This window comes from Carcharodon carcharias, chromosome 26 (assembly GCF_017639515.1).
Source record: "Carcharodon carcharias isolate sCarCar2 chromosome 26, sCarCar2.pri, whole genome shotgun sequence".
In the NCBI taxonomy this organism is placed as follows: domain Eukaryota; kingdom Metazoa; phylum Chordata; class Chondrichthyes; order Lamniformes; family Lamnidae; genus Carcharodon; species Carcharodon carcharias.
This window is the reverse complement of record NC_054492.1, coordinates 33801945-33946123: the sequence shown is the minus strand read 5'-3', so window position 1 is coordinate 33946123 and position 144179 is coordinate 33801945. Positions and strand designations below refer to the sequence as shown.

The window sequence follows — 144179 nt, the reverse complement described above, 5'->3', positions numbered from 1 at the left end:
TTTTAGTTGTAACTTGTTTCATTTTTCCCCTCTGATTGACGACAGAAAATTTTCCTGAATCCACTTAGGGAAAAAGCTCCATGAATCCTGTTGATCTCTGGCAATGAACAGACTAGGCTGTGTAATGTGTGTTTGAAAGCATCCTTATAAGTCATCTCATTGAAATACTGTGTTACACCAGGATCTATTCAATATTCTAATTGTAGTGAAGTTTTATAAGCTATTCTTAAAATTTAAAACATTCAGTTCATTTAGCCAGGTCTGTACGGATCAAGAAGATCTGTCAGATTTTGGGTCTATGCTGATTTGAGCCAGAGCAATGGTATGGGCACTACAATTGGCTTGGTGTCCATGGGTTGGAAAGGGGAAAATCCATCTACTCACAATCACTTAACAGTGATCCCAAAACACACTTCTATGTCACATCAAGCCTGTGGATGTGGATCCCTGCCCTTTCCTATCCCTGTAAACTCCTGCAGGTTTAAAACCCTCCAAGGTCTCTGTACTCTTCCATTTTTGGCCCATTGGACATCCCTGATTTTAATCACTCCACTATTGGCACCCATGTCTTCAGCTGCCTAAGCCCTATGATCTGGAATTCCCTCCCTAAATCATTTTTTATCATTCTTCCTCTCTCTCCTGCTTTAAGACACTCCTTAAAACTTAGCTTTGTCCAAGAATTTGCTCTCCTGCCCTAATATCTCCTAATGAGGCTCGGTGTCAAATAATCACTCCTTTGAAACACTTTGGGGTGCTTTACCATGTAAAAGATGTTATATAAATTCAAATTGTTGTTGTTATGGGTGTACTCAGTTTTGATTTCATTTATAAACTTGACCACAAGGTATAAGAGATAGGAGGGCACACTTTTCATTAGAGATCTTTTAAATAACCAGTGATCTAATGTTCTTAGAAAAGAAAGAAACCACTTCTAGTTAATATACTTAGTACAGAACTGGAAAATTACATAAGCATTTCTGCAACTGTCAGTAAGATGTTAAATTTGTGGTCTGGTATATTGTGACTCCCTCAACAATAAAACATACCATTTGAAATGCCTCCCATCTCAAAGTGACATGATTTATGTGCAGTTTCTGAACAAGAATGCAGCAGTAATCTAAAACTGTCAATCTTATAGTCAAAAAGTTTTCAACTGGCCTACCTCAGCCTTGTGATCAAGTATTCCAAAGATTTTAGAGGGGCAATGTATTCACGAGAAAACATTCCAAGTGTGCCATTTTGCAAACTCAATGCCACAAGCAAACGATGTGATGATTTTACTTTGTTGCGTAACACTGAAAAGAAAGTAAAGTATTATCTTTTTTCTGAGAAAAGGATAGATATTTAACAGCTTCATTTAAATCGCCTGAAAATGCTGTCATTGCTGGAACAACACTGCCAACAGAACCTGTCGTCCCCTGATATCTCACCATAGAGTTTCAACAGTCCGGGCTTACTCCGGTACCTCACCCAAGTGTCCATTCTTTGCCTGTGCACCTAACCAATGAACACCAGCATGTTTCCAGCCACGGACAACTTTACAACCCAACCCAATCCCGTGCTCACCTGATGTCTGCACGTGCATCATCATGAGCAGTGATCACAAGGAGGAACCCTGGCTAATGTAGCCCACACCCCTCACCAGTGAGACCAGGTAGCTTATCACAAGTAGAGATCAAACATGGCGCTTTCCTTGTTTGTGCGGCTTTGTGCCACGCTGTATAGTGCACTCATCCAAGGGTCACGCAGGTCAAACATGTTTTTAACAACAGCACACGCTGACTCATGGGGCTGAATTTTCTGGCTGGCCGGGGGGGTGGTGGAGCAGGAGCTGGCGCAGGCGGGCATGGACCCGATTGCTGCCCGTGATCAGGTCCGTGCTGCCATTTTACGCGGGTGGGCCAATTAAGGTCTGCCCAGTGTGAATCGTGGCTCCCGAGGGCAGCAGGAGTGGGCAGGCAGTGACTGCAGTGACCACTGGGTTCAATGGTGACCTGGCGGCTTGTTTTAAAAAAGTTGCTGAAGCCTTTCCAAGGCTGTGAATCATGGCCAGTGGAAGGGCTTCCCAGAGCGCAGCTGGTGATCAGGCCAGGCAGGAGGGTGGGGCAGGAGGGCACTGTGCCCCTTGTTTTTCTGATGATTGTCTTGCTACCGTCCTCGAGGAGTTGGCAGCATGGTGGGAGGTCCTCGTGCCCCAGGACAGGAGGAGGTGGCCCCCCCCACATGACGAAACCTGCCTGGGAGGGGGTGGCAGAGGTGGTGAACTCCCGCGATGTGGTTCGGCGCACCTGGATCCAGTGCCGCAAGCGCGTCAACAAATCGTTGTGCTCTGGAAGGGTGAGGACCATGTTGGCATTGGTCACTTAACCCAGCAGGTCGGCTTTCCCCCAGCTGCTCCCCCGCCCCTGCATTGAATCATTGATGACATGTGTCCTTCGCTGGGTGGGCCAGCAGATATTGCCCATGCTGAGGTCACCCTGAGAGGGTGGTGAAGAGATGGGTTCTGCCCCCACAACATGTGGTACACTGGGGCCCACATTACTGTATTGGGGGCAACCTGGAGGAGCTGCATCCAGGCGCAGAATTGGAACTCCAGGACATGTCAAAGTCAGGGTGATGACATGCTGGGAGGGGAGCTTCAATGTGGCGTTGGCGCTGATCGACATGCTGCCCTCTGCGCTCCACGTGCTTGCGCCTCTTTGCTATGGAAGGTTAAACCGTGTGGTGCCTGGTGTGATGTAGGCAGCATTTGGCCAAGGGGGTGGGGAGGTGGGGTGGGGGGGGGGTGGGTGGGGGGGTTCATGGTGCATGGGGGGAACAGGCCTAGCAGCTTTGTCGTGAGTGTTCAGCAGCAGCGGGGTGAGGAGGCACTGGAGCCCTGCAATGACCCACTCTGGTTGGGGTGGGCCGTCTGTGAAGAGGGTCCAGGTACAAGTAGCACTAATCAATGCTGTTCTCCCCTTTCCAGGAGAAGAATGCACATAATGCCGCTGAGCGGGTGAGGTCTGGCAGTGGGCCAGCATAGTTAGTGATTCTCAGCCATTTTCAGCAGGAGGCCCTAGATTTGGAGAGGCGCCATGCGCCCAGGTCCACTGGTGTCAGTGAGGCTGGGGTGCCATGGGCAGGTATGTTTGCCCAGCACTGAGGTCACCATTGTTCTCCCAACAGCCATGGCAGAGTTGAATATTCAGTGATTGAAGTTGTGCAACATGGCTTAACCATTGTTTATGGAAGGTTATGATCTGGGGGACAGGGATACACATTGAAATTGTCTCCATGTTAACTGATCCAATGTCCTTGTTCTTCCTTTCAGCATCATCGGAGCAGGGCCGGGAAGAGGAGCAGCAGGGACCCCCTCTCACACCTGAGGGCCCTGATGTCTCACCAGCATCACACCATCTCTGCCAGGCAGGCACCAGCGCCGATACTAGCACCGCAGTGGGAATTAGAACATCGGCTAGTGTCCCAGGGCACAGTGGTGAGGACAATTCACAGTCACTGGAGGAGCTGGCAGAGGCAGAGAGTGCCCATGGCGCTAACAGTTGGAGGACTGCAGGGGACCAGGCACATGCTCAGTCGCTGGCTGATAATGTGCCTCTGGAGTCGCCCACAACGCAGCAGCTGCAGGAAATGCTGCCGGGTGTGCGGGACCATCTGGGGGAGATACATGAGGCTATGCTTGGCTTGGTATCCGTGGTAGAGGAGCCTATCCAGATTATCACTGAAGCAATGAGCTTCATGTCTGAGCATCATGCAACCTCCATGGAGAGAGTGACAAGTCTCTTGGAGAGGCTCCTCCAGGAGACCCATCAGTGTTTCCTGGGGATGCGCTTGGAGCAGCAAGCCTTCACATCGGCATTGACCTCAGCTGGTCAGTGCCCTGACCATCTCCCACAATGGCACTAAGTATCCCAGCTCAGTGTCCATCCTCCATGGTGAGCAAGGAGGTCCGAAGTGACCTCATGTTGGCGCAGCAGCTGCCTGTCATTTCTGCGGGCTCCTCTCAGGGCGCTCCAGATGAGGGCAGCAGCTCCTCCGCCCCTCTGCCAGTGACCGTTGCATCGGGTGAGGCTGCGACGACTGGGGAGATGCTAGCTGTGGAACTGGCAGCTCCCTCCCAGGCGGGGCCAGCACAGGCTCCACAGGCCAGAGGATGGCTGCCAAGGCCATCGAGGCCAACAGGACAGCAGAGTCAGCAGGCTGGCCCAGGTGCCACTCTCAGCGAGGGGTCAGCACCAAGACGTAGCACCCAAAAAGGTAAACATAAGGCACCTTAGGCACACCACGGGTTTATCACTAATGTTTTTGTGTTGGCCCGCAATGAGTTTTTTATGAGTTGGTGTGATTTTTAACCTTTTTCATTTTGTTTCATTAATTTCTTTGGTTGCGAAAATACATTCAGAGATGTCACCCTGGCTGAGGGTGCCTCTTTTGTTGTGCAGGTGGATGGTTTCCAATAATGTAATGTGTGCTTTGTGGGACATTCAGTTTTATTAACAAGGACCTTAGTTAATGTTCCTGACCAGACAGATTTTGCACTCAGGTATCGAGTATGGAGCCTGCAGCCCAGGCTTGTCCTGGAGATCCATATGTGGTGTGCTAGTTGAAGGTTCGTTGGATTAAAGCCTCCCAGGTGTCCCTGCCTCCTTGGAGTATGCTCGGGTCAGTGTCTACCTCCTCAGTATTTCCCTGTATGTACTCATCCTCAGACTCACTGCTGGACTCACCGTGTGCAGCTGCAGCCACTGCGCCTACGTCTTCATCGTCCATAGCATCCCCCTTTCCAGCGCAAGATTGTTAAGAGCACAGCATGCAACCATTATCAGCGACACAAGATCGGTGGGGGGGGGCTACTGGAGTGCGCCCCCTGAGTGGTCCAGGCATTGGAAGAGCATCTTGAGAAGACCGATGGCTCTCTCCATCACAGCCCTTGTGGTGCCCTGGCTCCTATTGTACTGCTGCTCGGCCTCTGTTCTTGGATGGCGGAGAGGCGTCATGAGCCACCTTCCGAGGGGATAGCCCTTGTCACCCAGCAGCCATCCACCCAGCCGGGCTGGAGCACTGAAGAGCCCCGGCACCTGGAAGTGTCTGAGGATGTAGGTGTCGTGGGAGCTGCCTGGGTACCTTGCACAGACTTGTAGAATCAGCATCCTGTGATCACACACTATCTGCACGTTCATGGAGTGGAAGCCCTTCCTGTTGATGAAGGCTCCGGGCTCACCTGCTGGTGCCTTGATGGCCACATGTGCACAGTCTATAGCACCCTGGACACGGGGGAAGCCAGCAATGGCTGTGAAGCCTCTTGCTCACTGTGTCTGACTTGCCTGGTCCCAATGGAAGTGGATGAAAGTCAATGCCCGTCTGAACAGAGCGTCTGTAACCTGCTTGCCACAAGTGTGGACAGCTGATTGGGTGACACCGCAAAGATCACCCACCAACCCCTGGAAGGAGCCAGAGGTATAGAAGTGGAGAGCAATTGTGAGCTTCAGGGTCACTGGCATGGGGTGTCCACCCACACAGGTTTTTTTTTGAAAAATATACTTTATTCATAAAATATCTGAAAGAACATTACAAAACATTTCAAAATCACCATCACAAAAGTACAATCAACTTCAACTTTTACACATGGATCACGAGGTGCAACAATACAATCAATGAATATTACAATCATTTCAATACAGGTTAATGCAGACAATCAGACAATGGTATTGGAGTTATCAACATGCATCATGTTGCACTCTGAGGTGCTTCAATACAATTATAATACAATCAGTGTTCAATTCATACATTCATTGTGAGCTGTACAGCCCGAGGGGTCTAAACAATTCCCAGCCCCTCCGTGCGCTATGGTAGAAAGGTCTTAGACAGCGACCTTTCCCCATTGCACCTTTGCAGCAGCTGCCCCAAGCTTTAGTGCGTCCCTCAGCACATGGTCCTGGACCTTGGAATGTGCCAGTCTGCAACACCTGGTCGGGGACAATTCTTTGCGCTGGAAGACCAACAAGTTTCAGGCAGACCAAAGAGCATCTTTCACCGAGTTGATGATCCTCCAGTTGCAGTTGATGTTTGTCTCAGTGTGTGTCCCTGGGAACAACCCACAGAGCACAGAGTCCTGTGTCACAGAACTGCTCGGGATGAACCTCGACAGAAACCACTGCATCTCTCTCCAGACCTTCTTCGCAAAGGCACAATCCACAAGGAGGTGAACAATGGTCTTGTCCCCACCACAGCCACCTCGAGGGCAACATGCAGAGGGGGTGAGACTCCTGGCGTGTAGGAAGGATCTGATGGGGAGGACCTTTCTCACCACCAGCCAAGGTGCTTGTTGGAAAGTTCTAGAGATGAGACATTCTGCCAAATGACTTTGACAGTCTGCTCGGGGAACCATCCCACAGGATCCACCCTCTCCTTTTCCCACAGGGCCTCTAAGACATTACGTGCCGACCACTGCCTGATTGACTTGTGGTCAAAGGTGTTTCTCTGCATAAATATTTCCACGAGGGACAGGTGGTACGGCACGGTCCAACTACTTGGAACGTTCCGCAGCAGCGTGGCCAGACCCATCCTTCGCAACACTGGGGACAGGTAGAACCTCAGCACTTAGTGATACTTGATGTTTGCGTACTGAGGGTCTACACACAGGTTGATGCAGCCGCATACAAAGGTGGCCATCAGGATGAGGGCGATGTTGGGCATGTTTTCCCCCCCCCTCATCTAGAGGCTTGTACTTCGCATCCCTGCGGACATAATCCATTTTCGACCTCCAGATAAAGCGGAAGATGGCTCGGGTGATTGCCATCGCGCAGGAGTGTGGAATGGGCCAGACCTGCGCCACGTACAGTAACAGCGAGAGTGCCTCACACCTGATGACCAGGTTCTTACCCGCAATGGAGAGGGAGCGTTGCTCCCACATGCCCAGTTTTTTTTGCACCATAGACACTCACTCCTTCCAGTTTCTAACCCATGCCCCGGTCCCTCCGAACCATATCCCCAGCACCTTCAGGCTGTCAGCCCTGACGGTGATGGGGACAAAGGATCGGTCAGCCCAGTTCCCAAAGAACATGGCCTCGCTCTTCCCATGATTTACCTTGGCTCCCGAGGCCAGTTCGAACTGGTTGCAGATGTGGATCAGTCTGCGCACTGACAGCGGATCCGAGCAGAAGACGGCGACATCATCCATGTACAGGGAGGCTTTGACCTGAGTGCCTCCACTGCCTGGGATTGTCACTCCTCTTATGCCCAGATCCTTCCTGATGGACTCAGCAAAGGGTTCTATGCAACACACAAACAGGACAGGGGAGAGTGGGCAGCCCTGCCTGATTCCAGATTTAGTAGGAAAGCTATCTGATTCCCACCCATTAACTGAGACTGCGCTACTGATGTTAGTGTAGAGCAGTTGGAACCAATTGCGAATTCCCTCCCCAAACCCCATTTTGGAGAGCACATCCACTATGTAGATGTGCGATATTCTGTCAAAGGCCTTCTCCTGATCCAGGCTGATGAGGCAGGTGTCCACACCCATGTCTTGCACATAGGCAATGTATCCCTGAGTAGCGCGAATTCATCAGAGATCTTCCTGCCTGGCACAGTGCAGGTCTGGTCAGGGTGGATCACCAATTCCGGAGCGGACTTGGCCCAATTGGGTGATGACTTTGGACAGAATCTTATAGTCCATGTTCAACAGTGAAATGTGTCGCCAATTTCTAATTTCCTCCCTTTCCCCCTTGTGCGTGTAGATGAGGGTAATGATGCCTTTCCTCATGGATTCTGACATGCTGCCAGCCAGAAGCATACTCTCGTACACTTCTAGCAGGTCTGGGCTGATCCAGTCCCACAGAGCCGAATACAACTCAGCCGGCAAGCCGTCGCTTCCTGGAGTTTTAATCTTCTTGAAGGACTCAAGGGCCTTAGTCAGTTCATCAGGAGTTAGCGGTTTGTCCAGACTCTCCCATGTACTGTCGTCTAAGACCTCCGTGATAGAGGACAGGAAGGACTGGGAGTGCTGTCTGTGGGCTTCAGGTCATACAATCCAGCATAAAAGGATTTACTGATCCTCAAAATGTCGGACTGTGATGACTTTACTGAGCTGTCTTCTTCCTTCAGGCTGCTGATCACAGAGCTCTCTCTGTGTACCTTTTGGAAGAAGAAACGTGAGCATGTCTCATCCTGCTCCACGGAGCGGACTCTGGAATGGAAGATGATCTTGGAGGCCTCCGAGGCAAAGAGCAAGGCTTGCTGGCTCTTCATCTCTTGGAGTTCCTCCTTGACATCGACCCCGAATCGACTGCAGCCGGAGCAGATTCTGCATGTTTTTCTGGAGTCGGGACATTTCCCTCTGTTCCTTTCTAGCTTTCTGGATGCCTTGGAGGATGAAAAACCTCTTGATATTTTCTTTGATCGCTTCCCACCAGTGTGTCAGGGACTCAAAGAGGGTTTTCACGGTTCTCCAACCTTTGTAATCCCTCTTGAGCTCCTCAATGCTCTCTGGGGTCAGCAGTTGCACATTTAGCTTCCATGCCCCCCTGCCAACCCTCTGGTCTGCCTCTAAGTGACAATCAGCCAGTAGGAGGCAGTGGTCAGTGGATCTGACTGCGAATGCACGGGACACAAACAGGAAGTCTATCCTGGAACGGATGGACCCGTCTGGCCGCGACCAGGTGTATCTACACTGTGCTCCATCTGCAGGGTTGCTGAAGACGTCGTGCAGCTTGGCATCCTTAAATGTTTCCATCAGGGATCTGGACGTAGCGTCCAATCTGCTGTCGGCTCTGCCGGATCGTCCAGCCGCATTGATGATGCAGTTGAAGTCACCACCCAAAATCACCGGCCTGGAGGTCACCAGCAGCAGTGGGAGCTGCTGAAAAACCTCCAGCCGCTCAGCCCCTTGTGACGGGCATACACGTTAATTACCCGGAGTGGAGCATTCTTGTACATTACGTCTGCTATGAGGAGGCTCCCACCCATCACCTCCTTAACCTGGGAGACGGTGAAGCTGCCTCCCTGCAGCAGAATACCCAGGCCGGAGGAACGAGATAAAAACAAAAAAAATTGCGGATGCTGGAAATCCAAAACAAAAACAGAATTACCTGGAAAAACTCAGCAGGTCTGGCAGCATTGGCGGAGAAGAAAAGAGTTGACGTTTCGAGTCCTCATGACCCTTCGACAGAACTTGAGTGAGTCCAAGAAAGGGGTGAAATATAAACTGGTTTAAGGTGTGTTGGGGGGTGGGGTTTGGGTGCGGGGAGAGAGACAGAAGTGGAGGGAGTTGGTGTGGTTGTAGGGACAAACAAGCAGTAATAGAAGCAGATCATCAAAAGATGTCACAAACAACAGAACAAAAGAACACATAGGTGTTAAAGTTGGTGATATTATCTAAACGAATGTGCTAATTATGAATGGATGGTAGGGCACTCAAGGTATAGCTCTAGTGGGGTTGGGGGGAGCATAAAAGATTTAAAAATATTTAAAAATAATGGAAATAGGTTGGAAAAGAAAAATCTATATAATTTATTGGAAAAAAACAAAAGGAAGGGGGAAACAGAAAGGGGGTGGGGATGGAGGAGGGAGCTTAAGACCTAAAGTTGTTGAATTCAATATTCAATCCGGAAGGCTGTAAAGTGCCTAGTCGGAAGATGAGGTGTTGTTCCTCCAGTTTGCGTTGGGCTTCACTGGAACAATGCAGCAAGCCAAGGACAGACATGTGGGCAAGAGAGCAGGGTGGAGTGTTAAAATGGCAAGCGACAGGGAGGTTTGGGTCATTCTTGCGGACAGACCGCAGGTGTTCTGCAAAGCGGTCGCCCAGTTTACGTTTGGTCTCTCCAATGTAGAGGAGACCACATTGGGAGCAATGAATGCAGTAGACTAAGTTGGGGGAAATGCAAGTGAAATGCTGCTTCACTTGAAAAGAGTGTTTGGGCCCTTGGACGGTGAGGAGAGAGGAAGTGAAGGGGTAGATGTTGCATCTTTTGCGTGAGCATGGGGTGGTGCTATAGGAGGGGGTTGAGGAGTAGGGGGTGATGGAGGAGTGGACCAGGGTGTTCCGGAGGGAACAATCCCTACGGAATGCCGATTCTTCCCTTCACCCCCCCTATCGGCATTCCGTAGGGATCGTTCCCTCCGGAACACCCTGGTCCACTCCTCCATCACCCCCTACTCCTCAACCCCCTCCTATGGCACCACCCCATGCCCACGCAAAAGATGCAACACCTACCCCTTCACTTCCTCTCTCCTCACCGTCCAAGGGCCCAAACACTCCTTTCAAGTGAAGTAGCATTTCACTTGCATTTCCCCCAACTTAATCTACTGCATTCGTTGCTCCCAATGTGGTCTCCTCTACATTGGAGAGACCAAACGTAAACTGGGTGACCGCTTTGCAGAACACCTGCGGTCTGTCCGCAAGAATGACCCAAACCTCCCTGTCGCTTGCCATTTTAACACTCCACCCTGCTCTCTTGCCCACATGTCTGTCCTCGGCTTGCTGCATTGTTCCAGTGAAGCCCAACGCAAACTGGAGGAACAACACCTCATCTTCCGACTAGGCACTTTACAGCCTTCCGGACTGAATATTGAATTCAACAACTTTAGGTCTTCAGCTCCCTCCTCCATCCCCACCCCCTTTCTGTTTGCCCTTTCCTTTTGTTTTTTCCAATAAATTATATAGATTTTTCTTTTCCAACCTATTTCCATTATTTTTAAATATTTTTAAATCTTTTATGTTCCCCCCACCCCCACTAGAGCTATACCTTGAGTGCCCTACCATCCATTCTTAATTAGCACATTCGTTTAGATAATATCACCAATTTTAACACCTATGTGTTCTTTTGTTCTGTTGTTTGTGACATCTTTTGATGATCTGCTTCTATTACTGCTTGTTTGTCCCTACAACCACACCAACCCCCTCCACTTCTGTCTCTCTCCCCGCACCCAAACCACCCCCCCACCCCCCACCACCCCCCAACCCCCCAACACACCTTAAACCAGCTTATATTTCACCCCTTTCTTGGACTCACTCAAGTTCCATCGAAGGGTCATGAGGACTCGAAACATCAACTCTTTTCTTCTCCGCCGATGCTGCCAGACCTGCTGAGTTTTTCCAGATATTTCTGTTTTTGTTCCGGAGGAACGAGAGTCGTTCCCTCCCGACCAGATCGATGGCCCGTGGGACCACCATCGTGACCCTGTAGGTGCTGAGATGCGGTATCGCACACTCCTGCAGAAACAGCAGGTCAGCTTTGACCTTGGCAAGGTAGTCCAAGGTTGCAACACATCGCGTAGTAGATTTAATGCTACGCACATTTATGGATATAACATTTACACCCATTTTAAAGCATTTAGACTCTTACCAAACCTGTTGTCTCTGAGAGTTCCAGACCTTTGGTCCGCTCCTGCATACCCATAGTGTTCACAAATTGCCTCACTTTGGATGGGCTGAGGAAGCTGTCCTGAACCACCCCATTGGAGATGTTCCGCTCAGGTGGCATCAGGGGGTTCGTTCAAGGTACGAGATTTGAATTGTTCTCTGATGGAGAAGTGTCTCCGATCCTCTCCCCTGCTGGAGCGTTGCTGCTCCCGGCTTCCCGGAGCTGGGGTGCGCTGAGCGCTTCACTGCTCCCAGATTCCTGGGGTTGGGGTGCGCTGGCCTCTTTGGGTTGTGGGCAAAGTTGGGGTGCGATGGTCTCCTCATTGTCTCCAATGTTCTGGAGCTCGGGCGTCTCGTCCTCCAACTCCCTAGAGCTTTGCCGCTTCTTCTGTAGGTGCCGCCCTTTCCCTTCTTTGTCCGAAGAGCAGCTGCCCTTGTCATCCGTGTGGGATGGGAGATGCCTCTTGCCACTTGTCTGGGAAGTGGCTTGGTCCCTTCTTAGCCCATTCTTCCTTTTGGCTTTCTTCACCAGTTGCCACTCCCCCTGCTGATTTTCTGTTGCTTCCTCCTTCATTGATTCACTTTCCTGGGAGGTTCAGCGGGCAGTTCAGTTGATTGGCTGTCTGCTGCCTCAATCTTTTCCTCCATCTTGTCTCTCTCCGTGTCCTCCTTTGTCCCATTGTTCTCACTGGGGGCCTTTGTGGTTGGAGGGATGCAAGTGTCCTTGGTAGTAGTGACACGAAACATTTCATCTGCTTCCCCCTCATTGGCTTTGGCTGCCTGTGCATAAGTGAGGCAGCATTTGGGGCAGGTCCTGTAGAGGTGGCCTGCCTTGCCACACAGGTTGCAGCACATAGTCTGTATGCAGTCCTTTGTCTGGTGCCCTTCCTGTTTGCAATTCTTGCAGAGGGCGGTGCTGCACTTGGCCGCCACATGACCAGACTTGCTGCATGAGCAACAAAGTTTGGGCTGCCCAGCTTAGAGCAGGTAGCCACGGCTTCTCCCGATAGTGAAGCTGAAAGGAGGGTGGAAGATGGCTCCCTTACCATCGGTCTTGAGCGTGACCTTAACCTGGCGTTTGCATGTCCAAATTCCAAAGCCATCTCTAACCTCGGTGCAGCTCCCAACCTTGTCGACGTACCTGGCGAGGAAGGTGAGCACGTCAGTGGCAGGGACGTGGGGGTTGTAGAGATGCACAGTCACCACACTGTCCTGTTGCAATGGCAGAGCAAAAAGCGGCTCCACCGTCAGGATCTTCATCTCCGGCTGGTGTCTCTTCTCCTCGAACACCTTCAGGAAGCTGACGCAAGCTGCCACACTCCTGAAGGTCATGTTGAAATATCCAGTGCTGGGGAAGTCTTGCAGGGAGTAGATCTCCGCAGCTTCAAATCCATACGCCTTCAACTGGATCCACATGGGTGCTCATCCTTCGCTTTCCTTCACCGCCACCCAAACTGTATTATGTACCCCATGGTATGGGGCTCGACAGGTTATAGCCATCGCTTTATGACTACACAATTAGCAGAGATCTCAGGCCCACTCATCTGACAGATATAGTTGACTGTCTCCCTTGAGAGATGGAGCTTCCTTTGGCACTGCACCTCAGAGATGTTGAGGTAGCTGCTTCTCAGCCTGTATACCCTGGCAGCAGGATAGTGGCATCCTCTGCGGCCCCTTCTGCCTTGGACTTCCTGTTGGCCCTGTGCCCCTTGTGCCTGCACCTGTCCTCCCACAGGTGGCTCCACTGGAGGCCCCTCACCCTCCCTTCCTCCTCAGAGGAGGTGTCTCCAGTGGAGTGTTCAGCTCCCATTCTCAGGCTAAGGGAAGGCTTCCTGAAATATACAGGCCCAAAAAAGATTCCTCACTGCAGAGTGCTGACCTGAAGGTTTTGAGTCCAGACCAAGCAGCTGGTATGCGTTTTGAAGTATGGAAGATCACACAGTCAAGTATCAGACACTTTGAAACATCAATATTTGACAGAGCACACTCGCGACCCCACTGAGCCCTCTTATCCCGCTCGTGAATAAGGTTTATACAAATGTCTCCTACCCGCCTGCCCGTCGCGCCAGTGCACTGATGCGAAGATTGCATGGGTGCCAAAAAATCGCGGTCGATTGGCGCGTCAAGGGCCTTAAGTGGCCCATTAATTAATGGCGGGTGCGCATTGGAGAACATCATGCACCCACCCAACGAAATATCACGATGGCACACGGTGATGTCCGAACGCTCGCCCGAAGTCATTGCGCGTCATTTTACACGTGAGCATGCAGGGCCTGACCTCGCACACCAACAGGAAAATTCTGCCTATGATATCTCTTCATCTGAATTTTGGAAAATTAGCATTTTACTTTCTTCAGTCTTTTTCTATGTGTGATTGTACTTTTCTGATAAGAGTTCAGTGATGATTCTCTAGCCAAGCTTTCAAAGAGAGTACTGACTGGAAAATTAATACAAATTAATTGTGGGTCCACTTTCTTGTTTTGCTGGCCTTTTAAATGAATAAGTCAAAAATCAGTACAGTATGACTGGAGCTCTCAGTCAGGGAACTGACCCTTCAATGAATTTAGCAAGTTTACACATTGTCTTGATTTAGGACATGGAACACATTAAAACCGCAGATACATACAGAAAGAGAAAGGCTTACAGAATTCCTAGCATTTCTTTAGGTTGAAAGGGCTTGTGATGGGTGAGGAGGATATGGCAGGGGTCTGATTGGCAGCTGGGTATGAGCAATGCATAAATTCCCTGGTTACTGATTGGGTTTTTAATCGGATTCCTCTAGAGGTTTAAGCCCCTGGTTGCTGCAAGTCACTGAGATTATTGTATGTTGACCATGGCTATATGAATCCTGGAAAATTTTCTGCTTGATTGCCTTCTTTTAACAAAAAGTATACCCCAGACCTCTTTGAGCCATTATTTTTTTCCAAAACTATACTTTATTCATAAAATACCTGAAAGAACATTACATAACATTTCTCAATTACCATCACAAAAAGTGTAATCAGATTCATCTTTTACACATGGATCACAAGGTGCTTCAATATTCTGTCTGCTGGTAGTAAGGGACAGTTTTACCATCCTGCCATTTAAAGAAAACTTGAAAGCCACTAAAATGCCTAGTCTTCAGTTGTGTCCATTACCCCTTTTATCATCACTTCAATCTTTGGCCAACACAACCTAGAAGGATCTAAATTGCCCACCTTGGAATAATTAATTCACCCAAGCTCACTTTCCTAACCTGTGCTCATGTCTGGTTATGAATGAGATCCCATTATACGTAGAACATCACATGCCCAAGAGCACAATCTACATGGTAGTTTTTGATTGGATGTAGCAGAGGAACAGAATTAAACCCTCTTTCAATGCCTTTAGAGGATGAACAATTTTGGGTACAGGTTTGATTAATGAACTAAGATAAAAGCAAAATACTGTGGATGCTGGAAATCTAGAACAAAAACAAAAGTACCGGGAAAAACTCAGCAGGTCTGACAGCATCTGCGGAGAGGGATACAGTTAACATTTCGAGTCCATATGACTCTTCATCAGAACTAAGGAAAAATAGAAAAGGGGGGGTCCCCCCTTAAACCAACTTATATTTCACCTCTTTTCTATTTTTCCTTAGTTCTGATGAAGAGTCATACGGACTCGAAATGTCAACTGTATCCCTCTCCGCAGATGCTGTCAAACCTGCTGAGTTTTTCCACATATTTTTGTGATTAATGACCTGACTAGTGTCAGGTCATGTGTTAACCCATTACCTCAAGGGCTGGGCATTTTGCAGAGTAAACCAATACGCAAAGTCCGATGAAATGAGGGGAGGGGTTAGGTTCTGAGGACACAGCTAATGTACTTTCCATATAAGTAATAAAGAAATGCTACAACTTCTGAGGGTGGAATATTTCAAGAACTTTTAAATTAGTTCCTAAGAGATTTCAATCACATTGCAAAATCTGTATAGCCTTAGAGGTGTCATTGTTAAATACCTATTTATGTAAATGTGATATTTATGTTAGCAGTGCTACTTGTCAGGACATAGTCACTTGATTCATCACAAGCAACCACAGAATTTAAGCTGGGAGGTTACAGGTGTTGCCTGAAGGAAAATGGAAGTAAGCTAAGCGATGGGAATAAACGCAACTGTATGTTTCTACACAAATAGAAAATAGAACTGACGCCCTGTTACCTGAAATACCACCTCACAGTGTAGTTTTGTTTTACCACCTCTGGAAACAAACAGTGGCTGCAGCAAAGTTTAATGTCCTAATAGCACTTTGTCTGAGCATATGATCACAGCATGGAGCAGGGATCAAACTTGGAATCTTCTGACTCTATTCTCCCAATACTGTTGCAACCAGTGCACCCTTAAATCTGAGCAGTGAAAAGAGAAGTGTACTTGGTATTACCAGCAAACCTGGTTGAACCATCTCAAGCTTCCTTCTCAGGAGCCAAATTCTGCCATTTCTCCATGCCTTGCCTCAAATGGAATAATGACCATAACTCACATTTATATAACACACCTAACATAATAAAGCGCCCCAAGGAGTTTCACAGGAGCGATGATCAAACAAACTTTAACACTGGTTTGCATGAGAAAATATTCGGACAGGTGACTATGGTCAAAGAGGTAGGTTTTAAGGAGCATCTTAAAAGAGGAAAGAGACCAGAGAGACGGAAGGATTTAGATTTAGGGAGGGAATCCAGAATTTAGGGCCTTGGCAGCTAAAGGCACAGCTGCTAATAGTGAAGCAAAGAGAATCAGAGGTACACAAGAGGACAGAATTGGAGGAGAACAGAGGTCCCAGAGGATTGTAGGGCTGGAGGAGATTACAGAAGTAATGAGGAGCGAGGCCATGGAAAGATTTGAAGATAACAATGAGAATTTCAAAATAAAGTTGTTGCCAGACTGGGAACCAATGTAGTTCAGCAAGCACAGGGTGAAGGGTGAACAATCCCAAACTTCTCTTTACAATGACAACCCACCTCCTCCTTATCCTCCATCCTAACTTTCAATGCCAAATGTATGCATACATTTTTCATTGGCAACTCCTCTTGTCCACTTTCCAACTTTCCCAAACCCTAACCCCATATCACTGCGTAGTCTTGCCTCCCCATCTCCCACCAGCTTTATTTCTTTCCACTTTTTGCCACCTCAATCCCATCATGACTCAGCTCCTGCACAGTTATCTTGCCCTATTCCAAGGTGCACTGATATCTTTCATGGTTCCTTTGGAAAATCATTGTTCCCATTCTCTTCAAAAATCATAAATACCATCCTTCCATCATCTCCAACTACCGCTCTATCTCTGCCTTCATTTTGCTCTCTAAGCTCCTTGAATATCTCACCAAACTGTTTTGCATTCAACTCTCCTACCACCTGTTTGAGCACTTCCAACCAAGTCCCTTACCTACCCACAGAACAAAGACTGCCTTACTTGGTATTGGTATTATACTTGTGTTGTGATATGGCAAGTATTTGCGAGGCTGACCAAATCCCAAAGGGAAACTTGGCCACAGTATCACAACAATTTTGCAATTTGTATTTATTATAAGAAGGTTTGTACACTGAAGTCAGAAGTAATGAGTCCACTATTCACCTTTAGGGATTTTAATGATTAAATTAAAACATTTATTAACAAAAGAAAAGAAAACTTAAACATACAAGACTACAGTTACATTGTTACATTTAGTTTTATAACAGTTCTCACCAGATTTCTATTTAACTAAACTCCCAACTGCATACCCCTTTCATGCAACACTCCAAATAGATTCTTAATCTATAAAACATCCAGCAATATTACCACAAGCACCCACTGTTGCTATAAGGGAGGTATTTCACAGATTCTTTCTCCTCTCACTCAAGAATGGAACTCCAAAGGCTTTTAACCAAACCTTGGTTATGGGGCAGCAAACTTCTCCAGGGGGGCTAGAGGCTTTTCCATAGGTCTATTTCATACAGCACATATTCTAAGATCTCACACAGCCATCTCCACACAGTTTTCCATCTTTATTCAAATATATTTTCTCCCTTTGATCTGTAAATCTCATTGTTTCAACCTATTTTGTAAGTTACTGTTCCCAGAATATAAAAATCTTCCATGTTGTCATTATGACCAACACTTTGGGGGAAAATAAACTTAATAACTTAGCTTTATTTATCTTGCCAGTTGTAAACATCTTATCATGCCCTTCTGAAAATCAAACAAACTCTCAATAATCTAAAAATGCAAATTCCATTCACATTGTATCTGCAGAGACTTTATCCTAACTTACCCATCTCCATTTCAATACTTGTTTACACCTAACCTCTTTTGATGATTCAAACCTTGCAGCCTGACTGTTGTCAAGAAGATATAATGTCTATAATGTTATTGGAAATTATTTTAAAATAGAGTTTAGTGGTGTCTGTGTCTATGTGTGTGTGTATGTGTATGAGTGTGTGTGTGTGTGTGTGTGTGTGTGTGTGTGTGTGTGTGTGTGTGTGTGTCTTAATTGGATTAAAGCCAGCTAGTCTAGAGGCTTTGATGCATAGAAGAGAAGTAGGTTTGAAATGTTAATTAGGTAACCATGGGGGCAATTTGCATTTTTTCTTTAAAAAAACTAGTGTAACTTGGATTCAAAGAGATAGAGTGAAATATTATATCTAAACAGGTGAAGCTCAGAAACAGTGTGTTTGTTTATTTTTCCCAAGGATTACTAATAAAGTGGGTATTATGAAAGGGTCTTATTATTAGAAGAGGTAAAGTTCAGAAGACATAGTGATACAATAAACATTTACATTCAAAGAAGAAAATATGTATAAAGGAAGAGAAGGCTGTTGGTAAAAAGGAGAGGGATTCTAATACCTAAAGACTCCAACCTGTAAGCCTCAAGCTGCAGTCTGCAAGGACCCAGAGCTGAAAGAAACTCATTTTGAATGCGACTATCCAGGGTGTTCTTTGCCAGGTATCTGTTTAAATCTATGTTTTACTGTTGCCTTAATGGAGATGTAACTAGGAATCAGGTTAATTAGGCAATTTTTGTAGTTATTATAGTAGTAATTTTGTAGACATTTTTATGTGCTTACAATCTTTCTTATATTAATAAATGTTTAATTTAGCTTTATAAACACCTCTTGAGACTCAGTGGTCTTATTACTACTGAATTCAAAGCCTGCATCTCGAAACATACAAATTGCAAAAATTGGTTATGACAGTTGTTTCAAGTTTCCCTCTGGGATTTGAACAGCTCAGCATTTACCATCGGCTGTGTCACAATACTGTCTGCAGTTTAATTAAACTAGACCACACAAACACACACACACACACACACACACACACACATTACAGCCCCCATAAGCTGCTTTAAAGTATCCCACAATAATATTGTGAGAAAACGAATTTTTCTTTACACTTGATATTAAACTCTAGCCACCCTCATGATCAGACCGTCAGCACAAGTGTTGGGTATTGGGGTAACCTTCCAAGATCAACCTCCCACCTCACTACTGGTGCTGTGAATTGGACCTACTAGCACCTGTGGCTTGCTCTGCTGTCCACCCTGCCCTATTGGAAGCCAATCTGTCAATCAGGCTGACTTCTAGTCAGGGAACCCATTATGGACAAAAAGTTAACCACCTACAGCATGTGGGGAAACCTGAATTTATGTGTTTTCCATCCATGGTGTTTAACTATTGACCAGCTTGTTCTTTATCTTTAGTAGAATACCAGTATATTTCCCTTAAATGCTATTGCTCACCTTTTAAAGTATTTCCCAGTGCTGTTCTCTCTCTCTGTCTGCCATTCTTCTTCATAGTTTACCTTCACAAAATTTCATCCCTTCAAAATTAGCTTTGTCTTTCCTAATCATTATCATAAAACTTATTAGGTTGTGATCGATATTGCCTAGATGTTCCTCTACACTTACTTTTTTTATGTGCTTGGTTCATTGATCTTTACTAGTTCCAGCAGTGATTCTCCTCTTGTTGGGCTTCTTACATACAGGGTAAGAAAGGAGGCCTAAACAGACTGTAAAACTCCAATCCCTTTTCTCCTTTTGCAACCTCTTCTTGCTAATTTATTTGGGGGGGGCGGCGGGGTAGGTGGGGCTGGGTGGTGGGGGGCGGTCTAGTTGAAGTCTCTTATAATTATCATTCTTTGCCTTCTACTTATTTATAGATTTGCTTACTTATCTCTTTGTCCACTTTCCTTCTATTTTGATGGTCTGTAGAAATCCCTTATCAACCTGGTCAATTCCTTCCTATCCTTTATCTAGATTAATATGGATTCTGTTTCTATCTGAATGTTAGTTATGTCACTTTTTTCTACTGCATTAAGTTATCTCTAATTAGTACGGCTAAATTACCCACTCTTCTTCCTTCTCTGTTGTTTCTAAATATGTTGCATCCTCTAATATTCAGCTACCAGTCCAGTTCTTCATCATCTATATTTCAGTCAGCCTGATTATATCTGCTACAAATCATTGCCCCCAGTTCATCAGTTGCCCCATTTGGTTTGGATGCTGTGCACGTTTTTGCACAGGCAATTAAATTTGTTTTATTATTTTCATTAACTTAATTCTACATCGTGTACACAGTGTACCTTAGGCTTTATTTGTTTTCCAAAATAAACTCTGTTATTGAGCAGCCAGAGTCTTCTCTTTGATTGTACCTCTTTAATGGGCATTGTTGATTTGCAGATAATCTAAACCACATTTTAAACACCAAAAATTGAAGTAAATCAGGTGAATTTAATCAAAGGAACTATCTGCTTTGCTTCATTTGTCTGCTATGTCTCCTGGAGAATATCCAGATTCATGACTGAAAAGTTCAAATGGATAAAAATCACTGAAGCATGTTGAAAGTGCAAACATTTATACTTTCATTGTATTCATTCTCTGAATATGGGTGCCATTAGCAAGGCTGGCATTTATTCACCATCTGTAGTTGACTTTGACAAGATAGTGATGGACCTTCTTATCGAACTGCTCAAATCTTTAGGGTAAAGCTACTCCCCTTGTGCCGTTATGCAGGGAGTTCAAGGATTTTGGCCAAGAAACTATGAGGGAATGCTGATACACTATAGGATGGTGCAAAACTTGGAGGTGAACTTGGAAATGATGATGTTTCCATGCACCTTATGTCGTTGTACTTCCTGATGGTAGACACTGTGGGCAACATTTGCCCCCCATTGGGGGGGGATGTGCGGGACTGGGCGTGGGTGGGTGGGCAGTTACCTGATCGATGCGCCGGTCAAGGGCGTGCCGCCATTTTACATGGGCGGGCCAGTTAAGGCCGATCCAGTGTGACATCCGCCAGGAAGCGCAATGTGCTCCCTGTGTGGGTGGGGGGTGGATTCCCTCAGCCGGGAGTGCACTCTATTGAGCATGTGCATGAAAGAGCGCCCAGATCTCCCTGGGGCAAAGTGCCGCCTCAGGGAGATTGGCTCAGATTTGAAACTTTGAATAAACATGAGAAAAAACACCCCCGCCCCTGATGGATGAGGTTTCATGCTTTTTCAGAAGCCTGCCAGGCTTAATGATTAATGATTTCAATTACTTTGTTAATGGCCTTATGTGGCCATTGACAGGTTGGCAGGGGTGCAGAAATCGGCTGCGCGCCTGCCAACCTGAAAATGTGAATGACGTGTTGGCGAGCGGGCTCTGCCCCTGCTCGTCGACTGGAAGATACAGTCCCGTGGCGTAAGGAGGTGCTGCCAAAAAAGCCTTTGGGACTTGCTGCATTGCCACTTCTATTGCCACTGGTGGTGCAGGGAATGGATGTTTTAGCTGGTGCCCACCATTCTGATCAAATGGACTGCTTTGTTCTGGATGGTCTTGAGTTTCTTGTGTGCTATTGCAGCTATACCATTCTAGGCAAGCAAAGAGTATTCCATCATGCTGCTATTTGTGCCTTGTGGTGAAGAGGTTTACGGGGAGCCAGGAGATGAGCCCCAGACACAAAATACCCAACATTGGTAACTCGGATACATAGTTTATGACCCAAACGATATGTCACAGTTTAATATGTGCAGTGTTCTGCCAGCTTGATATACGCACAATGTTATCAGAAGCAATTTCCATCAGCTTGCTCCAAGGAGCAACTGCATAATCCAAATTCAAAAGTCAACATCCATGGATGATCAATTTCTAATGTGGACAGTCCACATTCCAGTTTCTACTGTTGTGAGGATGATATAAATAATCTCAAAGAGATATGGATAGGTTGAGTGAGCGGGCAAAAATTTGGCAGACGGAGTCAGGGCCATCCGTAGGTTACAGCAAATCGGGGTGACCACCCCGGGACCCGAGCTATATGGGGGCCCCCATGCTTCGATATCACAGTGTCAGATGTAAAGCACGGGGTGGGCCCAGCACCATCTATCACCCTCGGAGACAGCAGCGCTGAACCCAGCAGAGCAGATTTTATTCTGAACCTTATTTATCACAGAGGGGCAGGATGAACTTTTCCAAACTAGTTAACATCTTTAAAGCCAGTGTACAGCACATAGTGTCCAACCTGTGGGGTAAGTTGCTCACTTGCTGTGTCTGTTTTTGGTCCCGGGCAATTTAAACCATCCACTTTGTATTTTATTTTTCTTCCAGTATGCGTTTGCAGCTAACATTTGCTTAATGTTGGAAGATACTCAGTCATTTCTCTTTTAAAAGGTTGAAATATTTTGTTGCCTAAGGTTTGTAATTTTTTTAAAAGTTGAAGGCAGTGAATGCCCTCACTCTGATATTTAGGCCAGAATTTTACAACTCCACCCACAGCCTTCTGGACTTAACACTGAGTTCAACAACTTTAGACCATGAACTCTGCCCCTTTTTTAATTCCTTTTTTAAAATTTATTTTTATTTTTTATTTAATTATTTTCAGTTTTATTCATTGTTTTATCATTTTTTAATCCCTCCCTTTTTTATCCTTTTTTTTAATCCTTTCTCTCCAACCACAGCCTCCTCTCCCCACCCCACCCTCATCCCCCCCAAAAGGGCCATCCGTCACTTGTTATACGTAGTTCTTTTACAAAGTGCTGACCCCTGTTCTGCTGTTAACACGTTCTGCTTTCTTACCTTAGTGCCAATATCAGCACCTTCTTTAGTCTTCACTGCCATTAACACTCCCTCTATCTTGTGTCCATGACATCTTAGTCAGTCTCTCCTTAGCCCCCACCTATCGCTGACCTTCTATCATGCTTTACCTGCTCCTCAGACCCCTGTCTTCCCTCCCAGGTGGGCACAAAAGATCCCATAGCACTATTTTGAAGAACAGCAGGGGAGTTACACCTGCTGTGCGGATCAATGTTTATCCCTTGTTACATCAGAAAAACAGACTATCTGGTCATCATCACACTTCTGTTTGTGGGAGTTTGCTGTGCACAAATTGGCTGCCATGTTTCCTATTTACAACAGTGGTCACACTTCAAAAATTATTTCACTAACTGCAAAGCACTTTGAGACCGATGATGGTCATGAAAATCATTACATAAATGCACATCTTTCTTTTTCTATTTTAAATTACTCCAGGGCCCCTTTCTGCAGCAGCATGCGGGCTTGTAATTCCTACCTCTACTCATTCACCGAATATTGACCCAGAATTAAAACCAGATCATAGAACCATCTAGTCTGTATGACTTAGTGCTACCTTAGGTGGTGGCTTATTTTGGCTGCCATCAGATTGCTAATCAAGATGTCAATGAAAAGCAATATTGGTATGTTATCAAATATCATCATAGAATTCTTAAGTAATGGTACAACATCTTATGATGCACTTGTACTGAACCATGATCCAGTCTCTAAGAGATTGCTTAACATGGATTATTTAATAGTGGGTTGCTATGAAAAATATTTGGTCATAGTTCACAAAGCGGGCTACCCACATATTTGTGATGTAATTATAATGAAGATCTGTGTTCATGCTTCATTATAACGTAGAAATTGCCAGATAAAAAACATCTCATTCTCCTTCTGCCAACCAGATAGTCATGAGATACTGATAACTGAGGTGACTGATTGTGCTGATTAATTGAATTAATCATAGCAATCAAACACTACTCAATTTCAGCTGTGCTCATCTGACTCTTGCCTCAGAGTCAGAAAATTGATATTCAGTACTGTAAGAGTATCAAGCATTCCAATTCCAAATCCAGCAAGGTTTGGATGCAAGGTAAGGCTCTGATCCAAATTGCCACATCAAGCATTTCCAGGTCGGGTACAGAATAAGTTGTACACAGTTTGCAGCCGCCTCTTCTCTGCCCTATAAAGTTAAGTGCATTTCTTTTCTAGTTCCCCAGGAGTCTGTTGCATGTTATATGTCTTTATAGAAATTGCATTAAACATGTGTCTAAGTTTTTCTGTTAACTTCTGTAACTCAATAAGGCATCAATTACTTAAGATGACTGAGCACAAAAATCAAGGCTGGTAAGTACTAAGGGAATGCAGTACTGTTGGCGATGCTCTCTTTTGGCATTAAACTGAGGCATAGTCTGCTGTAAAAGGTTTTGATGAAGAGCAGAAAGAGCTGCAGTGGTTTCATCCCAAGCAGCTCTGTTACACAGCATTCTGTGTTCTATGGGCTGTTACAAGGAAAGTGCATTGAGATAAATATCAACTGCCGCTGGAGGACCTTCAACTCTGTGAAAGATGCTCTTTGGTCTGCCTGAAACTTGCTGGTCTTCCAGTGCGAAGAGTAGTCCACGACTGAGTGTTGCAGACTGGCACGTTCCAGGGTCCTGGACTATGTGCCGAAGGATACATTAAAGCAGGGCAGCCACCACAAAGATGCAGTAAGGAAAGGCCACCAACTAAGGCTTTCAGCCATAGTACGTCGAGAGGCTGGAAACTGGGTAAAACCCCTTGGGCTGTACGTTTGACATGGAATGAATCTTGTAAATGTTAAGTGTAATTTTAGATGTAGTGAGTAACACACAGTATTGGAAGAAACTGATTTCGTTGGCACCTTATATAATGTCAACTTTGAACGGCCAACTAATGTACTTCTATAAACTTTATGAATAAAGTATATTCTTGGAAAAAAAAATTTGGAAGAAGAGCAGGTGTGTTGTTTTTGGTCTCCTTAATCAATATTAATTCATCAATCATCATCAAAAACACAAATTAATGATCATTATCACATTGCTATTTGTGGATCCCTTTGATATTCAGTACTGTAAGAGTTTCAAGCATTCCAATTCCAAATCCAGCAAGGTTTGGATGCAAGGTAAGGCTCTGATCCAAATTGCCATATCAAACATTTCCAGGTCGGATACAGAATAAGTTGTACACAGTTTGCAGCCACCTCTTCTCTGCCCTATAAAGTTAAGTGCATTTCTTTTCTAGTTCCCCAGGAGTCTGTTGCATGTTATATGTCTTTATAGAAATTGCATTAAACAGGATGTGTCTAAGTTTTTCTATTAACTTCTGTAACTCAATAAGGCATCAATTACTTAAGATGACATAACTGGAAAGTCTAATGAATTTAGCACAATTAATGGGAAATAAAGAAGCTAGAGTAACATTTCATTCTTTCTATTTCATTGAATGCCTTTTCCTCATGTTTCAGATCTGATTTCTGCTTTATTCAATAAGAAAATACAAGTTTATTTTTGGTCTAAACTTGATATTTCTTGACCTTCCAAGTTTCACAGAACAAAGGTGCTATTGGTAAGGATTTGTGCGTGGTTCGCAGTGGAGCGGTGGGATGAAAGTACTCTGAGATAGCACAATACAAAACTCGTGTTTCCTTAACTTTCCTTATCTATAGAGATATCCTGGGATGTTTCACTGGCAGGGAGAAACAATGAATGCTGATCAGAACATGGCAAAAATGTTAGGAAGGTACAGCAGCCAACAAACAATGCTAATTGAAGTACCCTCTGAAGCAAAGTCACATTGCAAATGTTTTTTTGGGAGGCACTCCTTTCTCTTTTCCACACTGAAAGCTGCAGTTTCTGTAACAGAGAGCCTTACGCAAACATTAGAATAATTGACACATTCTATAAGTTTCTGTGAGATTTCTTGGTATCAATGAAGTCCAGCTGTTCAGTACTCAAATCCAATGTAGGTGTGGGTGTTATGGTACAACGTGGGAGCCGCACTTTGTATAACCAAGGCTTCGGTAAAGTCAGAATTTACCATCCAGACATTCCTCTTCTGACACATGAGACCTTTCATGTCTCCAACAGGGTTGCCTCATTGCTGAATACAGTTTTGAAGGCCCAGGTTTCCTTATTTTTTGTATTCTTGTGACCTGTCCCAGGCTTTCAGATTATCAGTGGAATTTTCTCCACTTTTTTGACTTTGATTCACAAGGGGCTTTATATGGAGTACTCTGGATTGGCTGCTGAGGTATCCATTCTTCAGCTGATTACTTGCTCATCTGGCTAGTTTCCACCACCTTTTGCTTGTAACATGTTTACTGCCTTGGCCACTGTATCTACCGCCTTCTCAAGTATGAGATGAAGTCTTTCCAATTTTGCAGGCTGACTATGTGGAGATCGTGAATCATTAGGAATGTCTTGTTTATGGTGCTTGTGTAATTGATATTGGGGCATCCCAAAGATTCAATTCTTTGTTTGAAATTTGCTCTCTCAAAATTACATTCTTATATCCTAAACTACTCCTTGGCCAGGATTTTATGGCCCCACTGCAGTGCGTCTCTCCCTGGTGGATGCAGCGAGCCATTTAAATCTCCATTGGCCAGGATATTACAGTCCCACCAAACTGAATGGAGATTTTAAATAACTCACCACGTCCTCCAGGGGGAGACATGCTGCGGCAGGGCTGTAAAATCGTGGCCATTCAGTTCGTCGGGGACTGTAATATCCTGCAGGATGGGAGGAGCTTTAAAACCCTTGCCCTTTAGCTCCATCTGTCACCATGGATCTTCCCATCATGTACATCAATGAACAGATCTGACTCCTTTGTCTTTTTTGCATACATTTCATGTTTATCTGGCAAATTTCTGCATGACCATAGATGACAAATCAGACTTCTTTAAAATGTAATTTCTCTGGGGCACTTCACTGAAATGCTACCATTGTCTCTTTGGTTGTCAGTTGATGGGCACAGCCTCTATTGTACTCCAGCATAGGCTCAGTTTTGTTCCCTGTCTCCTCTCAGACACATTCAAAATTATCAAGGGCTCCAATGAGGCAAAGAGGGAAGAGCTACTCTCACTGCAGTCAGCCAGTTGATAACTTAAAGATGAAAGACCAAAGGGAAAATTGAAGAGAAATGTTTTATTCACAGGGTTGTTAGGACACGAAATGCCCCACTAGAAACAATAGTAGAAGCAAAGTCCAGGACCTCCAAAATAAATTTCTGAAAATGAAAACAAATTAAATGGGGAAATTGCATTGTAATGTGACCAAGTGAAAAGACCTTTCCAAAGCATAGGACAAATGATGTCCATCTTTGCTGTAAAATTCTGTGGGATTGATTTTCATCTTCACTGTCTGGGCATGAAGCCTGGGTGAAGTGCAGATAGGAAAATCTGACATGAGTGATCACGTACCTCCAACAGGACTAACCAGATTGTCGTTCCATTAAATTTCAGTCTATTATTAATCTAACAACATCTGCACTTTTTTTTCCTGCCTATGCCCTATCCTAGCCAATGCTTAATGTACAGGCCATGAAGAGAAAAATGTACTCCTATGATTCTAGTTTGTTCCCTCATTCTCTCTGTAAAAATGCACCAGCTAGATTCGCAGGTGAAGATCTCCTCTATGTTATGTGCAGTGGAATCATAAATGTATTCATAGGGAACACATAGAGGAAATCTCTCTACCACATGGTGTTATGGGATCTTTTATTCTGATTCAGATATATTGAGCAAAGCAAGTGAATTTATAAACAGAAAGATATTTCTCACGTACTGCACCTGTAACTCCATGCCTTTGTGCTCCTAATTCTCAGCACCTGAGTGATCAATATCCCATTCCAGGACACTCCCGGGCAATCCAGAAGATTTGGCAATGGTACCTTGCATTCTGTAGAGGAGGTAGCCCTGCAAGGATCCCTGAACTGGCATAGTGGGTCTGATTCTAACTGTGCAAATGGATGTGTTTTGAATGGGTTAAAATTGGGTCCAATGTTGCAGCACAGCCCTACAACTTGTGTACAGTTACCAGCATGCCTGACACATCACTCATTTTACCATTCAATTCTGATAGTTCAAAGGTTGACTTCTGATTTTGGACATGGTTCCACCATCTATTGAATGTTGCTGGGCCTCATACAATGTTGCAATTCAGCTCAGTTCTTTGAGGTTAAGTGAGGGACAATGATCAACCACCAATCCTTCTACTCATCATATCCTTCCAAAAATCGTGTGGCTGTCAGGTCAAGACTGTAACGTCCTCTGATGGTTTAACCAAGGAATGGCCTCTTTGCCATTCTATGGATCCATAGCACAGAAAAAGTCAAAAGTTCAGAAGGCTAAGGGAGAAAAATTGGGCTGGGTGTAATTTGAGCAAAAAGTCAGAGCAATTGAAGTTGCTCATTCTCTGTGCTGTAGAGTGGTGATTGACCTGACTCAAAATCTCTGTCTTGTGATGATCCCCATATAATGATTGAGAGATAAGTTGTTTTGATAAGTTGTTTCCTCTACATTGGAGAGATCAAATGCAGACTGGGTGACTGCTCTGCGGAACACCTTCGGTCTGTCCGCAAGCATGACCCAGACCTCCCTGTCGTTTGCCATTTCAACACTCCATCCTGCTCTCATGCCCACATGTCTGTCCTTGGCCTGCTGCAATGTTCCAGTGAAGCTCAACGCAAACTGGAGGAACAGCACCTCATCTTCCGACTAGGCACGTTACAGCCTTCTGGACTGAATATTGAGTTCAACAGCTTTAGATCATGAACTCTCTCCTCCTTCCCCACCCCATTTCCGGTCCCTCTTTTTCCAATAATTTATATATATTTTTCTTTAGCCACCTATTTCCATTATTTTTAAATGTATTTCCATCCATTGTTTTATCTCTACCTTTTAGCCTATTTCGATTTCCCCACCCCCACTAGGGCTATCTGTCCCATGCTCGTCCTGCTTTCCATCCTTAATGTCCCCATTAGCATATTTCTTAGCTAACATCACCACCGTCAACACCTCTTTGTCCTTTTGTCTATGACATCTTTTGGCAATCTCCACCTATCACTGGCCCTCTATCCAGCTCTACTTGTCCCACCTCCCCCCCCACCCCCCCTACCCCACCTTAAACCAGCTTATATTTCACCTCTTTTCTATTTTCCCTTAGTTCTGATGAAGAGTCACACAGAATTGAAACGTGAACTGTATTCCTCTCTGCAGATGCTGTCAGACCAGTTGAGTTTTTCCGGGTATTTTTGTTTAAATTGTTTTGAGATGTTTTGAATAACTGACATTTGGTTGAATGACAATGAAAATAATGCTTTGCTTTCTTCAACTTAAACCTGGATGCTTTGAAACACAAGAAAGGATCAGACTGAGTTAGGCAAGTACACCAAAAGGCAGGTACACTTAGCAAGCTTAGGCGATAGGACACATCAGCTTTAGACACCAAGATAAAAGCAAGTTACTGCGGATGCTGGAAATCTGAAACAGACAATTGGGGGGAAAGTTGCTCTGGTGTTTTTCAGCAGCCTCAAATGCCTTTCTCCTATTCCTGCTGTTCCAATTTATTCCTCAGCCAATCACATACAAGAATCAGGAGGTGTGTAAGTAATCTGAGGTAAAATCAGAAAGAACATTTTATTTTGAAATAAGGCTTAAAGATAGAAAACTAGGCTGAATTGATATATGTAGTGCCTCCTCTTCCTGCATTCTTCAGAAAAATTCTACTTCAACGTGACCCAGGTCAGGAATTAAGAATTATTTTTGTCCTTACTGCCAATGTCAAAATTTATTAAGTAACAAGATTTTTTTCTGACTGTAATAGATGACTTGTTTTCTGACATAACTTTTTTTATGGGATGGAGGCATCACTGACTAGGCCAGAATTTATTGCCCATCCCTAATCAACCTTGTTCAAAGGGCATTTAAGGGTCAACCACATTGCTGTGGGTCTGTAGGCCAGACCAGGTAAGGATGGCAGATTTCCTTCTTTAATTAGCAATGGTTTCATGGTTGTTATCAGACTCTTAATTCCAGATTTTATAGAATTCAAATTTCACCATCTGCTGTGGTGGGATTCAAACCCAGGTCCCCAGAGCATTACCCTTGTTCTCTGGAATACTAGTCAGTAACAACACCACTTACTTACCTTCTTATTCTTGTACATGATTGGAGGAAAAGGCTATGATTTTGTCTTTGCCCTGTGTGCATTATAGTCACTGGACAGTCATTAGGGTTGGGAACAGAAACCGTCCCTCTGGCCCAGAGGACACTGAGATCTGCTAACTATATGCTTATTTGGTACTTCTGAGAGCAGTGACTACACTTCATTGGCTGCAAGGTGCTTTGGGATGTCTTGAGGTTGTGAAAGGTGCTATATAAATAAAAGTCTTTTGTTCCTTCTCTCTCGAAGTTACGGCTTCGTAACCTACTCCAGAATGTGAGCACATAATCCAGAGCAATATTGAGAGAATGCAACATTGTTGGAGATGCTGTTTTCAGATGAGACATTGAGCTGAGGTTCCAAGTATTCCAGTCATTCAGGTGAATGTTGAACAGCCCATGCTAGTACTTGACACCCTGACTAATATTCTTCCATCAAGCAGAAAGGTCAAAATAGATTAACTGGTTGTTCATCCATTGCTGGGCTGAAAGTTTATTTGTCCATTTTTTGGATACAAGGATTGCCATTCATGTTCATTTGTCAGCTCACTGGAGGATGAGGCTGCAGAAACACTCAGGTGAGGACCTCAATGGGGCAATATTCAGGAGAGTGCTGATGGGCATGCACATCAAGTTGCTGGATATATTGGCTGACCTGCCAGACAGCCTCCTGTCACTGTCAAGCTGCATGGAGCAGTATGGTACAAGTTTGCAGAGAGCATGGTGCAGAGCTTATCCTCTCTGCTGCCTCTGCTCCATCTCCCTATTATCTTGCAGACCCAGAGACACTGCCACTGCTGCCCCTCTACCTGTTGCAGACTTTGTGCAGTCAGGTCCTCTACTCCTCCACCACAGGATGCAGCAACACCCTCTGGCAAATCTAGGAACTCAACACAACACCTTTTGAAATGCTCCAGAACACTTCCAGACAGCTTATAATAACAGAAGTTCAGGGAGGCCGTTGTGTGGTGGTAATGTCAGTGGACTAGGTGTCTTCAGCCCCAGGCTAATGCTCTGGGGACATGGGGTCAATTCCAGCATGGCAGCTGGTGGAATTTAAATTCAGTAATAAATATGGAATAAAAAGCTAGTCTCAGTAATAGTGACCATGAAACTATTATTGATAGTCATAAAAAGCCATCTGCTTCATGAATGCCCTTCAGGAAAGGAAATCTGCCATCCTTTACTGGTCTGGCCTACATGTGACTCCAGACCCACAGCAACGTAGTTGACTCCAAATTACCCTCTGAAATGGCTCAGCAAGCCACTTGGTTCAAGGGCAATTAGAGATGGGCAACAAATGTTGGCCTTGCCAGAGATGTCCACATCCCATGAAAGGATTAAAAAATGTCCTCAAAAATAACCTTACCTGCAATTTTGTCCCTGGCCTTTTAAGGAATGCTATTGCAGAGTCAGTCTTGCAACTTAATGTTTGTTGTCATCAGTGTGATGTACAAATACATTGCCAGGGCCTGCTTGGCCCAAATTAGATATCCTAGCGTCGCACCTGCCATCTAGGCTTTGTGATATCAGGGTAGTGCTAATTCCCAGCCTTTCAGCACTGACTGGTGATGCCAATGTGGATGCCCTTCTCAAGAGGGCGGGACATGCCAGAAGCATTTGGTGGCTCAGCAGACCAGAAAAATGGTGCTAGGCCTCCATAAGGCCACTGGAAGCACTGTGACAGAGATGAATTTCTCACCCTTGGCGCTTATCTACATAGAAGCAGTGACTGTAGATCAAAGTAATACATTGGGCAGGATTTTTCCCTTAGCATGTGGGCACACACCCGACACACCTGAGCATGAAATAGCGAACGATGATGTCAGGCAAGCATCCTGATGTCATCACGCACCCACACGATATTTCTGTCAGTGGGCATGCGTAAGGGTCGGCAGCGCGCCCACTGACAATTAAGAGGCCTATTCAGGCCATTATTGTAGTAATTGACCTGGATTTTTTGCTGCCTGTCTTAACGTTACAGTTGGCGGGCGGGTGAATCGGCCAGACGGCCTTTTGATTTTTGAGGAAACCTCATCCAAGGGCAGGATGAGGTTTCCGCTATTAAGTTAAAAAAATCTAAAAATGTTAGGGCAGAATTTTTATCATCAATATATTTAGGTGAGTGATTCTTATGGGTGGAATTTTTTTTCGGAATTTCATTTTATTTTTGGCTTTAAGATTCTCAGCTCTCTGAGACAGCTCTCTGCCTTCTGGGAGGTTTCACTGCATGCTCCGCCATGCCTGCTCTGACTTCAGTGCTCACTCTCTTCCTGCTCCCACCCCGGCAGCGTTGGGCCTTTCGTGCTGGCTAGCCATTAATTGGCCCAGCGTGCCTGCCTGGCGACCCGACAATCCTGCCCGTTGTGTGTGAAGTGCTTTGAGATGTTGCTAAATACTGTGATAAGACCATACATAAGTGTAAGACTTCCTTCTTTGCAGGAATTAAAACTTTGCTCTGTAGTGTGTACAGTTTAGTTCCATATCAGTTGATATTTAGCTTGGTTCATTTACTAGTAGTCTCACCTCTGCCTCTGCAGATTGTGGATTCAAGACCTGTTTAAGCACATAATCCAGGTTGACACTTCAGCGATGTTCTGAATGAGAGAACTACATTAACAGAAGTACCAGTTTTTAGCCAAAGGCGTAGCTGAAGCCACATAAATGAAAAAAAATTGTAGTTATTTAATGCCTTTCACAATCTCAAGATGTGCCAAAGCACTTTACAGCCAACAAGCCACTACTGAAGTGTAGACACGATTGTAATGTAGGAAACATGGCAGCCAATATATACAAAGCAAGCTCCCAGCAAGAAAGTGACCAGAAAATCTGTCTTAGTGATATTGATTGAGGGACTGAGCAGGACGCTGGGGATAACTTCCCCACTCTTCTTCAAAAGAATGCCATGGCATCTTTTACATCATTCAACAGGGCATCATTTTAAGATCTTATCTGAAAGACAACACCTTTGACTGTGTAGCACTCCCTTAGTACTGCATTTAGTGTCAAGCCTGGATTTTTCTGATCAAGTCTCTGGAATGGGACTTGAACCCTCAGCCTTCTGACTTAGAGCAAGAGTGCTAACAATATCTGCTCAGGTGGATGCAAAAGGTCCCATTGCGCTATTCAAAGAAAAGCAGGACTTCTTTCAGTGTCCTGACCAACTTTACTTCCTGAACCAATAACAATTGATCAGATCTTATCATTCATTCATTTAGTGTTTGTCGGACCTTGGTCTGTTCAAATTTGCTGGATTGTGTATCCACATAACAACAGCCAATTGCACTTTACAATTGTTGATTATCAGCTCTTTGGCAGAGGACTTTAAAGGGGTTATATAAATGTAAGCTCTTTCTTTGCTATTTGCAGTGATTATTCTAGCAATTCTAGAAAATCTCCATAATGATTTTGTAGCTATTTCTTCTGAAAATGATGAGAGAGTTTCCAATCTTATGTTTGCATTGGAACTATAGCAACTGTTATATACACACTTCATTAATGTGAAGCAGAGAATGTAATTAACTGCTCTGGAAATGCACGTTCCTTTTTTCTGGCATTTCTAGTTTGCCCTGGTTCACTTGGGTTCTACATCCCTTCAAATGTGACAGACCAATTGCTCCATGGACCTGTCGGTCTTCAATCATAGCCTGCCTGGTTTTGGGTTGTTGATGGACTGACGTTCAGTGCTGTTCTCTCACCTTTTCTTGTTCTGCAGAAAAATGTGGTAAATAGAAACAAGGGTTGTCCCAGCTTCCATGTTGTAAGTTAAAAGGCCCTGTTAAGATTGAGCTAAAGGCCCTATAGCCTTTTACTCACTTCCAGTGTAAAAGAGGCTCCTCTCTATAGTATGAAGGGTTAACAGATGGCATACGCTAATGTATGACATAGATGATGATGTACTACTTGAAGGCCTACAGAGAGGTCAGCAGTGGGAGTTACAGAAATGCAATTTTCTCCGGTACCAAGCAACATCTAGTCTTCATGAAAAGGAGCCAAAGCTCCAAGTTAGTTCCTTTCTTTATGCAGTAGATCCAGTGGTAGATGATGTTCTCCTAAGGCAGTGTGTGCAGGAGTCCACTGCAGACTTTGCCTCCATTATTAAAGCTTTTGATGCTTATTTTAGCCCGAAGCAAAGTTTAGTCACTGAACAAGCACGTTTTAACCAGCGCTCACAATGACCTGGGGAATTAATTGAATTATTCTAACCAACCTATATCGCCCTATCTAGTTCTTGCAGACACAGGGTGCTGAAGGACAAATTAATCCATGATCACATAGTTGTGGGTGTCCGGAATGAAATTTCTCTGACTTCCTTCAGATCCAAGATGATCTTACTTTGGATCAAGTGGTCCATTATGCGAGGCAGGCTGAGCTAAGAGCATTTAACTGAGCTATAATTCATGGCCACTCTGAGGCTTCTCATAACTCCACAGATTGGGTAGGTCTACGGGCAGTGGCACGCCAAACCAGGTGAAAGGCTGGGAAGATCCACGCTGGCAGCCATTTTGAGATCCTTGCGCTGCGATGTGTAAATCCAATGTAGATGCCAGAATTGTCCAGCAGGAGGCGTGGAACGCTTACAGTGCGCCAAACTGGACACTTCAAGCATTTTTGCAAATCCAACAATTTTAACCAAAGTCGCAGACCAGAAAGTATTTATGAAACACATTCCTTCCAAGGAATGGAAAGTCAAGAAAAAGATGAAATTGCAGAGTTCCTAGGGAAAGTAGATAGTCTTAATCCAAGCCAAGCGGGTTTTAGATTTTAGATTTTTTTAAGAAATCTCATCCACAGGCAGGATGGGATTTCCAACAGCAATTAAAAATTAAAGAAAAATTTTAAAATTTCATTCATAACATGCCCCTGCTCGTGTGAAAGAGTCACATAAGGGGGCATGTTTTTAACAGTGGTAAATTTTTAAGTTTTGTGTTTTTAAATCTTCAGCTCCCTGAGGCAGCTCTGTGCCTCAGGGAGCTTTCATCGTGCCCACTTGAGCGTATGCGCAAATGTCCACCCTCACCCTCCTCTGGCCCCCATGCCGGCAGTGCAGAGCGCTGCAGCGCGCATTCCAACCAGCCAGCGTGAAATCAATGTTGCAGCCCGATCGCGGGCGGTGGTTGGCTTGGCTACTGCTCCTGAGCCCACCCACTGCACCGTCCCCCTCGACAAGGTAAAAATCCTGGCCATAGTTTCATGTTGTTGTTGAAAAGCTTGTTGGGGGAGGTGGGGAGGGGGTGGGGTGGGGGGGGGGTGGTGGGCGGCGTTGCTGGTGCTGGTGGGTGGGTTCGGCTGGGATGGTAATCATTCTTCACAGGAGATTATAGTTCAGTTTACATTGTATCTTTTCCTTTGAACTGCCTCTGTCTGAAGTAGACCGTGTCACACATTTAAGGTGTGACACACCGTTCTCTCTGAACTAGTTAGTCAAGTAATCCACATAGGAATTTTCCAGCGAGTGGTTACCTTACAATTTCAGCCAGCTTTCGCTTGTATGCCCTTTTTTTAAAAAAAAACACATGTCTTACTTAAAGGTTCAATATGGCCATAAGTGATTTGGGGATAGGATCCATGGTCATGGCAGCAAGGAGGGAAGAGCGGATTGGGAAGTGTCACCAGGTTACTGTTGCTAATAGCCAACATTAGCCAACAGCACTGAGAAAAGGACTTCTGCTGCAACCCCTTAGTCTCAAACAGCACAAAGTTTAGAAGGAACTAGGAATAACAGTGAAGTATTGGAAAAAAGGAAAAAAAAACACAGCTATCATACCCTAAAAAGAAATCCATTGTTTCATAGATTTAATCTCCACATATTCTTGTTTTTTGTTTTTCTCACCTCCTCTCCTGAAGGTGCTGCGATCTTTCCTGAGGTATAGTTGTACAGGCCTTCTGGTGCCTTATCCAAATGATGATTCTTCAGATGTGATCCTGACTTGTGAGGGGTCAATAAAAGCCACTAGCCCTGGACGCCTCATTTGACACCCACAATCTTTACAGCATCACGGGATAGAGATCAGATGTGAGAATCTTGGCTCAATTTTCCCTTCCCTTTCCACTTCCCTTCCTTCCTCTTCTCCTTCCCCTCTCTGACTCTGAACAATCTTTCCTCAGCAAAGGCCTCAGCTTCATCCCCTTAAACCCCCACCTCAATGAATTTGGGGCTTGGCACGATACTGAGTTATTCTTCCATCATCTTCGCCTCTACACCCCCTTCTTTGGCCAGGGAATTCTACTAAGGGCCATCATCCTGTTTCCCTCTCCACAGATACTGCCTGATCTGCTGAGTATTTCCAACATTTTCTGTTTTTATTTCAGATTTCCAGCATCTGCAGTATTTTGCTTTTGCTTTGAATTTTTCTCTTCCCTGTTCCAGGGAATGTGGAGGCCAATAACAATTGGCTAACTCAACAATAATCAAGAGAGAACCTGGCACTGTTTTGGTCTATGTGGAAAGAGCATTTACCCATTGAGCCATTACAAAATCACAATATAGTAATAATGTGTCACAGCTTTATACTGTACAATGTTTCTTTCTAAACTGTAAGCTCGTAGAAAATGCATCCTCCAAAATGAATTGACTGTGCCCTCAATGTCACTGTCACTGCCACGTTTGTTTCACCATTGGTGTCATAAGGTGAGTTTGGCCAGTGAACTAAGAAAGTATAAAAAGGAGTTACTTATCTGAATTTAGAGTTTGAAATGAATAAGAGGAGACACTCACTGCCATTGACTCCTGGGGAGTGAACTACGATGGGCATGATAGGCAGGTAAGGTTATGGTTACTGGGGGTAGAGGGAGTTGGTAGGGAGGGAGGATGAGAGTTTGACGGTATTGGGTGAAGGAGCGCAAGGGTTGTTGGTGGGGGCACAAAGGTAGCCACAGACTCAGAGGGTGGGCAAGGGGAGGTTGGGCTAGGTCAGTGTGCACGAGAGTGTGATTTTCGGGTAGGAAGGGAACGTACACATTCACCTGGACATTCTCAAAGGAAAAGGGTTTGGGTGAGGAGGTTGTCAATAGTGATGGGAGAAAGGGTGCGGGTGACTGTGGGAGGGGAAAAGATGGGGGAGGGCAGAAAATACGTGACAACAACCATGTTGGTCAATTTGAAAGTGAGCAGAGCCTCGATCTGGACAGGCATTGATGCTGCATAGGAGTTGGATCAGTGCGTGGGTGGAGATGCAGGTCATCAGGTGGACAACTGAAAGGGATGCCAGCAGGCAGGATTGACTAAGGACCAGTGATATGAGTTTGATGGACGTAGGCTCTGCATAAGTGGGAAGGTGCTTGCACATGGTTCTGAAAGGCCCTGCCACATGCACTGCTCCCTGCAGAATCACGTGTGGGGTCAGTTGCTTGTAGGAGAGATGCTTAGGAAGTGGGGGGTGCGCTCGCTAATCCTTAAGAATGACACTTAAAAAAAAAAGTACACATTATGCAGTGAAAGTGATTATATTTACAGAGGTTAAATTTGTGACAATATTTGTTGATGAACGCAACAATTTGTGATAAAAATTTCTTTATTTTACTTTGCCTACCACTTCTTTTAGGTGCTTCCCCCAACATCGGTAGCTGGGGTGGAGGCAGCCTGCTGACCACTTTGCCCTGTTGCCTTCGATGACTTCAGCGGCCATCCTCTGGAGATCCGTGGCCTGGAGGGCCCCAGTTTCCTTTAGCTGGCTTCCTGTGGGCCATTTACTCCCTCTGCAGTGACAGAGGAAGAGGTTGAAGGAGTCACAGGCAAAGGGGATTCGGAGGGTGCAGACAACCTCTGAGATGCCTGAGCGGATGACCCAGGGGTGTCCAGCTGCTGCTCCTCCTCCCTTTGTGCACCAGCGGGCCCTGGCCTGACTCCTTGAGGTGAAGGGGCACCTGAAGGGAGATCAAGGTGCCCCACCCCCCTCTTGTGTTGCCATAGCAAGAACTCAACTATGGCTACCGTGATGGAATGCTTATCTGCGCACATCTCCAGCAGAAACTGGGTGTTCTGCCAGACCAGGGTATCCATGGCATCTCCTGCCCTCCCCATGGTGATGTGCGCACCCTCCCCTTGGTATGCACACATGATAGCACCACTTCATCAGCCAACTGGCAGATGGATTTCTCTGACTTACGTGCCATTCTGTTGAGGGCCTCCAACACCTTTGCCTGATGTAGCTCAGCCTCTTTCAGACTCTCCACCATAAGTTTGAAGGCCGATTCTGAGAGGCTCGTATTTGGACTTGGACCGCGCAGGTGCCCCTTCCCCAGCAGCCTTCCTGGGAGCTCGGCTGAACCTGCTGCCTCCTGCTGCAGGCACATGTCCGCGTGGTGACCACTAGATTGTGAGACACTGCCTAAGCTACAACTAATACCCAGCGGGTTGTGTATCCCTGGGCTGGTAGAGGGTGTACGTGTCTCCTGTGACGCCTCTACAGGTATGCAACACTCCTCTTCTCCCCTTTGCTGCCTCCTCTCTGGGCTGGGGCTGGTTCTGAGACTTGACAGTGAGGCGTCCTCCTTGGGCCTTGGCTTCTTCCTCATGGCACCTGTGAGAGAGGAGAGTGCAAATGACAGCATGAACTACCCCCAACATGGAGGCACATTTGACCCTCACTTCAATACCATGGATGGATCCTTACTGGGTGGATGCCCGGTTCCGCTCCATGTCTGCCAGCTGAGCTGCCCTCTCTTCAAACTCTGTCAGATGTCTCAGATGTGGTGCCCCCATCCCATCTTCTCCCATTCTTTCAGGTTGTGCCTCATCTTCTCCTGCACAAAGAGAACAGGACATGGGTTTGAGAGGAGTTGCATGTTGCGTCCATTTGAACATTGCAATTTGGTTCAATTCTCACACTTCCTCGAATGCGATAGCCCATTATTGTGTGGCAGGGCATAATGCTGCTGCAAGTTGTCCAGAAGGGCTGTGGGCCAGCTCCCTCCCCTCCCGTCAGTGTCTGCAGTGGGAAACACTCCCTGTCTCCACCTCCGCCTCGGGACTTAGTCCTAGATGGGAGAATTCCACCTGAGGTCTACCAGAATCCCCAAAATGACAGCTGTATTCTATAAGTTTGGGAACATATAATTATAAGGAAACATATACTAATTCAGTGCTTTGTTCTTGAGACAGTGAAATAGAAGAAAATGAGCATGCACTAATCAGTGGTTGCCAAAGCATTGTCTCTTTGTGATGGCAGACTAAGTTTACAATGAGAAGCAATAAAGAAGCTGGCAAAACAACTGATTAAATTTCCCGCTGACTTTGCCTTGATTACCTTGCAAGTGTGAAAGCGAAAACCTTGGAATTATTTAGATGCTGCAAAAGAAGGAGCGGTAGAACAGTTCTGGATGAATGAACTAAGATGGCAGAATGGACTTGCTCCTCCATACTTACCGTGTCATTTTGTGAAGTGGTCCGCATCTGATGTCCTCAAGAGTGGAGAAGGTTCAGGGGTTTTACAGCTGATGTTAAGTGATCCAATTCGGGCTACTTTAAGACTTGACTTCAGACTAACTCCCATTTCTACAGTTGCTAATTTGGAGAATTTTGAAAGAATTTAAAGTATTTACAGATGGTGAAATCTCATTAATTATGGAGTCTTCTTTGTCAACACCTTGCCCCAGGCCAGTGAAAAAGCAATGGACATTCCTTCTAAGTCTGACCTTTGAGTAAAAGCTAGAGGCTGTCAAGAAGCTTTAGATATTTCCCATAATCTGCAGGAGTTCATGAACCATATCGGCCATGATATTACAGGCCTCCGGGAGGTGGACTGGGAAGGGGTTGGGTGGGGGGGGGGGTTTATAGCCAGCAACATCGCAGCAGGGGTGGGGGAGGGCCATGTTGGATTGCATTCTAACAACAGCTGGACCTGAGAGGCTACGTGCACCAAGGAGGCAGGCAGCCGATAGCCATAATTAAAAGTTTAATTAGAGACAGTTTTATGGTGCTTTTATCAATGACAGGGTGATATTATCCCCTCCAAATGGGTAGGCCATTAGCTAAATGGAGGTGGCAGCCTGGTGGGGCCAGGCTCAATGCCACAAAATGCAGTCATGGGCGGGGATGGCACCTGCCCCGGCCCAATGATCTCCCTGGAGGGTTATACCCTCCAACATTCAGCCTGATGATTTAAAGTTTTAAAAAAAATCTATTTGACTCTGCTCCTGAGCTCTCCTACCTGCCTTAGCAGTGACCATCTCTCCAATGGTGCTGCAGAGGCTTCAGAGCTGCCAGCCTTCTGATTGGGAAGGCATCATGGAGAGCCAAGTAGGAGGCTGCCTGCGTGGTAAGATTTTACCTTAACATTGGCGTCCTGATGCCTGCGGTAAAGTTCTGGCCAATATTTCTGGGTTCCTGTCATGAAGGCAATGACTTACAATGGTATGGTACCATAATCACCAGTTGCTTCTCAAGCTTCTCAGGCGGGCATTTTTCATTTAGGCACCTAGACAATTAGGCTTCAAAATTAACTGCCCCCATGCAGGGGAAACCAGACAGCAGAGGTTATGGAAGGTTGCAGAGAAGAAAAGTTAAAATAAGACCAGACACTTACTCTCTCCCTCCCCACTGCCTTCTCACCATGTCTTGATCTTAACTTGTTCTTTTGAGCAGGAGAGTGTGATACTTCTTGGAAGGGAGGGGAGTCCTATTTTAAATATCCAGATATAGTCCAATTATGTCAGGACATAAGCTGCAATTTTATGTAAGATTACATGCATTTTATGTATGATGTATGGCACAGAAACAGGCCATTCAGCTCACCTAGTTCATGTCAGCATTTATGCTCCTCATCTAAATCAGCCTAAACTTCTATTCCCTTTCTCCCTCATATTCTCTTCTAGCCCCCACCCTATTAAATGCACCAATACTATTTGGTTTAACCATTCCCCATCACATGTTTCACATTCTTACCATTCTTTGGATAAAGAAGTTTCTTCTGAATTGCCTATTTCTTGGGACTATCCTGTATTGATGGCTGCCCCTAGTTATACTCTTCCCCAGTGGAAACTTCTTTCTTCTCAAAAGAAAAAAGACCCAGTCTGTTCGTCCTTTCAATCATTTTGGTAGAAGTCCTGAGCTGCAGAGCAGTGGCAGCTCCTCCATCAGGCAAATATGTCACAAGTTGGATCATGGGCCAGAAGAGACCCAGAAGTTACGTTTAAAAGTTTCACCTTAAGTTTCCTTTCAGGCCAGGATGAGCAGGAGTTCTCCTTCAGGTCTCACAAGGAAGACTTGGGCCTCACTTGCGCTGGGCTGCCACCTTCCAATCTTTGCCAGAGCCACTATAATTAATTTAATTAGCAATTAATGTGTAAATGCAGCAATTTGTTTACACTCAGGGCAGGTTGATGGGGAATGGTTAAACCAAATAGTATTGGTGCATTTAATGGGGTGGGGGCTAGAAGAGAATATGAGGGAGAAAGGGAATAGAAGTTTAGGCTGATTTAGATGAGGAGTATAAATGCTGACATGAACTAGGTGAGCTGAATGGCCTGTTTCTGTGCCATACATCATAAGGCTAACTGCAGTATGACACAGCATCTTGTGGCAGTCGCAATTTATACCAAATCCCTTCCTCGCCACAAGCTGCTGAACGAGTTTCATATTAACAATAACACATCACATTATTATCTTGGCAGCAAAATCTGGGCCTTTTTAAATATCTTATCACATTAATGTGAATGCTATTGGTTTGGGATGGAGAGGGAGGAGTCACTGTAGTCATATAGTGTAATCTTGATTTGATAGTTGTTTGTACTTTTAAAATTAATATTCACCAGTTTAGCAACAAACAATTCACTTACTGTTAGTTCCCGTGAAATAAAGTCAGGCACAAAACCACGAAACTAACCTATGCAAGAGCTGCTGTGCAGGAACAGCCTGATTAAAAATATATATTTAAAACATAAGGAAAAATGAACACAAATTCCAAGCCCAATGTCTGCATCAGCACAATTAATAGTGATGAGTGATCAGGCAAGGAGCATTGAGGAATAACTGGTCACTTTTTACCATTGAAGAGCATCCTTGAATGATACGGAGTACCTGATTGGTTAGCAGACCAATCTGTGTGTATGCATGGAATATCCCATTCCCAATGTGAAGAAAAGCAAGGAGTTCTGATATCTAGGCCACCATTCCTCCCCTCAGAGCATTCATCTCATTGCTGTTTGTGGACTCTTGCTATGTGCATAGTTGCTTATATACTTACATAGCTGTATAGTTGTCTGTGAAACTCTGATGAGATATTTCTGAGAGACTTGGCAAAATGCATTATAAGTGCAATCAGTCTTTCATTTCTTCCTTTCTTTCAGTCACATTGACCAACCTTCCAAACCTGCGACTTTTACTGCCTAGAAGAATAAAGGCAGCAGATGCATGGAAATACCACCACATGCAAGTTCCCTCCAAGTCACATACCGCTGTGATTTGGCACTATGTTGCCATTTCCTCATTGCTGCTAGGTCAAAATCCCAGAATTCCCTCCCTAATAGCACTGTGAATGTGTCAACACCACACTGACTGCAGCAATTCAAGAAGGCGACTGACCACCATCTTTTCAAGGGAAATTAAAGATGAGCGATAAATGTTGGCTTCACCAGGGATGCCCAAATCCCACAAACGAAAATTTAAAAACATGATCCCTCCAGTAATCAGCCTAACAGTGTTATTTCAGTGTACTATTTCATTTTACTAATAAAGAGTTCTGGCTCCAGGTACCTCTGGAATCCTGATCCATTAACTGTCCCCAGCTATCAAGTATAAAATTTCAAATAGATCATAGTTCCTATTGGAGGTGTGACAATTTCAGCTTAGGTGAAATAAAAGCCATAGACCAGATCCAGATTCCAGGTTGTAGCTTCATCCCCACTGAGGTGTGAGGAGATATGGTTGCTTCCCTCCCATGCACACAGAGCAATGTTCAGGAATTCAGGTGTATACATATTTCCACATTAATCTTTCTGTACAAAAAACTAGATTATCAGCAAGGGTCCAATGAGCAAATGTCCTTTCCATTGCATACAGGCTAGGGAAACTTCATTCAGTGTCAGTCCATGGTCCCAGCACAGATGGTAGACCTCAACCAGAATTCCTGCCCTTTATCAAGATCCAGTCCTCACCTGACGTTTAAAACATTATAAAAAGGACATGCAGCCAAAGAAAGTGGATGGATTTAAGATACAGACTATCCATTATGTCATTGAACTGCAGAACAGGCTCAAGGAGCTGAATAGCCTACTCCTGTTCCTAAACTCACATCTGAGCTTTGCAGAAATGGCCACCCTACGGTGACCAGGAGTGGATACCCTAGCCGATATTTTCCCAGTCTAGCTCAAGGGTTTGGAAGTCAGTTATAGTCCCTCTTCCAATGCCCTGTCTGAAATTAATGAACTCTATACAGACTGGGAACTTCATGATCCAAACAAAAGAACAAGGAGCAAGAGTAGGCCATTCAGCCCCTCGAGCTTGCTCTGCCATTTAATAAGATCATGGCTGATCTGACAGTAACCTGAAATCTGCATCCCATCTACCCCCAATAACCTATCCACCCCCTTGCTTACCAAGAATCTATCCACCTCTGCCTTAAAAATATTCAAAGACTCTGCTTCCACCACCTTTTCAGGAGGATAGTTCCGAAGACTCACAACTCTCTGAGTGAAAAAATTTCATCTCATCTCTGTTTAAATGGACGGCCCCTTATTTTTAAATAGTGACCCCTAGTTCTAGATTCTTCCACAAGAGGAAACATCCTCTCCACAGCCAACCTTCAAGATCCCTCAGGATCTTATATGTTTCAATCAAGTCACAACTTACTCTTCTAAACTCCAGCGGATACAAGCCTAATCTGTCCAACCTTTCCTCATAAGACAACCCAGCCATTCCAGATATTAGACTGGTAAACCTTCTCTGAACCGCTTCCAATGCATTTAGATCCTTCCTTAAATAAGATGACCAATATTATACACAATACCCTAAATGTGGTCTCACTAGTGCCCTGTACAACTGAAGCATAATGTGGTCTTGCTACTGCTCTGTAGTTTAGGGTCTTCTAGATGTGAAGGGTTCAGTATCACAACATGCCTTTCCCCACTGGGAGATCAGGAAAATGTTGAGAAATGTTTATAAATGCTGAAGCATCACAGAACAGTGCAGAAATCTTTAATGTGTTCACTATAAATAGATGTTACATTTGAAATAGGAAACGGAGTCACAACTGGTGACTGGTTATAACCAGTTACTGACAATGGATACCTGGTACCAGCACCTGTCACATATCAATTCACGGCTTTGCATATCACTTGTAACAATGGTCTGAAGTGATGGAATTTTCAGTAGACAAGATCAGTCACAGGCGCCTCACAATTTGACATACAGGGCTGAATTTTATTGCGCAGGAGCATGTGCATTTGGGAATGAGTTGGGAAGTTAAAACCGGGGATACTGACAGTGCATCAGAAAGCTAAATCCAACTTGCCAATTTCTGTATTTAACTGCAGCATTAGGCTGCATGTAAGCAACCCATTAGGAAGAGTGGGAAAATGTGAAAAACTTTTATGATACTAGGTTGGGTGGTAGAGAACGAGCATTTTAAATGAGTGGTGAGGGGGTGAAACAAGCTGAGATGTTCTAAGTAGGAGATCATTAGTGAAAGAGTAGGATGGGACTTTGGGGTTGCTGCTTGTGAGGGGACAGAAACAAATGTCTCAAAGGGCATTTCAGAGGATGCCGAGAGAAACATGGGGGAAGCTTTTGGCTTATCTAAGAGGGTCTCAAACTTGGGGTGACCACAAGAGAGTAGAAAGGTCAAGGGGTGCTGAAGCATTGGAACATGAGAACATAAGAAATAGGAGCTGGAGTAGACCACAGAAAATGTTCTCATACTTCCCCAGTCTTCTGAGGAGGTTGCTTACATGCAGCCTCTGCACCGAGCAACTTCTCATCCTCAGTGATTGCAACCTTCATCTCAATGCATCACGCTCTCTCTCCTCTGAGTTCATAGACTTCCTTTCCTCCCTCAATATCTCTCTCCACACATACTCCCCAACTCGTGTTCATGGTCACCAAAACAAAAATAAAAATACCTGGAAAAACTCAGGTCTGGCAGCATCTGCGGAGAGGAATACAGTAAAAGTTTTGAGTCCCTATGACTCAACAGAACTAAGGAAAAATAGAAAAGAGGTGAAATATATGCTGGTTTAAGGTGGGGGATAGAGCTGAGTAGAGGGCCAGTGATAGGTGGAGATAGCCAAAAGTTGTCATTGACAAAAGGACAAAGAGGTGTTGAAGGTGGTGATCTAAGGAATGTGCTAATTAAGGGTAAAAAGCAGGATGATCAAGGTACAGATAGCCCTGGTGGGGGTGGGGTGAAGGGAAGGGATCAAAATAGGCTAAAAGGTAGAGATAAAACAATGGATAGAAATACATTTAAAAATAATGGAAATAGGTGGGAAAAGAAAAATCTATATAAATTATTGGGAAAAAAAGGGGGGGGATCGGAAAGGGGGTGGGGATGGAGGGGAGAGTTCATGATCTAAAATTGTTGAACTCAATATTCTGTCCGGAAGGCTGTGAGATGCCTAGTTGGAAGATGAGGTGCTGTTCCTCCAGTTTGCGTTGAGCTTCACTAGAACAATGCAGTAGGCCAAGGATGGACATGTGGGCATGAGAGCAGGGTGGAGTGTTGAAATGGCAAGCAACAGGGAGGTCTGGGTCATGCTTATGGACAGACCGAAGGTGTTCTGCAAAGCGGTCACCCAGTCTGCGTTTGGTCTCTCCAATGTAGAGGAAACTGCATTGGGAGCAACGAATGCAGTAGATTAAATTGAGGGAAGTGCAAGTGAAATGCTGCTTCACTTGAAAGGAGTGTTTGGGCCCTTGGACAGTGAGGAGAGAGGAAGTAAAGGGGCAGGTGTTGCACCTTCTGCGGTTGCATGGGAAGGTACCGTGGGAAGGGGTTGAGGTGTAGGGGGTGATGGAGGAATGGACCAGAGTCTTCCGGAGGGAACGGTCCCTAAGGAATACCGCCGGGGGGATGAAGGGAAGATGTGTTTGGTGGTGGCATCATGCTGGAGTTGGCAGAAATGGCAGAGGATGCGGAGGCTGGTGGGTGATAAGTGAGGACAAGGGGGACCCTATCATGGTTCTGGGAGGGGGAGGAAGGTGTGAGGGCGGATGTGCGCGAGATGGGCCGGACAAGGTTGAGGGCCCTGTCAATCACCGTGGGTGGAAAACCTCGGTTGAGGAAGAAGGAGGACATGTCAGAGGAACTGTTTTTGAAAGTGGCGTCATCAGAACAGATGCATCTGGCACACTGACCTCTACCTCACAAAGGCTGAGCGTCAATCTGCAGACACTTCCTCCTACCTGCCCCTGGACCATGACCCCACCACTGAACATCAAGCCATTGTTTCCAGGACTGTTACTGGCCTCATTTCCTCTGGAGATCTTCCTTCCACAGTTTCCAACCTGATAGTCTCCCAACCTCGGATGGCCCGCTTCTACCTCCTACCCAAAATCCACAAACAGGACTGTCCCGGCAGACCGATCGTGTCAGCCTGTTCTTGCCCCACGGAACTCATTTCTTCCTATCTTGACTCCATTCTCTCTCCCCTTGTCCAGTCCCTTCCTACCTACATCCGTGATTCCTCTGACACCCTACTTCATATCAACAATTTCCAGTTCCCTGGTCCCAGCCGCCTCTTCACCATGGATGTCCAATCCCTCTACACCTCCATCCCCCACCAGGCTGGTCTGATGGCTCTCAGCTTCTTCCTCGATCAGAGGCCCGAACAATCCCCATCCACCACTACTCTCCTCCGACTGGCTGAACTTGTTCTCACACTGAACAATTTCTCCTTCAACTCCTCTCACTTCCTCCAAATAAAAGGTGTGGCTATGGATACCCGCATGGGCCCCAGCTATGCCTGTCTCTTTATGGGGTATGTGGAACATTCCTTGTTCCAGTCCTACTCCGGCCCCCTCCCACAACTCTTTCTCCGGTACATCGATGATTACCTCGGTGCTGCTTCATGCTCTTGTCTGGACCTGGAAAAATTTATTAATTTTGCTTCCAATTTCCACCCCTTCATCATTTTCACAGGGTCCATCTCTGACACTTCCCTTCCTTGACCTCTCTGTCTCAACTTCTAGTGATAGACTGTCCACCAATACTCATTACAAGCCTACCAACTCCCACAGTTACCTCGACTACAGCTCCTCACACCCCGCTTCCTGTAAGGACTCCATCCCATTCTCTCAGTTCTTTCGCCTCCGTCGAATCTGTTCTGATGATGCCACAGTTCCTCTGACATGTCTTCCTTCTTCCTTAACCGAGACTTTCCACCCACGGTGGTTGACAGGGCCCTCAACCGTGTCCGGCCCATCTTCCGCGCATCTGCCCTCACACCTTCCTTCACCTCCCAGAACCATGATAGGGTCCCCCTTGTCCTCACTTATCACCCACCAGCCTCCGCATTCAAAGGATCATCCTCCGCCATTTCCACCAACTCCAGCATGATGCCACCACCAAACACATCTTCCCTTCACCCTCCTGGTGGCATTCCGCAGGGACCGTTCCCTCCGGGACACTCTGGTCCACTCCTCCATCACCCCCTACACCTCAACCCACTCCCGTGGCACCTTCCCATGCAACTGCAGAAGGTGCAACACCTGCCCCTTTACTTCCCCTCTCCTCACCGTCCAAGGGCCCAAACAATCCTTTGAAGTGAAACAGCATTTCACTTGCACTTCCCTCAATTTAGTCCACTTCATTCGTTGCTCCCAATGCGGTTTCCTCTACATTGGAGAGACCAAATGCAGACTGGGTGACTGGTTTTCAGAACACCTTCGGTCTGTCCACAAGCATGACCCAGACCTCCCTGTCGCTTGCCGTTTCAACACACCATCCCGCTCTCATGCCCACATGTCTGTCCTTGGCCTGCTGCAATGTTCCAGTGAAGCTCAACGCAAACTGGAGGAACAGCACCTCATCTTCTGACTGGGCACTTTACAGCCTTCCGGACAGAATATTGAGTTCAACAATTTTAGATCATGAACTCTCTCCCCCATCCCCACCCCCTTTCTGATCCCCCGCCCCCACTTTTTTTCCCAATAATTTATATAGATTTTTCTTTTCCCACCTATTTCCATTATTTTTAAATGTATTTCTATCCATTGTTTTATCTCTACCTTTTAGCCTATTTCGATCCCTTCCCTTCACCCCACCCCACCAGGGCTATCTGTACCTTGCTCATCCTGCTTTCTACCCTTAATAGCCCATTCCTTAGATAATATCACCACCTTCAACACCTCTTTGTCCTTTTGTCTGTGACATCTTTTGGCTATCTCCACCTATCACTGGCCCTCTATCCAGCTCTACCTCCCACCTTAAACCGGCTTATATTTCACCTCTTTTCTATTCTTCCTTAGTTCTGTTGAAGAGTTATACGGACTCAAAACATTAACTGTATTCCTCTCCACAGATGCTGCCAGACCTGTTGAGTTTTTCCAGGTATTTTTATTTTTGTTTTGGATTTCCAGCATCCGCAGTTTTTTGCTTTTATCTTCATGGTCACCAGCTTGACTTTGCCATTCATGTGGCCTCGCAATTTCCATCATGTCAAATTGCAGACAAGGTCATCTCTGATCACTTCCTTTTATCAACCACCACCACAACCCTTCACCAAACCAGTTGTACTTCCTTCTGGTGCCCTTTCAAATTCCCAACTGTCTAGCTGCTGGTATCCAATGGAGACCAAGACCACGATAACAGGCTTATATTGCGAGACATCTACCTATTTCAAAAGGAATGCATGAGAAGGACATAGCAGTAAATTTTGAAAAACACCCAATGCTGAATCTCCACCCTAAATCTGAATTGCATCAGCTAAAATCATAGAAGAAGCATTACAATTAGCCTCAGAGTTTGCTAAACTTGCTAGGCAAAGAAAGTCTGCCAGGTTCTTGCTGCTGATCTTTATCCACAGGCCCCTGATGCAAGTGTGAGGGTGAGAGGAAAATCAGGTTCAGCTTTAATCCCACCCCCATGACAGAGGATTGAAAGAAGAAAGACTTGCAGCGATATAGCACTTTTCACAACCTCAGAATGTCCTGAAGCATTTCACAGCCAATGAAATCATTTTCAAGGCTTAGTCACTGTTGTAAAGTAAGGAAATAGGGCAGCTTACTTTTGCACAGCAAGGTCCCACAAACAACAATGAGATAAAATGCCAGTTAATCTACTTTAATGATGTTGGTTGAGGCATAAATGTTGGTCAAGGTGCTGGGAGAACTCTCTGCTCCTCTTCACATCTTTTATAGTCAACTGATAGGGCAGTTGGGACCTTAATTTAGTATCTCACCCCTCAGTACTGCACTGAAAATGACAGCTGAGATTATGTGTTTCAATCTCTGGAGTGAACTCTTGGCTGTCTGTTCAGATAGTGCAGGAAAATAGTGTTGAAGTAGAAGATCAACCATGATCTCATTGAATGGTGGAGCGGGCTTGAAAGACTGAATGGCCTACTCCTGCTTCTAGTTCTTATGCTCTTATGTTTCTATATCCCTTCATTCCCTTTTTGCTCAACCACCTGTTTAATCTATTCTTAAAGTGTGACTTGAATACAATAGCAGAAAGAACTAACTCTGGTAGTACACTCTAGAACCTCACAACTTGCTGTTCAAGGAGTTTATCTTGCCCTCTGTCCTAATTCTATAACAATTAACCCTAGCTCTATGTCTCCTTGTTCTAGACCCCTGACTCACCGTAAACTGGAGCTCTCACAGAGAGGCAATAAAGGTGGTTGGTGCAGGGAGTGGAAATTAAGGCCTCCCCTGAGGTTGTTGTTGGGTTACAATAGAGTGAAATGTAATCTCCAATTTACCTATTTAGACCCATTTGATGCTGACAGGGGATGCCTGAAATGTATGTGTGTCTGTGCGTGTAGAGGTTCTAAACCCTTGTATTAACACTCCTCATCTTGTAAACAAGAATACCTTACAAAATAAGGCCCTAAATTTCCATGCGAGTGTTCCAATCTCCCACCGGAGAGACTTGGGCAAAGAAATGGTGTAAACAGCCGTCTATTATTATTTGGCTAAAATAAAAGCAAAATACTGCGGATGCTGGAAATCTGAAACAAAGACAAAAATAGCTGGAAAAACTCAGCAGGTCTGACAGCATCTGTGGAGAGGAAGACAGAGTCAACATTTCAAGTACTTATGACTCTTCATTGATGTTCTTCCTGTAGGAGTCCTGCTAAGCTTCCTCTAAATCTACACTGGGCAATTAGGACGATTCCTGTGAAAATTCTGGGCCTAAGTTTTACAAAAATCGAGCAATAGGAAATAATAAATAAGGATTAATGATGAATGTATCTAGTACTGTGCTTCCATGCCATCCTTGCTGTACTGTGCTCTGTATCGTTCTCTCTCACATTCTGCATTCAGCACTGTGTGGATTTTACTCACTGTTGCCATTAACTGTTCGCTCTCAGTATGAAGGCAAAGAGTGGAATCTTACCAGCCATGAGGAGGCAGCCTTGGTGGCGGGTGGAAGAGGACATTTAGAAAATGGCAGGTTGGGTCAATCACCTGACGTGTTCTCGCCCCGGCCAATCTTGCCAGAGACAGGCAAGCAATGGAAGTGCCTACCCACCCAGCAGCAGCTGGTAACCAATTAGTGTCAATTAACTGCCCACTTGGGACCAGATTGGGGATGCTGCCAGGCTCTTAGCAGCGACACAGGCCCCACATGGCAGGTGAACCCAGGAGGCCCCTGTATGTTTTTTGTCATTTTCTTGGAATGCTTTTATTTATGAGTTGTAAAAATATTGGAAATATTAAACAAAAGACTCTTTTTCACCGGATGGAGGCCCAAAACCATAATGAAACCTCCAGGAAGATATCCAATCAAAGTTGGCACTCTGTGTGCTACTTACCAGGAAAATACTATGTTCAGTCAGCAGTAGGTGGGCTCTACAGTTTTAAGATTTTTTTTGCAAATAAAGTGACTTTTATAATGTACCAAATCAGAAGGAGGGTGTGTTTTTGAATGTCACCCAGAGCTGCACCTACTTATCCTGGGCGTTGTTATGAAGCTAACACAGGAGCAGTGACTGTCTGCTTCCACCTGGTGGTTGCTCTATATTACTGACTCAATACATAGTTCCATTCATTAAGAGATTGGGAACAAGGAAATGACATAACTTTTTAAGGATTTTATTCTCTTAGCTCACCACTTGTACCTGAAGAATGAAACTGCCTGAGGCAGCATCTTATCCGATCTCCCATTTGTTGCTCGGAGGAACCACAGGTGCGCGAACTAGATTTTCTCAATACGTTGTCCCATTTTGTTAATGAAACAACTGCTCGTCCCAGGTTCAATTTCCCTCTGGTGTTCTGGTACCTCATCTCAGGCAGGATAGCAATTGTGGTGCTACAATTGGCCTCAGTGCCATTAACTGGTGGGTGAAGGGGGAGAAAGATCCGCCAGGGTTCCTGCTCCTTCATCAGTGACCATCTTCTGGAAGCTGTATTAGTACAGACATGAGCTGAGGGCAAGATCCTGGTGTGATGCCTGCTTATGCTTGACTATTCTACTGACAATTATTGTTTGGGCTTACATTGAAGAATTGTCATTTGAATGGGGAATTTAAAACTGCTGAAAAGCACGGGATTGGATTTTATTGAGAGTCTGAGGAGTTAAAGGGAATGGATTAAAAAGAGAAGAAAGAGAAAACAGCAGGCCAAAAGAAAAATCCATTTTAAACTCCGATTTATTTTTGATTTCACAAATAGAAGAATAAATATATTGTAAAAATTTGATGCAGTGCCCTTTCACCTCTGAGACCTGGGTTCAAATCATGCCCCGTTTGATAGGATGCATGTTTTCTTTTGTCCGCTGCCCACAATAGTCCAATATGAGATGAGTTTTAGTAATCTCAAATGAGTCTCAAGTGAACTTGGGCCAAGCAGCAAGGCTGCCCCTAGTTCAGCACTAACTTGGCATCTGTCAGTTTGATGGGCGCAAAAATTGATAGAACGAGTTTAAATATATGTAGTTTCTCAATCCAATTTTCGCATTGCTTAAATCCACTTCAACCACAGTATGCATCCAACCACCATTAAGCCGCACTCTCTATTGTTTTAGCTCAACACTCAGAAATGTGGCTTATCAGATGCCAGCTGCTCCTCCATTTCGTTTCTGTCCTGCATCATCCAATATGGGACAGCAACCCAGACATCAACCGAAGGCCCAGGAACAGATGGTACCCTGCGGCCAACAGAGCTTTTTATACAGGCTCTCCCAGCCACAGAATGTAAACCGGACTAAAATATTAATAGAAACTTTTGTTTTTTCACCAATATAAAATGCATTGCCATTAGTGAACAGCTTAAATTTTTCATGCCTTTCAATTAACACAGCCTCAAAGTTTACAGTTCTGAAGTGTTCATGTCAAAAATTAATGAAATCAAAATAATTACAGTAGGTTTGTGTAATACACAGTCTTTTTGAATGCAGCAATTAAAATAACAAGGTGCCCTTATTTACATCATCCGTGCCCAATGCTAATTGCGCCTGATGGTTATCTGCTACTCAAGCAAATGCATTATCTTTGAGAGGCGGCCCCCTCATCACTAATTACTTCCACCATATCAGCAGCAGGCCATTTCCTCAAACAAGTACATCAATATTAAAGAGATGCCCATCCTAAAACTACAATTGGGTTTATTTGTTTTGTTTTATTTTCTCATGCCTTTGTTATGCAGAGTTAAAAATATTTGGTGGAAGAATGGAACGCTTTCCTTCTCAGACACCTAGTGTTAGCTTCAAGCATTCCCAGATCAGATATAGCACAGTATAGTAAAGCTCACTCTACACTGCCTCATAAAGCGTACAGAGGTAGGTACAGCATGACTGCGATTCAGATTAAAGCTCCCTCTGCACTGACAATCAAACGCTCTCAGGTCAAGTACAGCACAGGTTGGATCCCAAATAAGGCTCCTTCTACATGGTCTCTTCAAGCACACCCAAGTCAGATAAAGAGCAAAGATTCCTTTGCGCTACATTGACACTTTCCCATTTTCCACATCAAGCGCATCTTGTGACCTCTCTGAGTGACTCTGCAGGCTTGTGCCCAGCAGGAACCAAAATGAGACTATCCAGGAGAGGCGAGGAAGTTCATTAAGTGGTGATTAAATGATGCCAAGCTCGACTTTTAGATTGCAACAGGAGCGATGGTTGAAGGAGTTGTGGAATTCTAAAATCTTGAGGCCTTAGGGAAAGAATGAAAGGATGAGTTAGAGTTAGAGATGATTTCAGTATTAGAATGCATGGAAGAGAAAGAGTCTGTAGGGCTTATAGTGGAGAATCACTTGATTATTTGATTCTCGGTTGTTCACACAAGCTGCAAGGATTAAATTGTGTTGTTTAGAATGATTAAGAAGAGGGTAAATAGAATGAGATTGCTTGCATAAGTTCCAGTTAAAGACAGTTTGCAGAGACTGACAATGTATGCTGCCTGCTTCTCCTTAATCCTAAAGCACTTCAGCTTTGTTCACCAACTCGGAAAAAAAAGCACACTGTCTCTTTAATTAAGGAAGGAAAATGCACATGATTCCATACAGAAATTTGTTTGACGTACAGTAGAAAGCTTCACTCATATAGGTTGACCAAATAGATAGTGTACTTGTCAAATCCTATTTGTGCCAATAGCTCAGATGGACTTGGACCGAAGTGTCTTATTATCAAAGGGTTTTTAATTCCAGTGAGCATTTCCCATCCTGTCCAGGTAAGATCTCTCCTTGGGGGCACTGACATATGGGGTTGCCTCATTCCCATCCGAGCTGTCACTCTGTGCATGTCAAGTAGGGGCTTTAATCCAATTAGTCATTAATAAGACAAATGCCCTGTAGCACCAGACCAATTTGCCACTGTTTCATTCGGATTAAATTATCAGAGACTTTAAACACCTACATGCCAGGTACAGAAAAGAAAGGGTTAACGGAAATGTGGCCCTCCAAAAGGGACACTGTGCTTTTGTATTGCTTTTCTATTGGAGGCAGAACTGTTGAATTCACTGGGAAGATGTCACATGATCCCATTTTGGGGCAATAATTCAGCCATTATAGCTTTAAGTCTGCCATGCTTCACCATCTATAAACAGATGTCAGGAAAGAATTAAAGTAGTGGTGCCAACCCAGTAAAATACTACAGAAGATCATTTTGTTGTCTTTGGGACACAGAGGAGGTGCAATGCCTGCATGTACAAGGCAATGATGCCATAACATTAATTCACAGGAAAAGAATGGAGAATCAGTGGGATTGAGAGTGGGAGTAGCCAGGGAGCCAGCCAGTGAGCACAACCTCTGCACAAGTTCCTTACAAACACTTCCCTTGTCTGGCTCCATTTTTTAACAGGCTGAATGATCATGCAGCCTGAGGATGAATAGAATAGACTGCTTCACTAAATAACTGTGACAGCCTGAGCTGGAATTAGTACCCGAGTACTCTTGGGAAGCATGTGCAGAGTGATTATTGGTTCAGAAACAATGGATTGGTGTAGCTTTATATAGGGTTTCAGTCCCGATAATGATAGAAAAAGTTTATTTTAAATTTACAAATAAAAGTTCAAATGTAATATGTATAAAAATATATTTTTACTAAACATTTAAATGTTGCATGTTAAATATTTCTGCGACAGTGATTAATAAAAGAATTCTTGAAAACATGCCTGGACTTTGAAAGATTTATTATTTTAATTTATTTTCAGGATGAGGACATCGCTGGTAAGGCTGGTATTTGTTGCTCATCTCTAGTTGCCCTTGAGAAGGCACTGGTGGGCCTTCTTGAAAAGCTGCAGTCTGTGTGGTGAAGATGCTTCCACATTGCTCTTTGGGAGTTCGAGGAATTTGACCTGGTGACAATGAAGGAAAGCTCTAGGTTTCCAAGTCCAAGGTGTGTAACTTTGAGGGGAACTTGGAGGTGATGGTGTTCCCATACACCTGCTGCCCTTGTCCTTCTAGGTGGTGGAGGTTTTAAGTTTATAGAGTGCTGCTGAAGAAACTTTGGGGAGTTACTGTAGAAAGTGCACAGTGTGGCCACAGTGCACTAGTGGTGGAGGGATTGGATGTTAAAGCCACTGGATGAAGCACTGATCAAGTACACTAGTTCCTGGTGTCAAGCTTCTTGGGTGTTGTTGGAGCTGCACCAATCTAGGCAAGTGGCAAGTATTCCATCATACTACTGATATGTGTCTTTTAGGTGGTAGAGAGGCTTTGGGAAATCAAGAAGTGAGCCACTTGCTGCAGAATACCCAGCCTCTGACTTGCTTTAGTAGCTGTACCATTTTAGTAGCTGGTCCAGTTCAATTTCTGCTTAATGGTGGCTGCCAGGATGTTGATTATAAGGATATAGCAATGGGGAACCCCTGAAGCAATGTCCTGGGGCTGAATGATTGGCCTCCAACTACCACAACCATTTTTCTTTGTGCCAGTGATTTCAGGCAGTTGAGAATTTTAACCCTGATAATGAAATGGGTGACATGATTGAGGTGTACAATATAATGAAAGAAATTTGAAGGGTAGATGGGGGAATGACCCTTGCCTCTGTGGGGGAATCTCAAATGAGTTGCCATCTTAGAATTTGAACTAAGCCTGTTCAAAGTGAATCCAGAGGAAATATCTTCCCTCCAAAAAGCTGCAAGAATGAAGAATACACTGCTCCAGATTGCCATAAAAGCAACTGACGTGTATGAAAGGGAGCTGGATACATATGTGAAAGATTAGGTACCGAGGATATACAGAGAAAGCACAAGAAATTGTGATTAAAATGATGAAAAGAATAGCTAACGATATTATGGATTAAGATCAAGTTTCTATGTTTTCACCCCCAATTCAGGCTCAGAAGCCAGTTGTATTTTATGCCTCTGGTGCTGATCATATGGGAAAGTGTCAGCAATGGCTTAGTTGACTGTGCTCTTCCTGCTGAGTCAGAAGTTTGTGGGTTCAAATCCCACTTGCTGTGGGAATCCTGCAATGTCAGAGGTGCCTTCTTTGGATAATGTTAAACTAACGCCAATTTGCCCTCTCAGTGGAGGTAAAAGGTCCTAATATTTCAAAGAAAAGCAGCGTCAAGTCCTGGTCAATATTCATTTCTCAATCAACATCACAACATTATCAACTGTTTGGGAACTTGCTCTGTACAAATGAGTTTCTGTGTCATCCCCTGCCCCGTGTGCAATATTTAAATATTTTTTTAAAAGGACCATCTACAGTGCATTTTAAACGTGGCTATCCCATTGGCCCGGCCTTGTTGTTTACAGTCGGCTCATCCAATCGGAAATCAAGAAGAGCTACTTCGATGGCTATTGGTTAACCGTCGAAGTACATTATCCAATCAGTTGTCCATATATGCGGTTGCGCACCAATGTGGCCAATCAGCGACGGGGATCTGTGTCTTTCAGCGAATCACCGAGAGGCAAATGCGGACATTTGGACCAATAAGGAGAGAGAAGCGTTCGGAACATTATCCAATAAGCGAACAGGACGAAGGTACTGGAACCAATCAGCTTTGAGAGATGAAAAGGGCGCCAAGAATTGTCGGTTGAAGATGTGGAGAATGGCGGCGGCTCGGAGAGAGCGGCGGAGCCGGAGGCAGTGAGAGAGGCCCCCCGGACTCCGGCAGCGGCCATGGCTTCTCACAACATCGCCTTCCTGGTGGACACGGCGGCCTCGGAGGCCGGGCTGGTCCGGCTGGCCGCGCTGCGGGTGCTACTGCATTCGGCCCGTGGCTCCGGCTTCCACAATGTCCGCTGGGCCTTTAAACTCTTCGACTCGGCGGCGGCGAGGGCCAGGGGCCGCGGCGGGGGCCGGGGCCGCGGCTTCAGGGAGCTGCGGCTCCGACACCTGGAGGAGCTGGAGGAAGCTCTCTGCCGGGAGGTGGGGCCGGGCCGGGAGCGGGGGAGCGCCGCCGCCTCCTCCTCGTCCTCCTCCGCCGCCACTACTCAGACGGCGCTGATCGAGGCCTTGTCGGACTATCAGTGGGACCGGCCGGACATCACCTCCCCCGCCAAATGCCGCCGGGGGTCGGGAACCGAGGCCCCGCAACCCCGGCCTCGGAGCTCCCTCTTCCTTTTCGCTCCCTGCCCGCACTCCCGGGCTCAGTTACTCGGCTTTCTGCAGCTTCCCGCGACCCACAGCTGCCAGCAACTGGCGGAGAAAATCATCCCGGCTCCAGTCCGGGCCCTGCTCTCCAGCCACAGTATCGCCCTGCATTGGGTGGACACCCAGCAGCTGCAGCAGGTAAAGAGCAACACTGCGGGCGTACAGGGCGCCCGATTTTAACTCCTCTTGGTGGGTCCGTTTTAAAATGTTTGATCATTCTTGTTTTAAACCCCATCCATGGGCTCACCCTCTCTCTCTCTCTCTGCAATCGACAGCTCTGGGCATTCACTGCGCTCTGCCAACCCTGACCCCTTGCGCATCCCCGATTTTAATTACTTCACCATTGGCGCTGACCTGTCAACGGCCCAAACCACAAGGCCTACAATTCCCTCCCTAAACTCCCTCGCCTCCTTAATACCCACCTCTTTGGCCACACTATTGGTCACTTTTTTAAAAAAAAATATCCTTTGTGGCTTGGTGCCCCACCTGAGAAAGTGCTGGGAAAAACTCAACAGGTCTGTGAAGAGAGTGAATGGTTTGAGTCGAGTGTGGCTTCTTGTGTTCCGAAGAGTGATATTTGACTCAATAACTCTGATTCTCTCTTCACAGATGTCAGACCTGCTGAATTTTTCCAGCACTTGGTTTTTATTTCACATTTTCAGCATCCACAGTATTTGCTTTTAAGTCCTTTCAGTTGTTTCACTAATTAAAGGTGTTGTATAAATGCAAGTTATTGATCTCTTAACCTGACGACCTGAGCAGCAGAATGCAGTAACTTTAGAACAAGAATTGATAGTTGGCAGCATTCTTATCCTAATCAAATTTGTGGGCCTATTTTTATGGGCCGATAAGGGAGGTCTGAGATGCTTCAGTGTCACCAAACAAGAATCAGTACAAGTGTAACCACTGATGGACAAGAAATAAACACATGGTTGAATTAAACTAAAAGATGCCAAAATATGCAACAAAGTTCTAGCAAAACCAAAAAGAATCTAACTAACTGATCGTATTTTCAACATCTATAAAACACGCTGTTCCCTGCAGTGCCTGCTGGTCGTAGAAAGTCTCAAGCGTACAGGCAGTTATTGTATGCACCCTTTCCAAAGCCACCCCAGGCATGGTCCAGGTCCTACTCCAAGCCTTGACATAATTTAGGTTGACATTCCAGTGCTGTATTGTGGGAATGTTGTACTGTTGGAGATGCCCTCTTTCAGATAAGAGGTTAAATCTCAGCTGTATCTGCCAATTCAGGCTAACGTGAAAAATAATATTCCTGTGGCACCATTTGTGGAAGTGCACTGAGTTCTGTTGTCCCAGCCAAACTTCTCCCCTCAACTATAATACTGTCAAAGTTCTTTTTGCATGTTGATCTTGTGACTGTTTTGGGGATCTTGATATACACAATATGGCTGCCATGTTTGCCTACTTCCTTTACAAAGTAATTGTTCTTTAATACAGACTATTAGGGCTACTAATTTATGGTAACTTCATTGGCCAGATTCTGTTCTATCAAATCAAAATGTAATGAGGAATGTGCTACAACAGCCAGTGTAACATTTACAGCTGCTGCATATGTATCTTTCCAGGTGAAACATTAAACTGAGGATATCTGCTCCTTGTTCAGATGAATGTTGAAGAGTTCTTAGCAATTGGAAAATAGAGCAGAGTATCCTTGCCAACATTTTTCCTCGACCAACAAATGTAAAAACCTATTGGTGGTCATTGCTATTTGAGATATTGCTATGTGCATATAAGTTGCTGTATTTACCTAAGTGACTTATTGCGTCTCAAGAAGTAATTCATTGCATAAGAAATACTTTAGGGTGTTCTGAGAATGCAATGAAGCAATATTTATAATAGGTCTTCCGTGTAGTGCAATCCTTATTCATGTTCCCCATCACACTTGTGTTGCTGTAAAGTGGTGCATTCTCACTTAGAGCACTATTGGAGATTGGCTAATATTTTTGTTACATTGGATTTTGTATTTTGTCACGCATGCAAATTGCTGTCACAGCATCAATTATTTCCTGTTGATTTCCTTGATTTCTAATTGACTAGGAACTGCCTAAGAGAAATTGGCCTCTAATTCACCCCAGGAATGCACAGCACTGTAGCCTTAAAGGACATGTCCATGCTGTGGATCCCTGGAGCTGACGGTCCAAGCCAATCTAACTTTCAAAACCCTAGCAACTTCATCCTATATACAATTCTATCTCTTACTTTCTACTTGGTTTTATTTAAATTTGACGGTTTGGCAAACATTAAACTGATGCTCTGTTTGCCCCACCCAGGTGAATGTAAAAGATCCCAGGGTAGTATTTTAAACACCAGTGGGGTGTGGGTGGGGAGAGGAAGCTCTTTTGGCCTGGCCAATGTTTATCCCTTGACCAACATTCATAAAACAGTTTGTCCGATCATTATCCCATTGTACCCCATTGCTGTTTGCTGGATCTTGCTGTGAACAAATTGTGCTTTTATACTTTGTATGCTAGGTTTTATGAAAGAACTTAGATTTGATTTCTTTTCCTCTAGTTCATTGGAGCTTCTGATCATATTGGCTATAAGATGGTCTCTGAAGTGATGCGCTTGGTTGGTGGAAGTTTAATTCCATTTGCTGCTTTAATGGAACTTACACTTAATGACTCTGCTGTACTATTGGGCAAAACTTCCCAAGTTGGCCTAAAGAAGATTGCTTTTGAGAAGAATGGAATAAATGCAAAGGAGTATGCGAAACAGAGGAAAACAGTGGGTGCTCTCTTTCCATTCGATTGCAGCATGAATTATATTGTGAATGTTGAAAGTTCCTATCGAAAGATGTTTCCTCTTCAGCAAGGATTACTGACTATCACACAAGGTGATTATCACCCCTTTTCCCACCATTGTCAAATTTGAAAGTGTGCTTTGTGTACATAATGGTCCTTTAGAATAGTATACTTTTTTAATTCTGGTTTAGCATTTCCTATCTTAAGTTCAGTTTATATTGTTAACCTGACAAATTGGTAGTTGAGACATTTTAACACTACTTGGGCTGCAGTTGCAATATTTATCTAAGCTAACTTGCAGTGTAAATCTATAGTTGGGGATCAATCTGAATCAAATTTCCAATATAAAACACTCCACTTTTTCAGTTGACACCACACAGGATGTAAATCCAATGTCATGTCAAATCTGGTTCTCACATTTTTAAGGAGTTCTAAGAGCCTGTTTTACTATTTGGAGAAGTGCAGGTAGTTCTCCCACTGTTTAGGGAAACATTTCTCCTGCAACCAACACCACCAAAGCGTGTCAACTGGCTATCTGATTTGCTGTTTTTGGCCTCTTGCTGTGTGCCAAATGGTTGCTGAGCTTATGTACATAAGTGACTGTCCTTCAACATAATTCGTTGAATGTGAAGAGCTCTGGAGCATTTCTGAGAGGTATAAAAAAGGTACTATTTAAATGCAAACTCTTCCATTTGAGGCTCCACTTTATTATTTTGTGTGTTGGAAATTTGTAAAATTATTTTGTTGTTCCTCCTTGAGCAGGAGAGCAGAAGGTGTGCTGCCCTATTACTTTGGAGCCAGTTTCCTGTAGTCAGAAACACCTGACTGCGCCAGCAAGTATTATAGTAAAAGGAGCTGTAAAAGATTGGGATCTGCAAAGGACTGACCGGTTGTCAACACATGCTTGGATCTTACAACGAGCCAAACAGAAGGAAACTAAAGAGACCTACCTTCTTCAACGACTTCTAGAGGAAATGGCCTGCAAAAACATATATTTGGTGGGTATTTTCATTTAAATTAGTTTTTCAAGATATGTATTAATTGTATGTTGTGTTCCCATCTATTCACCTGGGATTTTAATTGTCACTTGTTGGACAAAAGATTAATGATAAATGCAAAATATTGTGGATGCTGGATAAAAACAGAAAATGCTGGAAAAGCTCAGCAGGTCTGGCAGCATCTGTGGGGAGAGAAACAGTTAACATTTTGAGTCTGTATGACTTCAGAGCTAAAGAGAAGTGGAGATATGATGTATTTACACTGATATTTGGTAATATCTCTTCCAACATAACAGGTTTTGATTATTCACATTGCTCTGGTTAGCAGTTAGTCATATTGGAGCCTGCTTATTTGGAAAATTGATAGGAAAAACATTTAAGAATCTTGAAAGAGATCAATGTGGTATTTGTTGTTCATATTTTTCCAGGTTGTTGATATGGAGTTGAATAGTTACCTGCCGTCGTGTACAGGAGTACTGTCTCCTTTGCTTAGTGGCACAGCAGTGCTCACACTGATCTCCTGGGAACAAGAACCAGAGTTTGAGGAGCTTCTCTTGAAGACAGATTTAACTGAGAATAACCAAGCAATGTCTTCAGGGGCCTCGGAAGTTGTAGGCAGAGCATTAAGTCTGTTCTCTGATATCACTGATGAATGTCAAACCTGTTCAGGTAAGGAAAACAAAGCATAGTTTGGGCAGTAATTTGGAAATTTATTTCATTCCTCTTCTTGGATATGTGAACATAGAAAATAGGAGCAAAAGTAGACCATTTGGCCCTTGAGCCTGCTCTGCCATTTCAATAAGATAATGGCTGACCTGTTTGTGTTTCAATTCCACATTCCTGTCTACCTCTGATAACCTTGCCTAACAAGAATCTATCTACCTCCGCCTTTAAAATATTCAGAGACAGAGAGTTCCAAAGTCGCAAAACCCTCGGAGGAAAAAAGTCTCATCTCTGTCCTAATAGGGCGACCCTTAATTTTAAAACAGTGCCCCTTAGTTCTGAACTGACCCACCAGATGAAACATCCTTTCCACATCCACCTTGTCAAAACTGCTCAGGATCTTATATACTTCAGTTAAGTCACCCCTCACTCTTCTAAACTCCAGTGGAAACAAGCTCAGTCTGTCTAAACTTTCCTTATAAGACAACCTGCTTATTCCAGGTAAAAAATTTAGTGTACCACCTCCAACACAGTTTAAATCCTTTCTTACATAAGGAGACTAAAACTGCACACAGTATTCGAGATGTGGTCTCACCAATGCCCTGTATAACTGAAGCACAACATCCTTACTTTTATGTTCAATTCCTCTCATTGTAAAGGATAGCATTCGTTAGCTGCCTTAATTACCTGCACCTGCATGTTAACTTTTTGTGACTCATGCACAAGAACACCCAGATCGGTCTGCACCTAGGAATTCCATAGCTGTTCTCTGTTTACACAATGCTCTGCTTTTTTATTCTTCCTGCCAAAGTGAGCAACTTCACATTTTCTTACATTATGCTACATCTGCCAGATTTTTACTCATTCACTCAACCTATCTATATCAGTCTGCAATCTCCTTATGTCTTCATCATCAACATACTTTCCAAGTATCTTTGTCATCTGCAAATTTAGCTATCAATCCCCTCATCTTAAGTCATAATTTTACATTGATAAATTGTAAAAAGTTGAGGCTCCAGCATAGACCCCTGTGGGACTCCACTCGTCACATGCTGCCAATCAGAAAAAGACCCATTTATACACACTCTGTTTTCTGCCAGCCAGCCAATCTTCTATCCCTGCTAATATGTTAACCCCTGCATCATGAACTTTTATTTTCCACAATAACCTTTGATTTGGCACCTTATCAAATGCTTTCTAGAAATCCAAGTATATCATGTCTACAGGCTCCTCTTTATCCACAGCGCATGTTACTCCTAAGTGCTCCAATAAATTGATTAAACATTATTTCCCTTTTACAAAACCATGCTGACTCTTCCCAATTATCTTGCATTTCTTTAAGTGCCCAGCTATAACCTCCTCAATGATCGATTCTAACACCACCTTCTCCACGATAGATGTCAAGCTAATTGGCCCTATAGTTTTCCATTTCCTGGCCCCCCCACCCTCCTTGAATAAGAGGGGTTATATTTGCTACTTTTCCAGTCTGTTGGAACCTTCCAAGAATCTGGGGAATTTTGGAAAATTAACGCCAACGCATCTACTACCTCGTTAATGTTATGACATGGCAGATGATGTGTGCCAGGCAAGGAAACTTGGCAATGCTATCGCAACAGTTTTGCAACTTGTATTTATTACGAGAAGATTTATGTATTGAATTCAGAAGTAATGAGTCCACTAACCGCTTTAGCGATTTTAAAACATTTTATTAACTAATAATTTCAAGCCCATACATAAGATTGTATTAAGTAACTGTAATAACAAATTCCTAATTAACCTGACTCCCAACTACATGCTCCCTTTTAAGGCAACAGTCCAAAATAGATTTTTAATTTAAATGGCAAGCAAGCTTACCATAGCCACCACTCAACAGTGGAATTCCAAAGGCTTTCCTTTGGTTACTGGACACACCTGACTTTTGCAAAAGAGGCTGGAGGCTTCCTCCAAGTCTGTCACATGGTGTAACTTTCAGGATTTTACATGGCCACCCAACATAGCCTTCCGTTCCTCTTTATATATGTTTCTCCCTCTTTAGTCTGTAAATTCTATTGTTCTATGTCTTTGGAAATTTACTTTTCCCATAATATAAAAATCTTTCATGTTGCCAATATGGTCAGTACCTTTGGGGGAAAAACAAACACATTGCTTGGCCTTGCTTATCTTGTTAGTTGTAAACATCCTATCATCCCTTTGAAACCCAATCAATTCTTTACTTATCTAAAAATGCAAATTTCCTTCACACCTTATATGCTAAGACCTCATCCATGTTTTTTCATTAGCATTTCAAATGCCTTTTGCTCCTAACTTTTTGATAATTTCAAGTTTGCAGTCTATCTGAATCTAATTCAATTAGATCATACCATCCACACTCAGACCTATATACCTACTTTACAATAAATCACAATATTATGGAAACCTATGTTAGTTTCATGGCATTAGCCACCTCTTTGAAGACCCTAGGATGAAGTCCATCAGGACTTGGAGACTTGTCAGCCTACAGCTCCATCACTTTGCTCTTCATTGCTTCCCTAGTGAGAGTAATTCCAAGTTCCCCTCTTCCTGTCCATCCCCTGATTTGCAGCTATTAATGGAATGTTTTTTGTATCCTCTGTATTGAAGACAGAAGCACAATATTTGTTCATTTCATTTGCTATTTCCTTATCTACTATTAACTCCCTACTGTCACTCTAGAGGACAAACTCCTTACTGTCACTAGAGGACAAACACTCACTACTATTTTTGTTTTTAAACACCAATGGAAACTCTTGCTATCCATTTTTACATTTCTAGGCAGCTTCCTCTCATATTCTAATTTCTTACTCCTGATTAACCTTTTAGTTATTCTCTACCGTTCTTTATATTCTGACCAATCATCTGACTTGCTATTCATCTTTGCGCAGTTACATGCTTTTTCCTTAAGTTTGATGCTTTCCTGAACTTTTTCAGTTAACCAGGATGGTGGGTCCTCCTCTTAGAATTTTTCTTTATCGTAGGAATATGCTTATCCTGAGTTTTCTGAAAAATCCCCTTAAATGTCTGCCACTGCTTCTCTATTGGTCTATATCCTAGCCTCTTATCTCAGTTCACTTCAGCTAGCTTAGCCTTTATGTCCACATAATTGCCCTTATTTAAGTTTAAAATACTAGTCTTAGACCTACTCTTTTCCCTTTCAAACTGGATGTAAAATTCAATTGGATTGTGGTCACTGCTACCTAGGGTTGCCTTCACTTTGAGGTAATTAATTAATCTTGTCACATTATACAATACCAGGTATAATATAATTTGCTGCCTGGTTGGGTCCAGAATGTGCTGCTCTAAAAAAAACTACCTACGACCCCCTCATTCGGACTACTACCAATTTGATTTTTCCAGTTTATATGTAGATTAAACACACCCATGATTATTGCTGTTCCTTTATCACAAGCACTCAATATTTCTTGTATACTTTGTCCTGCATTATTGTTACTGTTAGGGGGCCTGTAGACCACTCCCACTTGTGGCTTCTTTTCCCTGCTATTCTTCATCTCCACCCAAAATGATTCTACATCCTGATGATCTGAACCAAGGTCATCTCTAACTATTGCACCAGTGCCATCCTTGATCAACAGTGTTACCCCTCCACCTTTACCTAGCTTCCTATTTTTCTTGAATATCCTATGCCCCTCAATATTTAGGACCCATTCTGCAGCCACATCTCCATAATGGCTATCAGATCATATTTATTTACTTCAGTGTGTGCTATCAATTCATTCACTTTGTTATGAATGCTACGCGCATTCACATAGAGGCTTTAGTTTTGTCTTTTTGTTATCTTTGTAACACCTAGCCTTGATTATTGACGAGTTCTTAGAATAGCAGCAAGGGACAGAAGATAAAACCTATGACCCTCGTTTCCCATATTACTATTAATGTCTCCTGCCTTGAATCTACCCATTGATTTGCCACATTTACCCAAGTTTGACCCCCTCCCCTTGTTTAGTTTAAAGCCCTCTCTGTTTCCTTAGTTATGTGATTCATAAGGACACACGTTCCAGCACGGTTCAGGTGTAGACTGTCCCAACAGTACAGCCCCCACTACTGATGCCAGTGCCCCAGGAACCGGAACCCACTTCTCCCGTACCAGTCTTTGAACCACGCATTCATCTCTCTGATCTCCTCTGCCAACTTGCATGTGGCTCAGGTAATAATCCAGACATTATTACCTTTGAAGTTCTGCTTCTTAATTTGGTACCTAGCTTCTCATATTGGCTGTGCAGAACCTCCTTCCTTGTCCTCCCTATGTCCTTGGTACCTACGTTTTTAAAAAATTGTTCATGGGATGTGGATGTCACTGGCTAGACCAGCATTTGTTGCCCATTCTTAATTGCCCTTGTTCAGAGAGCATTTAAGAGCCAACCGTATTGCTGTTGGTCTGGAGTCACATGTAGGCCAGACCAGGTAAGGTTGGCAGATTTACTTCCCTAAAGGGCATTAGTGAACCAGATGAGGTTTTACAGCAATGGTTTCATAGTCATCACCAGACTTTTAACTCCAGATTTTTGTTGGATTCAAATTTCACCATCTGCCATGGGATTCAAACCTGGGTCCCCAGAGGATTATCCTGGCTCTCTGGAATGCTAGTCTAGTAACAATCCCACTATGCCACCGCATCGCTGTAGATGGACCACAGGTGACTGGACTCTTGTTGTTTGCTGCAGAGAACAGTGCCAATTCCCCTCACTATACTATTCTCTACTACCACCACATTCCTGTTTGCTCCCCCTGCTTAAACGGCTTCCTGTACCATGGTGTCATGGCCAACCTGCTCATCCACCTTGCAGGCCTCGCTTTCATCCACACAGTTTGTGAGCGTACCAACCTGTTTGACAAATGCAAGCTCTAAGGCTCCTCCACTACTGTCTTCTTGGACACAATACCTACCTGACTCATGGTCACATCCTCCTGTCCCTCACTGCTGACCAAAACAAATTACCCTATTCTAAGAGGCGTGGCCATCTTCTGGAACAAAGTGCCCAAGTATTTCCTGCCCTGCCTTATGTTGCACGGTGTCTGCAGTTCGGCTTCCAGATCAATAATCCTGACCTTGAATTCCTCTAGCTGCTTACACTTCCTGCAGACACGTTTGTCATGGATTGCCTTGGTGTGTAAAAACTCTCATGTTCCACAGCTGCAACATAACTCCTGTCCCATCATTATTACTTATTTAGTTAAATTAAGTTAATTACTCACTTAATTCCTATGTATACTACACCTCTTGCCCCTGTGCACCGAATTCCCATGTGGACCTAGTTCACTACGCACTCAGTCTCTGTGTTACTCCAGCATAGTTGCCTATCTCCACCCGTGCCCCGTACTTTTCAGTTCTTTGTTATTCCTTTGGATTCAGCTTTGTTACATTTAGATAAAGGGTTTCTCAAACTTGAGGAGGTGTGAAATTTAATTTGTGTATAAAGCTTATTTGTGATATTGATTTCTTTGAATGTGAACTTTGATGCGTGACAAGACATAGGAACAGTTAGGTATTGTAACAGGGGAATCAGAGGAACTTAAGAGTGCTCTGGCCACTGATAAGATATTGGAAATTTTCAGAATGGAAGTTACAAGCTTGACAGCCTGCTGCTGTATTCTTGTTACTAGGTCTTGGAGTATTGCTCAGAACTTTTTCAGAACTGAGCAAGCCAGAGCTTGCTTTTGGTTCTGTGGATAACAACTCTAACCAAAGGCCTGTTGAATGTGCTGTCTGCTGTACAGGAAAATATTTTAATGATGATATTGACTTGTTGGCTGGTTTATGTAATGTTATATTTAAATAGCGTTTATGAACTAAGTTTCCTGAAATGCTGCATGCTCAGATTTGCAGCACAGTATCTGTGTAGATATTGAATGTAATAAAGTTAATTGTTAGTTTAATTTTAAAAGTATTGGCCACTTTGCTCCTTGCACTGCCTTATGTTGAATTATTATTTCATGGGTTGTTGGTAATCCTCTCAAAATCCACTCTATTGTCCGATTAACGTAACTAAATTAAAATTATGATTGCAATTCCCCAGTGTTTATAGTGGACATATTGATGCTGACATGATTACCCACTATACACAATGGACGATTTATATGAATCTTGCTGAATTTTGTAATTTTAGCTCTGCACCTTTAGTTTAGCAGAATAATTCCTCAAATTTGCCCCATAATCTCGATTTCTCCTCTCATTGAGACAATGATGATCGATCGTTCCAGATTATTTATTCACAAGATAAAATGTATTTAAATAGACAGCCTTGCAACAAAGCAAACCACATTTGGAAAACCAAAAACAGAATTACCTGGAAAACCTCAGCAGGTCTGGCAGCATCGGCAGAGAAGAAAAGAGTTGACGTTTCGAGTCCTCATGACCCTTCAACAGAACTGAGTGAATATTAGGAGAGGGGTGAAATATAAGCTGGTTTAAGGAGTTTAACGGTGCTTAAACCAGCTTATATTTTACCCCTCTCCTAATATTCACTCAGTTCTGTTGAAGGATCATGAGGACTCGAAACGTCAACTCTTTTCTTCTCCGCCGATGCTGCCAGACCTGCTGAGTTTTTCCAGGTAATTCTGTTTTTGTTTTGGATTTCTAGCATCTGCAGTTTTTTGTTGTTATCACATTTGGAAAAATGTAGTTAATTCTTTCCTTTTGAGATCTATCCTGAAATTCAATAAACATTAACCTGCTAAAGTCATAGTGAATTAAAATCTTTTTTCTTTAAAAAAGTGTTGAACTGTTTAGGCCAGTGTATTGAAATTAAAAATCAATTCCCATTTTGCTCTGTTATTGACTTTGTTTTATTATAATTTATTAATTTCAGTGCAAATGCAATTTTGAATTATGAAGATTTGACAGTAAGTGGTTGATTGTAATGACAATGGATTAGCAACGTTTGAATGTTGTATTATTTCCCATTGCCTAGAAGTTTTCAATAACAGTAAGTTTTACCCTGCTGTATGAATGTCAATTACTATTTAAACAGCCTAAAAAGTTAATATAGAGCAGCTGTGATTTCTCTAGCAATGGCATACAGCCAGTCTTGTCTCAGATCATGGTGACTATTTAAAGCAGTACCATTCAATAATAGAATCAAACTCCAGTAGAGAATGTACAGTATGCCATCAAAGAAACATTTTTAAATGAAGTTGAACATTTTTTTTAAAAGCAGAGCTTATGAATTATTAACACAATGGAAATCTGGTCCCATCTGCTACTATACCAAATAACCACATGAGGTTACAAATGCTGTTGTAATGTGCACATACACAGAACTAATCAATTGATTGCAATTTTTCTTTTCTAACGATTGTCAAATTTGAACATTTTTTTTAAGATAAAGTACTAAACATGAAGGAGTCATGACCTTTGAACAACTCATGGACCTGACTAGATGTAAGGTACATTACAGTCAGGGAATCTAGGAAAGAACAAGTTTGCATCCATTTGATTGGTCCAAAAAATTTCAGTTACCCAGTTCCTCAAATATACTTAACAGTGCCTTGAATTTCCACACTACCTGCTTATCTTCCAGGAAATCTGTTCCATGAATCCAATGCATACTTGAAACCCATGCCCTCTGCCTCTAGAATTTGTAGAAGTTTCAAATATGTCAGTGAAGTTTGATTTGTCTACTTTCTTAATCTTGAAGCCTTAAATAGCATGAGCCTTCTATTTTCCAAGGTGGTCAATTTCAGGCTCTCAAACCTGCCTAATGATGTAGAATAAACAGGTGAATTGAATTTGTCTTTTTTTCCACAAGAGCTTACTGTTCCAGATTGGGTACAACTAGAGTTGGCCGAGACTTCCCAACAAAGAATTTCCTTTGGTGAAGGCTGGTTTCCATTATCTGAATTGTCAGGAGCAAGCTCTGCTCTAATGCAATCATTCAGGTAAGATGTGGATTGTTATAAGATATTTCTAACCTCTGAAATGGTAAAGTAACTGTATCCCAAAAACTAAAATTGTTGTTTGTGCATTAGATCAATGCAGGGAGAAGATGAGAAAGCTAACATGGATTCTGAACTTGCCCTAACTGGTCAGTTAGCAGAGTTCTACCAGAAGAAATCTGCAGACGAAGCAGGAGCAGCTGTAGAGCAGGGAGTAAAAAGGAGACGATGTAAGTATAGTATAAATTGCTTGAAATTTAAAGCATAGTTACAGGCGGATTTGCCTCGTAGCGTTTTTTTTCCCTACATACAGTTCCTGTTCTGAATGAGAGGACTTTTAATTGTGATATGGTTCTGTAGTATTTGATGCTTTAATTGAGCAATCTCGTGAGCTTGGATGGTGAGTATCAGCCTGCTGTTTATCTCTGCAGGATAAGAGAAATTCTGGTCTAAGATAAATCATAGCACTCTCAAGTGATAATTTGGCTGAGATCATTCTGCTCAAACTTTGTGGCCCAGATGGTACTAAATTTAGCAACTGAGCCACTCAGGCCAGCTTGCTTACTGATTGGCCATCTTCTGATTTTCTTCCTATCCTGAGCATTTCTCTTGTTGCTTTATCAATTAATTTCAGGTGGTCCTCGGACCCCCATCCGACAGAAGATGAGATCGATGAGTCGCTCTCTTCAGATGTTGAATGTTGCTAGGTTAAACCTGAAAGCACAAAAAAGCCAGCCAGATGGGATGCAGCTTCCCATTGGAGATGAGTCCACCCATCAGTCCAAGAAACGTCTGGGGAGCAAACAGAAATCTAAAAGAGTGAGGAAGAGTACAGTAGGTATGTCTTATTGCTGCTTTTACTGAAATTGTAGATCAGATTTGTCATTGTCTTGATTATTTTAGAGGAAACTTCCTTTCAGATGTTTGGATCCCTTTCAGAATAGCAAGTATAGTCATCGTGGTTTAAGTTTTAATAGCCTAGTTGGGGAATTCTAAAACCCTGATTGCCCAGTCACTTGCTATTTATTATTGAGCATATGACAATGTGAACCAGTACAAGAAAGAAGAGTTTGCGGTCTGTGAAAGCAGTGGAGTTGTTTTGTTGATCATTATTAGATTAAAGGGCAAGGAATGATTGTACTGTGGACTGGTGTTTACTAGGGACTGTGTCAAGACTACAGTATTGAATAGTTGATGGGTGATTGTTTGTGGAACCGTAACTCAACAACAGCTGATGTCTCTGGAAGACTCCTGTAGTTTTCTCGTTTAAAATACAGGATAGTGCTTTTTTTTTAATGTATCCAGTGCTATACAACACCATATTTTATGCAAACTTTTGTAATGGGTATATTAATGGTCTGATTGGAAAAAAAGTTAAATCAGGGTGGTACATCTTTCACTACTCCACTATTATTCATATTACCTATTTGCAGCTTTTAAAATTGACTTTTCATTCTGTCTTTATAGATTTTAAAAGTGACGAGGAGATGGTGTCCAGTTTGAAAGAGAATTACCAGAAGCATGTTGTTAATGATGAATTGTCGCAGTTCAGTTTCATACAGAATGCAGTCGAAGTCATTAAAATGTACCTAAAATCTGGCAACACTGAAGTATTTGAGGTAATATCAGTTTCTAATTTGATTTGATAATTCTAAAGGAGTTTAATGATCTCATTGAACATTGCCTTTAATTTTTTGATCTTTCATGGGTTATTATTAAGAGGAAGTAAACCAACTGTATTGCTAAAAAAAGAGATGCCTAAGCTTTTTGCCTTGCACTCATCAGGGCACTTGCAAGAATAACAATTTAATGGGGAAAACAACAATTAATACTATGTGCTGATTGATTGGCAAGTGGTACTGCTGTGGAGAATGCACCACAGATGGGAATGGCAGTTAACTGCCAAGCATTGTTTGAAATTTAAACCAGGCAGCTTGACCCTGATTGGTCAAGGTATATTGCCCACCATGGCAATGCCACTTGCCGACCAATCAGCACTCTCTTCGCATACAGTATAAATTGTTGTTTTCCCCCTTATTGGCATTCTTGCGAGTGACCTGATGAGTGCAAGACGAAAAGCTTAGGCATGTCGCTTTTCAGCAATTCTCAAGTTCGTACTACGAAGAAAACAAACTCTGTTGATTTCATCTATTGATATTAGTACACATTATTGCAATATTGTCACTTTGACTTGGTCCATTGATATAACGTTACAGGAATTATTAGACTTTAACCAATAAGAGAGAATCTAACCATCTCCACTAGACATTCAATGGCATTACAATCGCTGAATCCACCACCATCAACATCCTGGGGTTACCATTGAGCAGAAACTTAACTGGACATATAAATATTGTAGCTTTAACAAACAGACCACAGGAGTCTCAAGTACAAATCACAATCGTTTATTCGAGCAATTGCAAGGAGAGAACCATCTCAAGGCAGCTTGAGATAGCACTCTGCTAAGTTACAAGTGTTCAGCATTTTTATACGTTTGGTCATGTACAAGAACATTCTCCAGATTCCAATCTCGTCAACATATAGGTTTGCATTAAACAGACATCTCTGGTAACAAGTACGTGGATCGTATGTCCCTATTATCACCCAGGCAGAGACCTTTACTCCTATCTAAGCTGGGACTATCTGTCCTTCCCCTTATCTGTTGAAGAGCACACTTAATCTTAGTTGTTTTCCAACCTAAGTCTCCAGTCTAACTCCCAGGACCTTGCTAGCAATTGCAAACTGAGGCTATACAAAGTTTGAGAGTTTATAAGGTTCATCTGGTTCAACTGTTGATGTACTGGTTTGCGCTGGCCTGCCTGTAGATTCTAATTTAAGTAATTCAATCCCTTATAATGAATTCTCCCTTACCATAAATTCTTTCTTACTTTTTACCCCGCTAACAGTACCCCCTTTTTGGCCCTTGGCCTAGCCCAAGGTAGCCAACGATAGTACTATGGTACTGTCTGTCCCTTTATGCACTGCTGCCCATTGATGCTGGCCAGTCATCCAGCTTTGGGTTGTAAAAGTTACTGTCAGACCATCTGTATTGTCTGGCCCTTCAAGTATGTTAAATATATAATTATAATCAGCTGAATCACAGCTAGGGTATGGGAGATAATCCATGGGTGTATATGTACATTTGTGCCCCAGATCCTCCCACCATGTGGAAGAATCTATTCGCTCAATACCTTTTAAGGCTCTAACCTGTTGCTGTAGTGTATAGTAAGTCCTATACATTTGTTGAGCCTGTCTCCAAATTGCAGTTAAGTGCTATGATATTAAGGGGATTTCATAGGAGAACTGGTTCAAATACTGTCAGGTTATCCTTAAGGTTTTCCATGACCTGAATAGTAGTTATTCCTCGCTTGTATATTTCAACCAGATCCATCTTCCCCACTCTTGCTGGCACCTGTGGGTGTAGGCACACCAAATGATTATGGATAGCGCATATCCGGTTGATCCCATCTAGGATCTTTTGCTGCCACGTGGTGATACAATATCTCCCATTCCTTGTATATACAACATGGATCGGTTCTTTTGCAGCCCATATAGTTTTTCCATCGTATAGTTTGCTGCTGCTCTAAATCCGCATTTAGCTTCTTCCGTCTCATATTTGATGTGCGCATACTACTGCGGTGGCCTCTATACCACACGCTTCTAATGCGGTGCTTACTATATTTCCTTCCATGCCTACTGCATATTGTGGAATATCATGGTACTTAATATAGTAATCCGCCTGTATCACCCCAATATTTTCTACTTTATATAATGTCCTGCCAGGTGTTAACATAGGTATGACAGGTATTACTAATACAATGCCTATTAGCATTTTATTATTATTCACTCTACATTCAATATTCATTCTGTATACAAGTGTTAAACCTCTGAGCTAGCAACCTGTCAATTCATGGTTGTGAAAGATTAAATAAATGTTCATTAGTTACCCATAAGGGAAATACCCCTTCATTAATTTGTCTTAAATTCTCTCGGGCTTGCTCCAGTGCCAAGACCCATAGGTGCTGCAAACATAATTTCTGCTTGCTTCATCTGAAATTTTTTTCCCTATCCCAATCAGTTTATTGATGGTCCCTGCATGACTTTCGAGCACGGTAGTCAGGTTATGAATTAACCATGTCGTGTCCTGGTCTGTGTTTAATTGGGTGTTGTGCATTCCCTGTCCCCATTCTAAAATTTCCTTAAGCTTGGAGCCCAAGGTCCGGACCATCTGGTCAACAGTTGCCAGGTTCTGAATCAACCACTGATGCCCCTATATTGAATATTGTAGTGGCATCATTTATCAGGCTGCGCTTAACGCGGTTCCCTCCCAAGCCTGTTTGCATCTCGCCGTTGAACTGAGCTGCTTCAGTCATCAACAGGCTCATTAGAGTCGTATATAGTGCTCGAATATGGGTTGAGCACCACTGGGGTGGGGCAATTCCAGATATGTTCAAGACAACGGGTACCAGCTTGTGGTGTACATTATCATACAAAACTACTTCTGATTAACCAGTACCAACCCATTTGTTGGTTCTGGATGCATAGTTGGACAAGGTGGGTCAGTCAGTGTGGTTTGAGGGGCTTCAATTATTCTACTCGGACTGTGGAAGTAGACGTGGGAGGTGGCTCTTTTGGGCAGACCTCCCACGCTGAATCTGAAGCAAACCCTTCCTACAATTCAAAAGCACTTGTTCTCCTACTGTTATATTTGTATTATTCCCCGTTGCGTGTTGCATTCGGCACTGTCTGTGATGTACCAAAGTTCTTCCTGTGGTGCCGGACGAGCAGTGATGATCTCCGACCTTGTTGCTAGTACTGATACGCCCACGACCAGGATCGTAGATCTGTGGAGACATTAACATCGGCTCCCGTTGTCCGGGTTACCGCTTGGTCATTTGTCATGTATCTTTAACTGTGTGTAATGCCTCCATTTACTTCCTGTTTTCATATCTACAAGTGCGCAGTTATCACCTATCATAATTACCTCGTATGGTCCATGCCATCTGGGGGCAAACCTTGTTCGCTCCAGGCTCACCTTGACCATCACCTTATTCCCCACTTCGTTGGGGGGGGGGGTCCATTATTGCTCTTTGGATTTGCTTGTTTCCATATCCTTAATCACTTGTCGGTGTCTGACTTTCTTAACTCATGCAGTTGCCTACTCATTTCCCTCACATAGTCTTGCATCCTTCCTTTAGTGGTCCTACATCTACCACTCCTACTATGATTCCCTCAGGTAACTGCATTGCTCTCCCTGTCATTAGTTCAAATGGGGTGAACCTGGTGGTTCTGCTTGGGATAGCCCAAAGGTGCATCAGAATATTCGGCAACACTTGCCCAGCTGTTCCCTGTCTCTTGATTTGCTTTTGCTATTGATGTTTTTTTTTTTAAAGTTTGGTTCATCCTTTCCACCATCTCTGAGCTCTGTGGGTGGTATATTTCTTTAATGATTCTTCCTGTGAAATTAGTTCCCTGACCTGAATCTGTCTGGGTAGGCACCCCCCACTCCTTCCAGTTTACCATCTCCTGCTGCTGTCCCACATCGGACCTCTATTCTTTAAGCTGCCTTCACAACTCTACAACGCACCTTCTTATCCTATCTTTCAATGGCTCAGTATCTTCACTTCCAGTGGCGGTTCTCTCTGGGAGCTGCTTAACTCTGCCTGTCATCAGGGTGTTAATACTGTGGTCTTACTTTTTGTAGCTCGCAGACACATTAATATCCTTATCTTCTTCTCAAACTACATTTTATTGTCTCTAAAGTAACCCACTAAATTGTGTCTGACCCTTTTTCTTAGAATTATCCCAGATTCATTAACTCAGCCAAAAATTGTATTTCTGCCAAACTTCGTCACAGTCTTGAGCTTAGCTTCATATTTTGGGAACAGACTTACAAATACAAAAGCTTGCAGCATTTGAATTAGTGCCAATTGTTGTCAAATATTTAAAATGAAAATTCCCTTTTGAGAACTTTATTATGATCCAAACCTCAAAATTTAAACCTTGTAAGAAATATAATTTACACTATCAAAATTAAAACAACCTCTTTTTCATGTGTAATGATTTGTATCCAGATTAGAAGTCCCATAAGTTTATCGACACATTCTTTATCTTTGAATAGCATCCTCGTTATTCAAAGTAACCTGTTAAATTACACTGCACTTTACAACTCAAGCCTTGTTCCAAATTTGAATAACAGTGCTGTTGGGATGCAGATTTCCTTCAATATTTAATTCATCTCTTCAAAAGAAACCCCTTTTAATCCATTGGAACCACCTAGACCATGTGTTTATGCCTTTTGGTTTTCTTAGAATCCTTTGAACTTTAGGTAATTTTTTTCCCTCCGAATTTTAGAATACTAACTTGTATGAGTTAAAGTAACTCGTATGTATCAATCCCAGTCAGCTTGGAAGCTGGTGATACTAGTCTGCAAGGGGGTGATACAAAGGCTGGTTCGTCTAACCCTGTTTAGCTTTACAATACCTTCTTGTAATTGCAAACTCTGAGGGTGTACAAAGTTCGAGTGTGTATAAGGTTCACCTTGTTTAACTGTTGATGTACTGGTTTGTGCTGGCCTGCCTGTAGATTCTAGTTTAAGTAATTCATTCCCTTATAATGAATTCTCCTTTACCATAAATTGTTTCTTACTTTCTTCCCCCTAACAAATATTGTGGCTACGAGAGCAGGTCAGAAGCTGGAAATTCTGTGGCGAGTAACTCGGCAGACTCCCCAAACCTGTCCACCATGTACGAGGGACAAGTCAGGAGTGTGGTGGAATACTCTCCACTTGCATGGATGAATACAGCTCTAACAGCATGCGAGAAGCTCGACACCATCTGGGACAAAGCAGCTTACTTGACTGACATCCCAACAACCACCTTGGGCGTTCGGTCCCACCACCGCCAGTGCATAGTGGAAGCAGTGTGTACCACATACAAGATGCACTGCAGCAACTCACCAAGCCTCCTTTGACAGTACCATCCAAACCCATGGGGTAGAATTTTGCAGTTGGCAAGCAGGGCAGGGCCCGCTCGCTGACATGTAAAATGACGCAGGATAATGTCAGGCGGAACCCGCGATGTCATCCCATCCCATTTAAATTTTCAGGAAGGTGGGGGCGCAGCAAAATCAGCTGCAGGCCAGCTGACCTGTCAATGGCCAATAGAGGCCATTGACAGGATCATTTAACCAATTAAAGGATCTGCCTATCCAACCTTAAGGTTGGAGGGCAGGCCAGGAGCCCCGGTGGCAAATAGAGAAAACATGAAACCTCATCCAGCAGCGGGATGAGGTTTCATGCAGGGTTTTAATATTTTTAATAAACTTATTCTGTAAATTATGAACATGTCCCAACTCATGTGACGTTGTCACACGAGGGGGAAATGTAAGATTTTTTTTTCTATTTTTAATATTTTTCAAAGTCCAGGCGATCTCCCTGAGGCTGCATAGCACTTCCTACTGGACTTCACGCTGGGCGGGCCTTAATTAGCCCACCCATGTAAAATGGCAGCACGTCCTGCTTCACTGGCGGGGACTGGCTCCGTGCCCGTCGGAGATTGGGTTGAGCCCGTCTGCCCAACAGGCAAGAAATCCTGCCCATGATCTCTACCATCATGAAGGACAAGGGTAGCAAACTCATGGGAACACCACCACCTGCAAGTTCTCCTGACTTGGAACTATATCACCATTCCTTCAGTGTCACTGGATCAAGAACCTGGAACTCCCTCCCTAACAGCTCTGTGGGTGTACTAATATTAGATGGACTGCAGTGGTTCAAGAAGCTGGATTACCACCATCTTAAGGACAGTTAGGGATGGGCATAAAATGCTGGCATTGCCAGCAACACACATCCCAAGAAGGAATTTTAAAAATATTTTAATATTTTGTTATCAGACTGGCAAAAGGTGGAAGGTGGAATTCACAAGGATCAGTGAGATCTGTGTTGTTTGCTATCAACATAAACAATTTACTCTGGAATCAGAAGTACAATTTCAGAATTTAGGGCAGCACCAAATTTGGTGGGTGTGTATAATACTGAGAAGGGCTGCAACTAGGTACAGGACATATAATTTGCAAATGAACTTCAATATAGATAAGCGTGAGATGATAAGATTTTTTATTAGGAAGAATGAGGAGGTGTCACTTAGTGTCTTAGAATACTTAGTGTCTAAATGGGATAGAGGAGCAGAGTGATTTGGAGGTACAGATACACAAATCACAAAATAGTGATGCAGGATAATAAGGCCATTTTTAAAAAGTAAACAAATCACTGGGGTTCATTTCTAGAAGAATAGAATTACAGCAGAAAAATTACAGTAAACTTCTGTAGAACGTTGGTTAGATCACACTTGGGAGTTCTGGCCTCCAAATTGTAAAAGAGATATGACGCAAAAGAAATTGTCATTACACCAGAATTGGAGATTATACCTACTGGGGAAGGCTGAACAGGCTGGATCTCTTTCTTCTCCATTGAAGATGAGACTGAAAGGTGACCAGATAAAGGTCTTTAAGCTTATGAAGGTGTTTGACAGGGTTGACATAGAGAAAATAAGAAAGGCCAGTACTAGGGGCATAACATATAAGACAGTCACTAATGCGATAGGGAGTTCAGAGAAATTTTTCCCAGGGAGTGGTGAGAATGTGCTACACTACCACAAGGAGTTCATTTGGATATGTTAGGAAATAGAGAGAGTTTAAGTAAGTTGTGTTGGGAATGAGTTTTACCTTTTAATGTTTAAGTTTGATTTGTATTTCTGTATCTGTTTAAGAAAAGGTCAAGTTGTGTTTTAGTTTCACTTTAAAAGGTGCCTGCATTTCTAGTGAGAGTTTGTGACGGAAAAGAAAGTTAAGCAAACAAGAGTAGAAAAAACCGGGCTGTTGTCTAGCAACAGGGCTCCAGAGAGGTAGCCCCCCTGCCCCCACCACCACTGCAGATGCGCAGACAAAAAACTAGAAACAGCAGTTTGATTTGGAAGCCATTTGAGTTCAGTTTTGAAGACAGCTGCTAGGCAGAAGCAGCCTTGAAGGGGCAGACAGCCCGCCCCAAGCTAAAGTTGGTTGAAACTAGCTGCCAGCGAGAGAGAGAAACTGGAGCAAAAGGGATAGATAGCAAGACCCAAGCTAAAGAAAAGTCCCCAAATCCAGGGGAGTGGAACGGGAGAAAGTCCCCAGAAGACCTTCTAGCCAAAGGAAGGACAGGAACCTGGGAAAGGTTTTGTTCTGTGGAAGCGAAAATAAGGAGCCGAGAGGAAAGCTTCAAGCTCAAAGGAAGCAGATTTAAAGCGAGAGGCTAGAAGCTCCAGAGCAACAACTGAAGGCCTGTAACTTTTGGTTTGGGCAGTGGTATACTGTTGACGTCTGAGTTGGTGAGAGAGAGTGCATGGAAGACAGCCTGCATGCACGTGGAGACCTGGGTAGAGGAACATTGGGAGGAGAGTTTGAAACCCTGGAGGGTGAACCCTTGCGGAAGGCATCTGAAAGAAAGTGTCGGTTTGGGAGAAGATACCAAGGAGAGTTCTTGGAGATTGGAAACCCTCATGTGAAGGACGGAGTTCAGTGAGACTGATTGGCTCACAGTATGACAAGAGTCTGGGGGGAGTTGAGGAGAGAGACATAGCATCTGGTTAAGGCGGCATCTGTCACTTGGTTTCAGAGGTCACCAGTTGGTTTACTTGGACTGTACTTACTGTGAGCATGAGTATAAGATAGCTTTTGTAACTTGTGTTATCCTTACAAATCTGTCTATATCTATAGAGGCATAGTTGTGGGTGAAGGAGTATTGTAATATGGTTAATCTTATCTTGTTTAATAAATGTTTTATGCTTTTTGGTTAAAGGTTTATTAGCTGACTCCAAGGACTGTTCAGTAGCCCCTCTCCACATATCTAAACAAACAACTAAAAGTTAGGGTTCTGCCTGGGATCAGGCTTGTCCAGTTGTAATAGTAGCTGGAATCATGACCGTTAGCATAGTGCATTTATGGAGAAGCTCGATAAGCACACAAGAAAGAAAAGAATAGAGGGCTATCTTTATGGAGTGCAATGAAGGATGGAAAGAGGCATGTATAGAACAGAAACATCAACATTACTTGTTGGACCAAATGGCCAGCTCCTCTGCTGCAGATTCTATGCAATACCGTAAAATTAAGTTCCACTGCTAAGTCCACCAGACATTCCCCCTTCATCCGCGCCCCTAGCAATCTTGGCTCAAGGTGCACCCCAAATTTGAAAGGATAAATGTAGTCATACTGCTGGATGTCTTTTGCAATTTTGAATGCAGCACAATTTCAACATTGATTATTTTATTTCTTATATTTAAAGGCTGCGTGTATAAATCTGATTCAAATGCAATTACTGAAGAGCAGTAAATCCATTCGGCAGCAGTACGGAAACCAGGAGAATAAGGAACTCAAAGTCAGAGAGTGAGTAATATAATATTTAAATTGGGGACTCCAGGAGTATCCACCATCTTGGTGACATGCAGGATTTTGTGCTTATAATTTCTAAAGCAAGAAAAATTTAATATTTTGCCAAGTTTGAACATTCTAACAAATTGCACTGAACTGTCCACAATGAAAAAATTGCCTGCACCAATAAATTGTCTTTTTAATTCAAGCTATCCTCTGGTGTGTAATGTGGATTTGAGAATGTCACTGCTGTATTAAAATATAGCTATCCCTCGTTTTACACTACTAATGGGATGGGCAACAAGTGCTGGCCTTGCCAGTGACGCCCACATCCCGCGAAAAAGAATTAATATGTTCTTAAAATAAAACAGCGTGCTAAATGAAAACACCCTAAGTGAAAATCACTTTCCCATAAGAAAATATGTATTAAAGGTGGGCTAAGTTCCTGACCTATCATTTTTACATTAGAAACCTATTTGGCTGCCTTGAACCCAACTTAATTCATTAATGGGATGTGAGCATCACTGCCAAAGCCAACATTTGTTGCCCATCTCTAATTTCCCTTGATCTGAGTGGTTTGCTAGACAATTTCAGAGGGTATTTAAGAGACAACCCCATTGCTGTTTGCCTGGAGTCACATGTATGCCGGACCAGGTAAGGTCAGCAGATTCTCTTCCCTAAAGGACATTGGTGAACCAGATGGGTTTTTACGACAATCAATACTAGTTTCATGGTCACTATTACTGAGACTAGCTTTCAATTTCAGATTTGTTGATTGAATTCAAATTCCACCAGTTGCTGCGGTGGTTCAAATCCCATGTCTTCAGAGCATTAGCCTGGGCCTCTGGATTACCAATCCAGCGACATTACCGTCTCCCCCAAAAATCCTTTTACCAATTTACTCTTAATAACTTACTAACTCTCTTTCTACTTACACTCAACACCCCTCCCACTCACTGCTTCCCCCTCCTGACCCTCCAGCTCGCCACTTTGTGCCACCCATCCTTCTCCCTCATTGCTGCTCACTGCAACTGGGAGCAAAACTGTAAGAAGGAAGTGGCAAGTGGAGGTGTCGGGAGAGCAAAGTGGAGAATGGGAATGTTGAAAGAGGGAAGCGACAAACTGGAGGGAGCAAGGGGGTTGGGAGAGGTGCAGTTGTGTTTAAGATAAACAGACTTAGCATGTGAAGTTACATTGTGGTTCTTGGCACATGTGCAGTAACTGCTGAAATCAAAATGGAGGCAACCCTATTCTGGAAACTTTCCTAATTTACAAACAGCACTAAAACAAAAATGCACAATTAGAATGCACTTTAAATAGAGGATGCCTGTACGCTGATTGAGCTAGCTTAAGGCACTACTTAGGGGAGGAAAAGTCACGCAAATTTTAACCTGCTGACTTGCCTTTGTGTATCTGACTCTGCTAGTGCCAGATAACCAAAGAACAAAATATTTGTTCTTTGAACACTGAACAAAATTATTCCTGAGATAATGTTGGGGGTGCAGTGGGGTAAGTTTAAGAAAAGAAAGATCTATGTTAGCTGCATTTATGCTTTATCTGTTTGAAGATCATCCTTGTGTTAATTTTTGTGATTGGTCTTGTTGCAGTTGCCAGCTCCAGGTCTTATTACGCTTGGAGATGTTCCAGCAGTTTCCATCATTGCAAAGTAACCATGAACATTTGGAACAGCTGGTGGAAGAAGTGAGTATAATGTTAGATATGAAACTGTGCACTTGATCTGGGACCTCTTCAAATCTGGTTTAGAATGATGGGATGAAAGTTTTCTACGGTGTTGTGAAATAAATTTATTAGATTTAATCCATTTCCTTTTTGGCTTGAAACTAAGTGTATAGCTGCTCCTGAAACCGAATTTGTAACCCCACTCGAAGGCCACAAAGTTGCTGCACTGGGTAATGGAAAAGCGCCTCTTCGTTGCAGTAAGATGTGGTCTTTGAAGCATTTTGGAACAAAGTATGAGGCACTTCAGTCTACACCTAACTACTGTGCCACGTCTATACAGTGTTCTATTATCTAGTACTAACGTTATTCATCTTAAGCACAAGATTCACAAGTGCCATTTTAAGTAAAAATACATATTCGATTAATGGAAAAATATTCAGTTCCAAATTGAAGCACAGAATCCAAGTATTGTAAAATAATTCCTCTGTTACCAATAGAATGTGTAGGATATCTCAAAGAAAATTGCATTTTTCATCCTGTAGGGTAAAAGTCTTTATTCCTATTACTTGTATGAAGGCTAACCTGCGTGGTGGACCCTTTCTGTGCTGTGGCTGATGCATGAGTTTTATCCCAACGTTAAGTGCATGGAATGAGCTTGTTGTATGTGCACTGTCCTTTTTGATGTGAACAATTATTCAGTTACAATTTGTATAGTACTATTTCAAAAACGGAGTAAAATTTTCCTAACTTTATCCCTCAGCTAACTTCACTAAGATATCTGGATGTTTATTCCATTGGATCATGTGCAGAAAATGGGTTGTAGTGTGTACTACAGTGACTATTCTTCAAAACTATTTAATTGACTCTCAAGCACTTTGGGATGTTCTAAAGTTGTGAAAGACACTATGTGCCTGCAGATTTGTTTTTACAATCAACAAAACAAGGCCTTCAAAAGTGGCTTTTTGTTCTAGCAGCATGTGGTTTTTAACAACCTTAAAAGAAATGCAACAAGGCAAGAGTATGGGATGCTTTCATAGAAGCAAAAGGGTCCACTTCACAGCAATGCTGAAGTTGGACCTACACTTGAGTCACATCCTGATTCCAGACAGTTGCAGTGAGAGTACTTTTGTAGGAGGCAGTCCTATACTGCTTAGATTTGTTACCATGTGAAATGTAACTCAACTGCAGAGTCTAGGATAATTTGAAAATAGGTTTCAGGGATATATTAGACATCCTGAGCACTTTTTAAACTTCTCCAAGCTGTCTTAAATATTAAGGATGCATTATGCAGAATTACCCCAGGAATATTGTCTCGTGTATAGGCGTTCTTTGATATTATTGACGTATTCCCTCCATGGAACAGATACTGCAGCTTATGGTCTATATTCAAAGTATCAATGCATTGTAGAGTATAAATGCATTGTAGAAACACCTCATTTGTTACGTGATGATGCATGACTGGTTTGACGTTGTCAGCTGTCCCTTGATTCAAGGATGATATCTACTCAAAGTTTCTGCCATGTGTCTTCGTGACTGAACAGGCTGATTCTTGACCCACAGATCTTTGGACACATGGGGCAGGAAGTTCCAGGAGGTATTGGAATTTGGAATGCAGGATTTGCTTCCTTTTCTTTCCTTCTCTGCTGCTGCTCTGCCTTGTCATTAAGGCATCTGGACTCGAAGCATGAAGCAGTTTGATGGACAGATGGTTGCCATTTTGAACAATTGGTAGCAAGCTCCTCCTAGTCATTAATGTCAATGCTGCTGTTCTTTAAGGAGAGCTTCAGAGTGTTTTTGTAGCATTTTCTTTGTTATACCCTGGAACTGTGACCATTTGAGAATTGAGTAAACAGGACTTAGTGGGGAAGATCCTGACCAGTGACATTGCCTAGTTCTTTGTAATTGATTTTGCACGAGTTTTGCCTGAATTTTTGTGGAGCTGGCTTCAAGAAGGGCACTAGTGTTTGTTCAACTGTCTTCCCATTGAATTCTGAGAATGTGGCAGAGGTATTGCTAGTGGAACTTCTCTAGTGCTGTTATGTGTTACTGATGCACAGTCCAGGTCTCTCTCTGGTACAGGAATGTAGTGATGACAACTGCTCTGTACTCTAGGACTGTTGTTGACTTGTGGAAGTCCTTGTCAAATACTCACTGCAGTTGTTTGTAGAAGGCTGAGTTGGCACAGATGATCCAGTGTTGGATCTCCTTGTCAGTTGCCTTTTGAGAGAGGTGGCTGCCAAAGTCTGGGAAGTGCTCAACATATTCCAGAGTCTCCTTCAACATATATGGGAAGTGGAATATTCGACTGATCGAGTCTGATATGAGTTTTGTTTTGGCAGCATTCAAGGACAGGTTGCGTCTCTTTTATGCAAAGTTGAAGTGATCAAGAGTGGCTTGCAAATCTGGTGCTGACTGGAGTCACCTGCAACTGCAGATCATGTATGTCTACGGTTTAGTTTTGGCAGGGAGGCGACAGGTTAGAGTTTCCCATCTAGGCAGTATTTAATATTCACACCAGAGGGTAGTTTGTAAATAGTATGGGGATATTCATACAGCCTTGCTTGACACCAGTCTGATCTCCCACCCAAGACAGTTGCAGTCACATCTTTAGCTGCAAGAATGTGATGATGTTTCTTGGACATCCAAATCTCGGCCAAAATCCAAGGAGCCTTGTGATTTAGAGTCAAATGCTTTGGTGAGGTTGTTGAATGCCGTGAAGAGTTCCTAATGGTGTTCTCAACATTTTTCTTTTGATTTTGTCTGGCAACAAAGACCATGTCAGATTCCCCTGGAAGGTCTAAAGCCACACATTTTTCAGATTGGTTATGAGCTGCACTTGGAACTCCTTTCTTTGGTTGGGCTGTTTTATGGCTGAGGCATTGATCATTTTCCTTTTGGACTTTTGATCTTGGTGCTAGGTAGATGTTCATCACCAATTAAACATGTTGATGATCTGTCTAGCAGGCATCAGTTCCCCACATGGAATCGAGTAATATGGGCATCACTTAGATCTTTAACTCGAACAATGATATAATCCAGGAGGTGCCAATGCTTTGATCCAGGATACCTCCATGTGGTTTTGAATTTGTCCTCCTGGTGGAAGAGGTCATGTTATAATGAGGCCATGCATTTTGTCAGCAGGAGGACATAATTTGTGTTGGCTTTTCCCATGTCCTTTCTCCCGATGGTTCTTCTCCAGACATGAGCTATGGCCAACCCTGGCATTAAAGGCGCCCCCCCCCCCCCCCCCCCCCCCCCCCCCCCCCCCCCCGCCCCCCAAAGAAGGATGATCTTTTCTTCTTTTGGGATGGCAGTGAGGAGATTTCATCAAGGTCAGAGTAGAACTTTTCCTTAACATCGTTGTTGAAGTCAAGGGTTGGGGCATAAGTGCTGATGACAGTGGCATATTGCTACGGCTGAGCTGGAGGTGAAGTGTTATGAGCCTTTATACAATTGGGGAGCTCCTATTCCGGGTGGCAAAGCTAACTCTATGGACATGAGGGTTGCTGACAGTCTTTCCTTTCCAGTAGAAAGCATATCCCCCCGCTTGTTTCTCCAGATATCCCTTCCCAGGAAGGCAGGTCTCACTGAGGGAGGTGATGTCAATTTGGAGTCTTGATAGTTCATGTGATACATTGCAGTTCTTCTTTCCAGACGGGTGTTTTTGAGATTATCCATGAGCGTTCTAACATTCCAAGTTGCAAAATTTAGAGGTTGACCACGAAAATGGTGGTCACACTGGGTATGGTTCCCCAGCCAGAAGAAAGTGGAGACAGTCTAATTTCAGGACACCTTTTCTAGCCCCCACCCGATTTGTGGTGAGCAGAAAATATCCTGAAGAGGACTGCTCAGTCACAGATGCAGCTGCCCAAATGCACCTCCGTCACAACACAAGTGAACAAGACCTTCATGCATATGTGCTCTGCATGCAGGTTCTTGACTAGGGACTTCCAGGTTCACAGCCCTGTCCCCATTGCCAATTTTCCGTTTCCATGGGACTTGGCAAATTAACCTTGGTAGAAGTCTGAGCGTGGCTTTGTTTGACATGGGGACCTTGGGGCACTGACATTGTCCACACGATCCTGCTGTGTTGATCATCAGATTTCAGTGATGTGTCAAGCCACCACAATGGGACCTTCCGCCATCGCAGCTGGAGAGACTATCTTTGCCTGTTCTGCCATTAAGTACTGGTTCGTAATAGGATTTTAAATGTATTTTGGTACCCATGTTAGAAACTCAAATATTTTTTTCCAAAGCTGATCACTTGTTTTTGACAAATTTACAGATGACAAATTTACTGCGCATCATATCTCTAACAAAGGACACTACATTCCTTGCAAAGTTTCTAGAAGAAGAGATCCTAAACACGTAAGTTCAAAGCAATCTAAGCTTGAACGTGTCAGTTCAGATCTGCACATATGCTGTAATTGTCCTGCATACTACTGCAGTTGATGGATCATCCTTTGAGTCCATTTTCTCCTCTGGAGAAAGGAATTATGCTGCAGAATACTCACGGGGCTATTGACATTCCTCTGGTACCTTCCCTATTTTTCAGTGAATTTAGGCAAACTGTTTCTCATGTATAACTTCATACTGGAGTCTCATCCTGTTCTCCTGACATCCACTTACTTGCACTGTCTGGTTGGGATCACTAGATAATGATCAGGAGTCAGAGCACTGATTCTATCTCTCCACGCCACCCCCCACCTCATTCTTAGCCATAGGGTGCAGTTGCAGTGACCCACTCATACCCCTGCTGAGATTAACCAACTACCACTGGTTTTGAAAAAAAACAACCTAAGGGTTTGAGATCTCTATAGTCTGGTACGTTGCCAGACTGTACCTTTACCCATGAGGTCAGTGGAGGTAAAGAAAGTACCTCAACAGCAAATTTGAATTGTTAAATCAAAAATAAAATCCTGATCCATATGTTCTATAATAGACTTGGGAAAGGATGTAAGGGATACATGAAGCAGCTGCAATTTATTTATATTTTTTAAATCTCTGTTTGGAAAGAATAAAGCATTAAAAGACTCTGGTTTTGGTGTTATAGAAAGTATTGCAACTTGAAGAAAATAATCTATATTGTGTACGATAATTTATACAATTATAGCAAGTTTTAGAAGATTATTGGTTAGTTTATTTATCATCTCTTCCATTGAGTTTGCTTGTGGCTCTGTTACTGGATCGTGTAGTATAAGAGCAGACTATTTGTACTTCACTGGTTTTTCATTAGACACTTTAACAGTAAATTTTAAAATGTTAACTTTTCTATTCAATAAGTGGATATAACTTTGTGAGTATGGAAGAGGCACTGCTGGGATTCAAACCCCGAGGCCACTGTTTTTACGAAGTACTTCAGTTCACTGTCAGCACATCAAGCCTGCTCTGAGGTATGCTAGGCATGATGCTGAGCAGACATTGAGTATACAATTGTGATTTAGTGGAGAAGTTAATAAGAGATTAATTTTAAATACATATTGCTGGATATTTGGTTATAGCCTAGCAAACTGTACTTGGGTTTTACTTTGCAGAAAATTGCATATGATTAATATGGTGGGTGGGGCTAATAGCATCAGATCTTCTCTCTTTTTCCTCCCTGTCATTCCAGTTACTCATATTCAATGAAATTGATTCAGTTGGTTATTCACCATCTTGTGTTTTAGGTATTTGCTCACAGTACCAAAGATATTGGGTGAGCTATACTTTGGATTAGGACAGAATGTCCCAGCACGTCTGGCCTCAGTGCTTCCTGCTGACTTCTTAAGTGATGAATCCATGAGCCAGAAGACTGAATCACCTGATGCCTCCCAGCTGGCTTCACTGGCCACCAGTACAAGCTTTGCAGGCTGCGAAGGAGAACAATTGGAAGAACTACGCACCAGATCATCTCGAAAGAGAAGGTACTGGGTACTGGAGCCCTGTATGTTTTGCAATATAAGTTTTAGCTTCCTGCACTATGTGGGATGCGCTGCTGTATTTTGCTTTTGAGAACTGCTTTTCTCTAGTATTCTGTCGCCTACTCCATATGCAATCCTGGTTTAAAAAGACATGGAATCTGTCATTGTAAAGCTTACAACTGAGTGCCTTTTTTTTTTAGCCTCCTCCATAATTTAAGTCTACATCATGAAAATCTTTCAGATCCATTGTACACTAAAATTCTAATAAACAGCATTGAGGAGAGATGTGTAAAGGTCTAAAGCTGTATTTTTCCAGTATAGTATTGAATGAATATAAAAAATAGACCCATACTGTGCCATAACACAGTAGATTTGAAGATAATATTGGCTGACATTTCAATGTAGTACTAATAAGTACCAAATTTCACAAGTAAATAACGGACTATGGAGCATTTTTGGGATGTCTTGAGGACATAAAAAGGTCATGAAACACACATTTTTAAATTTAAATTGTGCTCTTTAGGTCAGAAAAGCACTTAAAAGTATTTGACAGTATGGGGTGTACACCTACTTCGTCCAACCTAGAATTTAAAAGTCCCTTAATGCTCTCACAGCCACACTTTATAGCATGTTGAAAGGGTGACATTTTGGTTGATACTGAGAGCAATTGCTCTGTTTTCTATAGAATTGACAGATCAGCTGATTCAACCAGAATCACAGCCTTGTATGCATATTTTATTTTCCTGAACAGTGCTGCTGTCAGCTTGGATATCCTGGGTCAGACATGAAAGTTTGCAGGTTAACGGTGCAGCTCTGGAGGAAATTAGAGCTGCTTATTACAAATTAGATTAGCTATGCACTCTAAGGATTGAAATACATGGGTTAAAGGTGTAAAATTGGTGTTCCTCCAGTAAACATAGCTATCCTAAATGTGAGCATTCAAAACCCTGCTCAAATACGATATCCTTATTTTAGGAGCCTTCCACTGACAAGACATCGGACCATATCTGAGGTGTCCCATAATTTGCGACAAATTCAAATACCTAAAAAGTCTGTGAAACGGGTAAGTTGCTTGGGAGGAAATAACTATTTATTTGTGAATCTATAGCTGCTAAAGCCTACTGGAATTTCTGATCAGGATTGAGGATGGGTACAAAAAAGTACAGATGAAGCTGAAGTTGTAGAACTTGGTGTGTGATAACTCCAATAAATCTTCTTTTACGAAAATATTTACTTTTCAAACAGCCTTGATGGCCAGAGCCAGGCTAATTTAATGATATTCCCATCTTTCTGTAGCTAAGAGATAAATACCTTGACACACCAAGAAGAAAGTGAAATATTTTTGTACTTTAATGCAATGTTACCATCCCAAGATGTCTGCAGAAAACTGTAAAAGTCAGTTTTCAACAATAGGTTAGGTTTATCATAGAAAGATGCAGCAGAGAAAGACACCATTCTGTCCATTGGGCCTGCGCTGGCTCTTTGAAAGAGTATTCAACTAGTCCCATTCCCCCGCTTTTTCCCAAACTCATACAAATTCTTTCCCAATAAACATTTATCCAATTTCCTTTTGAAAGTTACTATTGAATCTACTTCCGCCATTCTTTCGGGAAGTGCACTCCAGATCACTACAACTCGCTGTGCATTTAAAAAATGTTTCTCCATGTCATCTCTGGTTTTTTTGCCAATCACCTTAAATTTATTTCCTCTTTGACTCTTCTGCCACCAAGAACAATTGGTTCTTATTTACAATATCAAATCATTCATGATTTTGAACACTTCTTTCAAATTTCCTCTACCTTCTCTGCTTTTGAGGAGGGCTACCACAACTGCTTCAGTATCCAGATAACCAAAGTTTCTCATCCCTGGCACCATTCTAGTACAACTCTTTTGTACCCCCTCTTAAGCCCTTGGCATTCTTCCTGATGTGGTGCCCAGATTTAAACAATATTCTAGCACATGCCTAACCAATATTTTATTTTAACTTAACTTCCTTCCTTTTGTACTCTCTATTAATAAAACCAAGGACCCCATATGCTTTTTAACAGCTCTAAACTTGTCCTGTCATACCCAATGATGTGTGTACATGCACACCTAGATCTCTCACTCTTCCTGCACTCCTTTAAAATTGTTTTCTTTAGTTTATATTGCCACTTCTAATTTTTCTACCAAAATGGATCAGCTCTCACTTTTATGTTAAATTTTGTTTGCCATTTTTGCCAATTTCACTAGTTTGCATGTCTTGCTAAAGTTTATTATCCTCATTGTTTAGATACATTGTAGGCCTATAAGTTGCATTTATCCTGTGCTGCATTTGTCTGGGAGAAGTATTTCATATGGTCCATTCTTCATTTGTTTTCACTTCTGTTAATATAATTTTCAAACTTCAGTTTTATTTAAAACATCTATCCAGATTAGTTTTTGACTTGAAAGGAATGATTGAAAAACCCCATGTTAACTTGACAAATGTAAAATATATGAACACGTAACTTGTATGGAAGTTTGAAAATTTCCAACATGAAAATCTGTATAGCTGGAAATTGTACTAATCAAAGGTGTTTATTGTAGCAGGAAAACTTTCAGTCTCACCTTCCCATTGCTATTGAGCAGGCAGTACTTCCACCTCCTTCACAAAAAGAAGTTCAAGGTACAATTTGGTCATGTTTATATTGTGCTGTAGTATTTATGATTGAAATATATATTTAATGTTGTGTCACTGAGTGCTGGGACCCATGTGGGTGGTCACAGAATAACTAATTCTTGAATAGATCACAGTCTGGTCATTTGGGTGATACCCTCTCTTGTGAGCAGTTGTAATGTTCATTAATCTAATATGTGTGAGGCAAATATATCAGCATTTACTGCAGGTGAATTCAACATTTGTTGCTGTTAGGTTCCTGTTTATTTTCCTTTTCCTGTTATGCAACTTCAGTACTCTAAAATTGTCATTTTGCCAACCAGCTGTAGCATGCTGATCCCTTGGCTCAGTGTCCTTGCTTAAAAGTCTATCATAGACTTACTTTACCTTACCTCAATATGTCTGACTTTTTTTTGCATCTGCCCCTTGCTCCATTGTACCATCACACTACACTCTGTGGTGGTAATGCTAGATGGGAATTTCAGAATTCTGACCCGGTGTCGATGTATGTCCAAATCAGCGTGCCATGTATCTTGGAGAGCCATAGGGGTAGGAGGAACTGTTTTACGTAAGGTTGATGAGTTGTTGCAGTGCAGCCTGTAGATGATACATACTGCAGCCAGATTATAGAAGGAGTGGAAATTGAGTCTAATGGCAGAGATACCAATCTCATGGAACAATACTCATGGAACACTGGCATTATTAAAGGGCGCCTTAGTCGGCTGAGCTGTTAAATTGAGGCTTCATCTGTCTGCACAGGTGGACATTTTTTTAAAAATTGTGCAAGGGCAAGGGAGGCTCTCCCAGTATCCTGGTCAACAATTATACCTTTGTTGCCACCTTTAAAATCCTCCTTAAAACCCAATCTTTGAGCAAGATTTTGGTTAGTCTCTCGTAATATCTTTTCCTTAATGCCCTTTTTTAAAAAAAAAATACACCTGTGTGAAGCACTAAGACATTTTTCTATGTTTCAGATGCTATATAAAATCAAGTTGTTGAGGGGAAGACTTAATAACCTCCACCTTTTATAGAGGAAGAAAACTATAGGAGTCTAATAGAGGGGCAAAATGTATACTAAAAGGCATAGCTTTTTAAAATAAGCTAGCTATCGGTAGTAGCTACAGGTAATTACAATTAACTGAGTTTTTCTTTATATCCCGAGAGAAGTTAGGTTGGTTGTAAACTGGTGCATTATTCATTTTCTTCCTGCTAGAATGACATTTCAGTATAGAAAAATTTACAAATTTGCATTTTTCACAGCTGGCATTTTTTTTGAGACAGTGAAAAATGGGGGGAAAAATGAACCTTTTTATTGTTAGACACAGTGTAGAAACACATCTTGAAGAAGCAACTGGAATTTTTTGAGAGGTGTTGCTTTATATTTGTAGAAATAGAGCTGGTATCTGATGTTGTAAGTTTAAGATGTATAGAATATTGATGCCTTGTCAGTTGATTGTATTTTTTTTCAATTAATTCACAGGATGTGGGCATCCCCAAAATGTCCAGTAAAAATTCTGAAATGCAATGTAATTCAACAAATCTTGATGTATTCATCTGCCATAAACAAGTGCTTCTGAGTAAAGCAGACAGTGCACTAAAGAAGGCCATTAAAAGAAAAGAAACTATTTCTAAAGCACTGTTGTAACCTCAGGATGTCCCAACGTGCTTTATATTCAAATGAAGTATTTTTGAAGTTTCGTTACTATTGTAATGCAAGAAATGCTGTAGCCAATTTTCTCCCACATGCAGCAATGTGGTGATGACCAAATTATCTTAGTCAAGTTAATTAAGGAATAAATATTAGCTAAGACAATGAGGATAACTCCACTTTGTCAAAATAGTGCCATGGGATCTTTTGCATCTGCTTGAGAGAGCAGGTTTAATATCTTATCTGAATAATAGCATCTCTGACAGTGCAGCGCATTCTCAGTACTGCACAGGAGTCTTAACCTAGAATTTTGTACTCTAGTCTTGAGTTGGGCTTGAACCCACAACCTTTTGACTCAGGCAGATGTACTACCCACTGAGCCACAGCTGATATCTTTTGCCATCAACAATATTATTTTGTTAATGAATGATAGAAGTGATTCAGAGACTGCCCTGTTCAGGCTCTGAACTTTTTTACTGGTAAATGTTGGTATTAATTTGGATAGATGCTTTTGTCTTGGAAAATTACTTCAGTATAAGTTGGGGTTGGATTGTCAGGGATGCAACAAAATCCTGCACGTTTCACGATAAGATAATTGGTGGGGGCCGAACATTTACTTTAGCTGGCTTTTAAAATTGCAAAGTTCAACTTAATCACATGGCTTTTGTGCTGTGGGGTTTGCTGTTGGTAGTACTTGACATTCTAGTTTAGCAACCACAGTGGCTGGAAGGAAGGCAGTAACATTAAAAGATATTGAAAACTCACTTGGAAATTTGTTTGACCCAACACAGAGGCTCCTATGTTCAATTCCTGGTCTGCTGAATTGACTGATCTCAGACCCTGGGCTAGGAGAGTTTAGAAAAAAAATTGACTATGGTTTATGCTTCAAATTGCTATCCAGTAACCCTTGTTGCAATGTTTCTGCGTGTTAATGTTGAGTATGTATAGGACCTGGCTAGTGTCATGCCTCTAGTGTGGAGTATTCTACTGGTGGTTATTCTCTAGATTTGTCGTCAGGTGTTTGAGCACTATTTGTGCCAATAGAAATGTATCCCAAAAGGAACTGATGCTTTCAGGGAGAGAAGAAAACTGGCAATAATGAATACTATACTGCCTGTCCCTGGTGTATAAAATAAAGTGCATGAGTTACTCTGTCAAATCTCCTTGGTTGGCTACCACTCAAATGACCTTGTCCCTCTTTTTTTCACCATCTTAGAGGTTACTAAAGTGAGAAGGAATCTGTTTAATCAAGAAATCTTGTCTCCGAGGAAAAAATCGAAGATGCCAAAAAGCTACTCTGAGTCAGTTGTGGAGGGAGTGAGACACCTGCGCGGTGAAGAAAAAGCTAATAAAGGTTTTTACATTGTTATATGTGAATGCATGCAGTTAAGTTGTTGAGTGACCACTTTTAAATATCCTGGCCTGAATCTTGCTGGGATGATTCTCCCAACCAGATGATTTTATGCATTTCTTCCGGCTGTCAAAGAAATGCTCAGTGCAGTGTTCCTTGGCGAACTCTGTCATAGTGGAGTAGAGTTGTGGAAAGAGAGGACTTGCCCCTTTTTTATGGCACTAGCTGCCATATTCTGTCTGGTAAGTTTAAAGGTCCAGTCTTTGAGTGTGGCTTAGTGAATAGATGAGGTGGGTGGTCGGGTCGAAGGTGGCGATTGGGTCAGGGGGTGATGGGGGTGTGGTTTGGCTGTGGAGTTAATCAGGTGAAAGACCAGGTTTTAATCTTTCTAACATTTCCTGAATAATTATCCAAGAAAGTTGCACGTATCTGTCCTAAGTCTCCGATTCCAGCTGAGCAGAGAATTACCCTCAAAAGTTTAAACCTCCTGGGCAATTCCCACATAGGTACACGTATCAGGACTTCCCCAGGGTCCTGACGTGCATCTTCTGTCATACACCTACGATCTGGAGAACAGAAGATTTGGAACATTGTCTACTGCCTCAATTTGGTGTTGTCTGTTTGAGACACTCTTGTGCAGAACAGTCTTAATGGCCTGCTATTTGACCTTGTGGCACCCTAGATGTGAAGTCACTGGTGTAATGGAGATTTTGTCTACTCACTTGAGTTTTTTCTCCTCCCCTTTTGTGCTGATTTTTATTTGGGTACAATTGCAGAATCATCTTTAACCCTCTGGTACCTCTGTCAAACTTTTGGTGCAGCCAACAGCAGGCTGTTTGACAATGGGTTTATTGCTTCTAAGTTTGATATCTGTATACGCATTTTCCAGCAGGAGTCACTAGATATCTACCAGGCTTATTCATTTCCCCATCCTCAAAGTCTAGACAATGTGCTGGGTGAGATGAGCAATCTCCACACAGACATGAAATCAAGTTAATTTCATAAATTTATTTGCAGATTGCTATAATAGGCATAAGATAAAACTCATTTTAACTTAAGATTGTTTAGTCATTTTGGTTAGTTTTACAAAGGATCTCATCTAAATTAGGAAAGTCATATAAGTTGAATATGTTTCACCTTTTTAGGTCATCGGAAGTTACTGACTAGGAAGGTGACTGAAACGCCACTTCACAAACAGGTGTCACACCGGCTCCTAGACAAGCAGATTAGAGGGAGGTATGTGACCATGTACAGAATGAAATGTAATTATCTTTCTATTCCCTGCTGGAATACGTCATTGGAATCTTTAGTATTAAAATATATAATAAGGACTAGATGTTCTTCAGATATATCAGCAACCTTGTATAAAAATTAAGCTTCATGTCTGTTTTCCTGCAGGTGCTCAGAGTCTGGTTCTGATGTTAGTATTGTAAAAGAATCTCCAGAGAGAGCTCTATCTGTTGGTAAGTCTTTGGGTGATGGATCAATTATTTCATGTACTGTTAATGCACTTCAAATTCACCAAATTGAATTTCACAAATTTCCAGTGTTAAGCCCATTCATTAAAGTGTAAAATGGGACAAAATACGTGGGGTGAGGAAAATGATCTTTCCAAAGCAAGTTATGATCTGGAACGCACTGCCTGAAAGAGTGGTGGAAGCAGATTCAGTAATAAAAAGGTGTTGGATAAATATTTGAACAGGAAAAATTTGCAGATCTGGGGGAAAGAATAGGGGTGTCAACCTAACTGAATAACTCTTCAAAGAGCCAGCTCCTGCATGTTGGGCCAAATGGTGCTGTATTTATGATTTTTATGAAATATAAATTAAAGGCAAATGATTTTCTACTGAATAGTTATCTTGAGGCTATCAACTGAATTTAGATCGGAAGGGGTCCTCAAGTGATCCAGTTAAGAGAAACCATATTACTGGTCTCGTGCACCCAGAATATTAATTCAAGGTCAATCAACCAAGTGACCAAGAGGGCACAATTTGCAATTAGTGACAAAGATATATAAAAACAACGTGAATGCACTACTTTGCCTGATGTTTATTCGAGACAGTAGGGGAGTTCACAGTGTAGCTTTTATTTCATGTGTTTGGCATCAGCAATCCTATGAGTTAAGTATCTGACCATACATTAAATATGAAATTACATGCAAGAGTTCTCCCTTCCTTATAGTTATTTTTTTGTATGCAGACTCAAATATGAGGAGGAGCCCACACATCAGGAAAGTATCTCTTGCCAGGTGTCATTCTAATTCATTTTACTCTGGTTCATGTTCAATGTCTCGGAGTTTGGAACGTGTCCAGTCATTGTCACGTATACAGGCAGGGAAAGCTAAAAGAGCAGGTAAACAAAGTTACCAATTACTTCCAAGTTGCAATCACTTTATTTCAATTTAATTCATGTGGCTTTTGAAAAGTGGATGAGTTGTTTTAGTTCATCCCCAGATCAAAAATTCAGAAAACTTTGGGTTTGCTGATTTTTATATATATATTCTCTCCCTCTCCTTTGATACAGTTGTGCATAGATGCCAGCTATTCTTCTTCTGTGCAGTTGGTGGCAACTTAATAATTGGGATCTGAACCTGTTTCTGATCTGACATCAATGTAAACATTTCAAGCAAGGGTCACTGGATCAAGTGGGGACCCAGGTTGATCATTGCGGTGTCTAGTTCAGGGCTCCTAACAATAATTCTATCCCACTAATCAAAATGCCTGTCAAGTTAACTTGGGACATAACGAGATTGAACCCAAGGCTTTCTGATCTCTGGCAATTACCTTTACCTGTCAAGCCACCAGAGATCACTTATTATGTTTAATTTTTCAATCGTTGTGATTGAGCATATAGGCATCTGCATTTTGAAAAAAACATGCACTGGTATGTGGTAAAGAAGCTCGGTACACAGGTATTGGCTTAGTTTAGTTGATAATGTTCCTTTCTGACTCAGAAAGTTGGATCTTTAGGCCCAGTCTAGGCTGACAGACCACTGCAATCATGAAAAAGTTCTCCATTATAATTAATGTCATCCATCAATTTGTGAAAGGGATGGTCCATCCAATCGTTCAGCTGGATGACAAATAACATGTGAACATTCAAAAAGCATCAAATTTCCAGTGTGTTGGTCAGAATTTGCCTCTGAGCCAGGACTACCAGAATACAAGCTGGTAACTAGTCAAACTAGCCACATAACTGAAAATGGCACAACTTTCAACTATAAAATAAACATTACTTGTGCTTTGAAGTAGATCAATGTATGTATTGAGACAAGGCAAAATCTTTAGTGGTGTATAATTGGCGTTCAGACTTTGCATCTGCTAAAAGTGAATATTTCTACTGCACTTAATTAACTTAGTTCCTTCTCTTTAGACAATCAGATCATCGGATCTCCAAATCAGCTGCTTTTTGGTGCTGTACTTGGGCTTGTCAGTCCTAAAGAGAAGCAGTCATCAAAGGGCTACTGTTCAGACCCTGAGAGCTTATCTGTGGTTCAGGTATGATGGAACTTAATGTTAAGTGAGGCAAACAAAATAAAATCAGATGTACTATTGAAAGAAAAAAAATGAATGAAATGGGCTTTTCCTCTCTCTCTCTCTCTCCTCTCACACATACTTTTGTCTTACAGTGCAGATCAATTATTTTCTTTTTAAAGCTATGCTAAACATTTGATTCAGAAGATCATTATCTCCTTTTTATAAATGTGAAAGTTTTGAAACTTAATACTGGAAAAGTAGTGCAAATACTTATAACAGGGTGCTTGAATGGAAAGTGTCCCATTGCTCTATATTAACACCCTTTGACTTGAGCACAAGATGTTATTTAAAAGTAACTGTTGAAAATTGTACTGTGTTTCATTCCACTAGTATACCTAACTCCATTTAAAATGCAAAGACTGACTATCTGCCAAATAAGCTTTTGGGTTGCTAGCTTAGTTTACATTATTGGCAATGGGATGTTGACTAAGAAGCTTTTAGTTCATCAACATTCTGCTTATTAGCTAGCATTTTTAATCATGTCAACATTTTGTGAAAGTTTGGGACTAATGAACTGTTGGAATTTAGGAACTCCAGTTTAATAACTTTGTCTCTTTAATACCGTCAGAGTCCAAAGCCTACTCCTGATAAACCTCTGAGTTCTCCGAACAAGAACAGAACCACCAAGAAATCTCCAGGAACATCCCACTATTTGACACCAAAGAAGAAAACAAAGAGATCCAAGAGTCCAACAACAAGAAACGGCATCAACGATTATTTACGTAAGGAGTCTTCACCATGGAAAATGGCAACCGATTTACAATTTCAGTCACCTAGACGAAGTGAACGTCTAAACAAAGAAACACCTAACAAAAGTACTCCACCTCAGAAAATGGAAGCTCAGTCCCCTTTCATAATGAGTGGGCATTCGATGCTGACATCACCTTACAACAACCATCTGTCAGTCAAGCCATCTCCCAGACGAAGTGCGCGCTTGGCATCTCCTTGTAGAAATGGCTCAACAGTAAATGTTTCTGATATGCCTTCAAAGGCTGTACAGTCTGCCTCCCAAGCGAAATCATCAAGGAAAAGTTTATCTGTAATGAATAGTCCAGTAAGAGCATCCAAAAAGCTATCTCCATCTTTTTTGATCAATAATTTGTCAAAAAATAAATCAAAGCCTTGTGCAACGCGAGACGTAAAGTTGAGGAGATGTAAATCTGATGAGTCAGTCATCTCTCAAGCTCCTATGAAATGTTTTGTAGTTTCACCCGCAAAAATTTACATGCTGAAATCTTTGAAGAAGACTGCTGATAGTTCATGCTCATCAGATCAGGGCAAATCTCAGAAATCAAATGCAAGCACCCCTTGTACACCAAGGAGTATCTGGAAAGCCGGTTTTCAAACACCTCTGAAAACTTCAGTGATGACCAGATCGATGTATAATGTGCCTGCACCAGATAGACTTGGTGCAATGCAGTATAAAAGCTCAGCAAGAACACCGTTAAAATCTGAGATGCAGACACCATCAAAATATACTGCAGCACCACCTAAAAGCCCAGTAAGGACACGATCAATGTTTAATGTGACATCTTTAAAATCAGAGTTGAAGACACCATCAAAATCTACAACATCACCACCCAAAAGTCTAGTAAGGACGCGGTCAATGTTTAGTGTAACGCCCTTAAAATCCGAGTTGAAGACACCATCAAAATTTACTGCAACCTCACCCAAAAGCCCAGTAAGGACACGATCAATGCTTAGTGTAACACCCTTAAAATCAGAATTGAAGACACCATCAAGATTTACTGCAGCCTCACCCAAGAGCCCAGTAAGGACACGATCAATGTTCAGTGTAACTCCATCAAAGGCTGAGGTGACAGATCTATCTAAATATACTGCAACATCTCCAGACCTCAAATCCCTAAGAATAGGAACTCTGCTTGATGTTTCACTCTCAAAAGTTGATCAAAAGGTGCTTTCTAAATATAACTCAACACCACTCAAAAGCCCACTAATAACTCAGTCACCATCCACATCTAATTCAACACCTCCACATCTCAAAACTCCATTAAGGACAAAGCCTGGGCTTAACATGACACCCTCTAAGCATGAAGTGAGTATGCTGTCTAAATCTAGACTAATGCTGTGCACACCACTTGGACCAATGTCCAATGAAGCAGATGTAGTATCAATGAAAATGCCAGGAAATTGTACCACCTCAACAATCAGATTGGACCAAATATTAAAAACCCCAGAGAAAAATAAAAGCACAATTTACAATGTACAGAGGAAGTCTTCAAAGAACCACAAGGCATTTAGTAAATCCAATCTTGAGGGAGAACATGCATTGCAAGAATCCAATTTGTGGGTGAGTATACCACAAATAAACTTTGCGACCCCTGACACTAATGCAAGCTCTGTGACCAACCATAACAGATCTGACAGGTCAGCAGCAACCAGTGATAACTTGGGGAATCTTGGAGAGGACTGTTTTAATGTTGTTCTAGGATTAAATGCTTCAGATTCTCTCCCTTGCTCTTCTCAGAGCACAGCTTCTGAGCTTGTTTCCAATGTTGGTTTGATAACTGAGAGACTGGATTTACGTTTGGCTAGTATGCCAGATGCTGGTGCAGCTAACTCTCAAGCAGAAGAGAGAAGAGATCTATCTCAAGTCAGACTTGTACAAAGTGAAAGCTCTGGATTGAAAATGAAATTTGCTGTGCTGAGAAAAGAGTCCAATTCCAGTGTTTCTAATTCTGTCGTTACTACTCAATTCCCCTTGCCTCAAAAGAACTCCACATCTTATGAATTCCGCTGGACTCCAGACAGGAGGCAGAGACTAGCAGCCGCACGGCAACAGATACCCGAATTTCCCAGGAAAATCTCAACTCCAAAGGGTCGGAATTGGCCACCAATGCCAACCTATGAGGTTGAGCTGGAAATGCAAGACTCTGGGCTTCCCAAACTCCGATTCAAACGGACCAATTCTAGTGCAGTTGTTAGCCCACAGCTGGAGCACTCTGTCACCAAAATCAATGGTAATCCCTCCTTGGTGTGTGTAAAGAGTGGATGTGAAAGCCCGTTGGGTGAGAGAAATGCACAGTGGTGTGTTAAGCATTCAGGAAAAATGGAAGGAGGCCATATATCACCATCATTTTGTTTCCATTCTTCCCACAACACTCCAGCAAAGGCTACACCCAGAAAAGGTGGGGTTCAGACTTATATCTGCCAGTCATATACTCCAACTCAATGCTCCTCTAACACATCCTCTCCGTCACAAGCAGATTTGGGATTGGCCCCCTGGACTCCTTCTCCCACACACAAGATCAGACCCTCCCAAACACCAGATGCCATCAAAAACTGGCCACGGAAGAAGAAAGCAGCCACAACTCCACTTGGTGGGAAGTGGCAGAAGGGCGAGCCTACAGCCATGCAAAAGGAGGATAACTTTCATACAGAGCACTACAGCAACAAAGCCGTGCCTTTGGAGGAAATTGGTATGGAAGGAGTGAGCAGGTTACAAGATCATTCCCCTACTATTGAATGGGACCAAAGATTTCCAGGTAGTCCAGAGGAAAAGTTTGGCCTTCGGTCTAGAAAACGTGGGTGTGGTTTTATCTCTCCCACATCAGAAGAGGCAAAAGAATCTAAAAAGCAGAGGAAAGCAAATTTTGCTGCTCCCTTTTCAGATATGGAGTTTGCAGTGAAAGAGGTGCGAAAGGAGCAGTCTCCACCCTGTTCTTTCTCCCCTTTTTGTAAGACCTTTACACGGCAGCGTTCAATTGAAGATGAGATGGTTTTCGATAGCCCAGGTGATTCTCCTACTTCATTTACCTCTTCCAAAATTGTAATTCAGCAAATATTGTACCCTAACTCAGCTGTTACAGAATGAGCTTCTTTTAGGAAGGGAGATTTATGGAAATATGGCTGAAGATGCTCTGAAACAAGCAAATCCACAACCGTCAACTATGTTGGTGTGAATTTGCTTGTTGAAGCTGGTGGCTGGATTGAAATGCAACTTTCTTTAACTGAAAATCAGTATAATGACAATATATCTAGTCTCTTCCTAAAAGTTCTGTATGATCACACTTAATTGGCTATAATGTAGTTCCATGAAACTCATTTTGAAGTTTAAAATATTGCTAAAGCTGACATAGTTAAACTGAAGTCCAATCTGCAAGATCACTTTAGCAATCCAAAGAGAAAACAATTGCTGATTTGGGTGTTAACATTAACTTATTAAAAGCACATAATCTTTAGATAAAAGCAAAATACTACGGATGTCGGAAATCTGAAACAAAAGCAGAAAATGCTGGAAAAACTCAGCAGATCTGAGCATCTATGGAGAGAGAAACAAAGTTAACGTTCAAGTCCGTATGACCCTCCTGCAGCTCTGAAGAAGGGTCATACTAACTGAAACATTAACTTTGTTTTTCTCTCCACAGATGCTGAGTTTTTCCAGCATTTTCTGTTTTCGTTACACATTATTCTTCTGCAGTTTGTTACAAAGTTTGGAGGCAAGCTGTGGCTGAAATGAATAGTTTAAAAAACTGCTAAAACGATTTGAAAGATGGTTGTCTTGCACTGTCTCTCCATATCTGTCTCCTTATTCTGCTTTTGCATTGAGTCATTGAGCATTCTGATGTCCTTACAAGAAAATCTGTTCAGAGACAAACTGGGTGGGAGATGGAAATAGGCCATTTAGAGATTGGATGGGTTGTGAAAAAGAGAGAATTACAGATATATATGTGGAATAAGGTCCCATCAGTTGTAGTTAACCTGAAGTCCCAAGCAGCAGGGACTGAGCAAGTAGAAGTTGAAAATTGGAGGGGAGACAAACACAAAATGGCAGAAGAAAGCCAGAATAACATTAAGGAAGTAAAACTGAGCTTATAAAATTAAAAGCAAAGTGGTGATGAACAGAAAATTACAAACTGTACTTAAATTTGAAACCAAATTCTTGCAAGCAAGTAAATGAAAATTATTTGTTTCTATGCTTTTATTTTTCTTCACTTACATTGGTGTGTGCACAGAGAAAGGAAACAAAGCTCCAGAGAAAAGTGCAGTATGGGAAAAGTGTACTCTGGGTGTAAGGGCACTGTTTACAATTCAGCTATTTCAGTGAGCCTTGGTAACTCCTGAGTCAGATCTCCACCATCAAACCCAGGGATGAGCAGTAGCCACAACTGAAGGTTTCATAATCGATTAAATGGAGAGATGGATCATGCAGCTGTCTTTCTTTCTTCATTCATGGGATGTGAGCATTGCTGGCAAGGCAGTATTTATTCCCCATCCCTAATTGCCCTTAAGAAGGTGGTGACGAGGCGTCTCTCGAACCGCTGCAGTCCATGTGGTGTAGATACACCCATGTGCTGTTAGGGAGTTCCAGGGTTTTGACCCAGTGACAGTGGAGGAATGATGATATAGCTCCAAGTTAGTATGGTGTATGACTTGGAGGGAACTTACAGCTCATGGCGTTTCCATGCGTCTGCTGCCTTTGTTCTTCTAGATGGTAGAGTTCATGGGTTTGGAAGGTGCAGCCAATGTGGCTGCAGTGCATCTTGTGGAAGGTCCTATTACTATGTCAAAGCATGTGGATGGAGTGAGTAGTCCAGTGACAAGCCCAAAAGACAATTTTTTTTGCTGTTTGGAGGTTGGGGATAAAATAATTTGCACAGAGGCGTACCAAAGAAACTTTTGACAAAAAATATATCCTTTGGGCAGACTGGGTATAGCAGCTGCTTTCTGCCTGTGATTGTAATGCTTTTATTGTGTTCTGTAGCAGGAGCATCACCAAGCTGTAAAGTTAAATCGACCCTGTCAGCTAGTGGCCTGTTGGCACTCACTCAGTCACCTTTGTTATATGCTGGGAGAACACCTGCTAAGAAAAGACCTGGTAGAGGTAAAGTTCAAACTTCCTATCATATCCAAGTGTTATGACTGATCCATGAGCTATTACAGAAGTTATAATCAAAGTTATCCCAAGCTAATGGAAAGGTGGGGAGGGAGAAGTCTTGCTTTCTTCCTCCCCTCTTCTCTGTCAGTTTTATGTCATTATTTAAGATTTATGTACCAACCTTTAATTGGCTAGGTCTGGCTGGTAGGTTTTTTGGATCTGGGTGTGGACAAATGTTAACACATCAAACGGGGACTGAATCGGGGTATGGAAATTTGGATGGTTCAGTTCCTACTTATCGCTGTAAACATGGCAAATCTAAACTATTGGAATAAATTTAAACCTTTGTTCTTGCTCATGGTTCCTATTGAGGTAAGCTGCATTGTATTGCTGAAATTGCACTGGCAGACCAACACAGCTACCACATTGTTCTTGTTTTTATCTCAGCCGAATGTTATGAAGCATGATCCTCACCGGACAGCCACAAGTACTTTGGAGAAATCATCAGGTGGTGATTAGGAGCAAACCTGCCTCCATTGCTGTCTGTCCATTCTGTCTTTAGCCCAGGATTGAGAGCTAACTGAATTTGGATAACTTGATACAAGTTGGGACTTGAACCTGGGATTTGGGTTCCCCACCACACCACGCATTTAGCCACTAAGCTTAAGAGTTTTGTGCGCAAAGAGCTAAGTTCTTGATTGTTCTGAATTTTTTACAGATACCACGTATGAAGATATGCAGACAGATGCCTCTGCTAGCAAGAGAATGGCGATAGCTGGTGACATTGACCAGGATTATTCCCCTTTCAGCAAAGTGCCTGTTCGCCGTTGCATCACAAAAACCTACTCTAGAAAAAAGCTAGTCAGTTAACTAGAACACCTCAACCTTGGCTTCATCCCCTGCTGGCTTTGTTTCTGTTCTTTTTATTGAAGGATGTAGGGTATCAAATGCAGCAAATATTTTGAATAATGGAATTCTTTATTGTGTTCATCATGGCTGTAAAATGGCACTTGCAATGGAATGAACGCAAGAGGGTGCAACACTACATTCTAAATTGTAATCCTGTGTTCACATGTTATGGTGGATTGAACCTTCAAATTTCATGTTGCTTTTTACAAATGCTTTTGACATTTTTTCCCATATATATTAGGGGGGAGAATTTTTCCCCTGTTGCGGGGGATGTTCAAGAGCGGGCGTACCCCTGTTTGGGAGCGCGCTGCCATTTTATGTGGGTGGGCTAATTAAGGCCCACCCATCGTGACATCCGCCAGGAAGCAGTGTGCGCTCCCTGTGCGGGCGGAGGGGGGATTCCCTAAGCCGAGAGTGCACTCTTTCTTGCATGCGCTCGAAAGAGCGCACTCATCTCCCTGAGGCTAAGCGCTGCCTCGGAGATCGGCGCCAAATTCAAAATTGTGAAATATAGAAAAATAAAATTTCCCTGACATGCCTCCTCATGTGACACTGTCACATGAGTTGGGACATGTCCATCACTTTTAATTAAATTTTTATTAAATTTTTTAAAAATCTACATGAAACCTCATCTTGCCCATGGATGAGGTTTCATGCTTTTTCTAAAGCCCACCAGGGCTCCTGGCCTGCCCACCAACCTTAAGGTTGGACGGGTAGGTCCTTTAAGTACTTCAGTTAGTTTTTAAATGGCCTCAATTGACTGTTGATATTTGTCATTTCTAATTATAAATACATTTTACAGAAGGGTACTAGTCTTTTTGCTGGCTTTTAGATTTGTTTTAGACTACCCGAAACGATAACGCTTGGGGCCATATGAGAGGGAACGTGGCCTACGAGCATATTGAATGCAGATCACCAGTAATGTTTCAGATTTCTATTAAATAGTAAATTGTGTATAAAGTGTTACAAATTTGGGAATGGGGTGTAAAATTATGTAAAGTGATTTTTAAATTAAAACTTAAACATTTTGTACAGTTATTTGGTAAAATTGTGAATTTATCACTGTACAGAAAGTATATTACAAAAAGATGCAGTTTGTAGATATTATGCCGTATATTAAACTGTTTCAATGCTGTCCTGCTGAAGGTGCATTGAAGCAAATGAACCTGACGTTTCAAGTGCTGATCCACCTTTTATATGCATTCAGAATTTTCTGTTTTCATTTCAGATTTGCAGCATTTGGATATTTTTATTTTCCTCCATGAAGGATTAGAAAAATACTTCCATTTGTATAGGTCCATATTAGAATCACGGAACAGCATAGAAGAGAGCAGCCATTGTGTCTCCGAAAAAGCTAATCACATGGTTCCATTTCCTTGCTGTTTATTTTTCTAGACTTGCTCACTTCTCTTAGTTATTATGGATTCTGTATCTACCACAGGTATTGATAGAGCGTCCCATGTTCCAACAACCCTCTTGTCTAATAAAAATAAACTCCCACCATCTTTCTGTTCCTTTGGTGATTTTCTTCAACTAAGTTCTCCAGTTATCAACTTGCTGACCACTGGAAATAGTTTTCCCTGAATTACCTCATCAAAATCCCTCATCAATTTATAATGCTTTGTCAGATCCATTAACTTTCTCTGTTTTAGTGAATTGTCTCTTCTGGGAATGTGCTCTTGGGATTTGAGATCACAGTAACCATTGCAAAAAGGTAGATCTGAGGATAAACCCTTCAAGAATTAAAAAGTTGAGTTTTAGTGGGTCCCCCTGCTCAGGTTGAGAGAATGCATTGGTAGACTACACTTCCCTTCCCAGGCTTCCATCAATTCATGCGATTATTCATGCACCAGAACAATTGTTACGCCACTGAATTCTTTGTGGTGTGCTAATATCCATTTGAAGATACATGCTCAAGAGTTTGCGTACTTTACAAGATGGGTGCATGCAATTTAGTTCCTTCAGTCTATGGTGTACTCATTATTTGAGAGCAGAATGAGGTAAGATCACAAGGGAGAATAGTCTTAAGTAAATTAGTTGCAACAGCAGTGAACTCAGTTTTTTATATATATATAAATATATATATATAAAAAAAAGTATGGCATTGGAACCCACGGCTTTTAACCCTTTTGGGTACTGAATGTCTCTTAGAACATGTACATTTATTAAATGTTGATCTACAACAGATGGAATGGAAGCAAAAGTCAAACTATTCAGTTGAGAATTTTCATTTCTGAAACATCTCTGCCTGAGGTATTTTTGTTCTACCCATTGACATCTAAAGAAATAAATTAGCATTTTTGGCTGAAACCCTACATCTGACATTGGGCCTGAACTTGAAATGTTAATTGGGTTTTTTTTTCTCTCCCTGCACCTTCAGTGTATTTGCAGTATTTTCTGTTCCTGTTGTTCATTGCTAGTCAGCTAGGTCTACATAAGTAGCTGTTGTGTAGTTCACACTAAGGATTGCTATAACGAGATCAATGTGATGCAGCTCCACATGTCGTTCTTGAATATACCAGCAGATGTCCCTATATCTAATTGAAATTGTTTAAACTTCCTCCATTCATCAGAAGCCATTCTCTCAAGTTTATGTACATATGCACATTTGTTTTATTATCCTGACAATCAGAAGGATTTAGGTTAGTTTTACTGTTCTATATACTTGATAGCTGCAATCAGATTGAAGTAGATAATTCAGCCAGTGTTTTTGTTAGTTTTATTTTCAGATTGTCTTCATGCCTCCTTTGAAGGTTCTGATTCATCCAGTTTACTGTTCCACAATTATTGGTGGCTTCTCAAAATTTCACCCAGAAAGCTGTTTTTCATGTGACCCTATGTCGTGTTCATAGGTTCTTGAAGTGAGGCGTGGGAATCAGCAGGGAGGATGTATTGGTCGCTTTTGTCACTGGTCCTGGCAGTTTATCACAGTGGCACTATTTTTAGCATTTGAGATGCCAGTAATATCAGACAGCAGTGAGGGGTCTGAGCTTGAAAGAAAATAAATTGAGAATCTGATTGCAATAAAAAGGAAGACAGCACTTTGCCTTAATTGGATTCTTCCTCTGGTTGTCCTCTAGGGGGCATACTTTGTTCAGTTTTAATGGCAATCAGACCCTTGCCTATCTGGGCTTTTGCATTTCGTGCAGCACGTGCTTAATGGTTAAGTTATATCTCCAACTGGAATGTTTTTTAAAAAACAGATTTTTATATCCATTTTTTTTTAAATCATTTCCTGATTTTGACTTGTGTTAGCTGAACTCTTGCAGCCCTCGATTGGTCGCAGCATTCCAGAGAGGAAATATTTAGCAAGGGTTCCAGCTTCTAATTATCCAGTAACCCTTGTTGCACAGGAACGATCACTGTTTAGAACCATGCATGAAGAATACTCATGGGTGATTGTTACCAGTGTGGAGTTGTAAGCTTTTAAGATTATGAAAGGATTTGATAGGGTGAATATTGAGATGATTTCACTTGCAGCAGAGACCAGCATTAGTGACCATCAATATAAGATGGTCACTAATAAATACACAGGTAAATGGGCCAAATGGTCTGTCTCCATGCTGTAGATACTATGAGGAGGGAAGGAAATTAGGTAAAGACAGATTCTATGTTAGAATTGGTAAGGAAGTCCACCTTTTAAAATGTTTTTTACTGGAAGGAACTAAATAGTTTATTGGCAGGACATGGAACATTGGGAGGAGGAGGAAGCAATGGTTTGGTATCATCTGCAAACACCCGGTCATTCAGCAATTTCCTTGTGCTGTTTTAATGGACAGTTACTGTAAAGCCAGCACAAGAAGGTGATGAGTTTTAATTTTGTCAGCAAATCGTCGTCACAGTCATGGTGGATAGGATGTGCCAGAGAAGTATCTTTCATCAGGAATTTATTTCTAGCTAAATAGTTCTAAATAACCCGATCTGTTTGGTTTCTGATGGAGGCGATGTGGTGGACAGGCTCCACATATGAAAGTAACCAATACAGAGTAGTCTGGTCTGAGGCTTTATCCTTGTTCGAAAAGACAACGAGGCTAAAACAATTTGTGTGTTGAAGGCCTAAGGTAAAAATCAGCTTTGGATCCTACTCATCATTGCTGCTACTCCCTGCGCAGGTGCCTGTGCTGGGTGAGAACAGGATCATGTTCAGCTGTGACCATTGCTCTGATTGGCCAGGTTACAAAGAATCATTGACTGGGCTCATTCTGGCTGGCTGCTTGGGTGAGATAATAAAGGCCATGAGCCAATACTCACGAAACCATCCCTTCAGGATTGGCAAAAAAATTCAGGGAAAGTCAGTGGGAAAACTATACTGTATCACTAGAACGAGTTACACCTGTGTGCAGCTCACTCAAATTTGAATAAACACTTGGTTTGTTTTTGGAAAAGTTGCTGAGTGTTCATTGCATAAAGCGCTTGGCTAGCTACATGGAAATAAATGCTGTAGTACTTCTGAACTGTGGGTCAGACCTGCAAAACAACAGTCAGTTTAAAGGGGTACTCCTTTTATTTGGAAACCTTTTATTAAATACTTGACACAAAGTAGTGTCCTGTGATATTGGAATGAAGATGGTGCTGGTGTTCCAGCTGTTCTCCCTCACCAGGATATTTCTCCCTCATGTTTATCGAGTTTCCCCTTAAATGCATCAATATTAAGTGTTTCAAACATTCCATGTGATTGCAAGTTCCACATTCTTGCTACTTTTTGTTTTTTTTATTCTTTCATGGGTTGTGGATGTTCCTGGCAAGGCGAGCATTGCCCTTGAACTGAGTGACTTGCTAGGAATTTCGGAGGGCAGTTAAGAGTCAACCACTTTACTGTGGGTTTGGAGTTACATGTAGGTCAGACCAGGTGAGGGCAATGAACCTGATGGGTTTTTATGACAGTCTCGCAGTCCCCATTGCCGAGACTAGCATTCAATTCCAGATTCATTGGTTGAATTTAAATTCCACCAACTGTCATGGTGGGATTTGAACCTGTGACTCTGAGCATTACTAATTCAGTGACTTCACCACGACACCACCGTCGCCTCCTACCACTGTTACCTCCTACCAAATACTGGCCCCACTCCCCAAGAAGTTTCTTTGTAGGGTAAATACATTTATTACAATTTGTCTATTGACTTTCATATTGTTCTTTTCTTGATGGCCTCTAGCACAGACTAAGTGTTTGAGTTATACAACAAGGACCCCAAGCCTTGAATGCCAATCTCTGAGTCAATTGGGGAGTAATTGGAATTATACCCCAGTATAGGGACTAGGAAATTTAGACAGAATCCCTGCAACTGATCAATTTCCAATAACTCCCTCAGGTGAGGTTAAGGTTGGGGTTATGTGCAACTTCCCCTGTTGTCTCCCAATCCCACATTGTGTGAGGCTAGTAGAATATTGATTGGATAATCAAAGGATGAAGTGCCAGAGACCAGCTAGTGCCTGAATAAATGGGCGTTAATGATTTCAGGAACAAAGGAGAAAACTAAGCGGGGAATAAAAATTAATCCCGTCAGTGATGCTAGATTGAGTTTATTCAAAACCATCATTCTTTTGTGACCTGCAAAAGTTACTCCACTCCCTCCTCTTTGAAAGCACCATGATTCACTGTATTGTAATTGGGAACAGCGAAATTGTCTGATGATTATCTGCCCCCCCAACCCCAGCCCAGGGGCATTGAGACCAATTGATTTATTTCCCATCTGTCACTCTGGTTGAGATTGGCCAACTTGACTAACTACCTGGGAATTGAACCTCAAGCCTTCCTGTTCTACCTGACGGAATAATGCAAACAAACTTTGTGGGGGAACTGGGTCACTGCGCAAGTTATCAGCACTGGCTCAGTGATGTATCTATATCATTGTGCCAACTCCTTTCTTCAAATAACTCCAATCATCTTTTCAGTATGATAGCTTGTCCTGTCCTGAGTTTTTGAGATAAACAGGAAATGCTGCAAAAGCTCAACAGGTCAGGTAGCATCTGTGGAAAGAGCATTTCAGGTCGATGACCCTTCATCAGAACTGTTGATCAGCATTTCTGTTTTTATTTCTGATTTCCAGCATCTGCAGTGTTTTGCTCCAGCTTTTGGGATCCTGCTAGTGCCACCTTCCTTTCTCCTTCAGTTCTGAGGGGCTGTTTGTGGTTCAGTATACAAAACCTGGAAACCAAATAACAAAAATACCAACAGCTTGAAAACTTTAATACTGAGGAAATTTAGGATTTTGATGCTAGGCAAGGATTCGTTTTTATTGGAGTTTTAAAGGAATTTTTAAATGTTTGTATATTATTTTTGTAGATTTTAATCAATGCAAAGGATTCTAGGAATGGAACACTGTTCATTTTAAGGCACACAGCGGGGTGAATCACCAACTTTCCCACCAAGCAGAAAACCAGTGGTGAATCAGTCTGCTGTTTTCCAACCCCCACAATTTTCATTGACTAACGAACATGAGAGGTGGGTTTATGTCAAACAAACATCAGTCCTCTAATGCCCATTTTCCACCAGGAGGTAAAAGTGGAAAAACCACCCCCTCTTTTGCATTAAGCATTCCCAACTCCAATACAGTCTGATATTAGATGCAGAGTATAGAGGTCCTTCTACCCTTTCTCAACAACACCACCATGCCACAGGTTAGATATGTACAGAGCCAGAACCGTCCTGAGCATTGGGTTGGATGCAAATTAAAACTTGCCTTGATTCTTTGTGACTGTGTATGACCTTTGAACAATGGCGTAATATTTATGTGGCAATTAATTGAAGCATTTGAACACTGCATCTCCACTCAGTTAAAGAGGTACAAATATAATCTTGGCTGAGAAAGAGAGAAATACCTGACTTCTGCCAAGTGCCTATTTGCCGGTATCCGCCCTGGTTGGGGCACTGCAAGTTCCCAAGGGCAATGTTATTTTGAGAGAGCTTAAGCTGCTGGATCAGAAGCTCCTATATGTTTAACTCCTGGCCCAATACTACTAATGACCTGATCTATGTATTTATATGAAAAGAGATGAAGCAGGACAGATGAAACTGCTTAAATATCTTCAGAAAATGAACTGTGTTGGGGAAGAGGCGGAGGGGGAAGGGAGAGAGAGTTACACAAACTGCTATTCCATGTCTAACACAGTTGCTCCTGCTAACACCTTCAACTTTAACCTGATAAAACAACCTGTCTGTACAGCAAGATATGTGAAGTAAAGACAGAGTTATCTCTTAGTCAATAGGCTTTGCATAAAATTCCATCAGAATGCCTGGATTCTGTACGACAATTCCACACCCTAAAACTGTTTCTTTTATTTAGAAATATATAAATCATAATATTAGAAGTACTGGGTGGGAGTTGAATTGATCCTTTCTAGCTACTCTGTGTTTTCTTTCAGTTTATACCCAAGTTTCCTGCTCAAAATAACCTACCTCTGTGCTTCAGTGACTGCCTGCTATGAACTTCCAAGAATGGCAATATTCAGTTTGAATTTCCAACACCAGCCATTTCCTCCTGCTGAAGTCAAAGCACTGATTGTCCCCGATGTCTGTAACACTCAGGTAGTGAACAACACAAACAAGCAGCCATGAAGACTCAATCCCTTTTTGTGCTGCGGCGAGAATTAGGAAAGCAATCACACAAAGAGTTCGTGGCTGGTTAGATGATCATTTTAGCTATTTCTTTGCCAACGTTTGATAGAATTCCACCACTGCAATGAACAATGATACCATGAAAATCAGGGAAAATCAGAGCTTTAGTGTCAGGCTAGGAATGAGGAGCGTCTCAGCTGAGGAAAATATATTTTACAGCATCTTATATTTCTCAGAAGTACCTTTTAAAGCTTTTCACATACAGTCACTTAATTTTGAAATATATTTACTTTCATATAGCCATTTTGCTTGCAAAATGATCACACAGATATCAATAAGAATGGCTGGTTAATCTGCCATTTGTTGGTTGAAGAATGTTGGACAGTCACCAGGTAAACTCCTTTCTCTCTTTCAATTACAACTGTGGCTCAGTTGTTGGTACCCTCACCTCTGAGACACAAGGTTTTGGGTTCAAGTCCCAATCCAGGGCTTAAGGGCAAAAACTCAAAGCTGACACTTCAGTGCTGCACTGTTGGAGGTGCTGTATTTCAGACGAGGCATTAAACCAAGGCCCCATCTGCCTGCTTAGGTGGATGTAAGAGATCCTGTAGCACTATTTTGAAGAAGACTAAGGGAGTTATCCCTGATGTCCTGACCAATATTTATCCTTCAAAAAGAGATTGCCTGATTATTGCTGCCTGCAAATTATTTGCTGTGTTTCCTACTGTACAACAACTGCAGTTCAGAAATACTTCGGTGGCAGTAAAGTGTTTTTGAGATGTCCAGTGGCCATGAAAAGTGTTATATAAATGCAAGGTTTTTTTTTCTTTCATGGATCTTTATCTCCCACCTGAACCATCAGATGAGGCCACACCTTTCTGTTTCCCCTCCAAAGATGCCATTTTCCATTGGCACTGCATTGGAATGCCACCTAAGATTCTAATTTCAAATCCTGTGTGGAACATAAGTCCATAAGTAAGATTCTTGTGATTGATCCCTATCCAGTTGGCATAGTCAGTGCTGGAAGCATGCTTGTGTAAACTAGATGAGGACAGATTGAATTCGGCTTTGATGGCATCGCCCTGTGGGTGGATACGCTGTCACTTGCTGTAAATTCCCAAAGAAAGGCCACTTAGCTAAGGGAACATAAGCTGACCAGTTACCAATACAATAATAAACCCAGCAGAGATTCACCCTTTGGGACAGTGAGTCACTGAAAAATCATTAGGAACATTAGTAATAGGAGTTGGTCATTCAGCCCATTGAGCCTGCTCTGCCATCCAATTAGATTAGGGCTGATCCTTACCTCGAATCAGTTACCCAGCTTAGCTAAACATATATTGATACCCTCATTTCAGAAAAATCTATCGATCTCAGACTTGAAAACTCCAATTGACCCATTCCCTGTTAATTGGGTTTGAGAATTCTAGACTTTTACCACTCTTGGTGTGAAAGGCTAATTCCTGATTTCCCTCTTAAACAGTCTAGCTCTAATTCTATTTTTTTATTAAATTCATGTAATTTGGGTTTCGCTGACAAGGCCAGCATTTTTAACCTTTCAATAATTGCCCTTGAGAAGGTGATGGTGAGCTACCTTCTTGAACCACTGCGATCCACTGTTGTTAGGAAGGGAGTCCCAGGATTTTGATCCATAGACAGTGAAGGAATGGCAATATAGTTCCAAGTCAGGATAGTGTGTGGCTTAAACTTGCACATGATGGTGTTCCCAGCTGCCCTTGTCCTAGATAGCAGAAGTTTAGGTTTGGAAGGGGCTGTCAAAGGAGGCTTGGCAAGTTACTGCAGTGCATCTTGCAGATGGTACAATTGCTGCCACTGTGCATCGATGGTGGAGGGAATGAATGTTTAAGGTGGTGGATGGGGTGTCGATCAAGCAGGCTGCTTTGTCCTAGATGGTGTTGAGCTTCTTGAGTGTCGTTGGAGCTGCACTCATCCAGGTAAGATAGACATGGTAAATCAACGAGTAAAGACAAGGCAAAAGAGAAAGGTATTATTACAGGAAATGAAAAACAGACTGTGACAGGAAGGGATAGAGAGTACAAATCTAACAGTAAATCAAAAGATGAGACTAGAGGTTATAAAAAGAATAAAAGGATAAAACTAAAAGCTCTGTATCTGAATGCATGAAGCATTCAAAACAACTGAGAGTGCACATAGAAATAAATAAGTATGATTTGATAGCCATTACAGAGAAATGGCTGAAGGAAGACATGGATTGGGACCTGAATATTAAAAGGTATAGGACCTTTAGGAAGCGTAGAAAAGATGGAGGGGTGGCCCTATTAGTTAATTATGGTATTAGCACAATAGAAAGGGATGACCTAAGTACAGGAAACCATGATGTGGAAATGGTTTGGATAAGTTGAGAAATGATCAAGGCAAGAAGTCACCTGTGGGATTTGTGTGCAGGCCTCCTAATAGTAACCACATGGTAGAATGGAGCATAAGGAAGAAATAAAGGGAGCTTGTCAGAAAGACACGGTGATAATCATGGGAGATTTTAATCTACATGTAGACTGGCAAAGTCAAATGGGCAAAGGTAACCTAGGTGAGGAGTTCATAGAATGTTTCTGGGATAGTTTCTTAGCACAGCATGTTCTGGAGCCAAGCAAAGAGCAGGCCATACTAGAACTGGTATTGTGCAATGAGATGGGATTAATTAATGATCTCATAGTGAAGACACCTCTAAGTAACGGCGACCATAATATGCCTGAATTTTGCATTCTGTTTCAGGGAGAGAGGCGTGGGTCTGAGATGATATTTTTAAACTTAAAAAAGGGCAATTCTGATGGCATGAAAGCAGAACTGGTTAAAGTGAATTGGCAAATTAGGTTAAGGGATTGGTCAATAGAGGTGCAATGGAAACATTTAAGGGGATATTTCAGAATACACAGAATAGATACATTCCAACGAGTAAGAAAAAGTCTAAGGGATGGACACACCATCTGTGGTTAACTAGAAATGTTAAGATAGTATCAAACTTAAAGAAAAAGTATACAATAGTGCAAAGAAAGGTAGAAGGCCAGAGTATTGGACAGAATATAAGAAATAGCAAAGGACGATTTAAAGGTTAATAAGGAGGGAAAAATTAGAGTATGAGAGAAAGCTAGCCAGAAACATAAAAACAGATAGTTTCTATAAATATTTTGAAAAAAAATCAGGTTAACAAAGTAAGAATTGTCCTATAGAAAGTGAGTCTGGAGAATTGATAATGGAAAACAAGGAAATGGCAGATGAATTGAACAGGTATTTTGCATCGGGCTTCACTATAGAGGATACAAGTAACATCCCAGAAGCAGCTATAAATCAAGAAATGGGAGGAAGGGGAGAACTCAGGAAAATTACAATCACGAGAGAATTGGTTCTGAGTAAATTGTTGGAGCTGCGGGATAACAAGTGCCCAGGTTCTGATGGATTTCATCCTAGGGTCTTAAAAGAAGTGGCTAGTGAGATATTTGATGCATTGGTTTTAATTTTCTGAAACTCCCTAGATTTGGGAAAGGCTCCATTAGATTGGAAGAAAGCAAATATAACTCCATGTTTCAAAAAGGGAGAAAGACCGAAGGCAGGAAACTACTGGAAAATACTAGAAGCTATTATTAAAGAAGCTTTAACTTGGATAAGTTAAAGGTAATCAGGCAGAGTCAACATGATTTTGTGAAAGGGAAATCATGTTTAACCAATTTATTGGAGTTCTTTGAAGAAGGCACATGTGCTGTGGATGAAGGGGAACCGGTAGATATACTGTACTTAGGTTTCCAGAAGGCATTTGATTAAGTGCCACATCAAAGGCTATTGCAGTAAATAAAAGCTCATGGTATAGGGGGGTAACATATTGGCATGGATGGAAGATTGGCTGTCCAACGAGAAGCAGAGAGTAGGCATAAATGGGTCTTTTTCAGGTTGGGAAGATGTAACAAGTTGTGTGCCACAGGAGTCAGTGCTGGGACCTCAACTGTTTACAATTTATATAAATGACTTGGATGAAGGGATGGATGGGATGGTTGACAAATTTACTGGCGACACAAAGGTAGGTAGAAAAGTAAGTTGTGAAGAGGACACAAGGAGGCCACAAAAAGATATAGATAGGTTAAGTGAGTGGGCAAAGATCTGGCAAATGGAGTATAATGTGGAAAAATATGAAATTGTCCATTTTGGCAGGAAGAATAAAAGAGAGGCATTTATCTAAATGGTGAGAGATTGCAGAGCACTGAGACGCAGAGGGATCTGGGTGTCTTAGCCCATGAATCTTAAAAGGCTTGTATGCAGGTACAGCAAATGATTAGCAAAGATAATAGAATGTTATCATTTATTGCAAGGGGAATTACAAAAGTAGAGAGGTTATGCTTCAGTTGTACAGAGCACTAGTGAGACCACATCTGGAGTACTGTGTACAGTACTGGTTATCTTATTTAAGGAAGGATGTAAATGCATTGGAAGCTGTTCAGAAAAGGTTTACCAGACTAATATCTGGAATGGGTGGGTTGTCTTATGAGGAAATGTTGTACAGGCTAGGCTTGTACCTGCTGCAGTTTAGAAGAGTAAAAGGCAACTTGATTTAAACATATAAGAACCTGAGGGGACTTGACAGGGTGAATGTGGAGAGGATGTTTCCTCTTGTGGAAGAATCTAAAACTAGGGGTCACTGTTTAAAGGGGTTGCCCATTTAAAACGGAGATGAGGCGAAACATTTTCTCTCAGAGGGTCGTGAGTCTTTGGAATTCTCTCCCTGAAAAGCCGGTGGAAGCAGAGTCTTTGAATATTTTTTAAGGCAGAGGTGGATAGATTCTTGGTAAGCAATGGGGTGATAGGTTATCAGGAATAGGTGGGATGCAGATTTGAGGTTACTATCTGATCAGCCATGATCTTATTAAATAGCGGAGTAGGCTTGAGGGGCTGAATGGCCTACTCATGCTCCTTGTTTGTACGTACGTATGATGATTCAGACATCAGTGGAAATAATTTCCCTGTATCCGGCCTATTGAAACTGTTTAACATTGTACATTCCTTGATCAGATTACCCCCCAATCTTCTCTGCTTAAAGGGAATACAAATCAAGTTTATGCAAACTGTCCTCCTAATTTTACCTTCCATGTTGAAGCATCATTCTGCTGAATCTGCACTGCACTCCCTTTAAGGCCAATAGATGCTTCCTGAGGTGAATGAATTGGCCACATTGGGGAGAGAGGGAACAAATGTGTGAAAAAGAATAACAAAATTAAAAAACACGGTTCATTGTGTTAGCTGACGCTTGGCTAGCTAAAGTATTTTAGATGTGGAATATAAAAAAAAAACTGTTGGATGTTTTTCATTAGGCAAGAAGCTGAGACAGGATGACTGAAGGGAATAGAGAGGAAGGGTAGGGGTCTACAAATTTACACATTGGCTACCAGCTTTGTGTTGACCCCAGTCAAGCTCTTGTTTCCTCACAGCATCGCTGGGAACAGAGGCTCTTCCTCCCCCTGCACCTGCGCTCCGCTGGTGAAGAATGGCTGGAAACAGCTGCCATTAGACCTGGGGAGGAGGGGGCGGGTGAAGGGAAATCAGAGTATTAGCAAAATACAACCAGCCAGAGGAAAGAAGCACAATACAGCCTGAGATCTGAGGATCAGCAATGTGTCAGTCCATTTCCTGGACAACATTGAAGCTTCACAAATAAGTTCCAGTGTTTTTCCTGCAAGGAGATGGTTAGTGCTGAAACTCATGGAACATTTATCTTTCAGCTGCAAACTTCAGTCAGTTTATTTATTCAAACAGTTCTCTTTCCTTCCCTCCCCTCTTTTCCTGAGGGTGCTAAGCAGGGAGATTTATAATCTAAATCTAAATTATTTGCTGAGGAATGTTCATTACCTCTTGATTGTATTTATTCATTTTTATTGTTGATGAGAAGCCCCAGGGAAGGGCTAAGTCTCACCAACGTGGAAAGAAAAGAGTAAGAGAGAGTGAAGGAACTCAGGAAGTGGTGATCATGTGACACTATGCTCAGCTTTTCTAAGACTGTATTTGTAGGAGGAAAGGGGAGCTAAAGGAGGGAAGGAGATCCACAGTTTTGAGGTTCTTTGGATGGATGCCCCACCAAGCGGTGGTTTCAACATGGTGTGGAAACAAGGGAGAGGAAGAATTCATCTACCATTGTGGCCAGAGCTTAAGAGGAGCCAAAGAAGACAGTTCAGAGAGACAATCCTCAGTATCATTAAAGAGTGGAAGATAAGAAATAAAAACAGAAGGTGTTGGAAACACTCAGCAGACCTGGCAGCATCTGTGGGGAGAGCAACAGAGTTAATGTTTGAGGTCCATGCCCTTTCACTACAATCTGTTCTGTCAGACCTACTGAATGTTTCCAAAATGTTCTGTTTTTATTTCAGATTTCTAGCATCCACGGTACTTTGTTTTTCTGAAAGTTAAGAATAGAATGAGAGCAAGAGATGTTGGAGGCAGGTGATTGACAATCAGATAACAAACATCTTGTTTCAAGGTCATGGACATGGTGCAAGTGAGAAGAAAGCGATTCCCATTTCATTGTCATCCCCTGAGTTTGGGGGCTGGTGGGTGGTTCCTGATTGATCTTGTCCATACTTGAGAAGAAATGGTATCCTGAGTTGGACACCCCAGTTATCGTCAAGATCTGCTAGGCAGAGCTCGGAGGGAAGTTGTGGCCTAACTGGAGCTTTATAAAGGCTCAGCCAAAGCAGCCAAGTTATGCTGAACCTTTTGTAAATCTCCAGTGTATTGCAACCAGTTCTACTCATACCTTAGGAAGGATTTGAGAACGTGCAGAGGTTTACCAGAATGGTTCCAGGGCTGACAGATTGAGCTAGAAGACTAAATTAGAGAAGCTGGGTTTGTTCTCCTTGCAGCAAAGGAGATTGAGGGCAGATTCGATAGAGGTGTGCAAGAATATGATAGGTTCAGGTTGGCAAGACAAAGAAAAGCTAATCGTGCAAGGACTAAGGGACACAGATATGCAGCAAGTCATAATTACCTGAAACTCACTGACTACGAAGGTGATGGAAGTGTGGATAATCAATGATTTCAAAAGGAAATTGGATGGGCATTTGATGCCATGAAGCAGGGGAAAGGGACTGACTGAACTGTTCTACAATGAGCAACCATATGGACTTAATGTGCCGAATGGCCTCCTTCTGTGTTATTATCACCCTATGACTGTCACAACGAGCTCTGTAACACAAACAAGCTGCTGCTTTTCTTCCCAACAACGTGCTTCCCAACTCCACCAACACTGGGGCGGAATCTTGTTGCGGTGTTGGCAAGACCTGCCCACCGGCAGGAGAGCTGGCGAGAAGGCAAGAGGAGTTGGGAAGGCCCACCGACCTACAAACCATGAATCAGGCAGTGGCGAGGCTGCCAGTGGGCCGTCCCCTGAAATTAAACCCCGGGGCTGGAAATCCTGCTTAGCGAGAGCTGCGGACCATTCAGAGGCCCGCAGCTCTTGCGCTCAGCAGCGCCACTGAGAAGGCTGTGGTTGCTGCTGGAAGGACACCCCCAGAGTCCCAGGATCGTGGAGGACCCAGGCTACAGTTAAGTAATGGAGGCGGAGTTTTATGGGGTGGGGGTTGTGGGGAGAAGGGGATGGGGGTGACGGAAGCAAGGGCAGGGGCGCGGCTCTCAGCTCCCACCCCCACCCCTTCCTGATGTCCAGTCTCTTGATCAGACACTATGTGTCTTTAATCAAGGGACAACCCTCACCAGCCGAGGTGACAAGCATCCCTCACAGGTTCACCTTTTGTGCACGCTGCATGGTGACAGGCCCGCTTGCAGCTGGGGTGAGGCCCTTAAGCGGCGATTAATTGGCAGTGGGGCAGGAAGGTCGACCATGGGCCTCCCGCCCAGAATTTAATTCTGGTGGAGGCAGAAACACAGCAGGGTTCAGGTAGGCCATCAGTCCGTCTAACTAAATATCCTTCCCATTTCCAAGTGAGAGCAGAACCTTCTGCCCCAACTCTCACTGAGGTATAGGTTTAACGGGCACTGGGGACATTCTGGTAACTCTACAAGTAGGAACTCTTCATGTGTGATATTCAGCCATGGAACATAGGGGCTGGGAGAACGGTTTAATCTCCCCAACACTTCTTGACCCAAAAGGCTCTGAAGTTCAAATAGACTACAGCATCTTGAAATTATTTGATCTACATCCACTACTTAAGCACGATCAGATCCCTTCTGATTGGATTACAAACTATACCATTTAATAATAATGCAATTTTAGTAAAAAGTCTGTTTTTTAATATATTTTCTAAGAGTAGCAAAATTTTCGTAAAGCTCTATAAATGTTTGTAGTAGGAGTTGGAGTGGAAGAACTTGATGGGACTTCATTTCCCTGAGAGCTCAGGTTTGACCTTCTGCACTGCCACATTCACAGGGACAGGAACGCGAAGGTGTCTTTTCTGCTGTCAATGCGCCAGGAAGGCAGCTTTCCTGAAGTCTCATTTCCTGACATGGTACCAAAGCACACGTCAGATTCATTCCTGATTGTAGGGGTGCTATAATTCGCCTACGCAATCTTGGGCTCACGAGGGGCCAATCAGCCAGGACTCCTACTGCTGATTGTCAGTTAGTGGCTTCATTGGAAAGTGTGCATGTGTGTACATCAGGATAGGATAGGGGAGACTCCCTATAGGCAAATAACTTAACAGCATTCCCTTGCCAAGACATAAAGAATGGCTACTTGGAGATAAAGTGCTGGAGGAGGTGACTTTTTGCTCATGTATTTGAACCTCAGCAAGAGCTATGACTTCAGGAGAGGAGGGAGAAATAGGGTTTTACCTAAAATCTGTTACTTTTGTTTAAACAGAGGTGAATCATCCAAATATTTTCAAAGACTGCTTGAAAGATCTGATCCGAAAACTCAAAGGGCAGCCTGTAGGAATGTAGCCTGTTTTCTTCAGTAGCTGCCTGTGCCTCAGACTGATTGATAAGGACCCAGCGGCACTGTGGCATGAGGCATGACCTCAGAAATACTGTCAGTACCCCTTGCCCTCAAAGTCTAATACTAACGGAAGAAACTGCACTTAAAAGGGCAGCATCGTCATGATAAAGTGCTTGGAAAATGTTTTTGGGGAGTAAGGAATCCAGATAGATTATGGTGACTCTGGAGCAGACTGGTTTCATCAAGAAACAGTTAAACTTTATTACAGAGACATTTTGAGTGCTTTCACGTTCAACCAGATCTTTCATCGGAAAAGTCCCGCCCCATGGATTGCCCGCACTGAGTTCACTGGCTGGAACATCCACAGTACATCTCAAGACCCATGATTGACAGGAGGGAGTGACTAATCATCCAGTTACCACATTTCCTCCCCCTTTAGTTTTTCACAATTACTCTTTACAGAAAAACATTTAAACAGTCCAAACAATCCAACAAACATATCTATAATTTAAGGTGATTATAAATCAAGCCTCTGAGGTGCTCTTTTTTATACAGCTAGAGCAGCGTAGTTCTACCACTGGAGGTTCCTGAACAGGATCGACAGGATCTGGAGCTGCACTTTGAGACTTATCATCGGAACCAGGCAGTTCAGGATTTGTTAACTCTTCTGAAACATCTGGAATGTCTGTTCTAGGTCCAATACATAACCCAGAAGTGGACGGTTCAATGTTAATCACAGTTAATTGTTGGAGTGTCTCTCTGGTACGGATATGATCTACCTGCTTACGGACGATTCTATCTCCCACTTGTAATTGGAAAGATAATGGACCGGTCTCTGAAACAATGGCTCCCAGAGCCCAGTAGGGCCCACTGTCGAAATTTCGCACGTAAACCATGTCACCTACACTGCGAGCTTTACTGTCTATGTCAGGGTTAAATATCTGGTTACTCTGGTTTTGCGCTACCTTCGCATCTAAATCTGGAAACACCGAGTGTAAATGTGTATGCAAACAGCGTTTCATTAATAACTCCGATGGTGTTGAACCTGTAGATTAATGTGGTGTTGTACAATAACTGAAATAGAAACCGGGAAAGTCAAGATTCCAGAGTGCCTTCCAAACATTTTTGCATACCAGACTTAAAAGTTTATACAGCCCTCCCTGCTAGATCATTCGATGATGTCAGATTCCGTTCAGATCCATAAATTTCTGAAATATGGTACTGGTAAAGGCTTTATCAGAAATGACAATTTTGGGTAGGCAATGTATGCTGAAACAGTGACATAGCTTCTCAATAGTTGCGTTTAACGTTGGCGATTTGACTTCATACACATCCACCCAATTTGAATGTACATCTACAATTAACAAGAACATGGTACCTAAGAATGGTTCTATATAATCGGCATGTAGTCGAGCCCAAGGTCAACCAGGCCACTCCCACAGATGCAGGGGAGCTGAAACAGGCAACTCCTGTTGTTGTTGACAATGGAGACAGTGCTTGACCATGCTTTCAATGTCGCTGTCAATATCTGGCCACCATACATATCTTCATGCAAGCATTTTCATCTACCACTCGTGGGAGTCTTTGCAAAAGGCTTACCATTGTTCTCTGGAAAATAGTGCATGCTAACGAGACTCCAAAGGATAGACAAGTGTACTGAGAGACCCTTGTGTGTATTAATGGTCACAATTTTTTCTTGACATGATATCCAGTTCTAATTGTTGGTAGGCATGGCTCATATCCAGTTTTGTAAAGGACTTGCCTCCAGCCAACTTGGCAAATAAGTTGCCTGTCCTTGGATTGGGGTACTTGTCTAGTTTTGCTGCCTTATTTAGAGTCAATTCATAATCTGCACAGATGCGTATGGTGTGATCAGGCTTAACCACTGGAACAATGTGTACGACCCACTCAGAATTGGACAGGTTGGATGCTGCCCAGTTTTTCTAACCTGCACAGCTCTGCATCCACCTTTTCTTTCAAAGTATAAGGCATAGGTCTGACCTTAAAGAAACATGTTGTCACCTGAGGATCAACATATACCTTGCCATGCATGCCTTTTAACTTCCCTAATTCATCACAAAAAACCATGCTGTATTTCTGTAGAAATTCTGGGATTCCATCTGATTTTAGGTGAAATATCTCAGACCAGTCGTGTTTGACCTTCTGTAGCCAATCTCGACTAAAAGACTGGGTCCCTCTCCTTTCACTATTATTACAGCAGTTGGGCTGTCTGTCACTTGTAAGAGACTGGGACAGTGGTGATGCCCTTTACTTGAATAGATTCTCCTGTGTAAATTCTTAATTTAGCGGTTGTTCACTCCAAGTTTATTGGCCATCTTCCTTCATTAAGGTACCTGAAAGTGTGCTCTCCTACCACTGTAGTTGAGGCACCAGTAACCACTTCCATTGTCAGTAGCATCTCATTTGCTTGTACTGTCACCGTAATAGGCTCAGTCTTCACAACAGTCATATTATATAAGGAGTAAACATCAGGAGCAGCAGCTTCAGAGGTAAAAACAAAAAACTGCGGATGCTGGAAATCCAAAACAAAAACAGAATTACCTGGAAAAACTCAGCAGGTCTGGCAGCATTGGCGGAGAAGAAAAGGATCCTCATGACCCTTCCACAGAACTGGGTGAATATAAGGAGAGGGGTGAAATATAAGCTGGTTTAAGGTGGTATTGGGGGCGTGTGGTTGTAGGGACAAGCAAGCAGTGATAGGAGCAGATACTCAAAAGATGTCACAGACAAAAGAACAAAAGAACACAGAGGTGTTGAAGGTAGTGATATTATCTAAACGAATGTGCTAATTAAGAATGGATGGTAGGGCACTCAAGGTACAGCTCTAGTGGGGATGGGGTAGAAAGACTAGCAGGGCAAAAAGATTTAAAAATAATGGAAATAGGTGGCAAAAGAGAAATCTATATAAATTATTGGAAAAAAACAAAAGGAAGGGGGAAGAAACAGAAACGGGGTGGGGATGGAAGAGGGAGTTCAAGATCTAAAGTTGTTGAATTCAATATTCAGTCCGGAAGGCTGTAAAGTGCCTAGTCAGAAGATGAGGTGCTGTTCCTCCAGTTTGCGTTGAGTTTCACTGGAACAATGCAGCAAGCCAAGTGAAGCAGCATTTCACTTGCATTTCCCCCAACTTAGTCTACTGCATTCATTGCTCCCAATGCGGTCTCCTCTACATTGGAGAGACCAAACGTAAACTGGGCGACCGCTTTGCAGAACACCTGTGGTCTGTCCGCAAGAATGACCCAAACCTCCCTGTCGCTTGCCATTTTAACACTCCACCCTGCTCTCTTGCCCACATGTCTGTCCTTGGCTTGCTGCATTGTTCCAGTGAAGCCCAACGCAAACTGGAGGAATAGCTCCTCATCTTCCGACTAGGCACTTTACAGCCTTCTGGACTGAATATTGAATTCAACAACTTTAGCTCTTGAACTCCCTCCTCTATCCCCACCCCCTTTCTGTTTCTTCCCCCTTCCTTTTGTTTTTTCCAATAATTTATATAGATTTTTCTTTTCCCACCCATTTCCATAATTTTTAAATCTTTCATGCCCTGCTAGTCTTTCCACCCCATCCCCACTAGAGCTGTACCTTGAGTGCCCTACCATCCATTCTTAATTAGCACATTCGTTTAGATAATATCACCAACTTCAACACCTCTGTGTTCTTTTGTTTTTTTGTCTGTGACATCTTTTGATTATCTGCTCCTATCACTGCTTGCTTGTCCCTACAACCACACACACCCCCCACTTCTCTCCCCCACCCCCACCCCACCTAAACCAGCTTATATTTCACCCCTCTCCTTATATTCACCTAGTTCTGTTGAAGAGTCATGAGGACTCGAAACGTCAACTCTTTTCTTCTCCGCCGATACTGCCAGACCTGCTGAGTTTTTCCAGGTAATTCTGTTTTTGTGTTGCAGCAGCTTCAGTCTTTGTTGTACCCATTACTTCTATTATGTTTGTTTGCTTTTTTGCAGACTACTTCAACTTTGTCCGGCATTGCCTAACCACGTGATCCTTCTTATGACAGTAATGGCATTCTGCTTCTTTGATTTTATAGGTATCTGCTCTGTATTCACCTCCACCTCTATAGCACTTTGGTTTTGAAACTGATGGTGAAGCATTTCTGTTAGGCTTCTTAATGTTTCTCAGGGTGGCCATTGAATCGTGCTTTAATTCTGCAGATCTGGCTTTCATGCGACACTCAGTGGCAGGTTCCCACCCAACATGGAAGTATGGTGCTATTATTTTTTTTATCGTTCAGGGGATGTGGGCGTCGCTGGCTAGGCCAACATTTATTGCCACGTGTCGCAAAGCCTGCAAGTCTCTCACGACACTTTCTATGGCGAGGGAGATTTCTAGGGCACCTTTAAAATCGATATTGACCTCGGTAAGCAATTGGTGCTGAATGGCGTCGTCCTGGACTCCACATATCAATGGGTTCCACAGCATATTGTTCAAAACGCCTCCGAACTTGCAGTATTCTGTTAACTGCTTGAGGTTTGCTGCATAGCTTGCAATGGACTTTCCCAGGGCCCGATCTCTTGAACTGAATTTAAAGCCCTGCATTATCACGGATGGCTTTGGCTGAAAGTGCACTTTCACTAGGTCCACTAATTCGCTATATGACTTGGAATTGGATGTGCTCCTGGCAGTCAGGTTACGAATCAAGTTATATGTTTTATTGCTGCATACACTTAAGAGGATTGCTTTCAGCTTTTCTTCAGCAGTTATTTCATTCACTACAAAATAAAACCTGAGGTGCTCAACATACTGGCTCCAATATTCAATATTAGCGTCACATGAGTCAATTCTTCCAAACAGCAGCCTGGCTGGTGAGTAGTTTTTTTAAATTCAATTTACCCACAGAAACAGGTCAAGGTGCAGAGTCGAAGTTGATTTGACCTTGTCGCCAAATACAATGACTCTGGTGCAGACTGGTTTCATCAATAAACAGTTAAACTTTATTACACAGACATTTTTAGTGCTTGCAGCTTGACCAGATCTCACCGGAAAAGCCCTGTCCTAAGAGCTTGCTGGTCAGGGCCCCTGTAGTACGTCATGTCCCATGATTGACAGGAGGGAGTGACTATACATCCAGTTACCACAAAGATCATGAGGATATTCCTGGCAACCTTGTTTCAGTAAAATCTATGTCATTGCAACATGGATTAGCACTCAAATGTAAAAGGCATTGTTATATACTACAAAAACAGAATTACCTAGAAAAACTCAGCAGGTCTGGCAGCATCGGTGAAGAAGGAAAAGAGTTGACGTTTCGAGTCCTCATGACACTTCGATAGAACTAGGTGAATCCAAGGAGAGGGGTGAAATATAAGCTGGTTTAAGTTGGGGGTTGGGGGGTTGGGTGGGGGGAGAGAAGTGGAGGGGGGTGTGTGGTTGTAGGGACAAGCAAGCAGTGATAGGAGCAGATAATCAAAAGATGTCACAGACAAAAGAACAAAAGAACACAGAGGTGTTGAAGTTGGTGATATTATCTAAACGAATGTGCTAATTAAGAATGGATGGTAGGGCACTCAAGGTATAGCTCTAGTGGGGTTGGGGGGCATAAAAAATTTAAAAATAATGGAAATGGGTGGGAAAAGAAAAATCTATATAAATTATTGGAAAAACAAAAGGAAGGGGGAAGAAACAGAAAGGGGGTGGGGATAGAGGAGGGAGTTCAAGAGCTAAAGTTGTTGAATTCAATATTCAGTCCAGAAGGCTGTAAAGTGCCTAGTCGGAAGATGAGGTGCTGTTCCTCCAGTTTGCATTGAGCTTCACTGGAACAATGCAGCAAGCCAAGGACAGACATGTGGGCAAGAGAGCAGGGTGGAGTGTTAAAATGGCAAGCGACAGGGAGGTTTGGGTCATTCTTGCGGACAGACCACAGGTGTTCTGCAAAGCGGTCGCCCAGTTTACGTTTGGTCTCTCCAATGTAGAGGAGACCGCATTGGGAGCAACGAATGCAGTAGACTAAGTTGGGGGAAATGCAGGTGAAATGCTGCTTCACTTGAAAGGAGTGTTTGGGCCCTTGGACGGCGAAGAGAGAAGAAGTGAAATGGCAGGTGTTACATCTTTTGCGTAGGCATGGGTAGGTGCCATAGGTGGGTGTTGAGGAGTAGGGGGTGATGGAGGAGTGGACCAGGGTGTCCCGGAGGGCACGATCCCTAAGGAATGCCACCGGGGGGGTGAAGGGAAGATGTGTTTGGTGGTGGCACCATGCTGGAGTTGGCAGAAATGGCGGAGGATGATCCTTTGAATGCGGAGGCTGGTGGGGTGATAAGTGAGGACAAGGGGGACCCTATTATGTTTCTGGGAGGGAGGAGAAGGCGTGAGGGTGGATGCGCGGGTGATGGGCCGGACATGGTTGAGGGCCCTGTCAATGACCGTGGGTGGAAAATGTCGGTTAAGGAAGAAGGAGGACATGTCAGAGGAACTGTTTTTGAAGGTAGCATCATCAGAACAGATGCGACAGAGGCGAAAGAACTGAGAGAATGGGATGGAGTCCTTACAGGAAGTGGGATGTGAGGAGGTGTAGTCGAGGTAGCTGTGTGAGTTGGTAGGCTTGTAATGGATATTGGTGGATAGTCTATCACCAGAAATTGAGACAGAGAGGTCAAGGAAGGGAAGGGAAGTGTCAGAGATGGACCACGTGAAAATGATGGAGGGGTGGAGATTGGAAGCAAAATTAATAAATTTTTCCAAGTCCCGATGATAGCATGAAGCAGCACCATTGTTATACACTGACTCATGAATAAGGTCGACAGGAACTCAATGGAATTTATTTATTTATTTATTTATTGGGCATTGCCGGCCAGGCCAGCATTTATTACCCATCCCTAGTTTTGAAGGCTTTTAAGAGTCAACCACGTTGCTGTGGTTCTGGAGTCACATGTAGGCCAGACCAGGTAACAACAGCAGATTTCCTTCCCGAAAGGACATTAGTGAACCAGATGGGTTTTTACAACAATCAACAATGGTTTCATGGTCATCAATAGACTCTTAATTCCAGATTTTTATTGAAGTCAAATTCCACCACCTGCTGTGGTGGGATTTGAACCCAGGTCTCCCAACTCATTACCCTGGGTCTCTGGATTACAAGTCCAGTGACAATACTTCCTCTCAGACCGCAGCTTTAATTCTTTGCAATGTTCCAAGAGAATCCATATGACGCAGATACTGTGCTGGTGGATTAGTTGGGGAAAGATGATTGAATTTTTCAGTCATATCCAAAAGATGAATTGCTGTTGTTAAGCACGCTGCTGGATATGTTGTTGTCACCACCCTTCTATATTGCAGTGAGACGTAGGTCACCCACCTCTGGACGTTGGAGAAGTTCCACCAGCGATGCCTCTGCAGAATACTCAAAGTCAAATGGGAAGACACCGAACAACCTCCAGCATCTTCACCGAAGCCAGTTCATCCAGCACCACAACCGCAATCATGTGAAATCAGCTCCAGTGGCCTGGACATGCCAAATAATCAGCTTCTGAAGCAGATCCTCTTTTCACAATTTAAGGACGGTGCCCAATCTCAAGGAGGATAGATGAATATGTTTTAAGGATACCCTGGAGGCCTTACTGAAAAAGAGACAAATTGTGTGCAGTAGGGACTTGTCACAAACATATGGCAGTGTCTCATAACAAGCCACAACACAGTCAGAAACTGACTGCATTAACTGTGGTGTGGAGTGGCAAGGAAAGCAGGAGAGAGAGCAGAACCCTGGATGAGAACCCCCTCTACTCAGAGCAACTCTTGTCCTCTTTGCCCAAAGAGTTGTGGCTCCAGAATTGGGCTACTGAACCATCTAATGAACCACAAATCATGAAGCCTGGCAGACAACATCCTCATTTCGAGGGGCTGACAGTAAAGATAGATATAGCACTGAGCCAAACCTGCCACTAACTGCACTTCTCAGTCTGATAGAGATTAACAGAACAGGAAGGTCCTATGTTTGAACCCTGATCTGTGATGAGTTGGCAAATCTCAGCCAGGGTCACAATCAGATGGACCGGAATTAGCCTCATTGTTAGGGTTGTCAACTCTGGTTTGGTCCAGGAGGCTTCATCACATAGCCTCCCACCTCCAATAGCCCTGTAAGGTCAAACAGTCTTTCTTCACCTCGCCAATATTTTTGTGATTAATAACCAAAAGTACTCAAAGAAAATGAAAAAAAGAACCATAATTTTTGAAGGCCCCTATGATTTTTCACCTGGGTTGCTAGCAGCAGTGTCCAGGAGATCAACCTAATCTTTAATGCCCAGAGAATCCAGGATAATTCTGATAGGTTGACAACCCCCAATCTGTGCACTTGGGCTAGAGAAGGGAAAATCAGGTGCACGTTTGAACCAAGTATAGACAGGCTACCAGCAGCTATAGAACCATAGCCCTACCAAACTACATAGTGTATAGCTATTAAAATTAATAATTTGGGCCATTCTGATCTCTAAGCAGTGACTATAATTAAAGGTTTTGCCCCAGCAGAAATGACACTACCGTAACTGGGAATCAGCGGCATCTCCTAGTCATGTGAACAAATCTACCTAGCTGTAACCTTTACCCTCCAATTAAGATCAGATCATTCGCCTCACTGGTTACAACCTGCACTCTGACCCCTTTGGGTTACAGGTCATTAATGTCTTATGTCACCGAGCTTGCAAATAATCACTGGGCCTTTCACAAACATCGCTTGGGCCTCCCCTAATTGCCCTCCTCCAAAGTAAACACAGTTCACCCAATCTTTCTAAATCAAGCAATCTATTAATCATGTCAAGGTGAAATCCTGCCTGATCTGATGACTGTAGCATGTGCATTTTCACAGTTGTGTAACACTTATGCTTGGCATGTCGAACCTTTCAAGGGTTCGGTCTTTAAAGAAGAATCTTCTCTGTTTCAGAAAAGGGCAGAAGCCAAAGGAACTACAGTCATTTCCTACAATGTAATATAAAGAAATTACAGGATCCCTATTAATAAAGGCAACTGTTAATAAGAGTGAGACGAACTTGTTAAACAACTTTATTGGTGTGATGGTGTCTTCTTAAGAATGTCAGGACAGCCATTTTTTCTTAGTAAATCAGTCTTTTTCTTTGATACCTGTAGCTGAGTTGATGGCTGCATCATTTGCCCTCAAGATGCTGGCAATGCTACAACCAACCTGCCCAGTTGGTAGTCGTCTTGTTTCCAAGTCAGAGGTTGGTCTAAGCCCCACACCCAGAACCTCACTGAGTGCCCTCCAGCAGTGCCATACTTGTTAGCCATCTCTCCACTGCTTAGATTGGATTCCACAAAGAAGCACTCAGCTGCAGGCTTCATCACAGCCTTGATCAAGACCAGAATAAAAAACAAAACATTGGAGGAGTGAGGGTAACTGCCTGCAAAATATAAGGCAGCAGTTGACCGGGATATGGAAAAGGAGTTCCAGCAAAATTGAGGTCAACGGGGACCAAGTGGTTGGAGCTATTCCTAATACACAGGGAAATAACAATGCTTGTTAGAGGCCAATTAGCACAAGACAAAATAGGAACTCCTGGAAATGGGAAGAGATTTGTTACAACAAGAGATTTGTTTTCCAGTATTTTCCCGTGGATTTGGACTGTCTCCTGTTCCTACCTGAGTTTATAAATAAAATATAGTCAGTGCGCTGGGTCCATCTTTTCTCTCTACAACAGTCCCAGCACTAGGGCAAGGCTTACAGCTCTTGTGTACTGAAGTTTGGGAACCCACGTTCTCACAAGAGCTTCTGGCTACAGGCATATTAAGGCTACAATCGCAATCAACTGTACTGTGAGTTGCGCTGGAGGGAGATGAACCCCAGCAAGTAAATTAGCCTGATTAGGAAGGTCAGGGAGAGAGAGGATTTGGCCCGTGCTGATTACCGTCAGCCAGGATGTCCTGCTCTCATCACTTGTGACTCCCCTGGGAAAGTAGCGTGTGGACTTCGGCTGAGGTCAGGATCAGCCTTGGCCATGATGTGCCCCCCAACCCCACCCCCCTCCCACTGAACCTCCAAAGTGGAATACCATGAACATTCACTGTCTAGGCTGACATATTAAGAACAGCCTAATGGAAAAGATAGAGTAGGGCTGAGGGATGGTTGCCAATCCTTCAGGATTGGCCTGGAGTTTCCAGAGGTTAGAGATTAATCTCCAGGACATGACCATGAGCAACCCTGGAGAAAAATCAGCCGGGAATTAAAAAATAATTGGCTGTGTGCGGGTTTTTGTTTTCATTTTCTTTGGATATTACTTTTTATTTGTAATAAAAATATTGGAGATGAGGAATAAAAATCTGTTTGACTGATGGCCAAGAATCATCCAATCGGACAATTAAGTTCCTTTCTGCTTTTCGATTGGTATGGGGAGGTGGGATGGCACAATGCTGGATGTGTCAGGTGACCAATGGTGAGACCATGGCTGGGGGAGCTTGGCTGGAGGTCATGTAATGAAGTCTCCAGGAATATATGCAACCCGAGTTGGCAACCATAGCTGAGGCCAGTATTACAATTGGAGCCCAGCAAAATGACAGTAAGCTCAGGAGAGGAAGGAATAAAACATGAAAAGTGATAACAACTGGAGCCAGAAAAATTGTCAGCTAGTTATGCATTCGATTCTTTGATCCCCTCCCCATCTTGCAGACCAGGAACCTGTATTACTGTTCAATATAATCTACTCTAATATTGTTAAGAAAATGAGGTTAATGTTCACTTCACTTAAGATAATGGATTTGCGAATTGTGATTCAGTGTTTGCGTCAGTAATACTGTGACTCTCAAATGGAGAATAGGCTCCCCTGTGCAATGAAAGTCATTCGGTTCCAAACAAATCCACTCCATGAATGAGAAGCCATTGTTTGTGAGTTAAGCTGGGAGGCAGAATGTAATTTACAGCAAAGTAAACTTTCTAAGTACTACTGAAGCGGGCCTCACAGAATGTACTCTTTATGTAGAAAGGGATAATCTATATTAGGATTACTCTTGGTGAACACTTGACCCAAAAACCTTCACAGGAAGTCTTTATCCTGTTAACCCTTGCGGTGTCAAATTGTCTGTTTAGTGTGATGTTCCCTCCACTTTCCTGTCTTACTTTACCACTCCTTCATGCAGTTACACCCATGGGCTGACTGCCCAGAATGGGCTTCTCAAGTGGGGGTTCTGTGGCTTCCTCTGGGTCAGCAAGCAGGTCTCAAACGGTCCACTGCCACCACTTCACGGTTTCTCCCAACAACATTAGTCTCGCTCCTGGATCGGCTCAGCTCTTACCAACTGCTGATTGGCCGCCAATTCCAGTCAGCGCCATACCAGTCATGTGACCTGCCTGACCTCTCACCCATCTGTCATAAACCAACAATTCATTTACAAACTGCAACATTAAAACTAAACCACTGCCAATATTTTTTATACATTTTTCACTGTTCAGGTCCAATAATAAAATATTATTTTAAGACTGATAAGACCATAAGACATAGGGACAGAAATTAGGCCATTCGGCCCATCGAGTCTGCTCTGCCATTCAATCATGGCTGATAAGTTTCTCAACCCCATTCTCCCACCTTCTCCCTGTAACCTTTGATCCCCTTACCAATCAAGAACCTATCTACCTCTATTAAATACACTCAATGACCTGGCCTCCACAGCCTTCTGTGGCAATGAATTCCATAGATTCACCACTCTCTGGCTAAAGAAGTTTCTCCTTATCTCTGTTCTAAAAGGTCTTCCCTTTACTCTGAGGCTGTGCCCTTGGATCCTAGTCTCTCCTACTAATGGAAACATCTTCCCCTCGTCCACTCTATCCAGGCCTTTCAGTATTCTGTAAGTTTCAATCAGATGCCCCCCTCATCCTTCTAAACTCCATCGAGTATAGACCCAGAGTCCTCAAACGTTCCTCATATGTTAAGCCTTTCATTCCTGGGATCGTTCTCGTGAACCTCCTCTGGACCCTCTCCAGGGCCAGCACATCCTTCCTGAGATACGGGGCCCAAAATTGCTCACAATATTCTAAATGTGGTCTGACCAGAGCCTTATAAAGCCTCAGCAGCACATCCCTGCTTTTATATTCTAGTCCTCTCGAAATAAATGCCAATATTGCATTTGTCTTCCTAACTACCGACTCAACCTGCAAGTTAACTTTAAGGGAATCCACGACTAGGACTCCCAAGTCCCTTTGCACTCCAGATTTCTGAATTCTCTTCCCATTTAGAAAATAGTCTATACCTCTATTCTTCCTGCCAAAGTGCATGATCTCACACTTCTCCACGTTGTATTCCATCTACCACTTCTTTGCCCATTCTCCTAACCTGTCCAAATCTTTCTGCAGCCTCCCCGCCTCCTCAATACTACCTGTCCCTCCACCTATCTTTGTATCATCTGCAAACTTAGCTAGGATGCCCTCAGTTCCTTCATCTAGATCATTTATGTATAAAGTGAAAAGTTGTGGTCCCAATACTGATCCCTGCGGAATCCACTGGTCACCGGCTGCCATCCTGAGAAGGACACCCTTATCCCCACTCTCTGCCTCCTGCCAGACAGCCAATTTTCTATCCATGCTAGTGCCTTGCCTCTAACACCATGGGCTCTTATCTTACTGAGCAGCCTCCTGTGCGGCACCTTGTCAAAAGTTTTCTCGATGTTTAATTGACAGCCATTCTCTCCCAATGCTTCTTTTCTCCTCTTCCCCCTTGTGCTCTGAATGGTGTGACTCGACTGTTTTCTTAGAAATTTTGGTGTACTCAGAGATAGATGTTCAGTGGATGGAGATCTCCACATATTGGAGAGAGTGGGGGCTCCGGGTTTGAACGCTCCACTGAATTCAACACCTCTGCAGCAGTAAAATACTTGGTCCCATTTTGTACAACCCACTTATGCAATGCTAGATTTTAAGTAATGACATAAATGAAAGCAAAGTCCCAAGCCAGATGAACAACAACCTTAACATGCACATCAGCTTATTGAAGATACCTCCAAGTCTTGACTGAATTGTTGCTCAGCGCCAGCAGCAGGTTTCACATTAGCTAAATCTAACAATAATAACAATAATAAATATTTGCTTGGTTGTACTGAACTTGAATGTTGCTGAAAAGTGAGACATGTTGCCAAAGCTTTTCGTCTTGCCATCATCAGGACAAATGCAAGAATGCCAAATTTCAAATGGTCACTACAATTTATTCTGATTGGTTGGCAAGTCAACTCTGATTAATGTAGGAGAGAGAAGTGCATGATTGAAAAATCAGGCATGGGCTCTCAATGCTCACACACCATCCCGATTTGGAAATATGTTGCTGTTCACTGTCGTTGGGTCAAAATCCCTTCTAACAGCACTGTGGGTGTACCTACTTCATATGGATTGCAGCAATTCAAGAAGGCAGCTCACCACCACTGTCTCAAGGGCAACTAGGGATGGGGAATAAATGCTGCCTTAGCCAGTGATGCCCACATGCCATGAACGAATAAAAAAAATGGTGAATGGTTGTTGGGCTGAATGATGTTTCCTAGTTCTGGATTTTCTGATGTTCTTTTGTATTCATAAGGAAAATTCGGTCCACAAGCCAATAAAATAAAACCATTATTATACAAATAGAGATATTTTATTTGCCTAAATGATGAGCAAAGTAACTTGGGATCATTTTGTGAAATCAAGAAGCCATATTCGGAGATAAGAAGGTGGAAGATTGCTAGTTTAGTTACAATGAACCAGTTGCCTTCCCCTTACTAACAAAATAAAGTTTTGGCTTGCCTCCAGCTTTACTTGGTTAGGAAGCTCACACAATGCTGCCATTCTTCCCAACAGTAGCCTCCCACTGGTGCCTGTTTTAGGCAGGATTTACAACACAGGCTCCAGTCAGCTTGATCTGAGCAAGCTCCTGTTTCCATATAGGCATTTGATACCTTCCTGGAGCACAGAAAGAGTTTTCAGACTTTCAATGAATGCAGTGTGAGGAACAAGTATTTCTCTGAGCTGCTGCTCTTCCTGCCAGATGCTTTTCATTAGCAGTGATCAGCTGGTTTTTCCTCAGTTGTCGATCTCACTGAGGTATGCCATTAAACAGTCTGAGAAATCGTACAGCAGGAAGGTGTATGCAATAAACATAACAAAACCAGGAGGCATTTGAAAGTATATTGGAGGCCTGGAAGCACCTTATGTGTTCTTATGCTTGTGTAGTTTATGTGCCCATCCATAACTGTGCATCTCCAGTCAATCAGCAGCTGCCGTGGTGTGCGACTTAATTCAGATCTCCTTTCTACATATGTGAGTCTGGGGCCTGGGTGTCCAGACTTCCCGTCTTATTTGAGATTCCTTAGGGGCATACCATGGAGGCTTGTGGCACACATCGGGAAAACAACTTTACGCTCCTGTAAATTTGTATATATCCCAAGCTGTAGATGTTAACAAATCTTGTCTGGATAGTGTGGATTTAGGATTGATCCACCAATGAGGCAACAGCACCAACAGCCCTTTCTAAACTTGCAAACGCACAAAATTCAAGCAGGAAAATCCAATTCCAACTGTGCCTTCAGCTGACTGGGCCCTGAGATCTAGAATTTCCTCTCTAAACGTCTCTGTCTTTCCACCTCTCTTCCCTCACTTACGGTGTATTTAAAACCAACCTCTTTGACCAAGCTTTTGGTCAAGATCAGTGCTAATGTCTCCTTATGTGGCTCAGCGTCAAATGTTGTTTGATAACATTCCTGTGAAGTGCCTTGGGATGTTTTATTACAGTATGGGCGCTATATAAATGCATAGTGTTATTGTTGTTGTTTAAGAAATATATGTGCACCACATCCATGCACTTGCATTTTTCACCAAGGGTGAAATATGATTGTCATAACCAGGAAACCTGGCGGCAATTGTTGTTCTCAAGTGGGACAACAGCAAAGTGCAAAGTAAAGACTGTAAAAAGGAATGAAGAAGCAGCTATATAACACACAGGTAATGAAGTCAATAATATTTTAACACATTGAACTCATCTGCTATTTACACATCGGCAAGAAGTATCCAGTATTAGCATTTGAAGAACTTCCTTGCAAATAATTTTTTAAAAAATCAGAGTATTTAAGGACACTTTATAGAAATGCTTCCACAGGTTTTGTTTCTTGAACTATGGCTGTATTGAGAGAGTTGGCAGTTTTAGGAGAGTTTGATCAGGAATTACTGAGAGTTAATCTTTTAATCCTTTTTCTGCTTTATATAACTCTGCTTTATATAACATCACACTTTTTCCTTACCAACACAAGTTCTTGCCATTTCACTCCTTTATCAGTTTCTGAAGCACTCTCTTGCTTAATGGAAAACAACGCAATGGGTCAAAAGAGTCAGCTTATATATGACAATTAGCGTCAATGATTTGATTCATGACTGGAACACAGGACTCTTCTTGTCAAGAGCAGTTCAGGCAGGAATGCATATTGCTTCAACTAAGGGTAGAATGTCACTCTTCATAGAATCCTACAGCACAGAAGGAGGCCATTTGGCCTGTGTCAGCTCTTTGAAAGAGTTATGTAATTAGTCCCGCCCCCCCTGTTTTTCTCTAATAGCTCTGTAAAGTGCTTTTTATACATTGCAGCGACTGGTCCCTGGATGAGGTCCCCCAAATTGTTATGCTCCCAGGTAAGGAGGAATGAACTGGCTCCCTTTCTTACTTCAACCCCTCCTTGGTTGGTCGCAACAAGGTTAATTTAAAAAGAATCCCTTCCCTCGTGGATACTTTTTCCCAGTCCAAATGAATTTGTGTTTTAAAAGGAGCCAATTTAACCAGGCTGTCTTAAGTCATAGAAAGAGTGAGTTTATTAGTTACTAAAATGCGAGAAAAAAATAACAAAAATGCAACACAGATACACACAGATTAGAAATGAGAAGAGAGTCCAGAAAAAAAGTTAAAGAAGATATACAAGTCAGTCTTTGGCTTGTCTGTGAGGAGTAGATGTTGAAGCATCGCGGCTGTTAAGTTGGGTGATTCCGGTAGAGCTGACTTTGACAGTTGAGCAGTGGGTTTGAAGATTCTTGGTTCTGCAGGTTAGCTGAAAGGAGTGGTTCTGTTTTCTTTTCGACTCTGGCTTTGCTGAGTTGTGACTTGCTCCCAACAACAGAGAAAGACCTTGTTACTTGCAAGCACAGGGATGCTTAGTTGATGATCTTCAGCTGTGACCTTCATAGCACACACTAACACAGTAGATCTAGAACACCAGACTAGCACACAGAGACTAGCGCTGCAGTTGGCTTTTAACCCCTTTTCTTGTGTATTCCTGGAAGGGAAAAACAAATGTGTCTTTCACCCAGAAGCTGCTTTCTTTCAACTCAGTTCATGTCCACAGTCTGGGATATAACTCAACAGGAGATGGTATTTGCTGAGATGGTAAGCAGTTCTTTTGTATTGCATCTCTTCCTTTGAAGTGCCTCTGGCTGAAGGAAGACTTGACACCTTTTTAGGTGCAACATTGCATTGTATCTGGATTAGTTGGTCATGTGTAACCCACATAGGAATTTTCAAGCAAGTGATATATATATAATATATATATATATACTTAATATATTGTAAAAACCCATCTGGGTCATTAGTGTCCTTTAGGGAAGGAAATCCACCATCCTTATCTGGTGTGGCCTACATGTAACTCCAGACCCACAGCAATGCGGTTGACTCTTAACCACCCTCTGAAATGGTCTAGCAAGCCACTCAGTTCAAGGGCAAATAGGGATGGGCAACAAATGCTGGCCTTGGCAGTGATGCCCACATCCTATGAAAGAATTATTTTAAAAAATTGCCTTTAGAAAGTTATGACAGAATCTGCTTCACCACGCTTTCAAGCAGTGCACTCCAGATTCTAATAATTTGCTGCATAAAATAAGTTATCATAATCTTGCCTCTGGCTCTTCTGCAAATTACCATTATCTGTATCCAATTGGTTACCAGCCCAGCTGCCAGTGGAAACAGTTTCTCTACTCCAGTCTTATTCTATATCAGCCACATTCCAGTCTTTGAATGTGAACTTAAACAATGTTGGCAGATTGTTTAACAGAGAAGGCATCAGTAAAACTTGAATCTACACATACGATTTTCAGGATCAAAGATTGTGCCTGGCTATCAAAAGTGAGGCCTTCTAATACAACCGCTCTCCCACTTCAAGATCTTTTCATATCCCGCAATAACACTCAGAATTTCTCTTGCTTCAACTCAGCAACAAGAAGATATGGATATCGAGACCATTATGAAATACAATTTGACACTAAGCCACATAAGGAGATATTTGGACAGGTAAATCTTGTTCAAGAAGGTAGGTTTTAAGGAGCTTCATAAAGGTAAACATCTGGGGAGAGAATTCCAGAGTTTAGGGTTAATGGTGAAGCAATTAAAAACAAGGAATAGTAAAGAGAACATCACAGATCAAGACAGGGATACTTATACAACCACGTTGATAGTGAAAAGCCTTTATTTAAATTATATTGCTTGTGACCATTCTCACTTCCATTGACCCCCCCACCCCCCCGACAAGTTTTATTCCAAAAGATGGTATTTTACCCACTAGAACAGTTCAATGGCACTATCACTAATGGGAGGAGACATTGGGCACTGACCCCTGATCTAGGTGGCATAGTATGCTAAACTCGATAGGCATTATCTCTATAACTAGATCCTATTTTGTGAGCCAAATTATAGTGGATGAAAGCGTCGAGTATGCTGCTGTTTCCTTCTGAAGCCCCGGTATTGCCAAGTATTTATTGCTGAGCAATGCAATCCTTGTGTCCTCTTTCAGTTGTAACATTCCAATTAAGGCCATGGGAATTGTGCCCTATCTCAGGAGCTTATGGATAAAGCTGCAAGTTGAGAGACCAATGAATTCTTTGGGCAAAACCAACAAAGAGCTATTCAGTGCTCAAGACAATGTGTTTATTTGCAATCCTTAGTTTACAGAGTAAGTGAAAAGACACTCAAAGTATGCAGCAAGTTTGCTGACACTTGGGAAGAAGAAGGGGGTGGGGGGGGCAAAATCACAAAAAAACCCCAAACAAAATGGCTGATAAACTTTGAAACAAATTTATTTTAAAACATGCTCCATTATTTAAAAATGAAGAGCTGAAATGTTTTTAATTTAAAGCATCATTCCCCATCCTAAGCCATGATTGATCATTCCAACCTAAACTAGGCTTTGAAAAAGAATTACTTTAACTTACGCTAAAGTCAAAGAGTGTTTACAGCATAGAATGGACCATGGCTGCCCGTAGATATTCAACAAGGGTTGCTTAACTAAGTTAGATTCAGTAGTCTGGTTGATCAATGGTAATTTACTTATCTGCATATCACACAAGCCCTATTTTAAATGGGTGTGGTTCCCAACTGTGTGAGATTTGGGTAATTTTTAGCTTTAGTCCCCACCTGCATGCTACAAGTTAGAGGTCAACCTGAAGAAGGCAGAAAGTGGCAATGAGCTGGCAAGTAGGGGCAGGATTTCAGGAACCAGGAGGCTCTCAGCACCAAAAAGAATGGTCGCCAACAACAAAACAAGTTGTTTCACAAGGGATATTGCGAAAGACGAGGTGTATGGGGGTCATTCTTTTCTATTTGTTCTTGAGGTGTGAATGCCACTGGCTAGGCCAGCAATTATTACTCATCCCTAATTGCCCTTGAGAAGATGGTGGTCTTCTTAAAGCCTTCCTGAACCGATGCAGTCCATGTGATGTTGATACACCACAGTGCTGTTGGGGAGGGAGTTTTTAGCCCGGCGACAGTGAAGGAATGGCAATATGTTTCCAAGTCAGGGTGATGAGTGGCTTGGTGGTGTTCCCTTGTGTCTGCTGGCATTGTCCTTCTAGGCCATAGAGATCATGGGATAAAGGTGCTGTGAAGGAGCCTTGGTGAGTTGCTGCAGTGTATCTTGTAGATAGTACACACTGCTGCTACTGTGTGTCAGTGGTGAAGGGAGTGAATGTTTAACCTGGTGGATTGGGGTGGGAGTAAAGCTTCATTTTGGGGTCTTGAGTATTAACCATCTGCGTGTTTCCTGCCAGAGTTAAAAATAGAATTGCCTCTACCATATGTACCAGGGTACAGCAACATTAAAATTAGTATAGGAATCAAAAATGGAGGGATAATGCTGTTAACTGCAACAGTAATGCACTGAGTGCCTTAAGGACAAAGTCCAGATAAAGCACCATTGATCATAATTACAGTGATGACCCACCCAGCTTCCCAGGTCCCAGGAGGAAGCCGGGAGCGGGGGAGCAGACATAGGAAAATAATTTGGAACATTTTCTACATTGTGTTTGTGAAAGTGCAGCATAAAAATGTCCATACAGGAAAATAAAGAGTTTGTGAGCACAAAGGACAGAATAATTAAGAAAGAAAATGTAGGCAGGAATCATATTGTACAGTCTGAGACAAAGTCAGAATTGGCAGATGCTCGACATGAAATACAATTACACATAGTATACCACATACATCAAAAGAGCAGCTCAATGAAAATGTGATCAGAGAGGACTCACACTGACAATTGGATCAATGAAAGAGTCTGTGTATTGTGTTGTTCACTATCTGTAATGATGGTTTTTTTGTGGTTAGCTCATTCAACATGAAAGTGGCATTAGTGCATGGAGAAACCAAGTTCAGTGGGTTTGGGTGAGAAATGAATTTGTAATTTCACTGTTCCTTTCACCTTTGAGACTTGAGGTCAATTTGAGTCCAGATTGGGTGAAGAGCTCCTCTCTGGTGTTCTAATAATATCACGAGGGACATCCTTCACAGGCAAGGTGGGTAGCAAAACTGCATTACAAATGTACATTGTGGCAACATTAATCCTGATGGGTTTAAAGTTCCTCAGTTGGTCTACCCACCTGGGCTCCCACCTCCCACCCACCCCGAACTCTCTGCAATTTTATGGAAGGATGGGCGAGGCCTACAGGCCGGCTCATCTGTCCTTTCCTGAGGCCCTTAAGTGGCCAAATAATGACCACTTAAGGCTATTGCCCACCCAGCCTCAATTTTCAGGCTGGTGGGTGGAGTTCAAGGGCAGGGGTGAAGCCTAGAAAGTGACCCTGCTCAGGCCTCGGGCAGGAAGGTCGGGAGGGAGTGCAGGGGGTTCGGGGGGGTGGGGTGGGGGGGGTGGGGGTGTGTGGGGGATAGCCTCTGTCAACAGCTTTCTTTGGGCGCCTCCACCTCTCCCCACAAGGTCTGGTCCCTGCAGGCGCTCCCAAACCCCACCACCCCGCCCCCCGCCCGGTCTCTTCACCAACACCTCTAACCCCCAGTGCCTAACGCCTGGGTGTAACCTCCCTGCCCTGAGACCCCACACTTACCCGGTCCTGGATTCCTGGGACTTAGGCTCTGGGGGCTGCTTGTAATTCCAGTCCTGTCCACTGCAACTTCTGGCACTGCTGGGTCCAGAGAGCTGGCGGCCAATCAGGTTGGCCAGCAGCTCTCTGAGGTGGGACTTATTCCCTACTGAAGGATGGAAGCCTCGCCTCCAGCTAATTAATGGCTGCGGGGCAGCTAGTATTGGTGGCAATGTGCTGGTCACCGACTCTCTGGGTAGCGGGAGGGGAAACCCCACCCTCCTAAAAATCCTGACCTATGTTCCAATGCTTCATCACATCACTTAAATGGGATGTTATTTTAGCAAAATGATACCTGGCATTTCTGCCTCCTTTTCCTCCCCAGACAGAAAAAAGCATGTAGAACCCTTGTATCTTTTGGTCTGCATTGTTCAGTTAATTTCTCTTTCTACCTTTCTTATCGCCAGCACTCACTGTATCTCCCTTTCTCATTCATTTGCTCCTCCCCCTACCTGTCCTTTGGTGATTTGGGTGTAAAACTAAACAGAACTGTTCTTTAATTTTATTGTAATGGGAGGAGATACAATTGCATATCAATGAGAGGGTGACTTATTTATTTGCACCCTATCCTTTGATAGAATCTGTGCCATGTTGGAACTATAAAATGTCAATATTGGTTGATGTTCTGACTGATCTGCTTGAAGGCCCCAAGTTCGATCTGTAGGGCTCTTAAAACCGGGGTCAGCACCACTCGATTGTGACCCCACTAGTAGAAGGGACATACCTTTGTATTTCAGTTAAGAACAGAATAGAGCTACGAAGGGACACCATCTGTGGTTGATTCATTTGTCCATATTCACTCTTTGGTTTCACTCAGTGGAAGAAAAGCAACTTAGGTGAAGTAGCAAAGATCAGTGTGTGCTTGCGAAACCGAACTTCAACAAACTCAGTATGTTTAGACCATAAGACCATAAGACATAGGAGCAGAAATGAGGCCATTCTGCCCATCAGGTCTGCTCTGCCATTCAATCATAGCTGATAAAAGGAGAAGGGAGAAACTTGGGGAAAAAGACTTAGGAACTGAGAATGCCTAGCTTTAGGCATAATCTTTTTGAGGCATCGGTGGTCTTGCCTGCAGTCTGAAGAGCTGGCGAGAGACCTGTGCTGCTTCTTTTCAAAAAGAGCCCCTGACCCACAAGCCAATCAGGCAGTGGCAAGGGCTGTGGCGGGCCTTCCCCTGGAATCGGGACCCCGGGGGCAGATGTTTCACCTACCGAGATCTGCTGGCCAATCAGAGGCTGGTAAATTCTTGAGCTCAGCAGCGCCAAGAAGGAGGTGGTGGCTGCTGCCGGAAGGACAGGCACCAGAGTTCCAAATTGTGGACTGACTCGGACCACAGGTAAGGAATGTGGGGAGGGAGTTTCACAGGTTGGGGGTCACGGGGGGGAGGGGAGCAGCGGGTTTGGCAGCAAGGGTATGGGGTTGGGACTCAGTAGGCACCCTCCCTTCCTGACGTCCAGTCCTTTGATCAGGTACTGAGTGTCTTTGTTTGAGGGATCCCCCCACAACCCAGGAGATGACCAGCTGGCTGCACGGTTTTACCTCTGTGCACGCCACACGGTGGCAAGCCCACCCACTGCTGGGTTAATACCAGTGGCAGTAAGATGAGGCCCTTAAATGGTCATTACTTGGTCACCTAATGTTCTCAATAGGTGACAGGACAGGAAGGTCAACTATGGACCTTCCTGCCTAGAACTTATTTCTGGCGGTGGTGGGAAGGTCATGTGGTTCTGGAAAGCCACCATCTCACCTAATTACATGCATTTCCCGCCTTCAAGCTCACCACCAGGGAGAGCACAAGATTCTGCCCTTCATCTCAGCCAATGTAGTCAGGATTGGAGCAGGAATTCCCAAAGTCTCAAAGCACCAGCTACTTTTCATAGGCAGCCTGATCAAGCCCAAACTCCATTCACTTGATCAGGAACTTAAATTTAGTTCAATTACAGCACTGGAAGAATTTTAAGGCCCAGATTTTCACCATGATGGACAGGTGAAAATCCTGGAAATGGCTGAAAATTCTAAGTACCACCCCCGAATACGGCGTTTCCCATCTTCGCAGTAGTGGGACCGAAGTCAGGCCAGGGTTCATACATGCACAATTCTCAGATGCAGCTAGTCATTTAAATCACTAGCTGCCTCCACTGAAGTGAGATTTTGGAAGAACAAGAGAGTGGAATCCAGAATATGCAGACTAGTACAGGTAAGAGGAGTCTGAACTTGGCGGATTTATTTGGATACCCCTTTGAAGAGGTAAGGTACGCCTTTGGATATGGTCCTGGAACATCTTTGGCAGAGGTAAGGCACCTTTTAGGAATGGTAAGGCACCTTTGTTAAAGTTCAACATGATTATGCACTTTTTCTTTTTGTTTCTATCGGCGCTCTGGGGGAGTCTATCAGTGTTTGTCGTAGATCTCCAATCAGTGTCACTTTTAATAATGGGTCACCAGGGAGTGCGCCAGTATTTATTTGGCCCCTTAGGCAAGTGTGTTAGCATTTATAGGGGGTCTCTGGTGAATGTGTCAGTATTTATAGGGGGTTTCTGGTGAGTGTGTGTGTATTTATAGGGGGTCTCTGGTGAATGTGTCAGTATTTATATGGGGTTTCCAGGGAGTGTGTCAGTATTTATATGGTGCCCGCGGTGAGTGTGTGTCAGTGTTTACATGGTGCCTGCGGTGAGTGTGTGTGTGTTTATATGGTGCCTGCGGTGAGTGTGTGTGTGTTTACATGGTGCCTGTGGTGAGGTGTCAGTGTTTATATGATGCCTGTGGTGAGTGTGTCAGTATTTATATGGTGCCTGTGGTGAGTGTATCAGTGTTTACATGGTGCCTGCGGTGAGTGTGTGTGTGTTTATATGGTGCCTGCGGTGAGTGTGTCAGTGTTTACATGGTGCCTGCGGTGAGTGTGTGTGTGTTTATATGGTGCCTGCGGTGAGTGTGTGTGTGTTTATATGGTCCCTGCGGTGAGTGTGTGTGTGTTTATATGGTGCCTGCAGTGAGTGTGTGTGTGTTTATATGGTGCCTGCGGTGAGTGTGTGTGTGTTTATATGGTGCCTGCGGTGAGTGTGTGTGTGTTTATATGGTCCCTGCGGTGAGTGTGTGTGTGTTTATATGGTGCCTGCAGTGAGTGTGTGTGTGTTTATATGGTGCCTGCGGTGAGTGTGTGTGTGTTTATATGGTGCCTGCAGTGAGTGTGTGTGTGTTTATATGGTGCCTGCGGTGAGTGTGTGTGTGTTTATATGGTGCCTGTGGTGAGTGTGTCAGTGTTTATATGGTGCCTGTGGTGTGTGTTTATATGGTGCCTGTGGTGAGTCAGTGTGTGTTTATATGGTGCCTACGGTGAGTGTGTCAGTGTTTATAGTCTTTCTGAGTCAACCAAATAAATGAAAGCAACAAAATCAGGGGTAAAATAAACACAGCCCCGAAGTTAGGTCAGCTTTAAAAAACCAAAGACAAAGTTTAATACAAACTTACAAACATCAAATCAAAATGTGATTAAAGGGGTCAATAAAACACCCCAGTCCCCGCGTTGCCCATTGGGACTGTCAATGAACTGTCTAGCTGTCAACGAGCTACCCTTTTATAATTTATTCTTTCATGGGATGTGGACATCGTTAGCAAGGTCAGCATTTGTTGCCCATTCCTAATTACCCTTGAATTGAGTGGTTTGCTAGACCATTTCAGAGGCCAGTTAATAGTCAACCATATTACTATGGATCTGGAGTCACATGTAGGCCAGACCAGGTAAGGACAGCCGATTTCCTTCCCTAAAGGACATTAGTGAACCAGATGGGTTTTTACAAGAGTTGACACTAGTTTCATGGGCATCAATACTGAGGTTAGCTCTCAATTCCAGATTTTATTAGTTGAATTTAAGTTCTGCCAGCTGCCATTGTGTCCCCTGAGCATTAGCCGCAGCCTTTAGATGACTAATCCCAGTGACATTACCACCAAGCCACTGACTCCCCCAAAAATTCTCTATCACTGTTCTTCCAGAGTTTCATCTTAAAAATGTTGGTTTGGGAGAGAGGCGGTAAATTGCACTGGGGAGAGTTGGAGGTGGAAATGTCTCTGTGAAAAAGTTGGGAGTCAGATGGGGTACACTGGGGTTGATTCTCATCTCCTTGGTGCCCCCAATTTGACACTATAGTATGGTGATAGATCAGAAAATCATGGAATAGTACAGCACAGAAGGAGGTCATTCAGCCCTTTGAGCCTGCACCAAGTCTTTTGAAGAGCAAACTAGTAGATCACACTCCTCTCCACTTTCACCCTCTCCCTTCTTTTGCTTCTCCTTCATGTATTTCTCCAATTCCCTTTGGAAGGTTACTATTGAATTCAGCACCCTATCAGGCAATGTGTTGCCAATCCTAACCCACAGATACCATTCTCACTGGTTTTTAGGACCATCCCATTTTCTGCTCAGGCCTGA

At 42.9% G+C, this 144179-nt stretch overlaps 1 protein-coding gene across 1 annotated transcript; it reads left to right on the top strand.

Moving 5' to 3' along the window:
• Positions 1–56253: 56253 nt before the first annotated feature.
• On the top strand, positions 56254–103370 carry ticrr (TopBP1-interacting, checkpoint, and replication regulator). The gene is made up of 22 exons (XM_041174905.1): positions 56254–56865; positions 59260–59581; positions 60252–60487; positions 60916–61156; positions 68932–69061; positions 69152–69288; positions 69693–69896; positions 70526–70677; positions 79377–79477; positions 81070–81163; positions 85428–85510; positions 86809–87045; positions 88018–88105; positions 89611–89689; positions 92545–92682; positions 93825–93915; positions 94078–94142; positions 94879–95031; positions 96052–96176; positions 96784–99970; positions 101941–102060; positions 102773–103370. The coding sequence occupies exons 1-22, from the start codon at positions 56254–56256 to the stop codon at positions 102922–102924; spliced, it is 6747 nt and encodes a 2248-aa protein (XP_041030839.1). The 3' UTR covers positions 102925–103370.
• Positions 103371–144179: the final 40809 nt, after the last annotated feature.

What these genes read in the sequence shown, in the direction of transcription:
- ticrr (XM_041174905.1), top strand. Translation starts at nt 56,254, where the DNA reads ATGGCTTCTCACAACATCGCCTTCCTGGTGGACACGGCGGCCTCGGAG. An exon ending in TTCACAAAAAGAAGTTCAAG is followed by an intron (nt 89,690 to 92,544) that starts GTACAATTTGGT and finishes TCACCATCTTAG; the next exon opens with AGGTTACTAAAGTGAGAAGG. An exon ending in GACAAGCAGATTAGAGGGAG is followed by an intron (nt 93,916 to 94,077) that starts GTATGTGACCAT and finishes GTTTTCCTGCAG; the next exon opens with GTGCTCAGAGTCTGGTTCTG.